This window comes from Trachurus japonicus, chromosome 19 (genome assembly GCF_045865225.1).
Source record: "Trachurus japonicus isolate A0001 chromosome 19, Traja_1.0".
Classification (NCBI taxonomy): Eukaryota; Metazoa; Chordata; class Actinopteri; order Carangiformes; family Carangidae; genus Trachurus; species Trachurus japonicus.
In genome coordinates, this window is record NC_140925.1 from 21,347,945 (window position 1) to 21,491,320 (window position 143,376).

A 143,376-nucleotide genomic window follows, 5' to 3' on the forward strand; every position below is an offset into this window, starting at 1 on the left:
GTATGCAGAACCCGACCTTGTGTTTTTCAAGCTACGTTATATCAAATACAGACAGGTATGGAGGAAAAGTGGCACTCATTGGTTAATGATACATGTTAATTGCATTGCATTAAATTTCCATTGCAAGAGTTACCCCTGCAACAAGCTGAAAAAACAACAGGTTCTTGTTTATATGTAGAGTTACCCGTGATTTGATCATGATGATGATCATGGGAGCACACTTGATTATTATTTATTACACTGTCTTGTGTTATTACAGTAAAGAACCTGTCTGAATATCTTAAACTATATCACATACAGGGAGTCACAACACTGGATTTAAGAATACATGGTACTATACTGTATCTGGAGAGCTATTATAAGCTTCGGCATAGATAGTTACATGATGTATTGTACATAGTGACGTCGAATTGACTGTTTGAATGAATGAATGAATGCCTACGTCATTGGCCTTTGTTGTTTCACTGACCATGAGCTTTGTATTTTTGTACAACACAGTAAGCTGACACTCGGATTGTTTCCACGCCGTTGTGGCCAACCTGCAGCACTGAAGACATAGTGGATCAGGATCAGGAGAGGACAGTCACTGAGCTCTCTGATGGGACTGAGTGTTGTGTTACCTCTCCAGGCCGTGCCACCCGAGAGCCCACAGCTACTCTGGTGACTTGTGATTGTGGCCATTACAGAGGCTCCATTGACTATGACTAAATAGGGAAGGGCTGAAACGAATGCACAAAACTTTCTTCTCTGTGGTGGTGTTTTTTTTGTTTGTTTGTTTGTTTCGTTTTGTTTTTTTACTGTGCAGTTTTAATGTAATTAAATTGTTTTTATCAACTTATGAGTAAAACATTTTTCCAGGAGACATTCGGCGTTTTCTTCAATGTGGTGTTTGAACATACGTATATAACAGGCTGAAATAATATTGAATGTTTTTATTGTAGAAATGCAGAGGATTCAACAAAAAATAAACAAAATCAAATATTAAAAAATGCTTACAATTAACAACTTTACATTCATTTTAAAACATTTCCTCCCTAAACATTCAAATATTACAAATAAATTACAAAATAGTAATGTCCTTAAACATAGGCAAAAAATAATAATAATAATTTGACTCCAAATGTATACAACAAATATACAAGACTAGATGGGGAGGCAGACCAACAATAAAAGCTAATTTGATCAGATGTGCTGTACAGTACACAAAAACACTGATGTTCACATTGAGGTTGGTACTGTGTTTGCTACAGTAGGTCAGGCCTTCCTTCAGCCCTTCAGCCTTCACACTGACATCTAGTCCTTCTGCTTGAGCTCCATGGTGGATAAGGACTTATGAGGCTTTCTTGACTTCCTGTACTTGTAGGCCAATATGACGGTGGCGAGCAGGAGGACCAGGCCAAGGACCAGCAGGACCCACTGGCCAGCTGCCGCAGCTGCACCGTCCACACTCATACCCAGGAAGTCCACCGTATTAGCTTTAACTTCTGCACCTGCTGGACCCAAACATAAAATTAAGAGTAAATCATTAAGTCTTTTCACCTGAGAAACTCACTCATTCATAATTAGCAAGCTGATGATTCTCCACAAGGGGGAGCTGTTCGGGCATTTCAGAGCTTAATGAAGTAAAAGCCACATCTATCCACAAGGTATACAGAAGAAGATCATTTTGATATCGCATCACCTATTCTGAGAGAAAAAAAACTGCTGCTGCAATTTCATATCTTACACTTGCGCCACCTGCAGGCAAGGAGTATTACATTTGCTCATGAATGTGTGTGAATACTTTGAACTCCACCACCGGTCAGATAAACAAGTCCTGAGTCCTGAACGTAGCTGTATATGACACAAAATTCAGTCTGTAGCTTATTTCCTTTCCTTTTCTTCTCTCTCTTTTGCTTTGTTTTACATGACAATGACGTAAGCTTCAATGCACCAGAAACCAACATGTAAATCATTTCAGTAAAACCCAAGTTTATAATCCAAATATTCAACACCAAAGAACCCACAATGAAAAACAAACTTTCTCTGATCTTTTCTTCTGGCATCTGCATCACGCAACCGTTTTTTTTTCTTTTTTTTCTCATTTTGTCCCCACTTTTTCTTCAAAGTTCCAGGAGGACAGAGGACATACATTGGCACTTAGACTGGTGTGACTTCTGTATTTCTGAGCAGCTTTAATTAACAGCAGCTAAATATCAAAAGACGGAATTATTGTTGCCTGATAAATGCACATTATTAATACTCTTCCTATCTAGAGATGCCAAACATCAGCATGTATAAATCTCTAATCTCTAAATATGTGACTGAAAAAATCTGCCTCAAGATAATCTTAACAAAATATCTCAACGTTTCTGTGCTAGTATTACAGTAATACCAAATAATAAAGGCTGGGTAACTTGCCCCTTTCTTGTATCTCCCTTATGTTATTTCTGCACTTCTTTATTAATTTTAACATCTAAAGTCTGTTTCTGTCTTGATCTCTCTGACAACAGCTGGATTCTCTTTTTCCCACTATCTCTTCCTTTCACTCTCTCGCTAAGACTCTCATCAATCTAATGTGTATACATCCTTTCAGCGGGATCTCATCAGTAAAACAAGAGGAGCAGCAGATTGATTCCACCGTAAGACGCAGCGGAGGAGAAAAACAAAATGAATGCCTCTGTGAGAAGCTAATGTGCATTTTCTTTCCTGGAAGGAGCTCAAAAAAACATTTGGCTTGGAGATTGGAAAATTTATTTAACACAAATCCCCAGTGAATAGTCTTGCCTACATGTTTCTATGTGAATGTGTTGAATGTGCTGGACTTACTTGAAGGTTTCCAGTCGTACTCAGGCCACCCGGGAATATCGTTGTTCTTTTTGTTCTCCTCCTCGAGCCACTTAATGAGAGGTTGGAAGTACTGCATGAGTGGCTGGGCACTCATTTTGTGCTCACCGGTGATCATGGCCATGGCCTCAGGCCAGGGTTTACTGAAGCCCAGCTTCATCATGTCTCTGTGGACAACATGACAGGTCAGAGAGGAGGTCAGGGGAGACGAGGATCAGTGGCGAGAGTGTCATGTAGAGATAATTACACATATGCTGTGAAACATGTTTTCACCTGCACTTACAGACACTATAATCTTATAGCTGTCACTGTTACAACCATGTCTGTTCTTTATTGAGCAAAGAAAAAACTAAGTGTATTGTATCTTGGTCAGTTCCAATATGTATTTCCTAATAAGTTTTGGTTGTCACAAGGTTTTCATGTCATTAAGGCAACATGAGTTATGATTGTTATTTAAAAGATGTTTAGTGTTTGGGTTGGGGTGTGTGTGTGTGTGTGTGTGTGTGTGTACTTACCCCAGCAGCTTCCCAGCATCTTTTGATTTGTAGATGTCGCACGTATGGAGAGGCCCATCATGCTTAGCAGCGCTGCACAGAGCCTTGTGGAACTGAAACTGGATGATGAAGCTGACAAAGTACCTGATTGAAGATCAACAAAGAGGTACTGTCATCAATTAGCTTCCGTGTCGACAGATAACAGAGAAACACATTGAAAGATAAGAACAAGCTGATAACTATTTTAAGATTTGCTTGTAATGGCGATTGATTATTTATTTTAGCCATGTGACTAAATGCCCATTATGTTCCTCTACATATTCATCTTATCTACCCATGGTTGTTTAGAGTGTCTGAGTGACATGTTATCAGTCTGTATCTGTGTTTGACTATCAGGTTACTTGTTTGTTCTGCAGAATCAGGAATATTTACCTGACATAGGGCACATTAGCAGGGATGTGGAACTTTGCACCGGGGTCAAAGTCATCCTCGGTGCGGGTTACAGGTGGACACAGCCCCTGGTACTTCATTCTACAATGCAAAGAAAAGGAGAGTTTATTTGTTATTGCAGTAAATCATTTACAAATGAAACTTTTATAAGACAATCAGTGCTTACTCGTTAACTTCCCGTTGTGCATGGTTATTATGTAATTACAAGTGCCAGTGAACTCTACCTCATGTTCCACCACTCTTTATTGTACTCAGATGATGGGATGCGTCCATCGAAGACCTTCCATCTCCACTGGTCCATCAGGTAGCCAAAAGGTAGGAAGGCAATCTTGTCGAGAGCCATGCTCATCAGGAAGTTGATATCACTCTCTGGAGGAAGGGAATCAAAACCATTCAACCATGAGACGTCTCGTAACGTTACTATAGAACTATGTAATAAAGTCATGGTCAGCGTCACCCACCATGGTTGCTCTCAACTTTGTCCAAGAGGCCTATGCTGTGCAGATGTTTGGGTGTGGACACAGAAAGAGCGAGGACATCACCGATGGCCTCGTGGAATCCAGGGTTGGCTCCGTCGCGGAAGGACACAGGCTGATCTTTGTACTGCAGGAAGTATTGGACGTGGCCCATCTCGTGGTGCACCGTGATCAGGTCATCCATAGTCACAACGGTGCACTGTTTGATCCTGGAGATGAAAACAAGGGAACAGTTACAGCAACATCTTACACCTCCCTGTCCCCACTACACTACATTACATACTGAAAATTAAATAATTCATTCATTATTCATCAATTCAAATTAATAAATGATAAATGCCTGTCAGAGAATGGATGAAATAGATAAAAAACTGAGGATTCACCTGAAGTCTTTTCGGTTGTAGAAGTCCCATGCTGAGGCATGGCACACCACCTGACGTCCATCAGGCTTCTCTAACATGGACTTGTCCCAGAACTCTTCTGGCATTGGCAACAAACCGAGCGAGGTGAAAAACCTGTCTGACTCCTGGAACATTACCGTGGCGTTCCAATTCTGTGCGGGGGAAACAGTTTGTCAGACAGTGAGATATTAAACACATGGAAAAGGCAACAGACACCTCTAGAAAGTAGATGACTGCACGCTGAGTAAACAAATGATAGGTTATGTCTAAAAGGACAGGGTGTAACATGCTGTTCCCGCTGGATAGTATATAATATCCACATCTATTATGTAGACTTCATGTTGGAATGGGTTACTGCTGCTTTTTGCCGTTTTCATTTAGTGCTATTTAAAATGTGTGTTTATCATCATCCTTTATCCTGTTTATATTCCTTTTGAGCCTCCACTTTGGCCGATTCTTATTTTCACTGAAAGTAAATTATTTTGGACCTCTACAGCTGCAGTGCGACTTGTGTATGAAGTACGAGTGTATGTTGTTTGTCTGTGTGTTTGTGTATTCATGAGTGCAGATGCAACAGCTGGTTTGTGTGTTCATTCACCTTTGCCACCATGGCTGGCGTGGCGTCAACCTGCGTTGCATGTGGGAAGGGAATGACCAAATCCATTATGCCAGACCATGTCTGAGCCCACATGTTGCCTGAAACGACAGAGGACAGCATTCATATTTCATCGTTCTACGAAGTAATGGGGCAAGTCATCCTCGGCTGTGCCAGTGTTTAACCAAGAGGGATTTGCGACAGTGAGTCAGTCCAATCTCTAACCGTGTGGAGCTGTCACACACAATCTTACGCTTGACGCCTCTGAAAGCAAATTAAATCCTGTCTAAACCCAGATGCATCAGCCGAAGACAGAATATCAATGGGGTATGCTCCCGCATAAAAGAAGAGTTCAGGCTGTGGAGTTTGAATCGTTTGAATTCCATAGTGAAATTCTGGCTGAAGTGACCTTCAAGTCCTGAAAATGTGGTATGACCAAACACATTTCTGAAGAATATATAAAGCCCTAATATTCTACTAAAAAAAAAAGCAGTTTTATGAAATTCAACCCAAAAAGCTTTTTCAAAGAAAAGGTTGCAAAGGAGAAGAGGCTTGTTATTTACCAAGCAAATGAGCAGGAATTGGTCCCTTCAGGTTGATGTGCTTGGAACCATACTTCTTGTACAAAGCTCTGCGGACATAGGCGTGCACGTTCTGATAGAGCGGCTCCAGCTCCTTCCACAGTCTCTCCAGGTCTTCTTCAAAAGTGGGGGTTTCATACAGGGAGCGCCAGAAAGCCCCATTGTCAGAGTGTCCTATAGAGAGCAGCAGGGATACATGTAAATAAAAAAGTTGGAATGCAGGAAACTTTTAAGCAAATGTTTAAATAAAGCTCATTCAGCAATTCATTTAAACATAAAAACTATAGTATAATTTGTAAATACAGCTAAATATCACTGATGTGGCTAATGTCAGCTGAGAAGGGTTAGTTGTAATCAGTTTTAAAGTGTGATGCCTTTTCTGTGGGCTAGCCTTGTACCTGAAACATTGGAAATAGTGGGCAACAATGACAAGATCAGCCATTTCTTGCTTCCAGACAAACATGATATAACTCAGGTTTAGAGATGTTGGTGTTTACTTTTCAATTTTACATGAAGCTGGGATCAAACTAAACAAATTAGTTATAGGCAAAATGTCATCTCTGTGGCTAAAACGATCTAAATCAACCACTTGCCATTGTCAGTAAGTAGCTACAGATGGGACTGTGTCAAAAGTGGCTCAGGTCCAAAATGACCAATCAAATTATCTTTGCCTTCAGAGCGGCTCCGATTCTGAGAAATTAGATTAAAACTATGATTAAACCTGCTCTTCACTGCCCTCCCAGCCTGACTGAGATCCATTTAAGGTCATACCGTTGAGTGTGGCTGCTTTGTTTGCCAGTTCAACATATCTCTTGTAATCCTGACGAAGTACTTTTCCAGCAGCATCTCTCCATCCCTTCCAGGCAAATAACAATTCATCATAATCCCTGGACTCGGCCATGATCTTCTGGAGATCTGAAACACAGAACATTCATTTAGCATCCAACTCACCTTCTGCACACTGTCTTTTATCTGATGTCTGACGCCTTGTGAAATACTTAGAGCAATTGCTGCACCTATTACAGTTATTATATGATTTCATGCCATGTATGTAATTTCATTAATAATTTATCAATTTAATAGTCAATTAGTTGATATAATCTGTATATTGAATTACAATATCCCATAATTTTACCTGGATCCAGTGGGTGGCATTTTTTGGTTCCATCTTCTCTGCAGACCTCAGCCACGCTGTACTTGGTCTCCATGTTGGACAGGAGATTGTTGTACTGAAAAGGTCAGGACACCATGGATTAAACCACAATGAAACCACCAGAAGTTGTGTGTTTTGTCATACAGATTCTTGCTCTAGAGTTTCTCAGACACGTGAAAGGAACAGCTGAAAAACAGGTTGTCAGTTCGTACATTGACAGTGTCTGGATTTTGCACATCTCGACTGGTTTTTAAGTGCAGTGTACGAGTTTGCTCATACTTCTTTGACATCTACGTCACTGCTTTGTGTTATATTGTTCTGTATTCCCTTCTGCACAGCTCCTGGAACTGTCCACTTAACTACAACATTTCACTTTACAAAAAGCACAACACACACACACACACACACACACACACACATAGAATAAATTCACACCAGCTGACTTTTACTAAGTTGCTCCTCTCAAGTAGCTGAGGTTCAAAAACAACACCAATGTATTCATCCATCTTGTGGCCTACTGACATTGTATACGAGTAGTAAAAAAGTTTTTTCAGTGAAGCCTGCTCTCATTTGATAGGAATGAGAGGTGAGAGGGAAAATTAATCATTAATGTTAACCTTAAAATGCATGAGTGAAGTTTTTCCTGTTCACACAGCAGGTATCTATTATCATAAATTTGTTGCATAAGACTGACCTGACATACATCCGGCCTCAGTTGTACTTTGATGCCAAACAGCAGGGATTTCACACATACCATCGTTGTTAGTGTGAGAGAAGCTTGGCCATGTTGCATGTCGATGGTTTGAGACAGAGTCAGTTCATTTCTGACTGTACCTGCAAGACCTAACTTTGTGTATCCTGGGATATTGCATAACTGTTATAACCACTATTTTTCTCCCCAGCTAGATTCTACACGCTAGCTTGAGCCAGACGGATGTCTATCAGCACGAGTAAATGCCACAAATTTCCCTCAAATAAGATATTATTACTTATGTATATTAGTTCCTGCATCTCTCTACTTTGATTGTTTGCTATGGGAAAAGCTTGTGGTTTTCTCTTTATCGTGGTGTTGGAAAAACAACTACAACTATTCCTGTTCCCAGAGTAGTTGAGTCTTGAATAGAGATTTATGAAATAAAAACATTTCCTCCACACCTCTTCCAGTTCTGCCGTGGACAGTGCAGCCCGCTCAATGTCGCTGAGTTTTTTGATGATGCGTTTGACCGCTGGGTCCTGGAAGTCAGCAGTATCGTACTGACGGGCCTTCTCTCCATAACTCAAGGTGTGGGCTGACATCTCCAAGTTTTTCTGAAGCTGAAGAGGAATAATGGAAACTTTATTTTTTTCTATTTTTACATTATGCATCAATGGAAGCAGAGTGATCAGATGGATGGATGGACAGGTTAAATATGTGGAATAATTATGAGGAAAATAGGTAGAAACATGCATACTGTACATGGGTTGATTAGTGACTCACTGACTCAATCAATACAGTAATTAACACATTTTTATTTGATTGATTTTCTCATTTAATGCAAACATATCAACATAAGCAACAGCCCTTCACATTTAATTGATGACAGGTGACGCTCGAGCAATGTTAAGGTGATCTCAGTGGAGTCGGTCAGTCGGAGGGTCTCACCATTGCCTGCTTATTGGCCTCATTGATGTCAGTGTTGTACTTCCAGGAGGCCTCAGTGTAGGCGTTCCACACCCCCTCAGCCGTGCTGTTGTACTCATCCAGAAACTTCTTTGCATCAAGCTCATCTGTATTCTTGCCTGGTTAAACAAGGAGGAGACATAAGCTCAATCACAGGGTGTAAATAACAAGTCATAAGTCTGAGAAATATTCACATTTTAGCTACATTATTATATGTGAATTATGATTATAGTATGTGATTACATTAAAGGATTTTTCTGTTCATATACTGTACATTGCAGGGGAAATCTTAGAACAGACATCTTGGAGAAAAATATATTTCTTTGCCAGCTTGTGATTTCTTCTATTAATGTATCTCAGCTTTATATTCTACTATTTGTCTAACAATAACCCTAATTCTGTTCCCCCTCTCTTACCAATATCCTCAGGGTAGCCCTCAGGGATGGGTGGTACCCAGTCAAATTCAGGCCACCCCAAGGTCTCTCCTACATTCTGCTTTTCCAGCCAGTCAATGACAGGCTGAAAGTATTTCATCAACGCGCTCGCATCCATTCTGTCGGTGCCTATTGCCTCCTGGAGCACGACGGGCCAAGGTTTGGAAGAGCCAGCTTGAAGAACTTTCCTTGAGGAGGTAGAAGGAAACTGTGTTACACCTTCAGTGCTTTCATAAACCATCAGCGGTTACAAAGGATATCCGAGTATAAGACATACTTCATGATGGCGCCTGCCTCTGCAGACTTGTAGATGTCACATGTGTGCAGAGGACCGGTCTGGTTGGCTGCTGCGCAGAGTTTTTCATGAAACTGGAACTGCAGGATGAAGCTGACAAAATACCTACAGTACAGAGGAAAAATGATCATCTCATTAGTGCACCACATATATTAGAGTACTTTACTTATAATATTACTTATATTTCATTAAAAGTACAAATAAGAATATATTTATTATATAGATATACTTAAACATTTTGGGGGTTAAAAATTAATTACATTTAGGCTGCTTCAATAAAATGACCAGACATACTAAAATGCCAAAGGTATATATTATAAGAATGTGTCCGTAAGCCAACTGTCCTCCCCCACAGTTTAAGAAAAAGGGGTAAGATGCTTGTCTTATAAATCCCCCTCCCTGCCTCTGCAACAAGCTTCCTGCCATTGTAGAGTCTCTGTATTTCATTTCAAATTACAATCAAATCCTAGGAATTCAGTCCAAATGACAGCACACGGTACATTAATCCCCTGCTCACTGGCTTTTCTTGCATGGTAGCCTCTTAGGCTCACAATGAGATGTTTCATGTTTTCATTAATTTTTCCTAATGAAATTGTCATTTGTAAAAGTTTTCAAAGTCCTAGTCATATTCAGATTTAGGTGCACAACCTTGGTTGGCTATATACATAACAGTATGTCAACTGATAAAGACCTTTGTAGGGATGAAGCCCATAAAACAAAAAGAGGCCAAAAAAAAAAAACAGACCTTGATTTTCTGTCCCTTTTTTTCTTGTAAAAGTCATGGTGCATTCATTTGTTTGGGTTTTACAGGTGATTTAAAGTTTTGATCTATGAGTTTTTTTCATTCCCTGGATCAGTGATGGTGGAATTAAGCTCTACCAACAACATGTATGAGTATATGTATGTAGACTGTTTTTACAATAAGGGGGTTAATTCACTTTACTATTATTTTTTTGCATACACACATACACACACACACACACACACACACACACACACACACACACACACCATGACTGTATACTAAAGAGGCATTGGCTTAATTTCATGGATATTGAATTTTCAAAGCCGTAACAATTTGCCTTTGATCCTCTGCTCTCCCACACCTTGTGACAGGTCTGCAGCGTTAATCAGACAGCAAGGAAAACACAAATATATGACACCAAAATATCAAAAGCCAAAGCCGACTGACTTCATCCCTTCATTTGCACAGCAGTGTGGGTGATGGTACCTAATGTATGGCGTGTTTCCAGGGATGTGGTATTTTGCCCCAGGATCAAAGTGTTCCTCTGTACGTCTGGTGGGTGGGCAGATGCCTTGATATTTTGTCCTTTAATAAAGAAATAAGAGACATGGGTTTAGAACACGCTGGCATGTGGTTATATAGACATAAGTTCTGGAAAGCTACTCAGCCTTTAAATGCCTTTTTGTCTTACTTGCTAAGTTTAAGTGTCAGCTGGGTATGCATGCTCTTTTTCCATCACACAAAACACTCACACAGTCTGAATGCTAGCCAATACTTCCACGGTTTTCTACTGTAAGAGTAGTTAATGTTTTGAGGCAGGGACACAAAAAGCTATGAAAGTGTTATGAAATATCAGTCAGTATCATTTTGTTATAGAAAGAAGCACCAAAAGGCAGACATAGTAGCAACTAGCTGGTGAATATGGTGGAGCATGTATGAGCTACAGACTCAGATGGTGGAGACCAAAACCGAGGGTGAATACTGGACTTAAATGCATTAGTTTGGCATAAACATGGCTCCAAAGAAATGATATTGTTGCTCCAAAAGTGCTAGATATGTAGCTTCATATTTACTGTACAGACATGGCAGTGGCTCTGAAGTACAGAGTATGCTCAGCTTACCTGAGGTACCACCACTCAGAGTTGTACTTCTCTGGAGGAGTGCGTCCACTGAACACACCCCACCTCCACTGGTCGATGAGGTAGCCGAAAGGAAGGAAGGCGATCTTCTCCAGAGCCATCTTCAACAGGTAGTTGATATCAGTTTCTGGAGGCAAACGATGCAGAACATTTGATGATGAACATCTGAGAAGTCATGAAAAGGTTGTGTGAGAGGGTATTTATCTCTGTCTCTGTCTCTTTACCGTTATCAGAGGTCACACTATCCAGCAGGCCGATGGTATGCAGATGTTTGGGCGTGGAAACGGACAGAGACAAAACATCACCGATGGCCTCGTGGAAGCCAGGGTTGGCTCCACGGCGGTAGCCCACAGGCTGGTCCTTGTACTGCAGGTAGTACTGGACATGGCCCATCTCATGGTGCACAGTGAAGAGCTGCTCCATGGTCACAGTGGTGCACTGCTTGATCCTACAGGAGACAAAACATCAATATAACTGATTAGTAACTTTAACCGGACCCAAATAAATAAATAACTTGCACTAACTCTGCTTCATTTAATTTTTACCTGAAGTCTTTGCGGTTGTAAAAGTCCCAGGCAGAAGCATGGCACACCACCTCTCGGCCTTCGGGCTTCTCCAGCATGGACCCATTCCAGAACTCTGGAGGCATCTCTTCTAAACCCAGGGAGGTGAAGAAGTTCTCAGCCTCACGAAACATGCTTGTGGCATTGTAGCCCTATGAAGAGAAAACAATCACATGTTTTATAGTTGACCTCAGTGACAAAACGCAAATCATCCAAAAACAAGGAAAGATGTGAATTTATGAGATTTTTTATTAGTGGTGACGTGAAGAACATATTTTCCCACTGTATTCCCGCCCATTCCCTCCCAAAGGCCCAAAATCTTTCCAACACACTTACTTGTTTGCCCATTTCGTCAGTCACATCTATGTTGGGTTTGTTAGGAAATGGGATCATCATACCGTAGATGTTGTTCCAGGTCTGGGCCCACATATTTCCTGAGTGTGAGGAAGAAAACACACTTAAGTAACAATTGTGACTAATGGGACCCGCCACACATCGAGCGCTATAGGAAATGCCTACATGCAGCATGTTCATTCATGGTAATGAGATAAGCACATGGCATGCTAACCCCACATGGTGTAAGACCTTTATAGTTGTATTGTCCCTGGTATGTTTGAGGCTTTTATGTAATAATGGCTGTTTGTGTTGGGGACTGTATGACAATTACTGGTGTGTAGAGGAAGTCTGCATCTTATGTTTGAAGTTTTGAAAGGGCAAGATCCTTGTCAAGGTTAATAATGTGTAGTTTGGATCCTTCTTTTTACAGTACTTTCCTTTTAGAAAACTTGCTACTACTGGATCCAGTTCTGAGTTTCGATTTGTTACGGTCTGCGGCCAACAAATTCCTTAATGAAGTCTTTATTCACAATCTCTCTGAGGAAATATCTTTTTTTTTTCACTTTCTGACACCACAGGCTTCTGCAGTGAAAAATGTACTGGTGACATAGAGACAGAAACATCTAAGTCAGTGACACAATGTAAAACTGACCCCCTTAACTGAAGTATGGACAGTGAAATGGGCAAACAAACAGCTGTTTCTGACAAGGACATTTCTTCCCTACCCTTTGCAAAAAGATAAAATATAAAAGACATAAGATCAAATATAAAACCAACTTTTTTCTCAAACAGCACCTAATCATTTCTACATTGCCATGCATGGTTCTTGTCAGCTGGTAGGGTAGTTGAGCAACATAACAATGTACCTAGTAGGTGGGCAGGGATGGGTCCTTTCAGGTTTATGTACTTGGGACCATATTGTTTGTAGAGTTGGCGACGCACGAATGCATGCAGGTTCAGGTAGAGGGGCTCAATAGTCCGGTAGAGTTTTTCCAAATCAGCCTCGAAGGTCTCGGTCTCATACCAAGACCTCCAGTCTGCTCCAGTGTCTGCAAATCCTAAAATGGAAGAAAAATGTTAATGTTTCTTTTTTTGTGGCTTTTTCAAATGATCCTAATTATATTAACCATTTACAAAATTTGACTCTTAACGACATAACTCAGGGGAAATTTCTTACCATCGGCTTGAGAAGCCTCATTGCTGAGCTCCACAAACTTGGGGTAGTGCTTCTTGAGAGGCACGCCTGATTGATTGTGCCAGCCCTCCCAGGCATACAGCAGTTTCTTGTAGCTCCTGGAGTTGGCCATGATTTCTGTGAGATCTTCAAATTGGGAGAAAAAGAAAAGTGTCAAGTTTTTCCCTAAAAGAATAAAGACACATTGATGTTTAGATGACTCTGTGCTCGATCGGCTGAATTATGGCCAAACAAACGTATTATCCAAGAGATTAGTCAACTCATGTACTGTAGGTTAAAACAACGTTTGTCTCCCCAATTCTATGAAGGGAAGTGAAGGTGAGAGCTGGAAACACATTAGATAATTGGACTGTTGGAAAAAGAGACTGCTGTTTGTTATTTTAATGAGAGCAGTGCTTTTCTTGTGAGAGGATGTGCCAGATGTAATGCTGTCCCAGTGTGTTCCTAAGATTATGCAACTAACGGTCATTATAGAGACGGCACCATGGTTAATAATCGTATATGTTTACGTGCTGTGATTTTTCAGTAGAAATAATTGTTTTGGTTGTGTGTGTGTGTGTGTGTGTGTGTGTGTGTGTGTTAGCAAACATGTCTAACAAGTATTTCTGGCAGTTGTTGCTGACAAAGCACAGGGAACATTGTTCACAATACATAGATGCAGTGTTAAAAGCCACCGATGATATTTCTACAGCTTCCTACTCAGCACTCATGGGCACATCCATAACATTTCCTGTGGAGACCTCTCTGAAGTCATTTTGTCCATCCTGTTACTTTTCCAAGAGCTGATAAGATCTTGACCACTTATAAGGGTTTTTTGTCCCTAGACTTTCCCCTTTCACGTTGTTGTTTGGATCATATTCCTCAACATTGCTCTGTTCTTCTTTCTTTCAGTGAACACTAAAACATCTGTATCATAAAGTGTATGCATTTTGAGCCCTATAACACAGTACAGAGAATCTACTGTATTTACTCACGAGGTTCAAGGCTCCAGCTTATGTTTGGCTCTGGATGCACCTTGGCTGTTGAGTAAATATTGTCCATGGTGCTGAGGATGGTGTTATACTGCGAGGAAAAGAGATTTGAAGTCATTCTGTGATGCTCAAAAGAAAACCTCACATTAGAAAACATGAATCAGAAACACACCTCCTCTCTTTCTGCCTGTGGCAGGTTGGCAGCTCCCAGTGTCCGGATCTTCTCCATCAGTTTTCTATTACTGGGGTCAGGGAGATACGTCTCAAGACTGGCAGTAAAGACCGCCTTGGCCTTTTTCCCCCAAGCTTCAGCGAATGCCTGCTCATCAAGGGATGCATTAACCTAAAAGTGAGAGGAGGAGGAGGAAGTGAGTGACAGTAATATACTGGACTGCTCCAATTTGACCATAACAGTGGAGAAACAAAGAGTTGAAATTTAAGAAGCTTTAATGAATATGTAGCATCATCACTGAGGTGAGTTTTATCTGAATTTCTTGACAAATACTGTATTGGATGATTAGAACTTTTGTACATAATTTCATGGTTCTCAAAAGGTGGATTTTAATTATGTCAATGGCTTTTTCATCCAGTGGCATCATAAGGTTGAAAATCTGTGTTTGTATTTAATGAATTGCCATGAACTTTCTTGTAGACCTTCATGATGCCCTGAGACTCCTGATGACTTTAGTTTATTGCCTGACCTTTTCGCCAGTACTCAAGTTTTGAGCACTGGCGAAAAGATATACAACAGGCTGGTTTAAATGTTGTTCTGTCATTCATGGTCCTCAGAGGCTTCATCGTACAGAACATGTTGATTCCCTCATTTGACTCTGGGATAGATTACCACCACATTTGGGCCTTTCAAATTTTGATGTTGTCTGCCCTTCCTACAATTGTGCAATACTTACATTTTTCTTATCTAACAATCTGGTTTTCTTGACAATGAACAATGCAGCCCCACAGAACCTTGTTATTCAACCCCCATACTGTCTTAAGTTGTGACTCATTGTTCCCCAATAGTTGCACCAACATGTCTTCTTTCTGGGATCTATAAAGTGCTATATCTGTCTGTTGGGGCCAAGGACAGAACAGCCAAATAACCCAAGCTCAAGGATCGTATTTTTACAAAGTGCCTTCCTCACTCAAGCTCACATGTTCATACACAGCCTCTCTGCATCTCTAGAGCTTTTCTTTATGGCCCCCTGGAAGGTCATGGACATACGCCTTTTCAGTACATAATGACAGCGCTGGCAGAATGGATGGAGTCAAGGCTGCTGTGGAACAACGCATGAACATTATATGTACTGAGCATTGATTTGTTCCTATTCCATATGATGAACTGCTGTTATATTGTCACAGCATTATGTGCCCCATAACACTGCAACATTGTATTTTCCTCAAGGCAGAAACTGGTTTGTTTGTTGTCTGGTTGCAACCATTCAGTGTGTGTAATGTTGCAGTAAAGCCAGCGATCTTAGTCACACTTGAAAAATTAGAAAAGAAAACTGAAAGTATCTGCAACACACCCAAATGTTGATGTAACCGGAGCAGTGACGGCAGTTTCTCAACACACATCCTGAGAGAAGTGTCAGAACAGTGGCTCAGACCCACTCATGTTTTCCTCGAAGCCTTTCCTCTCCATCTTCCCCCCCACAGCCCTCGCTGAGATAAGAGGCTGGAGGAGGGAAAACTGGTGACAGCCAGCTGAAGTATTAACTCTGACCTTTGGGCGCTTCCTCTCAATCTCTGTCCTTCTCCTAATCATTTTTTTCCTTTTTTTCCCCAATACAACCACCCATCCACTCAGATAATCACACTGTCAGCAAATAATATAGATAAGGCTGAAATGCCTTTTAGCTGAGGTCTTTGTGTTACACAAGCTGCGATGTGTGATGTAATTGTAACTTGTCCGTTATCAGTTCTTCTTTCTCATTAAACCTGTAAAAACATAACTTATGTCTATAAGTAGTCTTCTTCCCAATCCTTTGTTCCCATAGTATTAATGTAAAGAAGGTTTTGGAAATATTTGCATCTGAAATATTAAAGTTGTAAAGAAAACAGTGTTTTTGAGTGAGAAAATGTATTTATCATACTTCAAAATGAAGTCCTTTCACATTCAAGTCACATAGAAAAGCAGTAAAATTAAAGACTGAGCCTCGGGTCAGCTTGTGGCACTTGAAGGCAGCTGGTATTTTATTCTGAGGTTTCTGAGGTAATTGATATCCACTCTCATCAGGTTTTATTCAGGATGATTAGAAGCCTGTGATCTGATCCTCGGTCTGTTTGATCTGTCTGAAGGTGCATGGCTGAAGAGGGAGTGAAGTGTGTGTGCACGCGTGTGCTCTTGTGTGCGCGTGCCAGTTTATGAAAATAATAATCTAACCATGATGAATTTACGGTGCAGCATAAGTGGAATGCCAACGTAAGAAAATTTTGCTGACAGGCTGAACGGTCATGCCCCTCCTCCCCTCCTCTCATCCCTGCCTGCCAGATCAGATGGAGCCCGGTGCTCTGATTCACTTTGATCCCATCTTTGAACCGTCCAGGGAAGAAAGAAAAAATCACGCTCGAACACGGCGACTGCAGCCCTACTCGTCTTTCAGCTTACGTCCTGGACACATTCTGCAGCCTGACCCTGCTGACACTTGGCGTGGTTACACCTGTTCACTAGATCAGGAGAGCAGTTCTCAAAAGCCTGGGCAGTGTAGTGAAATCCTGCTGTGACAGCTGTCCAAGCACACAGAGAGAAGAAACATCCCAGGCTTCACACTCACTGACTATGTCCATTTGACAATTTGCTTTCCTGAGTCTGTGTATGTCTGAGTGAGCTTGTTCTGTTTCACACATTTCCATTACTACTGACTGCCGTGCCTGAAGGCGAGTAAACACTCTTTCACACCTCTATAGTTTCATTGGCTCCTGCAGCCTCCTGCCTGGCTGCACCTTACCCCTGTTTTATTGCCGGTATCCACTCTCTCCCTCATCTTCACTGTTTATGCAAATGTTCCTCGGGCATATGGAGGGATGAGACTCTAAAGCCATTGCAATATGCCATTACCCTACATTACCCTAAGCTCCATTTTGAAATTCCTTCAAAACAGAGGCATTTTATTGACTGCAATCATTGCCACATTGGACCATAAAGACTATTAGTGTGTATAAAACTGCATGCTATATAGCGGTTGCATCCATCTGGGGAAACTGTATGAAGTAGAAAATGTCATAAAACAGACAGTTAGACAAATAAACAGCCAACATTATAGCCTGAAAGACCCCATGGAAATATATTCAAAACTTGAAGGCGTTCTCACTGCAGGCTTTAAGATCTGTTTTATATTTGCAGTGACACACAAGCTGAGTTGGCTGCGCCGGGAGGAAGCTGAGCATGTAATTCTGGAGAGAGATGAATAGGGGTGATATCCAAATCAAGCAGGGCTCAGCTCCACAGAAACCCTTGACCATGCATGCATTTGCGGTGACGAGGTGCCAGTGCTGGCAAGAACCCGATCGAAATGGGCCTCAAAATTATACCAGCATGAGAGAAAAGTTCAGCCAACATGTCAAACTGGAAGCTCAAGGAGCGGTCCTACCTGACGCTGGGAGTTGTGCTCTGTTAAGTTGGTGTTGTAGTCCCAGCTGGCAGAGACGCTGTAGAATAACACCTCCTCTGCAGTGCTGTTGTAGTCATCGAGGAACCTTAGTGCCTCAGTCTGGTTAGGGTGATAGTCCCCTGGAAGCCAGTCTTCTCGCACAGCCACAGAAAGTCCAAAGACTGGCAGCAGCAGCAGCGCAGACCACAGAAACCTGTCCACAGCGGTGCCCATGGCTCACTCCAACCACAGGCAAAGTGGAAGAGAGAAACTGGATGTGGAAGAGTTAGGAGGAACGGCTAAAAATACACTTTCTCCAGTGAAGTGAGAGTACACCTTTCCCCTGGAGCTGTTGTCTCATCCACTCCTTCACTGTTCCCTCCTTAGTCTCCCAGCCTGGCTGCTGGTGGAATACACACAAGCCAAAGCGAGCTTCTTTTTAAGTGCCAGTTTAACCCAGCCCACACTTCTCTGCAGCCTTCCCTCTTACCACTTTACAGCACTGGACATAATTCCCCCCCAGTTCCCTTCCTCACTACTCCTATCTTCTCTCCCTCCCCTCCCTCTCTGTTCAGCAGCCTGCCAGGATTAGGACGGCTGGCAGTATCTTTGATCAGATTTAAGTTTCATTAGCTGTTAAAGATAAGAGATAATATATGACACAGCAGCTCGGTGTGCCTGCGTGCCTGTTCGCCTGACTGTAGAGTGGCGGCTCCTCAATAACCAGCACTGGAGTGTCTGGGGAGGGACTCCACATACTTTGCTCTCAGTTCCTCCTTCAGCTTAGTGGGAGGGGGGGTTATAAAGACGGAGGGAATGAAAGAGAGAGGGGATAGGGGAATAAAATAGGAGGGGTGATGGGAATTAAGAGTGAGGGTTGGAAAGGCTGTAAGAGATTAGGAGAAAAAGTCTGTGAGACGCTCAAAACAGAGGAAGGGGGGGGCTCACCTTTCCAGCAGAATGACAGAATGAAGTAGTGCATTTTCTTGATTCCCACACTACATTACATTTAGCCTGTCAAAATCTACAACCCCCCACCCCACCCCACCCCTCCTACCCCTCACCAAAAAAAAAAAAAAAATCATTTTACAAGGGATGTCATTTAAAATTTGGGTTAACCGCAGTGACAGCTGACATGTCTTTCTCAGGAAACACACACAGCTGTCAAGCAGTGGAAGGATTTTACAAGCTGTCTCCATTCAGAATCGACTGGGTCTCATCCCACTGTACTACAGCCTTGTTCTTGTTGCCTGTAGCACAACGAGTATAGATATAGTACAGCCTTTGTCTGTTATTGAATGTGTATTGTGTAGCGAGGTTAACGGAGCAGAGGAGAAATAAACCACAGAGGGGTTCATTTCCTCCATTTCAGGGGGGTAGGAATTGTGAGCATTGTCTTGAGATGCTCATGAGAGAACTGTGTAATAGCTGCGTAAATAAGCCAAGTTTACTGAGCTGCTCTTAATCCCACATTGAGCTGTTATGTTAAGTCATCCTCCTGGAATCATGTCAGAGCAGTTCAAAGGAGGTCAAGTACACAGAGGCAAATTTAAACAAGGGATATTAAATACCGTATTGCACAAGATAGATTATACATAAAGCAAAGCCCATATATTTTAATACATCATGAAACCAGCTTTAACTGGTTTTGTGTCCATTTGGAGGCATGGAGTCATGTTCCTGGTCACCTGATGCTTTCTACCAACACCTGAGGGAGATCTCTATTAAATATTTGTTAAATGTGGGAAACACATTATTTACAAATCCTAATGACGAGGTTCACCACCGCCAGCCACCTCTGTAACAGCTTTAAATAGCTTTTGGTTTTTGAAGTCGTCACTCAGTTATTCAGCACAGCACCAGATGTACCGGACAGATGCCTTCAAACCCACTTTGCATTTATCTTCCTCAAGTTTGCAGAGCTGCAGAGCTGCCTGTAACCACGCCACCTGGTTCATTGCACCAGTTCATTCATTGCAACAAATGCTGCGTTCAGTCCGCCAGGTCGAGTCTAGTCCCAGATGTTACTGGCTGAGCACAAACAAATTGTTGCTCCAAAAACACTTCCCCTAGACAAAACTTAACTTCAGTTACATTATCCCCTAAAATCCTGTTTTATGATACCATGGTCACGTGCTGTCCAGAATTCTTCAGCTGCTCCTGTTGCTACCAACCAGCTAATCATTGGCCTGACCCTGGACCCTGACTGTGGACTTGGTAGTCAATTGTCTGGACTCACACTTTTCACAAGGATTAAACAATAAACCACTTCAAGATAATATGTACCTTCTTTCTTACTTCTTAAAAAAGCATATCAAAAAGAAACACATCCTCCAAGTCCAAAAAGGTAGGTAGGTAGCTAGAACTATGACCCATGACCACAATCCTCCTCTTAACCAAAAATAAATAAATAAAACATATCTGAGGCACAAACTTTAACGCATCAACATTCAAGCACACTCATATGATTAGTTAAGAAGAAATATTTATATTATTCTCGGACTATTGCACAGTTAAAGCAGAAGTAAGTGGTCCGGTCGTTTTCGCTAATGCTGCGTTCCAGGCAGGCTTTTGAAATCGTAAATTACAGCTTCAAGTCACAACTTACGACTTTGTAGCGTTCCAGGCAACCCACTCGTGTTTTTCCGACCTGTTTTACCGGTGAAAGTCACTATAACGGCCACTCGTAACTTCTGACCTGTGAACTCGTACCAGATCGAACTGGTACCACTTCACGGTCGGAAAAATACGAGTTTCCTTGAACGCACCATAACAGTCCTCGTCCCTACGTCGCCACATTCACGGCGTTCCTTGGCTGCACACACAGCCCTGCATGCCGTTCTCTCTCCTCATTGGATAAAAACTGTAGGATACGATAAATGTTTTCTCCTGGGCTCAGAGCAGAGTGACTGACAGACCCGTGTTTCAGTCCAAACACTCTATAGAAGTGATTGCTGTCGGAAGATATAACTATTTAAGACTTATATTAACACAAATATATCACTTACTTCTGCTTTAAAGCAGAAGTAAGTGATATATTTGTGTGATATATTTGTGTTAATATACTTCTGCTTTAAAGCAGAAGTAAGTGATATATTTGTGTTAATATAAGTCTTAAATAGTTATATCTTCCGACAGCAATCACTTCTATAGAGTGTTTGGACTGAAACACGGGTCTGTCAGTCACTCTGCTCTGCTCTGAGCCCAGGAGAAAACATTTATCGTATCCTACAGTTTTTATCCAATGAGGAGAGAGAACGGCATGCAGGGCTGTGTGTGCAGCCAAGGAACGCCGTGAATGTGGTGACGTAGGGACGAGGATTGTTATGGTGCGTTCAAGGAAACTCGTAACTCGTGTTTTTCCGACCTGTGAAGTGGTACCAGTTCGATCTGGTACGAGTTCACAGGTCAGAAGTTACGAGTGGCCGTTATAGTGACTTTCACAGGTAAAACAGGTCGGAAAAACACGAGTGGGTTGCCTGGAACGCTACAAAGTCGTAAGTTGTGACTTGAAGCTGTAATTTACGGTTTCCAAAGCCTACCTGGAACGCAGCATTAGCCAAAACGACCGGATCGCTTACTTCTGCTTTAACACAACTAGGAGTGTCTCTTTTACTGTCTCAACGAGGCAAATGAGATTATAAAAAGTATTAATGTTTAAATGAGTGATGTTGTATTGCACAAGAGCAGGATCATAAATGTTCATGATTCTAATGAACTTTTCATTGTTGTTTGCTTTAAATCATTTTGTTTTTTTGCTTAATGGTTAGTTTTTATTCAACACCCGAGTGTCAAATGAAATGTGTGAAATGAAATGTGTTGCTGTTTAGATGTGTTGTATTAGTTCAGCTCCTATCTCCCAGGTTCATGCTGATCTCACCAGTATCTGGAAGACGGATCTCTGGAGTTAAGCGATAGTCACGAGTCAATCAAAACAAGTCAACCTTGATATTCACATGACTACAGTGAATTAGTTCTTATTGTTTTATTATGTTCATCCTGTCCATGTGATAACTCCCTATCGCTCAGACAAGGTACCAGAAATTAAATCTATTAAAAACACAACAACTTTGATGCTGATAAAATGTTGTTTCTGCTGATAAGGAGTTTCCACCTGTACAAGATAAAAGCTGTTAGTTTAATAATGCTGACATTTTACTTGTGAGGTAAATGAACTACAGATAATTTTGATTAACACAAGACTGAGCTGAGACCCTATCATAATAATTCACACTGATTGTGAAAGTTTGGTCCAATAAATGAATTAACATGTGATCTCTGCACAAACCACTGAAACCTTTGAATCTCAGTCTGTTCAGCTGAGTGGTCTTCGTCAGGTCAAGGCAGACAGAGTCATTATCACCTCACAGCGAGGGTCACCGTTAGTTCAGATTTAGATCACAGGATCAATCAGTCCACACTGTTCTGCAGACGACCCCCTGTTCTGAGCGCTGCCTCAATCAGGCCACCACAAGTCATCTTCCGTTTCTATCACGCCATACAGCATCTATCGCAAGACGAGATAACAGGTGTTGCTGCAGACACACTCGCGGGTGTCTCTGGAAACGTGAGGCACATGTCAAACATGTGAACCACCTGCGGGGGTTCGGCTTACTTATTGACAGAGTAGATCCTAACTGGGCTGATAGGAGCGGAGGAAGCACTGTGACTTACTTTTCACACACTTATGATACTTAGTCAGGATGAAGTCAGAAAAACAACAATTTCTAAGGAGAGATATAATTCCAAAAATAGTTTCTCTAGAATAAGAGAAGAAATACGTCATCATGTTTTTGTTCTGCTTTTCAAATCCAATGACGTGTTAACTGGTAAAAGTTTAAGGGAAGGGCAGCTGGTGCCTGAAGACTAATTGGAATTGAGTTTGAAGTCGTGTGTACCCAGTCAAAGTATGACTGTCCACAGAGTGTTAACCACTGTCCTATTGTGTCTATGTGTGTGTGTGTGTGTCCTGTACAATGTAGTTTTCCTGCAGTCTCTGGCACAATAATTGAATGTGGCTTTTCTTTTAATGGAAGTCTGTGGAGTGTGGAGAGGCTGTGATAGCCCAGAACATCCAATCTATACAAACAGGCATATGTTGCACACCATTGGACCTGGATGCTGCGAGGTGGCATGTGAATGTGTCTGTGTGTGTTTGTTGGTACTCTTGGGTGTTGAGATGACATGTGCAGATTCCCATGCGCACACCCTCTGTTGTTCTAATTTAATCTACATTCATGCTACAAAATCCCTAATGTGGGAGTGAAGCAAGAATCAACAGTTAGTGAGATAGTAAAATAGAAATGAGAGAAATGTTTTATCTTAAATTACATCCAGAAGGGTTTTGAGGATTAAATAAAATGCCGACAAGCTGTGGGCCAATGCTGAGTCCAGGTAGCTGATAAGACTCTGACTGATCTTATCAAACTGTACACATGTGTACTTTAAAACAAACCTTGCTTTTTCAATGTTTACAAGCCATATTTCAATGTGAGAGATTCTCTCTTTTGTTGCTTTTAAAAGTGATTGTAAACCTATAAACTTCTTATTTTGTTTATGAATTTCTGGGGACCACACATAATTCCCAGAGGAGCTCCACTCAACATCAAATGAATCAAAGACAAACGTACATAATAATTTACTGTGCAGTATGTGCAGATCCATTTGAGACCAGTGGTGTGTATGCTGGAACAAGGAGCAAAGCTGCAGCAACCAAGTTACATTCATTATGAAGAAAGAAAAATATAATCATCATCATTATTATCATTATCATAATTCTGGCTCTGAAATCTGAGACTTGTTAGCTGATGTTCATGTTGCTCTAAAGATTACAACTCTCCTAATTTCTTCCACACCTTCAGCGTGATAAAACTGAAGTCACATGTTACTACTACTGTAGCACACAGTGTAAACAACATCATAAAACAGCAGCGTGCTGTTCTTGTCCTGCTGAGCTGCACGTTTGACTTGGATTTTAGTGCAGCTAATCTGTAACATGTGGGGAGCCCAGTGATTAAAACTGAAAAAATCAGAATATCTTTCAGTTATTACTGTAAAAAAAAGAGGCCTCTCAAATATTTAGATTTAAGAGGATAAAAAACAAGCAACCAAGTAATCAGTATGTGTGTAAAATGACTGTATGAGTATGTGAGAGTTGAAAAATCTTTGTTGGTCATTTGAGCCATCTGAAGAAAATGACACAATGTCTGAGGTCATCAAGAGCAGGAACATGATTATGGAGTTCCTGTTTTCAGCTGCAGTAGGTGTCATATGTTATATCATCTCCATGTCTGTGTGTTGAACCATGCTGGGCTCTGTGTGAGTATACATTACCAGCTGCTTTAAATCATGCAGAATAACAAGAGCAGAGGGCAGAATCACAGCTATTTGTCATTACCAGAGACCACTTAGAGAGTTTAGTGCTGCATAATGCAACACACCAGTCAGACAGTTTATGTGCAGACATGCAGAGAAATAAAACTATTTATCTATCACTTTCTTCATTTTAATAGACGTGGCCTTGGTTTAGCTGGTGCAATATGCAGCAATATAGCAATAACTGTGACATAACAATCATCAGTTTAGTCATTACTTGTTAATGGACATCTCAAATTACAAATTAATTATTATATCAACACAAGCGGACTTGTACACAGAGAAGAGTCATATCCCATAAAGAAATAAAGCCATCTATCTCGTATCAGTAGACAAGAGCTCTGCTGATGGTGTAATACAAGCTACAATAAAGTGATAACAGTACATACTGTGGCAGAAATCCACTGTAGTGCTATCTATTAATCATCCTTTAAAGATGTCAATGTGGAATGCTTTTTATCAATCATTTCTAATGAGGGGGTATCATTCATGGGATTTGGTTCCTACAGCATTTGGATACTGTAGTTGACTTCAGGGAGGAAGAAGAAGGATTTCACCAAGCATGAGAGAAAATGCTGGAAAGTTTGATCAAAAAGTCACTGTAATAAGGTCACTGCGATCTGATGGGGAATGTATTAGTTTTTTCAGATAGTTGGTCATGAACAAATTGAAGTCGTGATTGATGGTGATGTAGAAGTTCAAGAAGCATGTAAGTTATGAGAAAAAAAATTATATTTGTACCAAATTCCCTGACAATTCACTTTCACTCCACACACTGTAGATGTCAACGGTGTGGTAGCAGGGGATCAAGTCATTATATTACCATATGACTGTGTTTTACGCAAATCCATCAAGTAGATGATGGGATATTTTGACTGTTTTGACCTTTTACTTGTGTGTGACTGAGAGCACTTATAGAAAAATGATCCAAAATAAATTGGCAAAATTCATCCTTTGGAGAACATAAATCTTTTTAGAAAATGTCATGGCAATCAGTGGGCTTTGGATTAAAAGCACTGATCCATTGACAATTGCTGCGAGGAGGCGAGTTAGTGCTGGAACCATCCCAGATGAGTCACCTGGGTGAGGGTGTCTGATGTTGAAAGACCAGAAACGCCTACTGACCACAGGGACTTAGGATGTGTCCCAATGCATCTACAAGACGTGTCTCAAACACAAGGCTTATCATGACATAGTTGTTGAGATGTTTCGCTACAAAGAACAACATCAACATCTCCATCCGTTGAAGCATGCGGAACTGAAGGAGAAGAGTGAACATGTATCCCTCTGATAAACTGAACTATGGTGGAAACACTTGTAAACAGCTGTACTGCATTACAGCAGACCCTCTGTGTCAAGAAACCTCTTTATTAACTGGAGCCAGGCCACCGTGTACAGTCACGAAAACACAATCGAGGATGCTGCTGATCTCAAGTTGTTCTGGCAACATATCCTGAGCAGTACAATGTCTTTGATTTGGCTGAGCATTTTGAAATTATATAACAATGTTCCACTTAGAAGTCAAGTATCATCCAGAGTTTATCAAATGTTGAAATTTACCAGCTTTTTATTGCTTGGATTAACTGAGTCATCATCATCATCATCATCATCACCATCATCCATAATGGACAGTGTATTGAGAGGTAGACCTACTTTTCTCGAGACTACACTGACCTCTAGTGGATTATACGAGTAGCACAAGTGTCCATCTATTATACTGTATACTGCCCTGGTATTATATTTTATAATACGGTATATATTTATTGTCTGTGTAAAACTATTTTTGTGTGAAATGCATCATCTTTCCTGAAGAGACCTATCTATCTATGAACAGTCTCAGTGGATATCTACTTGGTGCAGATCTGCGCTGGGACCAGCTGCTGCTGAAAAATCTTTACCCTGCGGAAATTCCGCGTTCAACGCCGACAGAACACATCCCCGCCCAGACTGACTACTGGCAACACATCTCCTCAGGTAGCGTGAAGTCAATCTTTTGAACAAAGCGTTTAATAGGGTCTTTAAAAAAACAGAGCTGCTCCCATGGAAGAAATCACTGAGCAGAAGAACTTTTCTGAACTTATTAGTCAGATATTACAAGACGCGCCAGATGCCAGAAAACATCTCGTTGATAACCACAGCAACCTCCACCGAGTGGCAGATTACTGTGAAAACAATTACCTCCAGGTGAGTAATGCTCATAAAACATATCCCAAACCACACTGTATAACCTTCTGATGTTGTTATAGAGCTTTATGACTCTCTGAAGCGTGTTTACTGTGTTCAACCTGCCTTGTGTTTATTCTTTCTTTCATTGTGAGGCTGAGGATCCATCCAAGGCTCTGGATGAGGCCAAGGCTTTGGCCACTCAGGCTCTGGCCAGTGTCACCTACCAGATCAACAGCCTGGCCAGCACGGTGCTGAGGCTGCTGGACTCTCAGGCCACGCAGGTTAAAGTCATTGAGTCCTCTGTCAACATGCTGGCACTGGTGAGGAACAGCTTTCATCTAAAACACACCTGAGCTCTGCACAACAGTGACCCACACTAAACTAACAGACCCACAAATATGAATCAAGTGTTGTAGTGATCCTTTAACTTTTACACTAGCGTCATCATCATCAGCTCATAGTTTTACTTTGTTCAATTCATGTTGTTTATGATCACTTGAAAGAACTTATCACATTCCCATCAACCACAGCTGCATTTTTTGCTTAGTACTATTTATTCTGTGAACACAACTAAGACAATGAACATGATAAACACTGCATCTGATTAACACTGATGATAAACCATGTTTGTAGCCTATTACTTCAGTAACTTCAACACTGGATCACAGTGACCCCATTACAATCATTTTTTAGTGAAACGTAACATTTTCTCTCATGTTTTGACTTTTTTCTTCTTTTTAAAGTGAAACTCGTCTCCTTTTTCTTCCTCCACTATGTCACATTGTAACCTTTATTAGTCCATGGAAGGCTGAACATTTGTTTTTGTTGGACTAAGTGGCTAAACAATGGACAGATCTGTGTATTTTGTGTGTTTTATTTCCGAAGAAGGACTTGACATGTTTAAAACTAATTGCATGATATTGCATAACTGCATGGCATGTAATTCATTGAATGCAAGTCAAATGGAAATAGCCAGAGGCGTGCTTTACTGCATTTTTTCACATGCATGAACTGCACACCATCCCTTTAATCTGTGGTCAGTTTTATTGCTTTTCTCCATGCAGGCTGCTTATTCAGTGCGGTACCTTTCGATGTCATGGGAAATGAGTGATGTGAAAGTCTTGTGTATGTGTTATGTGTCAAACCTCCACACCAGGCCGCAGCGATCCACCATGAGAAGGTAGCAAGGAGAGAGATTGGTGTTTTCACAACTCCCAAGGACAGAACCCGCTCCAAGCTCATGACCCCGCCGCCGTCAGGCAAAGAGCCAGAGAGAGGCTACGCCAGAGTGCCAATATCATACTCCATCTTGGACTCCGTCGGACACTGTTTTCAGGTAGTGAACTGAAAAAAGAGATTGATCACAGCACACATCCACACATCTTTGATCAATTCCCATTACATTAACCCGTACATCACACACCACTCCCCACCTTCAGCGGTGCAGCACCCGTGTTATTCCCTGTGTGATATACAGCATTGGCTGACTGTGAAGCAGAAATGTGCTATAACATCCTTTTCTCACCTTTATCCGTCTTCTACCCACAGGTCACAGAGCCACAGGCGCAGCCCAGGAAGAGAGCAGACAGCATACAGAGCACTGCAGACTTCTCTGTGTATGTAGATACAGTCCAGTTAGATAAGAGGACCAGTGTCTGTCTTATGTTCATATGATTTTAATGAATATACTAAGACTACACACATTGGTTGTTCATCTTAAACAGCGAAACATCCTGGATCTGTCCACATTGAACAAAACCAGTGCAGAACCAGGCTAGTGGTGTGTCGAAATGTTTTACTAAGCTACTGTAACAATCTCCTTTTAATCAGTCACCAGACCATGGTTTTCATATGTTATTGTTACATTCCTTAAATATATCTCAACCAAGCTAAGTACTGCTCGCATAAACACAGCACTTGCTGTCCATTAGAAGACTTTACTTGGGTGTAGGATGAATACCTATAGGAAGAGCTTGTGGGCATGGGAATAGGACAATTAGGCTGTTGTCTATCTTGGGGGAGAGTCAGATATTAAGTTTATTAGCATGAAGAATATTAGCATCAAGATTAGACACGGTAAACATAGCTGTATCCAAAACTCTGAACGTGAATAATTCAAACACTTATTTAGCCTGTACCAAAACCAAAGGGCACAAACTCTGCATTTAAGTGGTTGCATGCTTGACTATTGTCTTATACAATTTGTGAGAAAATGGCAAAAACTCCTGACCAAAAAGTAGTCCAGACACGTGAGCTCATTTAAATTGTGATTTTTATACTTTGGTTTGGTTGAATGTTTTGGGGTTTTGGTTTAAACCAGTGAGATAATCTGTTGTTTACTAACATTTACAGTGTAAGTAGTTGGTTTTCTAATTGTTAGCTAGCAGCAAGCCAACTGCCCCCCTTCAGTCAAGTCAACTGGACTTAGTTTTTGTTTTGAAGACGTTTCACCCCTTATCCAAATGGCTTCATCAGTTTGTGTAGACTAGACTGGCTAGTCTGGTTAACCTCGAGACAAAAACTAAGTCCAGTTGACTTGATTGAAGAGACGCCTTCTGACCAACTGCCCCCCTCGTTTCCCATCACAGCAGCTAAAGGTCTTCTCTGTTCTGTCTGCAGATCCAGTCTTGGCATCGCGGTGCCTCCACCATCGGTCCCCCCCCTGCAGACTGCCACCAGCGACAGCCTCCCTCCCCCTCCCCCTCCTGCTGCTCCGGCCCTGGACCCCGGTGTGCCTGCCCCTCCACCACCACCTCCTCCTCCTCCTCCCTCCATGGACACTGGCCTCCCCCCTCCACCCTCCATGACCTCGCCCACATGTCTCCCTCCACCTCCACCTCCATCTATGCCAGGAGCTGGTTCTCTTTCTCCTCCTCCTCCTCCTCCTCCTCCTCCCCCACCAGCATCAGGAGGAGCTGTGCCCCCTCCTCCTCCTCCTCCTCCCCTTCACCCTGGCACCTCTGGTGTTGTGCCACCGCCTCCTCCACCTCCTCCGCCTCCCCCTCCCCTACATTAAAGGACTATACAGTTCACTCTTTGGGGTTTTATTCTAAGCTCGGGTGCAGCAGGTAGCAGTGTGGGCAGACATGCAGGGTGTTCTGGTGCAGAAAACATGTTCAGCGTGTGAAATATTTGGGCCAGTTTCAGATCAACACTGAGCATAAATAGAAGCTTGAAACCGTGTGTGTAGTGGTTTAACCAAGAGCTGTTTCATCTGTGTTGAATGATTTTTTTTTACTCAGGGACAGAAAACCCCTTAAGTGAGACATTCTGAGTGTTGCTCAGCTGAACATGTTTCGACAACACGGTGCCTGCATTCCTAAGAAACAAGCTGAAACAAAGATTCTTGCATTTCCCTGTTAGCCTCTTGTCTCCTGTAAAGTGTTTACCATCCTTTAGTATGTCCTTAAGTTCTCACAATGATTCTAAATATTCTATAAGACTCACTTTACTTTACCTTACACTCATTCTTCTGTGTTGCTGATGTTTACGTCAGGGGCTGTAACCCCACTGAGTTCTGCTACTTTAATCAGGTCACTGAGGCTATAAAATGTCTGTTCAACACTCTACTACTCTACTAAACCTTCACTACATCTTAAAGGTAAACTTTATTTTCATTGCAGAAAATATCAGATCAGTCAGGACCAGTTTATTTAAACTTGTTAAGTATTTTCTTGGCTGTGCAGTAAGGCCGGAAACAGAGTTTGATCTGATTTCAAGTCCATGATCTTACATGTAGCTACATCTTAAACTTTGAACTGTAGTGTTATGTTGAGTTGATGTTCTGTGTGAGTAAAAATAAAAGCTATGGTGATGAAACCTATGGTGCTGTGTCGTTCAACACAAACAGTAATTATGTCTGCCTTACAGACATTATGTGTCATGTCACGCAAGGATATGAGCAGGCAAAGAGCGACCTTTGACTTTTCCGCAGGTAAATGTGTTGCAAAACTGAACATGGAATTTGCCAGACGAACAATAAAAGAGCCACAATCCTCAGATGCAATATCAGATATTTTGAATAACAAATCTTGTTCCGTAGTAGTAGTAGTAGTAGTTTCTTTTAAAATTTTCTCCAGTCCTGAAAAGCTGATTAAAAAGACACCCAAAAACCTGCCATGATTCTTAACTGTTCTATGACTGAATATTTCCTCTAATCTCAAAATGTCATGATACATTTCACTTTCACTTACTGTATAACTCACTGAATGCTTGCTTTGTTTATTTAGGGTAGTTTTTGAGTATTTGAGCAAAGAGATGCAGCTAAATTAAACATATTAAAGCTATGCCCTGAGTCATAATATCTCTGTTTCTGCAAACACCATCTGTGTGCATTAGATGGTGCGAGAGGACTTGCAGGACAAGGAAGCATATTCTCAGCCTTCTCACAGAAACCCTCCAATGCACAGTCTATGAAATGTAACTCCACCTCCACACTCCATACAGCTCTGTTCGACTCTTGTGTTACATTTCTGCATCAGCATGTTCACAGACATGGAGTCAATTGTGCTTTTTTCTTTTTATATAAAGATAAAGTTGAAATTGTTTTGCATTGAACTGAATTCCATCAGCGGCAACCAAATTACATTTACAAACTTCTCATCTGAACCACCAACCTGCACAGACCCTCCACCGTCATCGCCACCCAGACCCTCTAGCCCTAATCCTCCACTTTCCTCGTCCTCCACTTCAAACACTCTGAACTCATTCAACTTTTTATTACAAGGCAGTGAAAAGTAGAAGTTTTTGCCTTGCCAGGACCAGGATTTGCATTGCATTTGTAAATGCATGTACCTCTGTAATTCTTTTTCCCTCTGCAACCCCACTGTTGCTATTACATTTATATAAATGTTCTTTTTTAACTTTATGCTTTTCTGAGACTAATAAATGGTTTCAACACATTTCTTGCGTTGTTTTTCAAAGGGAGATATCCAGCCACAGATTTCTTTGCCCTCTACAGTGGTAAGAACTTAGTACTCACTATTCAAAGGGAATATAAAATGTATTTACTATTATTACAAAGTTTGTACTGTATATAGTTAGTGGTCTGATAAGTGACGTCTGTGTGATTTAGTTAAACATGAAAAAGAAATGTAACAGACACAGAGCACACCTCCAAGTCCTGTGTCTTTAAAGAAGACAACAATGCTGTAAAAGCTCCTCAGATTGTGCACTTCCCTAAGTGACACATTATCTTTTGATAGCGACCTGCAGGTCAGTGCACTTTTTGTATGTTTTGAATTCTTTGATAAGGTAAGGACTCATCGCGCCGCAAAAGATAAAAAGATAAGAATCAAGCTCTTGTGAAAATCTGTGGTGGTTTGATTTACTTTTAATTTGTGTGAACCCTTTGCTTTTTACCAAAATATATGAGCTACAGATTTATAGGATGAAGGTTCACTGTCCGCTGTTATGCTCAAACAGCATAAAGTCAAACATTATGCTGGTGATTCACACTAAGTGATGTAACCTCCCCGGCTGTTCACAACTGAGCCGTCTCCAGTAGTTTTTAAAATGAGATAATGGTTAGTGAATTCAGTGAAAATCTTTACTAAACCTAATTGTATTGCAGGGTGTCACAAACTGACAAAAAGGTGTCTTTTTTACTACAGTAATGTCAGCAGGTTGACATAATCAGAGCCATGAGTGGGTTTCTGAATATCTTTGGATATATGTAAGTAGAAGTCAAGAATGAATCTCTCCATAAAAATAAGAAAATAAAATAATGATGTCTTGAACGCTTTAAACGTGTCCCCAGATTCCCAGTGTTGGTGGTGTGCATCGCTGTGGTGCTCCTCTGCTTCTATCTTCAAGCGAAAAAGAAAAGAGCAGCATATGATGTAACTATACCCATGACGCAAGGCGACAACACTCGTTCAGCGGTCCGAACCATCTCTTTGGAGGAAGAGCAACATTACGACAGATTCCCTCCTCGCTACAGCGACGTGGATCACCCTCCTCCGTACTCACTGGTGCGTGCATCCCCTCCACCGACATTGCATCACAACACAGAGACATCAGTTACAAGTTCAGGCCTTTGCTATTCTCTGTATTGTGTCACAGGAAAATAAACAGTGTAATAACAGTGTAATAAATCCTACACAGTTATAAAATGAGCAGATTAATGCTCTGAAAATGAACAATTCTCAAAATGTAAAACACATGAAACGAATATTCACAGATTTTGCGGAATAAGCTTAGCATATACAATATATTTCTTATACTTAAAATAAAATAAATAAATAGAAATACTACAGGAAGTACCATTTATTACAGTGTCATGTTGAACTTCACTTCCATACAGTTTGATCCCAAGCTGACAAGTGTGTGGCCAGGAGGAGCGCCGCCTGCCTATGAGATGTATCCCATAACGCTGCCTCTGGCGCCTCATCACTGGACCACACCCACAGGATCTCTATACCCCACGCCGGCCCCCTCGCCCCCCCACACCCCCACCTGCACCCACGGCTACCTACAGGCGCAGAGGTCACAGCAGACCTCCAGTGACTAACCTCCGAGGACACAAACCTTACTGTGTGTTGTTTTTATGTGTATGCTGAAAAAATAGTATTACCGTTTATTTAACGTACTGTTTTAATTTAATTTAAAGATGAATTAACATGAATATTAACGGCAGACAAGTTTCTGAACATTTTTAAGGTTTAATTTTTATATGAACATCAAAACTACAGTGTACGTAGTCGGCCAACTGCATCTACTCACCGGCAGAGTCATCAAAGCACCAAGTGTTTCTCTATGTTATACTATATACTTTATTACAATACAGTACTTACAAGTTTTAGGGAAAATAAAATAAATATTAAATAAGTTGCCAGTACTATTATTTTTTCTGTTTTCTACGAAGGAACAGTGACAGAAGTGAAATGTTCCATGATGAAAAAATAGAGTGTTTCCTTGGCTTTTGAACCATGTTAAGGCAAAAGTAAGTATGAAGAAGCCACTGATAAATATTTTACTGTATTTTAAAAATCACAAAAAAAACTTTAATAACCTCCATCAGATGTCCAAACTGTACTGTTAAATAATATATTTGCCTTCATTATACAATCAGTGCATACTGTAGGCTACCTCTTCAGTGTGTTACTGTATTATTATTTTTCTTTTTTCTAGGGTTTAAGTGTTCTCAGTGCTACAAATAAAACTCCAACAGAACCAAGCGGGAAGTAGTCGGACACTGTGATCCATCTGCTGGATCCTCTGACTGTCACACACACACCAGAAGCTTTACCAGCACAGGACAGGAAATACACAACATACCCAACATTAAGAAGGTAACAAAACAAAGTGAGACTGTAAGATTCATCCAGAATGCCTCAGACAAATTACCACTGCTCTCTGCTGTGTTTTATGTGTACATAGGTGAACATGTGTGTGTGTGAGTAAGTGTATGTAAATGTATTGCGTGTATGTATGTTTCTCTATTGCTGTTCATTTTTCAAACTACTGGAGACATACAGCTTAAAGCACATTTCTGAACACATACAATCATACTGTATGATCAAATGATAAAATATAGAGAATTTAATACAAATGTGACATTTGGTATCTTTCCGTAACCAATTTGTCCTACCAAGCCAATGTAAACATTACACTACATAAAGTATTTAAGATTTGGAAAGGCTAAAAAGTTTAATATCCTTCAACGAAAAACCTCCCACAGAGCACTGTAACCTGCAAAACATACGCTCTACTGTAAGTCTATTTCCACGTTTATGATAACATACGCACGCTCACTCAAACTATTGCACTAAACCTCATAAGCAACTCTAACTCCTTCTCAACAAATATCAAGAGAATTAGTCCAATTCTGACAAATGAAATGCAACTCGACATTAGGCTCAACAGAGGAACACTGAGTTTGTACAAAAATGCTCTACAATGAGGCTGGTCATTTGCACTGAAACATTAACGCTCAGCCCTTCACGAGAAGACTCCCACCACCGACCACCGCGTGGACACGCCACCTCTGAGGCCGCGAGGGTTGAATCGTCCTCCGACCTTTGACCTGCGGCTCTGGCACTGTGCTGGCGAGCGCTCGCTGACGTTCAGAAGACCCAGCTGACGGGCACCCACTGCTGCTCCATCAACAGTTTCTCCAGTGCCAACCTTAGACTCCGGAAAGCCGCCTCCAGGCCGTCGTTCACGATGCACAGGTCAAAGTAATGTCCGTAGGCTCGTTTAATGCGCTCGCTCTCGTCCACCGTCCTCTTTAGTTCAGAGTCCTGTCAGGAGCATGAGGAAGGGAGGGGAAGGACAGAGAGATGATCGGGTGGAAATTAATGTAACGAGCAGGCAATTACCTGAATTAAAGAACAGAGTAAACAGAAACTGAAATCAAATTAGTTTCAGTAAATTGAACACATGCAAGGTTTCCTGTGAAGAATTTAAATGTAGCTATTTCAGAATAAACCAACCAATCATCAATCCATCTATCCATCTATCCATCCATCCATCCATCCATCCATCCATCCATCCATCCATCCATCCATCCATCCATCCATCCATCCATCCATCCACTTATTTTCCCTTGAGCTGGAGTCAAACCCAGCTGACATACCCACGACAGGTTGACAGACCCTAGGTAATTTAAAGCGATAGTTCAACATTTTGGCAAATTGGCCCATTGCCATAATCCCTATAGTTTTAGTAGTAGGTACGTTACCTTTAATTGTCGGTGCAAGCTATTTTTAGAACGGCGGAGCAGAGCCGCAAGCTATTCAGAGCTACGCTACGGAGGCTCATCCCACTCTCATGAAACTAAATGACTACAAATTTGTGACATTGTAACAGTTCCAGGACTTTATAGTTCACTGTGGTTTGCACATAAGTTTCATTTAATGGCTCTTTGAACAGATTAAACAAGTAAGATGTATGATGTTAATTAAATAGCGAGCTGTAAAAGCTTCTGTCTGTGGTAACTTTGAACAGAGCCAGACTGGTCCCACCTGTTTCCAGTCTTCTACACTCAGCTGACCAGCTGCTACCTGTGGCTTCATGTTTACTCTCCACACATTGAGAGTTTTGAAGAGAGAAACTGATTCTGTATTTTTCCCCACAGTGTTGAGCTATTGCTTTCAGAGAACACACACTCACCGTTAACTGTTTTGTGACCACTCCTGACTCGATCGCTGACCGATTCAGGGCTTTGAGAACCTCAAAGTCTGGAGCTTCGATGAACACAACATAGGGCAGGAACTCTGACGTCCGCAGGACTTTGAGAGCCTTCGTGAAACACAAAACAAAACAGGAGATGGGTGATTACAATCACTGCATCACTGCACAGCAAGTAATGAGAATAGTTGAAACACAGACGTAATTATAAAGCTGAGAAAGCGATTAAAATGCAACTGAAGGGTTTTCATCGAACAAATTTATCAAGCTAATGTGTATAAATACAATTAGCTGAGTGTTTCAAGCGAGTAATGCTGATCATTAAGAGATCCTGTTTGATAAATAGTCATGATGTGCTTTGCCTAAAAATACTTCAAAGCAAAAAAACTGTACATATTTGGTTTGAATACATTTAATACATTTTGTTCCTCATATAGGTGAACAGGTGAAGAAGAAACAAGAGACAAAGTGTGTGTGTGTGTGTTTCCTCTACCTGGGGGTTGACATCCAGGATGCAGATCTTTCCTGTTTCTATCACCTCGTGTATGGAGTTGATTTTTGTCCCATACAGGTTCCCGTCATATTCTCCATGCTCCAGGAAACGGCCATTTTTTATGTCACACTCCATTTCACTGCGGGTCATGAAAGAGTACATCTGGCCATCCCTCTCATCCACCTTTGGTTTTCTGGAGGTGACTGAGGGATAAAGATAAAGCCAAACACAGAGATGGGTCCGTTTCTATTTCAAATTAATTCCACAGTTTAGCACGACAGGATAAAGTTCTATAATTCGAAAAAAAAAGGGAAAAAAAAGAGCTACAAATATCTGAATTGATTAAAAATCCATTTCAACTTGAGCAGTGAGACACTAAAAACCACAATGACAAAGAAAGACATTTACTAATGAAACTATCAGAGGAAATTACAGCATTACAGCAGGTCACAGTGTGCGACAAAGTCAACAAGTACTGCAACAACAAAAAAAAAAAGCACTGCATGATCCTGAATGATGGATGGATTCTCTCTGTGGTTTAGCGTTGTGATGAATGGCTGCACTCACAGGGGATGGTGGTGCCATACCGCTGCGCATCCGACACCAGCAGCTTGTTCTTCAGACTGCGACGGCCGACTCCCTGCGCGCCAATCAGAACCAGCGTCTTCCTCCTGAAGGGCGGGACCTTGGCAACCTCTTCGTAGATCCGCAACTCGTGACGGTCGAATTCTAGCAGGAAAACGGCAACGGCAGAGAGATGAACATAATAAAGTGCAATGCCCCTCTGTCCAGTCCAGTTAAGCTCATACAGATTGTGATGTTGTAAATTTTTATACCTGCATTCTTGGTGGTCAAATACATCATCTTTTTTTTCTTCTTGCCTCCCATCCCTGCACACAGAGGACCTGAGACAGACAGCAAGACATAACACAATAAAACCCCTGACCCTGACGCCTGCCTCTGTCATTCTCTTCATCAAAGTCTCTGTTAAAATGATACACACTCTCTGCTGGGTCGTAAGTGTTACAGACGGTACCACTAGATGGCACTGTGTAGCAACACTGATCTGCATGTGCAGCCAGTCTGCTGCCAGGGAACACCTGTGACTAGGCGATCTGCTGACCGTCTGTTCTCTGTGGCACGTTATTATTATCTCTCATAACACGAAGATGTGTACAGAATCAGATTTGAGCTCGGTTGTTAATTATCAGGATGAAATTCAACTCGTCTATCTGTGGCAAGCAACAATTGTGACTGTGCACCTTAAAGCTGAAGTGCTAATTCTGAAATATCTTCCTCATTGCATAATTTGAATCAATCATCTTCCATCACCAGAATCCAAAAGTGTTCTGTTGAAATGTTTTACTCAAGCCAAACTCTTTTATAAAATGTGAAACACGTGCGAGCAGACAGATGTGTCCTTCCCAGCTCCAAGGGCAGTACCGTTGGGCTGTCATCTTCCTCTCCTCCACAAGTGAAGGGCACGCGGCTGGCTGTGACTCACCACCTGTTTTGTTGCCGCTGAGGACACAGTTGGGGAGGAAAAGAGCCTCTATTCAATCCACATCTCATAAGAGCTGATTATCGATCAGGTTTTGTATTTACGGCCCGCCTTATCACCGCTCCTCAATCAAAGCTGTTTCTCGGGGAGGGAGGGAGGGAGGGAGGGCTGTTGTTTGTGAATGTCAGGCCCTGCAGCTTAATAAGCAGCAGATTGGATCGCGCTGCCTGAGTCACGCCGATGCTCATTACAAGTTCTCCAGTGCTCACTGACAGAGTAACAGACTGGAGAGGTGAGAGGAGGATGAGCGGCCGGCGCCAGATGAAATGCTTGTATGATATGGAGAGGAACAGATGCTGTCTTTGTTGCTAGTATGTTTGTGCAGCGAGGACTGTGTCGAATCTGCATAATGAGAAGTGCCTCTCTGCTCTGCTGCGTGCCGCTGAGAGGTGTACCTGTGGTAGCCAGCTCGAGATCTCTCTTCACAAACGCTTTCCTCTTCTCTTCAAGGAGCTGGCTTGGGATTAGACCTGCACTGCCTCCCTCTATGTGACAGGCCTATGTAGGGAACAGACACACAGAAGAAGAAAAAATGATCAAGTTCACAAAGACAGAAATATGCAGAACGTCTTATTAAAGGGATAGTTCACCCAAAATTGAAATTTCACTCATTATCTACTCACCCTCATGTGGACTAAGGGCTGGGAGAAGTTCCAGAGTCCTCCGTGGCTTCTCTGAGTTACAGGGGGTCTCGGCGTAGCAGTGCATGTCCATATGACGGTTGCAAATGGATACCAACTGTCTTCGTAACAAAAAGACACACCAAAAAACAAATACCTCCATGCTGCTCGCATGTAATGTCCGTCTTGTATTGAAGCCTGGAAATGCGAAATTGTCCCGAAAAAATTAAATAAGTCTATATTTCAAGCTTGTTTTGTAGCAGAAGCTCCTCTTCCCGGTTCGTCAAATTTGGACGAACTGGGAAGAGGACAGACCCTGGTTCGAGATATTTGGATGTTTTTTGGTGTGTCTTTTTGTTACGAAGACAGTTGGTATCCATTTGCAACCGTTATATGGACATGCACTGCTACGCCGAGACCCCCTGTAACTCAGAGAAGCCACGGAGGACTCTGAAACTTCTCCCAGCCCTTAGTCCACATGAGGGTGAGTAGATAATGAGTGAAAGTTCAATTTTGGGTGAACTATCCCTTTAACATCCTGCTGACACTGTGTATCTGGCTGGAGGGGCTGGGGGCTGAGCTGACCTGCCACCAGTTGAGGTCCTCCTGGTTAAAGATCTGCAGGATGTCTCCGCTGCTGAAGCTGAGCCCCGCCTCCTTACAGGGAATCAGGTTGTCGTGAGATGGGTCGTAGTCAAAGTGACACTTCACGAAAGCCTGAAGGGATTAAAAGAAGGAGTCGTTACAAGTTAGACTGAATAAATGGCTCTGTAACATGCTGCAGTTGTGTCCAGTCCTTCTGCTGTGGTCTGTGAGGCCTGTGCTGGATGGATTGGGTGAGTAAGTGTCCATCACTATGAAACAGCCTTGCCCACTTAAAGCCAACTCCATCTCTCACTCGCTCACTTTTCCCGACATTTCAAGGCTTCAGGATTCAGCTCATAAACCAAAACCCTGAATCCCCACCCCCACCCCCACTGACAGGACAGGGAGTCTGAGAGACAGACGGAGAGAGAGAGAGGTAGAGGGATAGACAGAGGGGAGAGACACAGAAATGAAGAGAGAGGGCGCCAAAATCTGTCGCCATGGCAACCATCCCCTCCCCCCCTTTGCACTTGACGCCTTTTCTAGTACTGAACCGATGCATGAACATAAAAACGCCTGCCAGCCCTTACTGTATTTTTTTTTCTTGTGTGTGTGTCTTCGTCCTCTCTAAGGACGGGACGGACAGACAGACAGACAGACAGACAGACAGACAGACAGACAGAGACAGACAGACAGACAGACAGACAGACAGACAGACAGACAGACAGACAGACAGACAGACAGACAGACAGACAGACAGACAGACAGACAGACAGAGTCTCCATCGGCCAATGGGAGCTGTCAGTTGAGTCTAGCTCCTGTGCGACGGCCAGGCTGCAGGCGTGACACACAGACAGCTGGAATACATTCAGAGGGAACTTTTGGGAACCACTCTAATCATCACCCATCACCCAACTCCATCCACCTACACAGCTGTCCCCGGTGTGAGCGCCTCCTAAACCTCTTTAATATCTCTGACAGACAGCCCCTATTTAAGTGTTAAAGTTGGTACTCTGATACCTGGAGCTGATCGTACAAAGAAAAAGAAATCCAAACACTTTAACAGTCTGGTTTTTACAAAGTAAAAGTCTTAAGACGACATACTGTAGAAATCTCTTCCTACAGAAAGTCTGCACCCTTTGAATTACATCGAGAAGCAACGGCTGAGAAGAGACTCTTTTCAGTGAATAACCCAAAGAAAAGAGGAGGGTGTTAACTTTTCTTATACGAAGGCAATCTCAAAGTGTTTCTGCAAGATTGGCTGCTGCCCTCAGTTTCTGCAGGTCTAACCATACAGTAAGAGTGGGAAAAAAACAGCTGGAGGTGGGAGTTAACAACAGCTACATAACTGTCAAACACAATCATCCGAGCTCCAGTTTTGATAGTTTACATACTTTTTTCTTTAATTCTAAGGATTATGCTGCTTCTCTACAGGCTCTAATCTCTTAGGCAAAAGAGAAACATAACAGCAGCAGCACGAGCAGCTCCATGCGACTGTACTTAAGCATGGTGGTGCTCTAAGCTAAACGCCAATGCTAGACTTGTCATGGCAATCTACCCGTGAGTTGTTGGGGCATTTCATTCAGAAGCACAAATGTCATCTTTGCGCTGGAGGAAAAGTCAGGGGATCGTCCTAGTGAGAAGGACACATCCTCTGGGCACCATGCATATCTGTAGCACACTTCACAGGGATGCAGCCTACAGTGGTGGAGATATTTCAACATGGATAAAGCTGTGGGCTGACACCGCTGCTGTGGCTCCCACTGAATTCTTATCCAGTGGAAAACCTCATTTTTATGCCCCTGGAAATTTGAGGGTGAAATTTTTCTTACACCAACAGATAAATACGCTTCACAAAACATGTATAGACGACGCTAATAATCCTAGCACACAAATCCTGACTGTATCATTTTTTTTGTAGAATATGTTCTAGTATATTTTGGTCTGCTGTGAGGAATGCATTCATCACGGCTTCTTCAAGTTCGCCTGCTCCTCTTCTCTTTGGCTGAGGCCGATCAGTCACAGATCCTGGCGCCCAACACTTCTGGGGCTGTATATACATCCTCTGATGCGCTCCATCCTGCCATCCTGTTGGCAGTGCATCACATCACCAGGCGAGATAACCCTTCTATTTCCCCTCACTGTAAACTGGGTCACATTTTAACTGTGACTTGCCTCCTCTGGCTTTTACAAAGCTAGTGTTCATTAGTTAGCGTAGAGCGACAGCACGACAGCCAGAACACCAACTACTTCAGCTGTTAAAAAAGCAAAGCGCTGAGTAATCGCCTACAGCCATAAATGCAGCTAATTTGCTGTTGTGAACTTTAAGGCCATGGGCGAAGGGACTAAATCAAAAAAGATCAGGACTCCAGTGTCAGGGACTGTCTGAAGGATCATCACTGTTTCTTATTCATGGATGCCTCCATATTTGATCCATTATGCATATGCAGAAAATGACTCCGCTTTTGGATAAGTGACAAAACTGAAATGCAGGTATTATAGGCGAATAGCCAATGTCATCTTCAAAGTTCTGCTGTAGAGTTAGATAAATAAGTTTTGGCACAGGTATGCAAGGTTAAAACACTGCAGGGAAGATGCCAGCAAGGACAGTGCGAGGTACTTACTGACTGATGAAAATGTCAGCATCTTTTCAAACTAATCACAACCTTTTGTCCAATATTTATTTTTAAAAAAAAAGTGTAGCTCAAACATCTATTCAGCTTTGAAAGACAAACAAAGGATAACTGATATACAGTGTGTGTGCATTGTCATGAACAGATTTAACACGTTTAATTCTCTCGGGGCCTTGCACAGAAGTGATGGGGAGATGAAGTGCGAGACAGACAGTGACAGGTATGACACCAGCAGGCAGTGATTACATACTCTAATCAATCAACTCATTAAAATGTGTATAAATAACATACAGCAGTCACGGCTGGTGAGCAGGTTCATTCAAAACTCGTTGCTAAACAGCTGCATTTTCTTACATTGTTTTCTGCTTTATTGCAATTTTGTTAATCTAATCTAATCCATTTCATTTTGCAATACATTTGATGTGTTTTGGCATGTGTTTATTATCTTGTCTTTGAAAAAGACAGCCAGCTGTGTGAATGTGCAGACGGGCGTTTGATGTGTGTGTCCTCGCTGACCTGTCGAGGTGTGTGTGGCTCCTGGTAGCTGGGCAGGATCTTCAGCACCACGCTGCCGCTGGCCTCCTTCAGCATCTCTTGAAGGACTTTGGGGTCGTTGCCCACCTCCTTGCCGTTCACCTCCTTGATGATGTCGCCCACGTGCAGCAGACCCTGCTGGTCGATCATGCCGCCGTGGAGAATCCGGGCTATCACCAGCTCGCCACTCTCCACTCGAAACGTCACTCCCTTCACACACAGACAGAGAGGAAATAAAACAAACATCTGGCTCACTGGAACTAATCCATAGGTTCCTCAGACTGTTATTGTCTTAAAGGGATAGTTCAACATTTTGGCAAATTGACCCATTGCTGTAATCCCTATGGTTTCAGGAGTGGGTTCGTTACCTTTAGTTGTCGGTGTAAGCTATTTTTAGAACGGCGGAGCAGAGCCGTGAGCTGCTCAGAGCTACACTACGGAGGCTCATTATGGGATTTCTTGGTTTCCCTCATCAAACTCATCAAATACACAATCCAACAACTCCAAAACGCTCTTGTGGACAAGTTGTGACCTGCACATTCACCACGCTATGAGATAATAACACAACGTTACCAGACAGAGTTGTTTTAGAGGGAAATTCATGCAAAACCGCTGATGCGCGTTCCCGTCTGGAGCAGTTTTTCGGCAAGCAGTCTCTGCATTTACCTTGAAAACAACTCTGTCTGGTAATGTTGTGTTATTATCTCATAGCGTGGTGAATGTGCTTTGAATGTGTTTCTTGCTTGACAGGTGTCCAAGGTTGTTATGACCAGTTGGTATTGTTGTTCCTTTTTTGTCACATCTAGACTCCATTTGTGCTCCCTCACCTTTCAAAATTTTGATTTTGTGGCATGACATAGTGACAGCTTACCTCAAGTTGTGTATCTAATGACCCTTCAGAAACTCCACAGACATGAGGCAGAGAGTTTGAGGGTAGAAAGTGAGACAATAGAGCCAGCTACTGCAGATAAATCACCTTTACTCTGTGCTACAGAGCAGTATAAATCTGACTTACCTCTCTTTTAAACAATGCTACAAAATGATCTAATCTTACTGAGTGCATGTGCCTCTCCCAGGGTACAAATCATACCGTTTATTGTGGGTTTAACAGTTTATAGGAGAAGCTTTATCCTACTTGAATGATTACAGCGTGCAGTTCTCTCTGAGCAGACTTACCAGGTGCTCGCCGGACACCTTGCGGATCCCCACCATCCTGACTGCGTCCGGGGGAACTGGCTGGTTGTTCAGAGCCGCGTCCATGAAGGAGCAGGGGCTGGGAGGGGGGGTCTCGTAGTTTTTGGATGCCACAGAATCGTGGGTTTCCAGGAGGGACTGCGAGCGGAACGACATTCAATAAAGACACTGATAACGACGATGACGAAGATGCTATGGTTCACACATCGGCTGAGATTGCTTGTGTGTGTGTCTGTGTGTGTGTGTGTGCAGAGCTATTGTCAATACAGAAGCTACTGTAGCTCCAAATCAATTAAATCCATGCTTGCACAGCATGCATCATTAAGCATGAACGTCACTTTGAAAAGTAATTAAAGGTTTATCCTTGGTGACAGTTAATTAAAGCTACAGTTTGTTGCTGGATCAGATGGGACCTGCTTTCCCAACCTGGAAGTGGGGCTCCTTCAGGATGCGGACCAGCTCGTCAGCCGCCGAGCTCCTCTGCAGGAGCGGGCCGAGCTCTTTGAGGATGTCCTGGACCAGCTCCACGTTGTTCTCCCTCACGGCCTCCAGCTTGGGTTCCTCAAATCGCTCATGGGCCTGGGATGTGACGAACAGAAAACAGATGTTGCTTAGAGATGCGTCTCACATTACAAATTCCAGGATGAAGTGAACACACGATAGCTTTCTCTCTCTCTGCTTTGCGGGATATAAACGCCACTGTCTGTCTCTGACAAGGACTTCACTCCTGTGCACCTTTTTCAGCGAGCAGTCAGTGCACCTAGCTGAGATGTAATGAAATGTTTTCTGACTTCTGCAGGTCTGTTTGTTTTGATTTGCTCACACAGTTAAAGGGCACAGCAGAAAATGACAAGACCACCAACAAGAAACCAGGCTCCTGTTGCGAACACAGCCTGCACTCATGAATCCTGGCCCAAAGATACAAAAAAAACAAGAAGACTGAGCAAAAACTGGAGTCAAATCTTTCGGCCCTTAGGTTTTTCGGTGTGCTCTGTGAAGCATCAATATTTCAGGGAACATTAATTTTTTGTTGCTGCCAAGGATGGAGAAGTCTCTGCTTATTGGCCACAGCCTCCACACCTCTGGCAGAGATATGCAATGAACAAATGAATCATTTCCTGTCACAGACCTGGGTTCTTGCTTTCTGTGTTTTTTTTGTACTCTTAAAAAAAACTATATGTATATATTTGGAGATTTCTATGCAATTAAGAAAAGGTCAAGAGGTTTTCCAAACCACTACCATATGAAATAATTTACAGTAGTACTATCTGCAACTGCACAGCGAGGGATTGTGTATTTGGATTTGAAGATCCACATTGTCAGACGATCCCACAGAGGATTTGTCTGGTGGGATTCACTACTACTCTGGCAGCCATGATGTTTGTTTGTTGAAGAAGAGAGGAAGAACCCCTGCCGATGACACACACACACGCACACACACACACACACACATACACACAAATAGATACGCAGCAGATATTCACAAATGGCTGCATGTACACACATATCCTTATATGTACTTCACACTGCACACAGTGGGACACAAGCACAGCACACACACTGTGAGCAGTTATTTGCACATGATAAAACACTGGCGCGGGAGCTCTTCAGCCCCGTTCAGAGATACAGCAGCACCACTCTGCACATTTGGTGTTTTGGCTGAATTCTGTGTAACCTGATGGAGCGAGCTGCTGGTGTCTGGCCTCTGGGCAAACTGCCAGCATGGACACTTCACTATATGATTACACTGCTTTCAGAAACATGGACATGGCCCACAGAATTTCCAACACATCTTTGTTTTGACACCGCTTAGAATTTGTTGGTTACCGGTATATCTGAAGAAATAAAACGACTGTGTAAAATGAGCATGCTTTGCATTAGATAGTATGTCTGTAAGCAGCAGTTACAGGTTGTTGATAATAGTTACCATTAATGTAATTCAGTATTGACAATTTTAGGTTTTCAAAATTCCCTGTCCATTGTGATACTAATCTTCCTCCATCTAGCCAGACATTGAACTATAAAGTCTAATGAGCACGGCTGCTCTCAAAGAAAAAAGTGAATGACAGAGCAGCGTTATAATTATGTTTTCCTCCTCTTTCAGATATTCTGATGAATTATTCTGGTTTAAGAGGCAAGCCCTCTCTTCGTTGCAAAAATATAACATAGCCAATGTGATTACAAGAAACTAACTCAGTGACTTGTTTTTTCATTAACGTTGCTGCCACTTGCCATCAAAAGCGCCTAATAAAGTTTATGAATTATTTACCCTGAAACTATGCAACTTTTGAAAAACAAAATACCACATTCTTCATCTTATTTATTTTTTATCTGTTAGTGTTGCTGATTTAATTTCAAATAAATAAAACATTCTGGGTTGTTGATGATAAAAATTGCAATTTTATTCAAACCAGAAAATATAAAGTTCAAGAGGGGAAGACTTCTTAATACTTCCTGAGGTAACTACAAATACGAAACTTGAACTCTTCAGCAATAAAATGCGTTCGTACTCAAATCAATGAACGCATGGGTTTTGCTGCTACAGCGGACCTGATCTAGTGTGACCTAGGTTTAAGTCCATATTGCTGTGTAACTGACATCACAGAGTGAGGTCACTTCACTTTTTAATCTTCTCTACTTGAGTTACTGGCACACAACAATGGAACATGAGCCATTATCTTTGAATCGCTACTTGTTGCCATGGTTAGAAATCCACAGAGACAAAGTTAAAACCGTTTCCTTTGTACAGTTTCCTTCAAAGCATCACTCAGTGGCATCTCTGCCTTGGTTTAAGTGTCACTCTATAAATCTGGACTTCCTTTTTCTCTCTTTGACTCAGACTATTGGACCACGGTGAGCTCTCATTGGGTCCAGTTGTTTGTGCATGGTCTCATTTTGCAGCCATTTCAGACCCGACCTCTCCCATCTGCTGTCTTCCCTGCCAGCAGTGTCACCTGTCCTGCTCCACTTCCCCCTGCTCACCTGCTCACATGTTCTCCACTCCCTCATAAGCTCCCTAGTATTTATATACAGTATGTGTCCATTGCACTTCCTTTGCTGTCAGATAGTCTGTCTCCAGTGCTCCCGTTTCTGAGAACCATGAAAACATTAGATAAGATGCTCTGCAGAATGTAAACACAGATCTCTGTTTCCTGCACTTTCAGCTAAATGTCAGTAGCTGGCAGGAAATGGGAGGATAATTGTCAAGACTTGACCGTGTGACACATAGTACCGAACCTGTTTTGTGTAATCACTCCAATTTATTGTTTTGGAAGTAAAATGGCACTACTTTCCCAAGATTTTAGAGTCTCATTTGCAGTCTGAATAGGTTAAAATTTGATGGTGCACTTGGGTCAAAAGCACAAGCGTACATAGCTGTCCTACATGCAACAACGGTCTTGAACGCTCAGTTAGATAGAGCCAATCACTGTGACTGTGCCACATTCATAACAGAAAATAACAGAGCACTGCAGAAGCCTTTTTGCATGATGATAGCTCCTGTTATCAGTCTCTGCTCATTGTGGCCCCAATCATCATTGAGATTCATTAAAGAATTGCAGGTTGTGCTGATTGCATCATTCTCTAGTAAGTGTGGTGCAATCAGTGAAATTCACTAAAGTCCCCGGGCCATGTGCACACATGCATGGACCCTTAGTGGGTCCCTGTATGTCTCCGTTTCCTCTCTCCGTACAATAAATGATAGCTGGTTAAGTGTTTATACATCCACCAGGGGTCAAGTGAAATTGTGTCATCTTGTGCAACCCTTTCATATCACACTCCGTCAGTGAAGTTTCTTCTCTCACAGCTTGCATCAGCACATTAATGTTTTATGAGAATGCTCATCAATATACTGGTACCACCATCAACCCCCTCAGACGCAGGCTACAGTACAAACAAACACCAGTGTCATGCTCTTGCACGCTAGCACGCACACATGCATATGCAGTTTTCTGCAGAAGAGTCTGTCAGTTCTGTTTGAAAAGCAAACAAAGAGGGAGAAAGAGAGAGAAATAAAGATGGAAAAGAGCAGGGGAGGCTCTGTTTTCAGCCTTATGGGAGGCTTTGACGCAGTAGTGCCTATTGTTCCCTGTGGATAGTCCATCTTCAAATTTCCTGAACAACGCTGCATTTGAATTACTGAACAATCCTGCGTTCTACCTCCGGCTCCGTCTGAGTCTGAGGAGAAGCCCACAGACCAATGCATCTCTCTGGACAGAGAAGCCTCACAGCTACAGGCAGCTTCCGCATCAGTGCAACTCAACTAACACACACACACAAAAACTTTATTTAAAGCTTGCAGTTGAACAGTAGATCTATTGAAGGGACAAACCAAAACAATACAAAGAAAACACAACTCAGACAGAAGTAAACAAGAAGGCTGTCAGAGAGATTATAATAAAAGAACCTCTCAATGATGTTGGATTTCATGCAGCCTTAGTCCTTATTGATAGGGAGTGACGTGACACCACGCAAAGATAGGTCGACAAATTTTTCAATTCCATCTCATGTATTGAGCTGGGTCATAGGGAGTCTTTCTATTTGCATAATAGACTGCAAACAGCCCATCTAACTGTCCAGGCTTGAATGAATGATTCTGGCATATAGGAGTTTGGCAAGCCACCTTTATCTGATTTAATATTCACAAAGAATCTGACTATGCAATGTAAAAAGATAAATGCGGCTCTCCATACTAGTGACTGTTGTCAGCATAAAGAAAAAGGCAGAGAACGACTTTCACTACATGACATGAATTGTATTTGAACTTTTTCTCCCTTGCACACTTTTGCAGTGCACAGCAGTGTACCTTCTCCATCTCTTCCCGTTGCATTTTTAAAAGGCATGTGAAACTGTGGTCTTGACAGGAAGTGAAGGGGAAAGACTTCAACAGGAGAGAAGGAACATGAGATGTGGTAGGATGAGACTCTGAAAGGACTCCATGCTGCTGTTAAGCTCTTTCCCTCATCTCCCTTCACTTCAAAAAGCTGCACTCTGTAACAACGACATCACTCTCCTCCATGTAAATATCAAGAACTAGTTGGGATTGGTTTCATAAAAGGGACTTTACATGCGGAGAAGTGAGGAATTTTATTTTAATGCCTGCTACTACTCTGAGAGTGATCTTTTGAAGTGGTTCTAGGAAGTCTCGTAAAGTCTTCAGTGGGGGAAAAAAAACCTGGACCATCCGAGCACTGATGTTTAAGTTATTCTGCAAAGAAATCTGATCCAGCGATTTGTTGTGTTTCCATTTGAATGGCTGAAAATTGAAAAGTCCAGTCAAAGTCCAGGCACAAGCTTTACTAATGAAGTTGTGGTGAGCTGAGTTCATTTCACTGACTTACTGTAAATCAGCTGTAAGAATAACTACACTGGTGTCAGTTTCATATGTTTTGGACGAAGTTCTTAGGCTCAGTCCAAACAATAAAAGATGCCAAGTCATCAGTTATCTTGGATAAAGTTATAGAGAACATTTTCATCCAGCCTGGATGCTTCAATCCAAAGTCTGGGCAACTGCTCCACTCAATTCTAGAAACGCAACACTGGTTTATAAAAATGTGTCTCGTTCACTGTTACAGATGCAGGCGATAAGCAACAGAGACCACCACAGATGTAAGTAGTATGGCTTCCAGATTGTTTTAAGCATTAATGGTGTGGATTTGAGTATTGCTGGTCTGAACTACATGGTGCAGATGTTTCTACATAACCTTGTTCACCATGTTGCTTTGTAAACCTCACAACTGAGACTGTTGCCATGTTGTTACATTGATTAAATTATTGATTAACTGACTGATAAAAATCTGTGGCCTCTTCACTTACTAACTTGCACTTCTGTCATTTTTAAAGTCAAATTTCCCCCAAGATCTTGTTTCACATCTACATGAGTAATGTTATTACTGTATATTCTGTCTAATAGTGTAAATCCATGATATCCACAATTAATACCAACAAGTGGAAAATAAAAACTCCATAAAACTCTTCTGTGGCATGATTCATAGGAACACTCATAAACTATGAAGATGTGAGTTGCTTCATGAATTGAATAAAGAAGAAAGTAAATGTAAAATCTATTGACTGCCATTCACTTCTGTATTCTCCACTGATCATAATAACTGATACTCCACCTTTACCTGTCAGCTTGACAAGCTTAGAAGAGATAACCGTGCAGATCATTGACTGTTATTTCTATCTTTCGCTCTGATCGGCACAAATATTGTATTACCTTGTTATAATGACTGACAGGAGGGAAGCAGTGGAAACGTTAGTAATTCAATAAATACAGAGAAGCCTGTGTTGTATTGTTCTTCTTGATATTTCTATACGCAAAACACAGAACTGAAATAATATACTTCAGTGTTTGTATCAAATGAGAACCCTGTCAGGGGAGAGCGCTCAACAAACGACCCATTCAGCCTGTGTTATTGGTGAGTTCACCAAGTCACAAGCACCAGCAGCGATTACTTGAGCCACAGGTGGGTATTATGTGGGTTTATGTTCATACAACAACATCAGCAGCTCTCTGTTATTAGTAAAAATAAATGTGCTCATCCTCATCGACCCTGTGTGCTTCCATTACAAATGGGAGAGATGTGGAGGTGAGCGTCGTTACGTGGCAGAGGAGCCGCTGTTTGCCTCTTTACATCTGGGTTTTCATCTGATTTCCGCTGCCTGTGTAGCATGACACCCAGTGAAAATGAAATACCAGATGCTTCTTTCATTTGCATTTTTCGACTTATGAGAAAACAATGAAGCAAGACCATTAAAATGGTAATGTGATTGCACTTGATGAATTTAATCTGTCTTTTTTTCTTTTTGGATAATTTAAATTTTAAATGTAATAACAGCTGTGAATTTTAAGTTTCCACTTTGGAGTATTATTTTAATAAATCTTCCCATAATGCATGCAAAACTCTATGAAAATATTATGAGTTGTTCCACATTACACGTCACTGTTAAATCTTAATGTTAAGGCTTACATACAAAATGCAAGACTGCAGTGCCAATTTAAAAACACATTTAAACCGTTAACTTGTATGCATCCAACACCCTTAATGTTGGAGTTTAACATTCAAATGAATATAACTAGCCTGTGTTGTTTCCATCTCATTGTAATTTATTTACATTAAATTGGACATATCAACCATTAGTCTGTTCATCCCTGACCAAAGTCCAATTAAATGTGTTTGGTGTCCTATATTAAACACATGCACGCACGCGCACGCGCGCACACACACACACACACACACACACAATTACCTCATCATACATTTAATAGTGTATAAAGTTGTTCTCACCACTGGGCTCTCCATGATGCCTTTGAGGAAGATGAGGTCCAGGTCATTGGCAGTTGTAGAGCTTGTGCTGTCACTCAGTGTGTCCAGGGCCTGATGCATGGCTACACACACACACACACACACACACAAGAGAAAGAACAGAGTTTATTTCACTCCTCTACCTTCCTTATTCTAGCGTTACCCATGGGAAATAGACTGAATAGATCACCTGAAACAAAGAGAGAGTGAGCGAGGGAGAGTGAGAGAGGGAGCACATTTACAGTAGTTCAGACTAGATGGCTGAACCAGAGGAGGCTGGAGGGAGAAGTCAGCAGCAGGGGGCGGGGTGGCGGTGGCGGTGGGGGCGGGATGGGGGGGGGGGCAGCCTCACATCTTTTCCCAAGCAATTTCACCTCTGTCAGTCACCCTCCTCTAAAGTCTGTCAGAGGCGACACTCTCTCTCCTACAACTCCCAACTTCCTCTCTCTCCCTCCTACGCACACGTTCATGCACACAAACACATTAAGTCTCAACAACAAGTTGCAGAGAGAAAGAGAGAGAGAGAGAAAAAACATTCTTACCATTTTACGTGTGACTTTTTGTTAATCAATTTGTGTGCTTTTACCAAAGTACAGAGGCTGGCTGATGATGATGAGCATAAAAGGAAAGACATGCACACACTGAAGATGTCATATCAAAGTTTTAAATCACAGACATGACTCCAGAGATGATCTATAAACTAGCAGATGAAAGGGGAGGTCAACGATTCCACAGAGGTCAGGGGAGGTTCAGTCAAGCTTCAAAGCATCTCCAGTGTGACATTATTAAGGTACCTAACCAAACAGACTGACGTCACCCACCAGCAGGCAATAATTACAGCAGATGTGACTGGTAGAAGAGTGGGCATTTTTACTCACAGGGAACATTTGTCTGTTGTAATTTATTCAACAGACGCCGAGGCTTTTGTTTCCAAAGCTAAAAATACAACACTGGCTTTTACTCTTCACAATGTAAGCAGACTGGTGGTGGTCCACCGCATTTCCTGCATGACCCACTTCATAGGTCTAACGCCCTTATATGGGCATAAAGGCACTTTAAGAGGTGATTGGTCTAATAAAAGGGCTGCCGGCTAATTTTCTAAGAAGCCCCAAATGCTTTCCAAAGACTAATTTTAACCTTGTTTTAAAAATGTAGCACCTTCTCGAAGGACAATGACGTACTGTATAGCCTAATCTGGATACACAGGTACAACGTTTTTTAAAACATTTATTAAAACCGATAAAATGGAGGGGCAACTCAGAGCTATATTTAAAAAAAGTAGATGGTGGTATGACAGCTCAGGTGAGTAAACAAAAACCAGAAAATGATTAACTAGCTTTCTGAATTTTCTGAGGTTTAATTGTTGCATCAGTAGCATGCCACAGTTATTTCTTCTGTTAATGGTAGGCTATATGGTATTGACTTCTAATGTAGTGAGGAATATTAAAATCACAACATATCCTTCTACTTTAAAGCATTATCTAAAATTATGGGCTCATACTGCACTGTACTAAGTGCACTACACTACATGCAAAATTTACAAGCATTTCTGTGCTCTCACTCTGGAGTGAGATAAGTGAGCTAGCAGCTAGTATATTTACATATGAACCCCACATACACTATTAGAGTAAAAATGAGATTAATGGATGGGTCCAGGTACATTAAGATGTAGGATGTAAACTGAGCAGTGAACATGTTTACCATGACTAAGCTAGCCTACAGTGTTTACCACATTCACGATCTTGGTTTATATGCTAACATCAGCTAACTAGCACTAGATGGGAGCTCTATGTTATTAGTTTTCTCAGGTTCACAAACTGAAGTACTGAGATAATTATAATGACCACCAGATGATGGTGCTGCTGCAGGAAAAGCTAAGGAGTCACTAATTTGATTACAATTCTACAGATTTTAGTGTCAACTCCTGACCCAACACGAGACATGGCAACGGGAATGTCTACCTGCTGGTCAGACACCAAAGTCAACGGGATTCATCCTCCAGGGACTATGATTGTCTGTACTACCATACAGTCTATAGCCTGTACAAAATTACATGGCCAAACCACTCAACGGCTACTGAGATATTTTAGTCTGGACCAATGAATCTACATCTAAATACATTTCCATGATCCACAGAATATCACTGACTAGAGAGAGTACATTTCTCCTGTGAAAAAGGGGGTGTGTAATTTGGCATAATGAATAACTCTTTCAGAGTTTCATGATTTTATTCAGTGGTTTCACTGATGCACTGCCTGAAGCTGCACTGTTGATTTTACACAATGAAATTACTTTGTGGACTCAAATACTAACAACAACTCCCAATGAGATGGTTCTTACAATCATCCCTTTTTATTATCCCAGATTCACTTTTTCAAGTTGTTATGCTACAGGCGGGTAGCTACTCTATATTTGACCAATATAGGATTTCTGATGGTAGGCCTAGTTCAGGTCTGTCAAGAACTTGGCAGATTTATGTTTCTATTGCTCAGAGTGCTGTGGGAGGATTTTTTGTCAAGATGCTTAAATAGCAACGATGAGGTAATAGATATTTTGAGAATGGGTAAAGAACTATTTCTGGTCTGCTGTGGTGTTCTACAAGTATTTCTACATGTGCTTACAGTAAAGCCACTAGGAGTCATCATCTTGGCTTTGACACAGGGAAAAGATGAAAAGATAGAAAGCTATAAAGGCAAGAAGGGCCAGGGGAAGATGACCTTGATGACTGTGCAGTCCATCCGCTCTCTGAATAATTTCAAAGTAAATTGAATAAATAATTGCACAAGTCTTCCGCAGTGAAGTCTTGTTTTTCTTCAGTTTTTTTCTGTAGCAGCAGCTCTGCTCCATCAGGACTGTGGCCAGATTTGAGCCTGGCACTGAATATCAGACCAGCCGGCTCGGCTTACAGGTCCTGCATAATTCTGTTTAATCACAACAACTGTATGCCGGTGTTGTTGCCACACAGGCACTTTTCCTGATTCCCCGTGAGTAGAGTTAGATTTTTTATCTCTCTGTCTCTTCCTCTTGGTCTCTCCTGGTTATTTTCAATGTTGTGCTCTTCTTTGGATTCTTCTTACATGCCCATGAAGTCCAAATATATTCACATATGTCACAGATCATTTTCTCTTCTCTCCTGACACACCTTTCGCAGCCTGGCCCTACAATCCTTCTGAAATTGAGTAGCAAGAATGTTGAACAAAAATGTAAGGAGAAAGAAAGGTGCTTGACTTGTTGCCTGATATATATATATATATTTTTTTATTAATCTATGAGAAATAAAGAGAAGGTGTGAAAATAACCAGAGAATGATACCAGTTTTTCCAGAGCTGAGTTTGCCTGGGGTCGTTCTATTATTCATAGAGATTATTAAAAATCCAACTTGTCCTCTTTCTCTGGTCTTTCTTCTCTGCCTTTCCTCTTGCCAAATAGGGTTGTTTCCCTAATTTTCCTTGGCTTTCGTCAAAGCAAAGACAACAAAGAACTCACTGGTCAAAACACACAGGAGGAAGTCTGGATGCCAGGCAAATACAGTATATGGTATTTATTCAAACTTCAACTTTCTTTTGAAAATAACTTCCTGCTTAGCATTCAGGTGGAGTGCTCCATCTTGTATACTGCTGCTGTCACAGCCATCCTCTCTTGCATAAAGCTGCATAAACTTCCAATAAAGCAGCGCAGCCAGAACCAAACTGCTTTTTTTTATATCACTAACAGCATTTATCTTTCTACTGCTCATCTCAAATCAGCTCCAAAGTTGCATGTAGACATTAGCGTAATAATATACCCCCCCCCCTTTTTTTTGTCATCCCCTCACCTTTACAGATGAGAACTCAGGTGGAAGTCATTTCTCGCTTCAGTGAATCTAAATTCCCCATGCTATACACTGTAACTTGATACCATTAGAGAACTCCATTTAGCAGGTGAGCGCTTAAGAGCACAAAAAAAGGAAAAGGTGTGTAGCCCTGACTGAGCCTGCAACGTGTACATCATGTACTCGACAGAAGTTACTCTTCCAAGAATGTTGTTACATCTTAAGCTCTTATCATATCTGAATACATCTTATTTTTTACAGAATTTAGCCAGTGGATAGAAGCAGAAATATGAGTCCCAAGAGTCTAAGTGGGTGCTTACAAAAGTTAACAACTATGAACACATATATTTAAGGAGGCCAGTAAACATGGTGATGATTCATTTAGTTTTAATACCACTTTAGGAGAACCTTAAAGTGGAAAACTACTTTGTCAGCAATGTGGTTCAGGTAACATTTATTACAATAACATTCAGTGGTGGCCATCTGCATCACCTCTCAACAAATATTACCCCAACAACAGCTCCTCTGCCAGGGTGACAGCAGAGGACATGTAATCACAAGGAAACCAAATTAAAGGTGCTTCTGTCTGTTAAAGTCTCATCTGAGCACCCGTTCACCTCCAAGGAGAGTTACAATTAAACTCAATGTCATGGAGGCAGCCAAACAATCTGGGCTGTTATTGTTTGTGGTTAGAGCGCAGCGGGGGGAACATCAACCTCTTAGCCAGCACTTAGTGAAGGTTGTTCTGTTGCTATGGAGCGGCGGTTTGGGAAATAGAGAGACGACAGAGGAGGGGGGGGGGGGGGGGGGGGGGGAAAATGGTGAAAGAGACGTGGGAGATGTGCAGTTGTGTTGCTCCGTCTCCATGATGCTGAATCCTCAGGGGATCTCATCCACAGAGGAGGAGCTACGCTGCAGCAGCTGACTCTCTCCAGTTTCCGGCTCTCACAGCGCAGCGGGACACCCACTGAAAGTTACTGAGAGGCAGAGTCAGCAACAGGTAATGGGCCGACCCCGTAGCAGCAGCAGCAGCAGCAGCAGCAGCACAGTGTTGTTAGTTAGTTAGTTATTCCTAAATTAAAATGCCCAATTCCCACATTCATACTCAGATAATCACTGCTGAAACTTCATTTTAACTTTAGCAGAACTTTTTGCAGCTGTTCTCAATCATCTCAGGATTGAGGGAGTGGAGGAAACAACTTATTTTTTTTATCGATTAACGATTCTCAAGCACAAAACAAACCGATACGAAAGTATCGTTAAGAATGAATGCATTGGGGCGGCGTTTAGCTCACTTGGTAGAGCTGCCGCCCCATGTTGAGGCTACAGTCCTCACTGAATCCCACATCGGGCAGCCCTTTCCTGCATGTCTTTCCCCCTCTCTGCCTCTCCATTTCCTGTCTCTCTCTTGACTGCGCTATCAATTAAAGGCAATTAAAGCCCCAAAAAATACTTGAAAAAAAAAAGAATTAATGCATTCATAAATATTACAGAACAACAATAAGTCTTTGCTTCTAACTATAACCTCATGTGTGTTAGCTTGGTAACTGATGAGTCATCGTTCTTTCTAAAAGGCTGTTTGTCCTGTGTGTGTTTGTGTGTAGTGCTGCTAATGCACAGATGAAGGAGAACAAATGGTTATGCCGTTTTAAAAGGGTGCAGACACTTTACATTGATGTTATTTTTGCATCCTGCGCCTCAATTCTTGTGGAAGTCTGCCTCCACTCTAAATATACATGAGCTACAGACAAGTTTGACCCTCGTTAAATAATATTTTGTTGAAGTTTGTCACCTCTTCTTAAATGAACAATTATAAACTACAGCTTTGAAAAGTGTGGATGAGTAGATTGACACTTCTGTTATGTTTTATAGAGGAAAGACGTACAACTAGAGCACAGCATGTTTCATTGGAGCAATGTCAGAAAAATGAATGAATAGTAGCATAAAACGTCAACAACTTGACTGTCATCATCACACAACTCTCTGATTATCTTAAAGCTGAACTAAAATCTCAACTAATCAAGGGAAGCTATTTCATTAATCAAAAGTGTCTGATCTTGTTTCTACTACAAAACATATTTCAATCTAAAAAAAACAAACATTGTAGAGCCAGAAATACACTTCACAAGGACATCAGCAAACACATGATGACGTGCAACAGGCACTTTGAATAGATAAGGTCAATGTTAAGCTTTACTGCGTGTAGAGTAACTCTGCTGTCGAACCACCTGCTTTATCCTGAGAAAACACAAACACTGGTGTGAGCATTCGCTTCTTCCTCTCCTCTCATTTTCTCATTCTTTTTTGGAAACACTGCTGAAAGTCACTGCAGCCTTATTTCCCTGTCACTCCATTAAAAATGGGAGAAAAGTGCATAATGAGGATTGATACAGAATCTCAAATTGCCAAAGCCATGTCTGTATAATAAAAATACTCACAGACATTATTTAATACTTTAGGGTTTCTCTTAGATGTGATTCTGCCCCCTGCTCTCCAGGAAAATATAATTACCAGCAATCCCTCAGGCAGTGAACAAAGAGGAGTGGAGCTGAGGTATATTGGTATATTGTATTGGATTTGATAACTCGGGCCTCAGGTGTATGATTAATTTATCCTTATGGTTTGAGGTTCTTTTTTTCCGCCTTAACGCTCTGGCAGAGTGCAATCAGACAACAACAGCGAGCACAGACAACACAACTGCTCCAGCCCAAATGTGAAACACTGCTCCGGACCACGGAGCTCAGCTCAGCATCATTAAGTCAACATCCTCCTCGAGGAGCCGCACTGAAAAGCCGAGCTGGCTCATGACAAGTTAAGAGCGTGTTGTGTGAAATGTGTGTGGGCAAAAGCCATTGTGTAATGTCGCTTTGGTGGTCAGTGTGTGTTTGTGCCTGTGTGTAAAACAAGTGACAAACTACAGGCCTGCACACAGGTGTTTCCACTTGTGGCTAATTAGGCCTCTGCTAACTCCGCTAACATCATGTGCGGCCATCGAAGTGTTGGCACGGGGAGTGGTGAACGTGTCGCTTTCTGGGTTAAACAGTGCAAAAAAGACAACAGAAAAAACAAGGGAAATGTCAGTCAACTTCAGTGTGCACACGCCCACACGGTCCTGACAGGACATCTACAGCAACCAGCCAAGATAAATGAAATCACCGTGGGTGCAGCGTGAGTGTGCAGGGCTAAGTAGGATTGCCACAGTAGTGTGTGTTACCGATGTTAGACAGAGCTTCAGGCGCACACTGACAAAATAACTTGTCCAGCGCTCATTGTATCAGCAGCAGCGAGCCATGTTTACCAAATGAAAAAGTGTTAAGTCAGACGACACAATCATAAACTCCACACGTCTGCTCGGTGCAGCGGCAGCAGAGCTCAGTCTCACCACAGAGCAGAGGAGTGTTACTGCATGAGGAGAGGAGAGTTTCAGAAACAAGAAACTGGTGAAAGGTTTCTACCCGCTGGCGTAAGGACAGCCAGTGTTATCCCACATGTTTTCTCTCACACACACGGTCTAGTTGTCAGGATGTGGTTAGGTTTCAGAGGGGGGGCAGGATACAATAAACAGTTGTGTTTATTGACTGAAGACATGCTGACATGACACTGAATGTTAATGATGGCTGAGTTCCATTCAGCAGCTTCGGGGACCTGGTTTTGTCACACTGCCATCAGCACTTGTGAACATAACAGACCATTTGTTAATGTGAGTAGTGACACATATTTTACATGTTGTGTCATCTCAGACTTCCTTCATCTATAAGTGAAGTGAAATGCCATTTCCTACAATCACATCAACCCATCCATCTAACCAGGAACAAACTACTTTTACTTACGACTTTTTTATGATGTTGTTGGTATAAAAAAAGAAATTCTACTGAAATCTCTGCATTATTAAAGCCCTGACTCTACGATCATGTTCTGAATTCTTGATGAAGATTTGATGATTAATAATAAATAATGCTGTTTCTCTGTTTTTACAATGGAGTGTCTGTCTTTTCTTTTCTTTTTCTTAATTGACGATCAACACTGACTTATTCTTGATAGTATCAACTCTGATACACTGAGAACACTGAGAAAGAGGCAGAAAATAAGACCATAGGCTGTTTGTAAAGCCTAACTGCTGGGAGTGTAGGATTACTTATAATAATAATAACTTTATTCCTATAGCACTTATCGAAATTAAAATTACAAAGTGCTTCACACTTAAAACAATAATAAACAAATAGAACAATAACAATTTAAAAAGAGAACAATAAAATCAGCAGCAAATACAATACAATCAAGTTACAGTAGGAAAAGGGAAGGCCAATCGATAAAAGTGGATTTAAGAAGATACTGTCTTTACTTCATTAGTTTTATGAGAGAGGTTTTTACTAAACCTACACCAGTTGGAATTTATGTCTTATAGTTTTAAATCCTACAAAAAGTTAAATGTGTAGAACTTTTGGAAGTTTTTTATTACTATCTACAAAATCAATAAAAAAAAACAAAACAATGTAGCAGTCACTTTCCTGGGAATTAAACTGAACAATAGGTGGAAGTTTATTTTTTGATAAAGTTAATAGTGCTCATAATTCATGCAGTAGTTTTTTTTTTCAGTTTCACAAGAACAACATACGTTATATCCTGCTTCTTTCTGCTGCAGCAGTGTGTCCGACTCTGTCCCAGGAAAGGCCACATTTCTGGGGGAAACACTAACAACCTCTCTCTCTCTCTTGGGAGGCCAATCAGCAGGACGAGGGACTTTTAAAGCTGCCATTTAAACTACCCCATCGCCATGGTGACGCCTGCTGCAAGGCGGCACGTATGGATGCGAGCATGCGGCATCACCCCATTAGTTGGCTGAAGGTCAACTCTGGAGACAACACTTGTGATATTTGTTGACATTTTGCAAATGGACATCAACTCCCATTCCACATTAGGCTACCTCACACACATTCCCTCACACACATCAGCTCACACGGCCACCGAGCCGCAGCACGAGATCAGTTCAAGTGAAGTTTCCAAGGAAATGAACATGAGTGAGTTTATCGACCGAACCGGTTGTCAGGAGGCCAACTTTTTGACTTTGACCGTACATCTGTTATCCATGCAGCAGTTAATGAAAGAGCAAACACGGATCGTGAGTGTGTGATATTGATGAAATAATTGCCAGTGTCACCGCGTTATCGAATACCCTCAGCCAGAACAGAATTAAATTGTCCCATTCTCTTGAAACCCAGCGATTATCTTTGACAGGCTAATCCTACCAACACACTGGACTCAATGATCCATCATCTGTGTTTGAACACTGCTTCATTAGTCTAGTGGGCACACAGAATATTCCTCTGATAGCATGGGGGTTCGATGGGATGAGACTTTATGTATTGTTCAGCGTAGAGTGCAGTGTGTGTGTGTGTGTGTGTGTGTGTTTGTGTGTGTGTGTTTGTGAAAAGTGAGGGAGCCAGAGAATTATTTGAAGGTTGTGAGTCTGACACTGTCTGTGATCAGAACACTGCTGCATATGAATGACCCCCTACTTACTCACCATGAATGTACAATGCTCTGGTCTCTCTTTATCCTTCTGTCTGTCTTTTACACACACAGACACACATATGCACTCTGAACTGATAGACAGGATGCAAAAGCTTTGACAGAAAATGTGATTCATTATGGCTGTCACTGCTCCCTTGTCAAGCTACATTACAGAGCAGAGGATATCTTGCAACATGTTATACTGTGTGACACGCAAGAGACTTGGCAATGATGCCATGATGCCTCTAAACTTGACTAATTAAACAGGGCACCATCAAACAGCTGCTTTAAATCCTCCTACAATCCAAAACGGTTCCTTTTTTTTAAGTGTGTGTGTGTGTGTGTTTAACCGGGCACCAGCTGACAGGTCAAAGCACTCCTGTGATACGCAAATACCAGCACATAAATAGATATGGACATACACTCACACCATATTAGTGTGTAGTATGCAACTCTATGCAATATTAATGAGCTCCATCAATTATGAATTGGATGTATGGTACTTCCCACTCCATGCTGAGAGAGCAAACATTCTTTGTGCATTATCATTCAGTGCAACAAATACACACTGGCTTTTACTTTGCTCTTTCACTGACTTGCTACGTTGTTGTTTTTTTTTGCTTCCTGTGCTTAGCTCAAAGTGCATTCCTCTGTGATTCCCTCTTGCTCTCAATGTGACCATCAGGCTTCACATTGTGGATTAAATGGAAAGAAACAAATGGCATGACTTGACTGTGTTTGTAACATCCTTTAGTGACTATTTTGAAGCACCTTGCTTGCCTTTTTTTTTATATCTGCTTTCCTGTATTTGTAGCATGCATGCTGCCTCAGATTCCTGTACATCCCATGCTGCCCTGGGTCCTAATCTGTCTCTGCCCATTGTCATCACACTCTGGAGGTTTGAACCAGCACATCAGGAGCAGGTGCAATGCAAATTCAGAATGCACCAGCTAGCCCCTGAACCGCCAACACGTGCATCTGAAGTGATTCTACCACAGATATCAGCTTCTGTCTACTATATCTCCTCTAACCTGGAAGCCTAACCCTAACCCAAACACACAGCATCAGAACTCTATCTGTTGCCCCCCCCCCCCAGCAGGCAGGGACCTGTGTTCTTACCTTCTCCCCCCAGCTTGATGTCCAGGCCCTCCAGGGAGTTGGCTGAGTCCCCCTCCTCCAGGGAGAGCCTTCCAAACAGGCTGCCAGCCATGGTGAACAACACCTCACTACAGTGCACACACTCACAGTAACACACCCAATACAGTATCTGAGGCAGACTGAGAGATCTCCCACCCTCCCTCTCTCCCTCTCCCTCTCTCTTATTCTCTCTCTCTCTCGCTCCCTCCCTATCTATCCCTGATTCTCTCGCTCTTTCCCTCCTCTCCACCTGCTCTTGACGTGAATGTGTTTAAGCTACGCCTGGCTGAGCCTCTCTTCCTCTGCATGAATGAATGGAGACGAGAGAGGGTTGTGGGCATAAGCAAAGGAAGGTGGAGAGGGAGGGAGGGAGGGAGGGAAGGAAGGAGGGAAGTGTGATGCTTTCTCTAGGAGGAGGGAGAAAAGGAGGCAGTTATATTTTCCCTCCAGGCTTCCCAGTGGGGGTTAACGGGGGGAAAGAGCAGCAGAAAGCAGGCTTGTAGGAAGGAGGATCAGTCAGGGAGGCGGTGCGCAGGGAGCTGACATGTATATGAGTGATGACCCAATACATCTGACATCACAGAAACAGGTACAAACACGCCTTGCAGATGTACGGTACTGTACGTCATGGGGGCTTGTTGGGAAATTCATATTTGTGATTTCTGCTCATAATAACTCCACAAAAAGCATATCCAAGCTGCTACGCTGACAGGAGGTTGAAATATATTTTATTATCTCAAATCATAACCGTACCTTCTCTGACTCTTCTTCAAGCATGCAGAAAAAAAAACTTGCTTACTCAAAAGGCTGCTTTTCAAATTCAAAGACAGACATGAATTGGTTTGGAGAAACAATTTACTGTGTTACTAAAAAATGCCAGTTATCTGGACTCAGCCCCCAGCGAGCGTACAAATCAAGAGTGACTGAAAGCCCATTACAAAAAAGAAAGTCCAAACACACATTTTAACTCTCCATGGAGCCGCTTTCACCCCTCTATCCAGCAGCTGACTGCAGCAATCTATTACAGCACGGTGTAATACTGTAAGACTTGGAGATTTAGATTTGCCCCCTCTTAACAAATATACTGAGACTTAATTTTCAAGTTTTCTTCACACGAGTGAAGAGGAAATGCATGAAAGAATGGCCATGCCCAAGTTTAGGATTTTCTGAGGGAAATGAAACAAGAAAATATTGTATCATCCTCTTCTACTACTACTTCTACTACTACTACTACTACTACTACTTCTACTACTACTATCACAGTTTCAACTTTGATATGAAAACCAATATTTATAGAGAAAAGGTCACTTTTATGTGATGTCAACAGGAGACCACAGTGACGACACTGATGAAAATTTGACAATGATTCCAGAGATTCTATGAAAAAGCATGAGGACTTTACTTCTGGGATCAGTTTTGTCAACCAGTTTACATAGCCTGGGATCTAATGCAAGACACAGTGCACAGTTTGGAGCAGTTGCTATGTGTTCAGTCACTGGAGTTTGTTAAATTTAGCCTCGACTGCTGTGAAATGCCAGACTGAATTCCCTCTTTCCCTTGAGAATCAAATTCTGTCCATGTGATAGAAAACACTAGTCCTCTTCCTTATTCATCCATGCATCCAGCCATTAGCTGGGCAGGGTCGCCAATCCCAGCTGACACTGGGTGAGGGCGGGGTTAAAGGGACAATGAGGAGTTTTGGAAAAGCGAAGTGTTTCCACACTACATTTATGAGCCTCCGCACCGTGAAATTCTTTGACCGGCGCAAGACAGACTCATGTTTTCATTCATCAAGAATTAAAGTCAGAGGTACAAAGACGATCACATACCGTCGTAGTTCCCACCATAAACTCATGACTCGCCACGAAACCGAAAGTAAAGAAACGCTGGTCGGCTCGCCCAGCATTTCCACCACCACTAATAATAACAAAATAATGATAGAGACAGAACGATATATTTATCTAAAATGGGCCCATTAGTGGTAACGTAGATTCATCCACATTAACGTGAGACTTTTTTATAACCGAATAGAAACTCCTCGTTGTCCCTTTAACCCTGGATGGGTCGCCGGTCTATCATGGGACCGACATATGGAGGCGAACAACCTCACACACCATATAAATACTCATTTCAAAGAAGTTTTTATTGAGGAAGAAAATCTTTTACTGTAACTGACTCTAACTGTGACCAATGCAAGACCCTCAAATGCGGATCACAAATCACTTAACCCTGCTTGGCCATCAATCCGTGATAAATGACTCATTTAATGCCTCCAAAGAAAAAGTCAAACACGTACAGTACTGTATGTGTGTGTGTGCCACCACTGCAGTTTCCACATGCGTGTGTGTGTGCATGTGTGGAGTAACCGCGAAAGATACAACGGCGAATCCTTTGAGGCATGACTGATCTAAGACTGGAGTTTTAGCGCTCTATTAGCCAGCTCATTAAGTCACATTAGAACTGGGGAGATGAGATACATGTCCTGAGTGCTGGGATAACCACAAACCGTTCAGTATCTCCTCCCTCTTCTCTCTCTCTTGATATCTCTCTCACTTTCTCTCTCTGGGTAACACACACTCGCGCACACACACGCACACACGCACACACACACACACACACACACACACACACACACACACACACACAGATGATCATAGCGAGACCAAGCCACTTACCAGAGTCAGAGCTGGATGTTGCCACGGGCATTTTAAAAATTGGTTCCTCCCAGTATCCTTCACAAAACGTGTTAAGTCAACTGCAATGAAAGGGAGAGCAAAAAGAGTGAGGGGAGTTGCAGTGAAAAAAATTAATGGAGCACTGAATGTGAATGTGAATGTAAAATCCCCCGGCTGTGAGACCACTGAGGCAGGATTCAGGCTGAAACAAGAGAAGGAAGGTTGAAATCCTTCAAGTTCAATACACAACAATCACACATCTTTTTATCTGTATAAATAACAGTGAGTCGACTTATTCCACATTTTTTCAACCAAGCTCCCACACAACAACAACAACCAGTGTCTAACTTCATTAACGCCTAAAAATAGAGTACGGAGTTGCTCTGGTAACATCCAAACAGTCATCATGTCCATCAGGAATACTATTGGCAACAGTTGGAAAGACAGAGCGAGCCGTCGAGTGTGTGAGTGTGTGAGTGTGTGAGTGAGTGAATGAGTGGGCAGGCCAGCTAACATTAGCTTAGTGAGGATCTCTGTTGATTCTAATTGATCCATTTAACACGAGGCTGGCAAGAAACAACAACAGGCAACAAGCAGACAAAAGAGTGGGAGACGAAGCATCTGTTGTCCCGAGATCCAAAACTGGCTTCTCAGGTGAAGAGGAATCTGTGAAACACACCCAGTGAATAGCAATTAGGAGCGAAGGAGGGAGAGCTGGGAACACAACAGAACAGAGCATCAGTGGTCATGAGGGTGAAAAGATACAGACAGGAGAAAATATTAGAAGGATGAGGAAAAAAGCTGTGTGTGTGTGTGTGTGTGTGGTGGAGGGGAGGGGGTGGGGGTGGAGAGAGAGAAGGAGACAGATCAAACAAGAACAATGGTGAGGAAGAAAAGAGTGCAGCTGATGAGGGAGAGACTGTGGTATCCAAGGATGCTAATTCCTGGTTGCCATGACAATAGTGATCCATAGTAGAACCAATTGCCGTGGTGACCAAAACCCAGCGCTGTCAACACAGGGGTCACTGTGTGTGAATGTGTGTGTAGGCTTCATCATGTCAACATATACGGCCGGTTTCAGCCTCCTCCTCCTCCTCATTGATCAGATTTGTCGTGATGAAGAATCTCCAGTGAGGAGTTACCCCGAGCAGCCGAACGGGGGCACTGTCCGTAATATTACAAATGACTACTACACTCTAAATGCTCTCTGCCTGGCTTCCAATCTTATTTATTTCATAAACAGATTCAATAAATTTCCTCCTTCAAATGGAATCACATTTCTCTTTCACTACTGAGCAGCTCATCTTTCTAAACTGACTCACTGTGACATTTCTCATTAAAAATGCCTCTTTTATCACTCACTTATTTCTTTTCTAGGCACTCACTTGTCATTAAACATAAATATGAAGACGTCTTCCAGCCCAGAGCCCTATGTAATTTTAATAATTGGATTCTGTGCACAGAGATCAAAATATTCCCAAATCCTATTTGTTCAGATATTTGCAGGTTCGCACTTTTGTGTCTAAGCATTTTATTTCTGTATCCCAGAGCTCCGGTTAAAATATTCATATTATAAACTGTTATGTGTAAACCTACTGGAGGAGGAGAGCATATTTCAGTTACAACCAAACATACTGATCCACCAAACTGGGACAACAGTATCAACACTTGTCATACCTCCATCCTGGGCCAGTACATGTTGAATTCATAGACTTCATTAATCTAATGACAGCTCTGCTTTAAATGTATCCCTCTTTTCAAATAACCTTGTTTATGCTGCCATATGTTTTTATCCTTTTGGTCTTTCTATATTTAACTCCCTCCCTTTGTCTTATGTAATAAATCTATTTCTTTCTCGAAACCCACGGACATGTCATATTATATTTGGAATATTACCACATGAACCCTGTGTAGCTTAAAATGCTAATGCTGTCACATTGTGTTTTTTTCTGTGGTTCGGTTATGTGTAGGCGACTTTATTATGCTTTCAAGGTGAGTAAAGGTTCATTATTATCCTTCATTTCAAAGCGAAATGCTTTGATTTTGCTGGAACAACATGTTAACTTGTCACACAGCTGTTGTGTTAAACTGCTGCTACCAGCGTGACACTGAAGCACATACAGTAATTAGATGCTGGGGGACCAAGAGCTTTTGCAAAACTCTGATCTCTGGGGATCAGGACCTTAATACCACATACCAGTCCACCAGGCTTATCCATGGCATCCTGTGTTTGCACTAAGAAATGAGCTTGTTAAAAGTATGCAGAGACCACACGGCAGCTGAGAAGTGGAAGCCGATTGAACCAGGACCTGGCCGTACTACGGTTGAGCTGGGCTGACGGACTGTTCCCCTCTGCCATTCTCCCTGCCTCTTATTTTATATTCATGATGGAGTAAAATCAGCCCAGAGCCGGCGATGGTGCACCATGCACTTATCACCAGTGGTGGCATTTTCTCTGTAATTGATTATTATTTTCTGGCAAAAAAACATGGTTGTCTTTGTCTAACACAAAGCGCAACCAGTAATTAAGCTCTACAATCAAGGATTAAACAAGTGCTTGTGTAAATACTATTAAGACTACTAGATTAACACTGTGTAAATGATAAAGTGAAAAATTGTCTTTTCACACCAATTGTCTTTCTGCTGCTGATGGAAGAGACACTGCTGTTGTGCAAGTTGTGGGTCAGTGTGTCTCCACAGTAATATCTAGTGTGTGTAAACTGGCTCGCTCGCCAAGTGATTTTCCCTCTGTCTTTATTAGGCCAACCACACACAAACACACAAACACATGCAGCAACACATTCAACCAAGTCTCCATCTTCCTCAGTGAACTGCAGGATACCAGCTCAGCAGCACAGCTGCCATGACATCACATTCACAGACCTGCTATCATCTCCCCACTCTCAATTTATTAAGACAAGAGGCCAGCTGGGTGTGTGCACGTTTGGTGTGCAGGATGCATGCACACTGATCTACAATCATATTTTTAGACAATTCTTGATATCATATATCCCTTTCTGGAGTAACAACAAGCTATTTTTAAATTCCGAACTCACCCATGACTGACAATAATAAGGTCAGCGGTCAATCTTTTGGTGCTTTTAAAATAGCCCTCCGATTCAAGAGAGAAAGCTACCAGATTTTTTTTTTTTTAACTGAGAATGGATGTTTTTTCTTTCTATTCACTGGGGATATTTCAATTTCAAACTTTTTACTCTTGAAGAAATTTGTCTCTGTGTCACACTGACATGACCCATGCAGTGTGGTAAAATTAGTATTACACATTTCTCAATGAGCAAAGATTCCCAGCCACAGTTCAGATATATCAAAAATACAACTGCAAATAAAGCCTCCATCTGAAGAAGCTATTTCAAAAAAATTGCATCTTCCAGCACATTTTGGCCTGCAGCAATGACACGAGCGGTGACCCAGGTGTTTATACGCCAAGTGTTAAATGCCTTGAGCTGTTCCCACAGTGAGGCTGCATTAAAACCTGTCAACATGCTCACACACACACAAACATACACTCACATACACTCACATACACTCACATACACTCACATACACTCACATACACTCACATACATACATGCACCGGCGACCAAACAAGTCTTAATCCACACATGCAGCCTGGCGTCAGGCCTAAAAATAGCCCAGTGCTCCCACAGGTTCAGCTCCTCTCATTACTTTACAAGGGAAAACTGTCGTATCCAAGACAACCATGAGCAGCTCTTCGCCTTTTTCCCCGGCGCTTTGCCATGGCAACAAGGGAAAATGCGTAAAATAATAATAAGTTGGAGCTAAAATTGGATCTATTAAAAGGTTTGAGCTACACTTCAATACAGAGCTGCTCTTTATCTGAGGAAATGATTTTCTATCAGCATCATAGCTGAAAAAAAACAAACTACTGCATTCACACAACAGACAGGGAATCAATTCTGACAGAGCTCACAAGCCAAAACAAAAGCTTCAACAGCATTTTCAGAGACAAGGTCTAATGAAACTGAGCGATATTTCAACTGTAATTTCAAAACTGCTGTGTTTATGTACATGAACTTTGGAAGTGACACTGATCACATTGTTTCTGTGCTGAGAAATGTAAGTTTCCTCAGAAAAACACGCAAGAGTTTGTTTCACTCTTACAAAAAATAGTGCCACTATAGAGGCTTGATGGAAACTATCGTAAGAGCTTCTGTATCTGCCCTCAAGTATCTTGAAGAAAAGCACTATTATGTTTACACTTCCCTGTTGTCACACTAAACTTTCTCAAAAGACAGTATTAAAGCAATTCATTCAATCATACATCAAACCTAAGTCACTTCAAACACAAGTACAAATCCAAACACCATGCTGAAGCATTTCGAAGGAGAGTATAAATTCAAAAGCAGTTTAAAGCAGTCAGTGTTGAATGACTTCAAAATGTGCAAGATGTGCACGCCTATTAGTACACAAAGATACTGGAACTGCACGAAATTTACATCTGACATGTTTTTCCTGCAGACTAACCTTTAAGTCACAATGAAGCTTTATCTTAACGTCCCGCGGAAAATCTACTCGTAAATGATTAACCATCAGCTAACTAGCTTTGAGAATCATTAGCCAAGTTGTACAACTGGGAGATTCTCAAATAGTTAAAACAACATGAAATAAGTGTATCTACCAGTGTGATGACACAAGTTTGACCACCATCAAAACATATAACAAGACGTCTAATAATAATGCTCATCTTAGTGTCGTAAGACTTCCTTTTCCCTCAGCCCCATACGGTTTGTAATTAGTGTAATTAGAATTAAATGTCATGCGTATACCACTGAGAGGCTAAAGGAGTCAGGCAAAGTGCTGAGAGCCACCCAGAGAGCATTTACAGTCAGGACCCTACCTAGATTTCATTAAAGCTCCCCTCTCCTCTCCTTTCTTTTTTCTTTTTTTTGAGGAAGTAGTAATGATGGAATAAAGAAATTGAATGTCACTGTTTCAATGTCACTCAAATCTCTCTAGGCAGAACCTCTGGAGGTTACAGCCCAAATATTATAGAGAAAATCTCCAGTTAGTGCAAGACTGTCAGACTGGTTTGCCAACGTATTTGTTTGGTATATTCATCAGGTTAGGATATTTCTGTGAATTTGATGTTAAGATATTAAATGTCAGCGCAATAAACTTATTCTCATCAGTAGATACAGGACTACGAGTTACAACTATGCTAGCAGCTCTGTGAAGCTATACTTCAGCCATAATGATAATGTTCCAATGTGCTGATGAGGATCAACATCTTAACTTAGCATGTTACCTTGCTACCATTTGTTAAATAACATTAATTAGCCTACATGATACAAGTAGTACAAGCTGAGGCTGATGGGAAGATTTTGCAGACTTTCAAACCATTTTGTTTCAAACAACAAACGTCAACCTTGTGGTTGCAAAACAAGAAAAGTCGGGAATCATCAACGTCAGGCGGCCTTTTCCTTTAGGCTTGGAGGTATTTCCCTTGACTGACAGACGCTGCTGTCCCTTGAGCCACATTGCCAGGCTAAAAACATCTGAAAATATGTGAAATTCATGTAATTGTCATTGTAACAGCACCACCTGCACATGGACGTCTGTGCCGATGGGGATGAGATGGCAAGGGTGACAGTAAATGAGTAGGTCATTTCTTTGAATGACAGCAAAGAGGTTGGGCAAAAGATGCTGAGGCTACGTGAACCGCTGCTGATCAATCTCCCTGTGGAGTCGAGTGTGGATACATGAGCTCTGCTTTCACTATGCCAGCTACAGTTGATTAGAATTCCTGTTGGATGCAGTCATTTATCATTCAGTCTGTCAAAGCAGTAAAACTGAGCAGTGTCATGGTCAGGCACCACTGACAGTGGTCTCCTGAAGACCATTCTGTTAGTGACGTGAAATAACCAGGATCAGACTTTAGTATAGTAAGGACTTGCACGAGGATCAGCAGGTGTAGTTCTTTACATTAAGTCTCACAAAATCTTCCTAAAATAATTTGGAGTAGTGGGCACATTTTACTCTTGCTGTTAAATTGTTAAAGAAGCGCTTAAACTATATGGTTCTGTTGAGGTAGAACCAGACCTGCTGATCTCGTAGCCAATCCCTGTGGCTGTCAAAAGCAAGGGGATTTATGGTAAACCTCCTACTTCAAAAATACAAATTGATAAGAAGGCTAAAGTTTCTTTAATCCCAGTCGGAAACTCTTTGAAAGTGAGACCCATCTGTGATGTCATATGAAAATCCAACAGGGGGATTTTCATTTTATGCATATTTTAGGGTAACTGTTCTGAATGCTCTTGATAATGCTGGCTCCAATTTCAGAAGACTGCTCCAAAACAGCAATCATTCTCACAGGATTATATCAGTTCCTTTGTGCAACAGATGCTATACAGACCAATCTGTATCGACTTTTATCAACTAACTCTTCATATAGAATACAGCCTGTGACGACAATTAAGAAACACTTTCATCTATGTTTTTTGACTGATATTCCTGCCAGCTGCCGCCTGTAGAGCATGATCATGAAAACGTTTTTAATTATAGCCTACATATAGACTATATACACACACACACACACACACACACACACACACACACACACACACACACACACACACACACACAAGGAGCTTGAAACAGCTATGGTCTAATGTTGTTTGTTATATTGCATGTAAACTGATGCTCTATTACTGTAATAAGCCTTTTTCCCCTTTCCTCTCCCTGCCTACAAGTGAATAGTCTCTCCTCTCACTGAAAGACATTAACTTGTCTCTGGCTGGCAGAGGTCATTTGAATAATTCCTCCACAGTAATAAAATGCCCTCAGTGTGTGACAGTGTCAGTCGTTACTCTTGTTTTCTTCAGTGTTTCTCTATCATAAAGGAAAACAGGAGATATTGAAAGGGATGGATATTCAATTAATTCAATAATATGTGTGCATGTATCATAGATAGATAGATAGATAGATAGATAGATAGATAGATAGATAGATATCTCTCTCACACACACACACACACACACACACACACGTAGTGGTGTGTGTTGGTCCACATGTGCCCCAACATCTGTGCCTGTTCTCAATGGGCATGCGCAATGGCAAATAACACAGGTGCATTACGTGCTCCTACTGCTTGTTATCAGTATCATTTAGTCGGTGATATAATTCAGACTGTCATCATTCAGAGGTGAACTGCCATGGTCTTGTTTGACCTGTGTTCGCTGTCCAGGAGCAAACAGCCTCAGGTCAATGAGGCTAGCAGCTTAACATAATGACATGTAGCTTTTGACTGAGACACAAATAAAAGCGCACGAGACCGCGGTGGAGCTAATTGCGTAGTTCCCTCGCGCCAAATGTGCGTAACTTCGATAAAATAGTGCACGAGGTTTGACAATAGAGGGAATAGAAGAGGACAGCAGATAACTGGCTGCGTGTAGCTTCTAGTACAAGCACCTGGCAGGAGGGGAAGGTCGACCACATCTCTGGACAGGCTTTGCTTCAACATGGCAAAGCGTTATTTATCTCTACTAACATGAACCGAACAGCTCGTTTCCTCCGCGGTAAAACGCGCTCACCTGCCCCGCTACCTGCCCCGCTACCTGCCCCGTTACCTTTGTCTGAGCTGCAGCAGGAGGAGGAGGAGGAGGAGGAAGAGGAGGGGGGCTTCGGGGTATCTCCACTGGTCGACTGGCAGTTGTTGAAGCTCGGCAGGTCTTGTTTAAATGTATGCTGTCACTTTCACAACACCGGAGCCAACGGCAGCCCACACACACTGCTATCTTTAACCTAACACGGCGCGCGTGCTCTCGCAAATAGCTCCATTGATTAGAAGCCGATTGGCTCGCGCGCTGGTCCGGTTCCCAAAAGGATGCCCAGGTCGGTTCTGATGCCCAGGTCGGTTCTGTGGTAACAAATGCGTCTTTCTGGTGTGGTGCCTCTGTCTGAAGTTGAAGTCTGTCCGCTCCCGTCGATGTGAACCCATCCAACAGCAGCAGTCAGACAGACTAACTTGGGAATGTACCTTTACTGGTGATACAGCGGCATCTAGTGGCCGCGACAGCAGTGGCAGCTTGTAACAACAAAAGAAGGTAAACCACTGCGTGTTTCTGTTTAATACTTTTATTCCATTTAATTATTTATTTGAAAGTAATTGATTTCAATACAAATTATTTACATTTTTGGCCATCCAACAAATCATCATATGGAGAGAAGAGGACAAGAGAGAGAGAGAGAGAGAGAGAGAGAGAGAAAGGGGAGGGAGAGAGAGAGAGAGAGAGAGAGAGAGAGAGAGAGAGAGAGAGAGGGAGAGAGATTTGCATGCACATGAAATAATTAAGTACGTAGTCACAAAGTCCAGTGCAGGTTTTCTCTAGAGAATCTCCGTGTTTTTCGTTGTTGTTTAATCAAAGGATCAGGGAACACTGTTACCACTGATCACTGTAGTCCAAGCTGGAAGAGAAGAGAACAATTCAGTTAATTAAGGTTTACCCTGCAGCATCCTAATAAAGTGCCAGGGAAGAAAAAATCAGTGAACCCATTTGAATCACCTCCATCTATGTATAAACTTCCTAAAACATGGTCAACATTCACCCAAGTTACAATTATGAACACACACAATCTGTTGTCAGCCAATCGTTTGTATCATATTGTTTTTGTCTAAATGGAGGAAATCAGTCATCCAAAGTGAAGGCTGGATTTTAAAAAATCAGTGAACCCTTCGGCTAATGACATCAACAAAGGCTAATTGGAGTCAGGGGTTAGCCTATCAGAGCTGTATCCAGTCAATGATACTAGACAGGAGCTGTGGGTTAGACCGATTTTGATTTTCTTTTTTTTTTTTGAGAAAAGAAAGAAGAAAACAGTTAGCCTAGATATCTTAAACTTTCTATTCATAAGAAACATCTGTTGATGTGTGAAGTATGCCTGGAAAAAGAGATCTTAGGAGACTTATGATCAACACAGGTTACAGACATTTCAAATAATTGAGATATTCATCATTCCACAGTCAGACGCACTATCCATAAAAGGAGATGGTTTGAATCTGTAGCTTCTCTCCCTTGAATCAAATGTCCAACTGTCTCCAAAAGCAAAACCAAGAATGCACAGTAACATCACAAACACAACCTCAAAGCAACCCCTGAAGGCTTAAAGGAATCAGTGGAGCAGGTTAATATCTCACTGCCAAGGACAGCACAGAGGAAGCTGCTGTCTTAAAAAACACACACACACACACACACACACACACACACACACAACTATACACCTGATGTTTGTCAAACAGCAGCTTGAGACTCCTCATTACTACTGATCATTACCACTTTTCTACAGACGGATGACAAAAAGCTTTAAGTGTTTGAAAAGAACACGCATGGTGCATGAACACGGCATAGTAGAGGAGTCCTCCCATCATCAAGGGGATTTAATTCCCTGTCAAGATATCGTACAGGGAAATGTCAGGATGCTACCCATTTACACATCAAAAAAAAGAGCCCAGACCTCAGTGCAGCAAAGATACTGTGGAATATTCCTTCTGAACACTGTATAGGTCTTAGCAGCTACTGGAAGTGCTTGTCACCACCAGACAGTGTTGTGAATGTTTAATGGCTGCATTCAGTAAGACAAAATAAAAGATCAAAAATGTGTATGTGCCATTAGCTTTGGGACACTGTGTTTGTCTACATGTACGACATAGATGAGGATCAGATCAGACTTTATGACCAATCAATGCATGGAATCCCAAAGTGTTCCCATTGGGCTCACATACCTTTTTCTCTACAGATTACGGGCTCAGTTGTCAAAGTATGTGATCGTGACATTTGGACAATGACATGGCCTCAGCTCATGTAAACCCACAGTGAGATAAGGGCCAATCGATACTCATTTGAAGAGTAAAGATTATTAACAATAAACTGAACAACAGCAATGTGATCCTTTTGCAGTACGGATTATATGAATAAAACAATCTGACAATGTACATCTATAGGACTGTGTTTGTAAGATTTTAAATTGGGGCAGCCAGATACAGGCAGGCACATATTCGACTAATGCATTTAATACTGCTGTGGATGGTGGGGTTTAGGTGTTATTTTAAATTCAAATCTAATGGGAGATGCAATATTAGTCCATTATTATGTAAGTCTTGTCTCATTAAACTGCATGTTCTCGATTAATTAATAATGACAAACTGATTAGTGTCACATTAAAAATTACAATGTACGACACAGTGTGTGACTGATGGAGCTTTTCTTGAATACTAGATCATCGCTTCAACAATTTATGTATTGATTTGCTTGTTTCATGAATTTTTCTGCTTTTTTCTGTTGATGGAATTGTCTTTCAGAGGCCAATGGAAGAAACAGACCAATCACCAGGGTCCTCAGATGTCCTTATACATTAAACATTCTCAACTGTTTCTCTCACCGTGGTTCATTGTCTTGGCTCGAGTCAGCCCCAAACAGCAGCCACGCCACAGCCTGCTCGGGGGTCGACCTCTTCCCATACCTGGAAAACAACCAAACAGCAGAACGTAACGACAGCCACTCGACATTAATACAAGACTCTCATTCATGTGGAAGAGCCTCTCTGCTGTACATCAGCAGTCACTCACTCAGCATTTCACTGGGCGCTCCTGTGACCCCACCAGCCGCCTTATGAACTTCAACTATGGACATCTTTCTTTCTTTTTTCTTTTCAAGAGTCATCCAGCTGTGAACAAGGCAACGTAGCTGCGTACACCCCCCATGGAGCTTTTATCAGTAGCACTTCTCTGCTCAATCTCTGCAGCCCAATCAAAATAAAAAGCTGTGGTGTGCAAAATCAATGGTGGCCTCTGTGGAGTAAACCTTTCTTTGTTTGAGATTGGAGGGCCTGCACTGTGCAGCACATGCCTTTGAATCTAATGACAGACCCAGCCTCTTTAATTACAGAGCTGGACGGTTAATGATGTATAGTCAGCTTCCATCGCAGGAAAACTCTACACCCACTCTGTAGATGAAGCAACAGCATTCAACACATCATGCAAAAACACCATCTCTCACTAAATTGTATAATTGATGAAAAAACTGTACAAATGCTTTGAATGATCTGTGCTGCATTTCTAAATCATGTAATAATAAATCTGGTGTTATGATTCATTATGGATTCACCTGCTAAGAGACAAAAGGAAATCTGATGTTATGTTGGTTTTAAAGCCATTAGTATATCTGTGGTCTGAACATTATGCGCTCATCAGAGGGAAGAACTCATTATTTCTTATAAGAGCAATGCTTTGAAGCTTAAGCATAATGACTCAAGGGTGCTTTTTGGCTTAAAACTCTTAACTAATATCTGAAAAGGTTTAATTTAAGATGAAAAACAGGCCTCGTGTGAGTGAATTCATGCTGCTATGAGAGGACTCGGTTCCTCCTTGTGGCCACCTTTGCCAAGTTATCCCTGAGCCAGAGACTTAATCCCTCACATCACATCAAGGTTGGTGGAATATCTGTCTGACACAACCTGAGGATGTAGAGTTCCTAAAGCAATGCATCTGCTCGTCTTCCTCATCTCTGCTTCTTTTTATGTTAAAAGTTAATTTCACTCACAGACCTGATACTGCCCTCAGCTCAGCTTCAGTCTTTAACTCACTGATGTGAACCCTGTGGCTTTGTCGCCTTGACACTTTGTTATTATGAAAAAATATACACAAGGTGAAACCGCTCACAGCATCTGAAAGTCTGATGTGGTGAAGCACTCACCTCTGTCTGGTGATGAGGTTGACGTAGTGCCTGACAGCTGCGTGGTACTTGGCCCAGTCCTCCGGTGAGGCGTTGTTCCCGGGACTCTCCGGTTTGGGAGGATATGCGTCCGCAAAGCCGCTCCAACACACCAGCAGGCACAGCACGAGCGCTGCCAGCATCATCCACGATCTCAACAAGTTGGCCATCTGAGAAGGAGAGGTACCATGGTTACAAAAAAAAAAAAAAATGTTCGTTTTGTTGTGATGTTAACGGCTCTGCTCCACTGCGCACAAATACCTTAAGGCACAACATTTCTTTCAAAGTAAAGTACTTCAAATACATTGCATGCATTTGATTTTCTAGGTTCGAGAAAGTAACAGAAAAGTGACCAGACCTACTTTGTGACAGTTGTCTCCTGGTGTAGTGTCCCGGTGGTGCCCTGTCTCGCTGCTCTGCTCTCGGCTCACAGGGTTATATAGTGGGATGGATACCTGATGCGCACCGAGCAACACTTAACCACACCCCTCCCTCTCTCCTCCAGCACCGGGGTTACTCATCTCTGCCAAAGCTGGAGGACACACTCACTGCTGAACTTGACTCTGCAGCTAGTTGAAGGTTATCTTTTAAAAAATTAACATGGCAAAACTTTTCACAGCGCACACACACGAGCACGCACGCACGCACGCACGCACGCACGCACACACATATAAATAGTAGGCTACACATAATACTGGTAAAGTAGGGTTAGGGGTTATGCTTGTACATTAGATACTTCAGTGCAAATTTAGACCAACAGTGTCTTGGACAACATTGTGTCTCTGTTGGGACCAATATGTCAGGAAAATCTGTATAACCCAAGTTTTCCAACTCAGGATCCAGCTTTATTAAAATAGAGTGAAGTGTTAATTTTTCATCATTAGGGGGCGCCATATACACCATTGTGGCAACCCATACTATTGGCAGGAATCCCAATTGTCAGTAGAGGCCCTTTAAAAATACTAACTTTGAGGGTTTTCGCCCCGTGCCCATATTTATATTAGAGCCATCTGAGTTGTCTTCTATGCCCCCCCAGGATTGCCAAGATTAACTTCTCCTTTCAACGCGACCTGGGGTTGCCCCAGGTGGTTCCAATGGGCCCTTAAATCTATTTTATATCATTCCAAGTTAATTGCCAGGGGTCCCGGGGACCCCAGAAGCACCCTATTGGTCCCAGGGGTACTCCAAGGTACTCTATCTTCTGTTTTATTTTAAATCAATCCGAGTTGACTACCAGGGGTCCAAGATGGACCATAACCGCCCAGGTGTCCCTCATGGAGACCTATGTGGCCCTTGAAAATAACTAACATGAGGAATGTGGCAGAATATTAGGCTTCAAGATTACAGGTGGTAGGGTGTCAATTAAGTGGGTTGCCTGGAACGCTACAAAGTCGTAAGTTGTGACTTGAAGCTGTAATTTACGATTTCAAAAGCCTGCCTCGAACGCAGCATTAGCGAAAACGACCGGACCACTTACTTCTGCTTTAACCGTGTGTAAAGTTTGATGCCATTTGGAGCATCGCTTTCTTTCTTCTTCTTTTTTTCTTTTTTACCTAAAATGAACTTTAAGGTAGGTGTTGGGTGTTTTAGCCTTTATATACTGAGAAGATGGTCTTCAGCAGAGACGTCTTCAGTGACCAGTGTAAGGTGAAAAGGTTACCTGAACGCAGGATCAAAAACCTTTTCTGGAGAAACCAAGCAAAACGAGTAGGCTATGCTCATGACTCATGATTTAATACACTTTCAGAGGAGTTTGAATGCAACAGTTGGGTGTTTTGTCAGACTAAAGATACTGGACTTGAGGACCAACTCTATATTCACATTTATAGCTCAAAGTCACAACTGAAGATATCTCATTGCATTTCATAAGGTATTTTAAACAGGATGTAATCATGACAGATCTGGTCATGTACGAGGATCAGGACAAAGAGCTGAACGTAGAACTCAAGCAGGAGTGTGAGGAAATGGGCCGAGAGCTCCATGTGAAAGAGACGGGACACAAGGACATCGGGGGAAAGGACCCTGTGACTAACAGACACATACTGTATGTCTACAGAACATATTGGGTGCAGGATTTGTCACAGGATGCAGAAGCACAACTGCGATTAACTGCAGCTTCTGGACAAAGCCATTGATTTAGTATACAGTTGATAGTTTGCCAATAGTGAAAAATTGGCCATGTTGGTATTTTAAGTGTGAGAGAAAACTCGATTTCTGTCCCTTAAATTAAAAAGAAAATCTCTAGAAGGACCCCTTCTTTGAAACACTAGCTGGACATGGCTCAAGAAGACACTGGATACGGAAAGACACATACTATGAATACAACAATGACAGTTTGAAAAGAAACTGGTAAAATGGACTGTCTATAGGACCACACTCTAAGTCTAAGGCACCATTAGTTTCACGTGAACAGGTCTCTCCAGGCATCTACCTTGAAATGGCTCAAATTGCATGGAGCTGAGACATCACAACCACACCAACCCTCACAAAATAACACAGATGGCCCCTCACACTTGAAATAATGGCCGGCATAGTCCTTCAGAAACCATAGCATGTCAGCACTTGGAGAGTGATGAGATGACTTGACCCTGATATCCAGGCACAGAGAAAAACACATCAGCACAGTCTGAAGCTGTAGACCCGTTACTTCTTATGCCATTAGACATTTGCTCACGATGTCATTACATTAGGACTACATTTACTCAACAGCACACACTTTTATCTGAAGCAATTTACAACTAATCTGTGTATGGGTATAAACACACTTCTTCAGGTAGAGTTCATTTATGGGATGAGACGATACACCTGTCAAGCAAATAGAAGCAGTTTATGTGTAAGTTTATTGACAATCACTGTCATAATATGGCCTTGATATTTTTTTTTAAATTATTATTATTTAATAGTATTATTATTGATATAGACAAGTTTTCTTTCACAGTTTTAGCCAAAAGTAAAATGGTCATGATCAGTGTGCTTTAGATGCATTTATATATTATATTTGATATATTCATGACAGCGGTGCCAAAGTGAATACCAGGCAGGATAATTAGTTTTGTTTTAATTAGTTAGGGAGTGTTTCTTGCAGTATGCAGATGTTTGTAATCAGAGTGCTCCAATTGTATTATTGACTCTAGTTTAATCTGTGCATGGTAGTTGATAAACAAACACATTCATCTTTGGGATCATACACAGTGCATGTGAAAGAAAATAACCACCATCAAAATGAGATTACAAAATACTGAAAAAACTGTTGCACAACTTTGTCAGTAGAGAATGAAAACACAACTACTTTTTTGAAGGAGTGGACTAATGCACATTAATTTATGCTGATGAATGAATAGACAGATGCCTCGATAGGGATGCAGATGTCACCTAACTCATCTGATCATTAGCCTGGACACCTTTAGTCCTCTTTTCCTGCATGCATTATGCAGATGGTGATAAAGGCTATAATACGGTCTGACGGTAGAGGTCATAGGCTACAGTGTCCACAGATCAATAACACTATTGTGTTTCACACTTAGAAATAGCAAGAGCAGTAGCAGTAGCATGCGTCAGAGAAAATCATTTTCGGCACAATGATTCTCTTATGATTGAATTAAATGAATCATTCAGGTGTTTGTGGATCAAATATCACTTTTATTAACCCTTACATGCTGAGATTTTGAGGGAGAGTGGGAACACACAATGCTGATAATGACACAAGGACACGCACTTGCACACAGACGTTGTGTACACAAATACCTTTCAGGTCTCCAGTGCTGAAACTGAGTCTAATGTAATCTGCTACGTTTACAACCAGGGCTGTAGCTCCTGTTTGTCTTGGATCTTCACGGTCTACTGTTCAGTCCGTGACGCCTCCTACAGTGCAGGTGCAGCCATCTCTCTGGGACAGTGTGCACACATCCAGGGGGTTTGTTTGCACATAGGGCCGAGATGTGCGAGTGATTTTGTGCCGTCTTGTAAAGAATCTTTTAAAGGCCAAATACATCTCATTTTTGTTGATGGCAGGTATAATCCTGCCATCAACAAATATTCGATAATACTCGATTTTGCTCTAAAAGTTATTTCAGAATTTATTTCCTGCTCTAAAATGAGTAAAATTGGAAGGAATTCAGTTTTATATTTAAAGAATTTCGGAAATGTGTTTGAGGAAGCCAGATATGCCTGTCTGATGTATAATCAAGTTTTAAAATGTACAGCCTGTGTATGTTTGTTTGATACTGAGAAGGAGTAGTTTTGTACATAGCGAAATACAATATATAGTATGAGTCACCTTTCATAATGTTCTGCATATATGAGATAGAGGCCTTATTAATCTGTTATTAAAGAACCAGTGCATCTAAAAAGTTTCAGATTCAGTAACTATATCTGCAAAAAGGACCAGGGAGGTCAATAAGACATTGGTTTCTAATATTTACTGATCCAATTGCTTTCTTTTAATTCAATTTGTGGGCATTTTAGCTTTTACTGCAAGGTCTCTGCTGCAGATATGACAGGAAGAAACATGACAGGGATACACAAGAAAGGTTCTTTGCCAAAATCAAATAGGGGATGTTGCAATAACAGGGTACTGTGTGGTGTGCGTTTTAGCCACTGGGCAACATGGATATTTCAATAGCTCTTTCTCAATGCATTATTATCATCTCAAAGGTACATGAACAGATTGAGGACAGCGCAGATCAAGCGCACACACCTACAAGGAATGATAGTATTGAACAGGCTTACTGTTAGATCATGTACAAATCAAAGGAGCTGTCATGTTGTCATACAGCATGACACCACACTACATGTTGTCCTGCCAGTCTCCCTGGGGAAGCTTGTGCTCTGTTTATGGAGCCGTAAAAAACAGTTGGTTTTCCTTTGTCCGTCCCTAAACCCTTGTCAAAAACTTGATTTGGACATAAATCCCAACTGACAGCCTCAGTAGAGCTGCTTCTGCCGCTCTTGACAATAAACAAGCAGTAAAAGTGTATATGACCACGCCATAAAGGCTGTAAGTGGACTGTGGTATTACACATTGATTGCACTGACCATTTCTGAGCAATTATTGTACCATAATTCAAACTTATATTGAGGGACAATTAGGACTGGGCTGTTTTTTGTTTTTCATTCAGTGACATCCAAATGATGCAAAACAACAAAATATCACCTAAATTGTAAAATCATGTATTTTTAACAATTTAATGAGCTGAAAAAAAGGGGGATTAGCTAAAAGTGATTAAATAAGGAACGAATCATCCTCCATTCATGGGTGCTATCGGTCGTTATCACCCATTTCCACCAGCTAACGGTGGCTACCCTGAACATTCAGTTAATTCCACTCCAGTCATCAACCTCTCGGCGTTCACTCGACTGGCAATAAAAGTCAATGGCAAGAAACAACAATATGCACAAGACAAACTCATTAGCTTGCTCCAGTGTTTGCGGGTAAACACTGAGAAAGTAACAGCCCCCAGATAAGGGAAAGGGCAGAAGTTAAAGTTTTCACAGTCCAATAAACCCCAGCTAATGCTCTCCAGAAGAGCAGTCTGGGCTCCTACAGAGGGGAAAGTGTTAGAGTTGCCATCAAGGACGAGGTAATAGGACCAGTGGGAGACCAGTAATTTTTAAAACTTTCTCTCTCATTTTATTCAGTTTTACCAACTTTTCCAGCTGATGCTGCGGCTAATGATGTCTGCGACTTTGTTAGGTAAGACATGGGCAATTTGCAGAACTTCTGTAGCTGAGAAGGATAACGCGGACGAAAATCATGATGGTTGAAATCTACTTACTGTAGACATCTACCTGTTCACCTCAAATGTAGCTCTAAAAGCTTTTTCTCCTGAACCTCTGCCTTCGCTTTACATAGTAAAAAAAGCCACCTCCGTTTCCATTTACATCACACATGCTGCCTAGTCCAAATATGAAAGGAAGATTACACAGACACGCACACATGAAAGTCCATTCTGGTGTGAGAGCAATCTCCCAGGAGAATGTCTGACTCCTTCCTGCCATCACAGACAGAAAGGGGGAAATGATTATGCGTTTTTATTTAGTCTTATCTCCAGAGTGGGGGAGCCACTAATATGAACAGAGTGCTTTTCAGGCAGCCAGGTCTGTTTGGACAGCTAAAGAGACAAAATGGGGGGTTGATGGCTGCCCACCATCACTCTGCGATAAGTCATGAGCATATAAATGGCTCTAAAAAAAGGGACCGGTGAGTTTCAGTCAGAAGCACTATACACGAGTAGAGAGCAATCAATAGTATATTTTCTTTAAATTGTTCACGTTAGACTTGTTTTGTTTGATTTTTTTTTTTTATTGTCTTTTTTCTGTTGGGTCCAAACACACGCTGAGACAATCAGGAAATCATAACTTGCTCATAACGGCAGAGTAAACGACACAAGTCAGGGCTCCTCGTTTACTTCTCTGCTTTCCCAAACAGTGATGCCTCATGTGATTCTCTTGCCCCTAGAGGGCTGAAGCTGCACTTCACTAACAGCAGCAGCAGCAACAGCAACATCACTTCAACCATTTGTCTTTACTCGAAAAGCAGAGCCGACCAATTACAGCAATATCCCGCCAACTGATGTGTTTATGAGCAGGCAGGCGATGGCACCCTCAGGTAACTCAGATGGATGACAGCACAGGTGTTGGAGGGCTCGGGAGAGGCCGGCGACGTGACGCAGAGCTTGTTCTCCTAGTCACGACAAATGAAGGGAGTCAGTGCGCTGCTACTAAATGATCCAAATAAAATCCTCTTATACCGAGATCAAGCCAGAAGCTCTGTGTTTATGTTATTGCATATGTAGCTATGTGAATGTGACAATCTGAGGGGTGGAGGGGGGATTGTGACTTGGAGCTGTGGGTGCTAAAAGGAGGTGGTAAATGATTTTGGGGACAAAGTGGGAGGAAGTTTTAAAATTCAGTTTGTGTTTGTGGGAGAAGTTTCTTGGGAGGTTGGGGGTAGATGTCCTAAAGTGAAAGGACAGAAGCAACTCCATTGGGCTGAATAGGTAAAACATGTACAAACATGTTTTGTACCTTTAAAAATGATTGACTTCACATGAATGTGACAGTTGTAGATTGTGTATTGGATGCATTTTTGCGACGGGTTTATTAGGTCTTACGTCATTTCAGGTAGTGGTGTGTGGGAAATTGATTTCCAAAGAGGTTAAAAAAATACGGTAAAAATGTGTGTCACATTGGACACTAAGGGAGATCCAAACAGCTGCTACTGCTGCCTGCTGTGGAGATGCAGGTCTCTGGAGAGGCTGACTCAGGACCTCTTCCCAGTGGACCCCAATTATACAAAAAATGAAATTGGCTTTTTTTTTTCTTCCCCTCATTCTTTCTACTGATCTTTAAATGAAGAATAGGCTCCATGATCCATCAGACGCATAACGCCTACCAGAATCAATTCTGTTGGTAATTACAGCAAATGAGCTACATGTAACCAAGGTGGTTGGTCATCAATACCTAATGGAGGCATCTCCAATGTGGTGCTGAGCACAGAGATTCCAGAGTGGATTGTGTTTTGATGAAAGGGAAATTTGAGGATAATTGCTTTTCATCAGATAGCGGTGTTGTTTTTCGGGAAACGGCAAACAAACCCCCCAGTTTTGATATCAATCATGTATTCTCAGCTTCAAGGTGTGTGTGAGAGAAGCTGCACATCAGGGGGCTCCTTTTGAAAACAAGGGATGGTGATATTGGAGGGGCCTTGGGCGTCAGTGAAAGAAAACGGCCGGCGCTCAAGTGATAAACCTCAGATAAGTAAACACACAGCTGCCAGGAAAAACACACAAACAAGACACAACAGTTGCATGCAGGCTCACAGACATGCTACTGTCACTAGAAAAACTATTTGGAGAGCATTAAAGTGAAGTCTTACGTTAAGCTAATGGCCGAGTGTTACCAAAAACTACAACATGAATTCAAGTGGACTACAAATGGACCAAGCTGACAGTCTGGTTCCATCTTTAATTACATGGCTACAGCAAACATCCCATCAGTAATGTGAACCGGTAGCAAAACCCGTCTCAAAACATCTTCATCATCACCGCCGTCTCCATCCTCCACATCCCACTCTAACCTGCTGGCCATCTGCATCTCCCTTTAAAAGTGAGATGAATGATGTTAATCAGCACATGGGAGCGGTGTGCATCCCTCAGCTCCTGCTTGTCCTGCTGTAATAAAGCAGTCTGCCTGCTTGAGTAATTACTCTCATCTGTCTCAGTCGTATGAGCAAAGACCTGACCGGATAAAAGCCTTACTCCACGGCCTCTTTTCTGGCAGCTCGTGACACAAAGCGCAACCAAAGCATGAAAACCTATCCCTACAACTGCTCTTTGGAAACAGAAATGATAAAAAAATAAATTTAAATATGATACTGACCAATCACAGCTACTGTACATAGAAGATTTTGTTTATTTTATTTGTAGACAATACATTCTGCCAACATGAAATGTCCCTTCAGAGCTTCCTCATTTAACAAACAAAAATGTACTAACACCAAGCCACATCGTGAACATAAAGCCTCCGAAACAAAGTCACAAAAATAAAACATACAGAGCACACGAAAATGTTACAAACTTGAAAACTGATGGCTGGTACATATAAAGTCATGAAAACTGTTCCGCTCTCAAAGGTTCATTCAAGTGCCAGATTTTGAAAACAAAGAAAATCAAAAATTGGTAAATTTAGCTGCAAAAATATCAGAAGCTGTTTTAGGTGCTACCAATGTCTTTCTCGAGCAGCGTCTCTGCCATCTTAGGTAAGAAGGCTTCCAGGAAATGAAAGAAATCCTGAAAAACTCCCGTCTTGTCACAGGTGGGCTCCAACCTGAGCACTGCCTTTGTGCTCTCTGACCCGCCCACCACCTGCGGGTGAACCCTGAACGTGAGGGGCTCCTTGAGCTCCGGCTCCTTTTCAATAATGTGTGCGGTGACCTGGGACTCCATCTCCATACAGCTGCCCTCTGGCCTCGAGTCTGCGTCTTTGATCAGCTCCCTCCTCACTTTCCTCCTGCCGGCCCACACTATGTGCTTCTGCGTCAGGATCCAGTGGGGGAGATCAGGCCTGGTCCTTCTCATCAGTCTTGGCTTTTTGCCGTGAGGCGACAGGGAGGCGTCGCTGCCAGAAGACAGCCGCCTCTTGGCACCGGGCGCCGCTGTATCCAGGGAGCCGGCTTGGCTTTGGGATACGGCGCTGTCACAGCTGTCGTTCAGTGACGAGTTGAGGGAAGCTGAGCTCGTTTCCATTTCCTCTGCTGTGTGGACAGCTGAATCCTCACCTGAGGCGGCGCCTGGGGAGTGAGCGAGGTGACACCTGAGAACATCTCTGAACACCCCCTCTACGGCGGCGCAAACCTTCTGAAACCACAGCTCCCGGAAGCCCTCTCCCGCCGCGCTCAGCTGGTCACGCAGCCCCTCTGGGAGCGATGCTGATTTGAAGGGGACGCTGATGGTCATCTGCTCTGTCTTGGTATGTGGGACTTCCCCGTGGGGGGTGAACAAGCGCACCAGCCCCCACGACTTCCCCTTGGTGGACTTGCGCTGGTACTGCAGGCTGCGGCAGTACTTCTCCGCCTCCTGGCACTCCTTCTGGAAGGAGCGGTGCGAGCGTTCGTTCAGGTTACCGGCTACGTTGTGGGAGAGTTCAAAGGGGTCCAGGAGATTCAGGGGGCCCAGTTTGGGGCTGTGGTGAGGGGTCTTGGTGTGTTGTTCCTCCTCCATGGTCTCCTCGTCGTTATTCTTGCTTAGGAAATCTGTGATTGGGAGTGCACGCCCCTCCCTGACAGATATGACACTACTGGCAAAGTCAAATTTAGCATAGAAGGAGAAGAAGTCAGACAGCAGGGTGCCTGGACAGAAAAAAAAACACATGATGCACATTAGATTGAGTTGTATTTGGAATTTTTGAAGAAGTTAGGTCACAGGAAACCTTGGAGTAACAAATCACACACTTGGTCTTTAACATTACTCTGACTTACAAAGGTCCTGTGTGTTCTTGCTGGGGGGCACGGCGATGGGCTGACTGGGGAAGGTGCAGTTCCAGCCCTCAATCACACACTCTTCCTCCTCACCTGCAAGGATGTCAACATACAGTATACCATTAACAAACAGAAGTAAAGAAATGGTATCTGATTGCAATGGTTACAAAAAAAGACATATTGGCTTGCTACAGCAATTCTATTGTGTAAAACTCTGACCTATCTATAATGCAGAAGTAATCTGAACCCAGCCGAAAAAAATGTTATGAAATATTCAGCATGTGAACCTACTGAAATCTCTGACTGATTTTAGCAAATGGTATGAGAGCTCATTTTTAAAAATCATTGGGCCTCATTCACGAACCGTTCTTAAGAACAAATTTGTTCTTAAGTCCTACTTACGAAGTTTTTACGAAGATTGTGGCATTCATGAATGTTTTCTTATCCAGAATTTGTTCTTAACTAAGAACAAAATCTACGAACAGTCAGGAGTATACTTACGCACTTTTAGGTGCTGAGACTTCTGCAAAAATAACCGATTATAGCGTTTTCTTTTGTTCTGCAGTTGTATGACATTATATGATTTGAATAAGAATTATTTTCTTATCTTTTATGATGTTTTTAATAATCATATATATTAATAATAATAATTGACAAATCATTGCAGTCTCTTAAAAAACATTATAGACACTACATTCATATCATATCTTTTTTGGGGGGAGAGGGGGGCATACAGCTGCCGATATGATTTTTTTTTTTCCTAATTGCAGGCTGCAACAGTTACTTACTGTAAGTGTTCACACTACACACAACTGTTTTTTTTTTCATATGTGACAATATGATAATATTTATGATGGCACACGTGAGAGTGTGGTCTCTCTGATAACAACCGAAGAGCTGCATCCACTGCTGACGCTACTAAATACAGCCTAAATATAAATATAAAAATATAAACTAAATAAGCCTTTTGCTTGTTTCTTTGTTTCATTCCTGCCGCAGTAGCGCCACTTCACTACTTAAGTTCTTTTTACGTTTGGAGTCTGGTGCTCCCTCCCAGATTTTCATTTGAGCATTTCAACTTTCTTTCTCACTTCACCTTCTCTGCTCAGTGCCTGTGGGTTCTGTGTGCACACGGCCCTGCAGTCTCATGCCCTTTTACGGGCATTGATGGGGCCGTTACCTATGCTAATCCTATGTTAATTAGACTCACCTGGCACACGCCCTCAACTTACGAGGAGATGGCATTCATCAAGTAGGAACACAGCTGCGAACAATTCTGAGGCTTGTGTTCTGTGTTCTTATGCCAACTCCTCGTAAATTGAGGGCGTGTGCCAGGTGAGTCTAATTAACATAGGATTAGCATAGGTAACAGCCCCATCAATGCCCGTAAAAGGGCATGAGACTGCAGGGCCGTGTGCACACAGAACCCACAGGCACTGAGCAGAGAAGGTGAAGTGAGAAAGAAAGTTGAAATGCTCAAATGAAAATCTGGGAGGGAGCACCAGACTCCAAACATAAAAATAACTTAAATAGTGAAGTGGCGCTACTGCGGCAGGAATGAAACAAAGAAACAAACAAAAGGCTTATATTTAGTTTACATTTTTATATTTATATTTAGGCTATATTTAGTAGCGTCAGCAGTGGATGCAGCTCTTCGGGTTGTTATCAGAGAGACCATCAATGAGTTCGCCTCAGTTTCACGTGATTGTCACTGTTGCAGCCCGCAATTAGGAAAAAAATTTTACTGACCCCAGCTGAGACCCCCCCCCCCCTCTCGAAACAACACATTCACCCCCCCCAAAAAAAAGAGAAAAAAAAACTGATATGAATTAAGTGTCTATAATGTTTTTTTAAGAAACTGCAATGACTTGTCAATTATTATTATTAATATATGATTATTAAAAACATCATAAAAGATAAGAAAATAATTCTTATTCAAATCATATAATATCATACAACTGCAGAACAAAAGAAAACGCTATAATTGGTTATTTTTGCAGAAGTCTCAGCACTTAAAAGTGCGTACGTATACTCCTGACTGTTCGTAGATTTTGTTCTTAGTTAAGAACAAATTCTGGATAAGAAAACATTCATGAATGCCACAATCTTCGTAAAAACTTCGTAAGTAGGACTTAAGAACAAATTTGTTCTTAAGAACGGTTCGTGAATGAGGCCCATTGATTTTAGTAAAAAGCCCCCACCATATTCCCTTTGTTTTCATTCATGGTCAGGCGGTTGACATTTTACAACAGTATGAATACCTGGGCACTATTATTGACAGTAACCTCACATTTGAGGCCAAAACTGATGCAATTTGCACAAAGGCTAACCAGCACGTGTTTTTTTTCTTTTTTTCAGAAGTTGAGGAGTTTTAATGTAGCCACCACTTTTATGAAGATATTTTACTCCGGTTTTATTGAGTCTATTTTAACCTTCTCTTTTATCTGCTGGTTTGGATCCCTCACTGTGAAAGATAAGAATAGGCTCAGTAATGTAGTGAAGATGTGTGGCAGGATTGGGTGAGGGCAAACTTTGAGGAGCTCTCAAAGTACGGGTTGGTGAAAACAAGTTTAGGACAAATAAAGCTGAATCTGAATCTCTGTTTTGTACAGAGCCAGGGCCAGAAAGGCCAAAATGATCCTGTCTGACCTCTTCACCCTACATAGGCTCCTGTCATCTGGTCGCCGGTACACGGTGCCTAGGCTCAGAATGAACAGACTTAAAAATTCCTTTGTACCAATCACAGCTGGCTTCATTAGTAAGTCATTGTGATGACCTGTCCCCCTGAAACACTGGTGCCTGAAGTCTACTGTTGGAAATGTGTGATTGAATATGTACTGTTTTTGTTTCTCCCTGTCTGGATTTTTAGATTTGTGTTGTTCTGCTGGCTGTACAACAAATTGCCCCCATACTAAGACTAGTCTTATCCAAAATTCCCCACAGATGATGTGTCCAAGTTTCACATGTCATATTTGCTTCTACCAATTTCTCATTTATACAAAAACAGCAAAGTAATCCCCATTTTAGTCATTCTGCTAAGCAAAGCTAACATGTCAGTGATCCTACAGTGATGTGAAGCAGAGCAGAGTGAATATCAGAGCAATGCAGCACTTACAGGCCATGTCTTTGAGTTGGTCCACTGTGGGCAGGACGGGGGATTCACAGTTTTGCAGGTAGAAAATGATGAGCAGTGTCAGAGCGTAGTTGTTGAGGAGTGAGCCGGCACCACTGGGATTTCCTACACGCCACAGTGCAGAATGTGTGTATGACAGGATGTTACCATCATTACAGCAAGGTCATGAAAGTGTGTGTACATACAGGATGGAGCCAAAAGGTGGGATGGAAGGTGAGATGGGAACTGAAACACATTATTAAAGGAGCAGCATGCCTAAAGGTTTTAAAGACCACAGTGTCCATACGCTCTAGTGTTACAGATCCTGCTCTCAGGACTAGAGAAATTAAGAAAATATTGATTTCCTGTTAGTTGTTGATGCATGCTCCCTGAAACATTCACCAACTCTGTGGCTCTGTGTGTGAGAGGTGGGGGCAACTCTGACTCCTGTGCAGCACACACACTCAAGCACAGAGAGCTTTTTCTTATTTGTGACAATGGCAGAGAGAATGAAACATTGGAAAGGTGCAGTTAAATCTTTTGCATGTAATAAGATGAGATGTGAGCTGTGTTAAAACATCCAGTTAAATTCTGTCACATCCAAGCAAAGAAATACAGCCAAGCATTTAGTAGTTCAATTCAATCCTAAATAGAGCAGCATCTTACTGCCCTTAACAAATCCAGTTGGGGCTCTGCTGGCAAACCACCGCGTGGTCAAAACTATGGTCAAAACCTCCTGTAGTAAATCATTGTGTATTACATTTGTTTGCCATTTCCGTTGTTATGAAAATCAGTCAGTAGTACTGATTTTTTTCAGAACAATGCTGCTGAGGTTTGTTACTCATAAATGTTAATTGAGTACATATGAGAAAATAAAGCAATGTTATTTCTGCAATTCCTCAGCTTTTACAAAATAACAAAAAGCAGAAAAGAGCAATGTCCAAGTATGGGGTCAATAAAAGTCTTGGTAAAAGCAGCATTGCTGTCAGTCGACGACGACGCCCACCCCCAGATGAAAGCATTGTCATCTGTTTTGCAGCAAGACTTGGGTTCCCATGCTGAAGGGAAATGCCAGCGCTAAGTAAATAACTAGCGTGGTTATTCACATAGAATCACACACTTACCACCTCTTATAAATTCTTTGTGATTTAAGTAGAGTTTATATTTAGCTCAACTGTTAAACTGTTCATGGCAGAAAAACAACAGTGTTTGCTTATACACTTGTTGTGTGTGTGTCCTGTATCCTGAGTGATTAAGCTTAGGATAATGAGTGTTTTCTTCAGTGAAGAACACTCACTTATTTGGTTTTTACATGAGTACAGACAGTCTGTACCTTCCCTAACAAAGCTCTATGGCACTGAGGAGCCCAACATGATCATAAGTGAAGTTCTAGTGACACCTGTTGACCAAAGGATGAAACTCCCTCCTAAACACTGATTTAAATCAGAAAGAGTGTGTATCAACTGATGTTGATGATGTTAGTGCAATGCCACGAGTGTTTTCATTTTACCAGCCAGCTGTTTCTGCTTGGCCCAGTAGCGGATGGTGTACACCAGCGGTCTCAGCCTGTCCTCCATCCCTGAACACAGCTGGAGGAAGCGAGTGTTTCTGACTGCTAGCCTAGCACAGGACAGAAAAACAGGAGAAAATAAAATACAGTAATTCTATACTCAGTCTATAAGATGATACATTTCTGCTGAACAGTATCGAGGAATGACCGACCTGTTGTTAATGGTGATGTCGCCCTGCAGGTTCAGCTGGCGGTGATGGAACTTGACCACAGGCAGACGAGCGCTGCTGACAAGGTTGACTTTGTGCACACTGGGGACACAGCGCTTCAGGATGGTCGCCACCAGGTCCAGGACCTCAGCTGGAGAGGCCGTGGTCAGGTCAATATCAGACAGGATGGAGTCCTCAGAGCGTCCGTCATCCGACATGCCCTCCCCCGCCTGAAGAAAGATGGGAGAGGGAAGGAATATTTAATGCACAGAAGGCAGTTACATTATCTAATATTTTGGCTAAACAACATATACAGGCATCAATAACTGTATATTAAAAGAAAATCTGACCTGTTCTGTGGTGGACTTGGCACGGGCCTGGAACACCTTGGTGTTTTCCAGGTCCAGGAAGAGGTCTAGGTCGCAGGAGTGGATGCAAAAAGTGTTGACAGATGAGCCAAATGGCAGGATCTGGCTGTCTGTAACATACAAACATAATGTTAAGAGTGAGAGAAACAATCTATGACAACCTTTGGCATGGAAGATTTCTGGAGCCGAGTTGCTTATATAAAGGCCACCTGGAAAAAACTCGACGAAAACCTCCTGCAGCAGTTGAACCAACAAGCCTCGAGCCTTCTTTTCATTTTCTCCCAGCTGAAATCGCTCGACAATGCGCTGCATCTGTCCGTCCACCTGGAGTAGAACAAAGGACAACAATACAGTGATTCTTTAGGGAAGTCATCTCAATAACACACATACATTTACAATGAGCTGATCTATTCTCACAGACAAGAAAAAGACTAAAGCAGATTTCCTTTAATAGTATGCAGAGAAGGACTTATAGTTAGTATAGTATTAACTGTGTGTTTACCTTATATTGAACAACACAATCAATAGTAGAGAGACATAAGACATAAGTAGAGCACATAATATAGTGTGGAACCACATTTAGACATAAGAAACTAGCAGCCTGACAAACCTTTAAGGCTCCTTACCACCAAATGTATTGATTCTTCTTACTCAAACCTTCACTGATAAATGCCCTTTACTATATCCAACAGCAGGATACTCACAGAGGTCAGCTGGCAGAGCTCAGGTTTGAGACGGTCCAGAGATTGTTGGAGATTCTGGGCGTCATTCTTGTTCTTGGGAATCAACTTGAACTCCTTCTTTTCCCGTGGCTTGACGCGGAGCTTCAGACCCTTCATCTGGTGTTCGACACAGGACAGGGCTGCCTGTATGCTCTCAGACTCACTGAACAGCACGATGGCATACACACCCTGCGAGTGCAAAGTCACAGTCAGACTACAGCGGGCTTTCATCAGTCACTTTCCAAAGGCTGCCAAGACAAACTAGTCATTAGGGCTCTGGACATGGACACAAAATGTGTCCGGCACTGTGAGACTTTATTACGGTTATTTAATCTTAACTACAGGCGGAAATTTGCTATTGTTGCTATAACCTGGCTCAAAGCATCTCTTCTTGTTTTACAAGATTAATGTTTTTTGTGCATTGTCCCTGTTTTAAATAAATTCATTCATTCATTCATTCTTTCATCGTCATCATCTCATTGTCTTACCTTGTCTTTGTCCATGATGACATCAGAAACTGGCCCAAATTGCTCGAAGTACTCAGTGACTTCAGTCTGAGAGATGTCGGGCTTGATGCCGCTGACAAACACACTCTGCTCCTCCTGGGTTTTCCTGGTGGTGCGCACAGTGCTGAGCGTCTGGTGTTTACGTCCTTTCACGTGCTGCTCCAGACTTGGCACTGCAAGACACGATGATATGAGCAGAGCAACGCCAAACAAACCACACAAACACACAGGACGTAGCCTAGTCAGATACACCGGCTGCTGTGTAAACGTATAGTAGTATAGCAGTGGATATTACTAACCGTAGCAGGTTTATAGTGCATTAAACCTTTCTGCTACCACACATTAGCTAACCACTAACAACAAACACGACGACGTAAGTCTGAATTTCGCAGTTAATTCTTGATGTGGTGGGGATGTCGGATTTATTTTTTAGTTAGGGGACTGTATCCGACAGAGCACTTCTCTGCAAAACATCCAAAGTTACTCCGACGGACTCACATGTTGCTAGTTAGCTTGAGGTTACTTACTGTTTGGTAAGTTGACGTTGCACAGCGTACACTGAAACCCCCTCGGCGTCGTTTTTATGTCACGCTTTGATATTTCCATGATGAGGATTAAACTAAAACGATGACGCAGAAAATAAATCGACCACTAAAGTCCTGTGTGAAGTTTAAGGCCGGACACCCTCCATGCGCCGCTCAAATCTCCCTCCAGCGTCGAGTCTGCGTTTGTTTCCAGTCCGGCACCGAAATGCGTCCGGGTTGTTCTCCGGTTTTATCAAAGTTCCTGTTCATCTAGTTTGGTTTGATGGATTAAAATCTGATTAAAATGCCTCATGGTGAGCAGCACACGGTGATGCCCGTTTGTAATTCTTAATTACTAAGATAAAAACTCAAATATAACGTTAGATGTTTTTTAATCATAACGTTGATAATTATTTATATGCGTGATACTCATATTCCCCACAAGGGGGGCAAAGCCCAGTGGTACTTCTTATTGAAACCCATACTATTTGCCAGTTCACGCTTTCATGCCTCAGCCTTCCAGACAGCCACCTAGAAAATATATCAAGAATCAAAGTATCAAAAATGTCCTTTACCTATCTGCCCCACTTATCAGACCACTAAGAAGCACATGAGAGCAACAAGTCATTTCTCATGTTGATACTCTGCACTGTTGATGGCACAGTCATCAAAGAGGTTCTGTACCTGTTTTCTTGTAATATTTCATGAATTTCCCCATTATTAACCACATGCAAACACACTGAATCTCTCACTGTACAATAATAATAATAATAATAATAATAATAATAATAAAGACATTTTCTCCATTGTAGAAAATTTAATAACCTTTTTTTTCTCCTCACCATAAAAATACTTGAGGAAGAAAAACATAAAATCAGCAATGAATAACATACAACTTGTCACAAAACAGACGGTTGAAACAAGATTCCCTGCAACCAGTGAAAAAACAAGCAGTGCTTCATTTTTAGTCTATAAAATTACTTTCAAAAACACCATACGATCTAAAACATGACGGGTACAAAAAGTTTAAAAGAAAAATATAAACTGTGGTTAAGAGTATATACAAGTTTTCTTATTTCTTTGCCGGTCTTCCTCTTCGGGTTTTTGGCTGTGTTTCAGCTTCAGCACTTTTCTTCAGGTCCACTTTGCTTGAGGACTCCACATCATCAGTGACCTTTGCCCCTCGTCTGGCTCTTTTGATGGGCTGAGTTTCAACAACTTCATCTGAGAGATCCTTCTCTTCAGGTTTGCTCGCTCTCTTGGACACCTTTTTGTTTTCAGTTTCAACTTGGTCTCCAAATTTGGACTTCCTGCCTCGAACAGCTTTTACAGGTGTTACTTTGACAACTTGAACTTCTTCCAGCTCTGCTTTCCACTTGACGGATCGTTTTGACACTTTTGTGTCTTCCACACTGGCATTGCTTGAATCTTCAGAGGGATTTGCCTGGTCACAACTCACTGCGGACTCATCTTTTGTCGGCTTTGGTGCTGCTGCCCGCCTCCCCCTCTTAGGTGGCTCTGCTGCGGTTGACACAGACTCTGAAACCAGGACTGTGGGTTCTGGATTAGTCTCCTCAACGGGAAGAGCGGCACCTCGGCGTGCTCGCTTTGCTGGAATGACATTTGAAACTTGCTGTTTGACTGTTTTCACACCCCTTCCCCTGGTAGGTTTAATGACTGGAGCTTCTGGTTCAGCAGTTTTCTTCTCTTCAGCCTCCAGCTCCTGGTCAGGTTTGGCCTCTGTTGCTTCAGCAGTAACCTCAACCTCTTCAGCAACTTGTTTTCCTCGCCTACCACGTTTGGGTTTCTCTGTGGCGCTGACAGCAGGGACCTCTTTGACCTCAGTGGGCTCAACAGGGGTTTCACTCTCTGTGTCTTGTTTTGCTTTTCGCCCTCCTCTCCTGGGTTTTGCAGCCACACTAACCTGTTCATCCATCTTCAGTGGTTCATCAGCAGGTAAGGCTTCAGCCACTTCAGTGACAACCGTTTCAGTGGTTTCCTCTCTTGGTTCTTCTACATCTTGTTCAGCCTTCTTGGTTCTCCTTGATTTTTTAAGTGGCTCGTCAGATTTAGAAGTCTCAGCTGAAGTAGTGACATTTTCTTGCTTTTCTTCTTGTTTAGCATTTCTTCCCCTTCTAGCCCTGACTGGTGGCTGCTTGGTTTCCTCAGTGACAGTAGCATCTTCTGTAGCTTCATTTTGTTCAACAGTATCCATTTTGGTCTTTCTCCCTCTTCTGGGTTTTCCAACAGGAATGGACTCTTGAGGTTGAGGATCTGCCACAGGCTGCTCCTCACTCACAACTTCACTATTCTCTGTCTCCGGTTGAGGTGCCTCAACAGCTGGTTTTTTAGTTTTTCTTCCTCGAGTGGGCTTCACAACAGATTCCTCTACAGTTACAGAATCATTTTCTTCTTGTCTGGTATTTTTCAGTGAAGACTCATTGCTCACAAGCTCAGTCACTGGTTGCTCTTCCACAAGTTGCTCAGGCAGGACTTCAGGTTTATCATCAGAGGTGTTTTCTTGAGACTTTGCATTTCTGGTTCTAGTTGTTTGCCTGACAGCAGGTGGTGCAGTGGCTTCAGTTTTCTTCCCTCTTCTCCCTCTGGCTGGAGCAGAGACGATGGGATCTTCAGAAGTGTCTGTTGTCTCCTGTTTATCTTCAGCTGCTTTAGGTTCCACCATTTTTGCCCTTCGGCCTCGAGCAGATTTCTTCTGAACGACAGCTACAGCCGTATCTGTGACTTCTGTGTCCAAGGCAGGTAAACTCTCCGTTTCATTGGTCACCACTTCCAGCTCATTGCTGAGGATTTCAGTTGCATCTAAAGTTAAAAGAAAAAGGAAAAAAATGGAGAAATGTTATTTACAGTGTTTGATCAGTAATTTGACAGTTGAATGCTCAAATATAGCTCCTGAGTCAGACATATTTTTCAGTGACAATCCCTGGCAAGGCCCATATATGGCTAAAACTAAAGACAGAGTAGCAACTGAAGCCAACGTGTGCCTCCTTTACTAAAGCAAGACAAGGTGTTTAAGCTGGCTTTAGACAACCATCACCTTACACCAGGAATTTAACATTTGTCAATTTCCTTCACATGTATTGTATGGTCTCAGAAATAGTGAATGCAAAAAAATAAAAGTGAAATAAAGCTATACCTTTGGCCACATCAGCTTGAGGAACAGTGTCACATGGCACTTCTGGCACTGACTTGGACGGTTCAGATTCTTGTTTTGTTTTTCTCCCTCTCTTGGGCTTGGAGACAGCCTTCTCTGGAGCTTCTGTGATTTCATTTGATTCTTGGCTGACATCAACTGGAGAGATCTGTTCACTCACAACTTCTGGCACCACTTCCGTTTCAGTAACAATCTCTTGCACAGGCTCAACTTGATCTTCAACAGCTTTTTTGGCATTTCTTCCTCTTTTAGACTTAAGGGCAACTTTAGATGACTCAGAAGCACTTTCTTCCACTGTGATGTCAACATCATTACATTTATTTCTTGTTTGTCTAGCAGTGGATGGAGCTGTAACTTCAGTTTTCTTCCCTCTTCTTCCCCTGACTGGAGCTGGTGCAACAGGATCTTCAGGATGCTCTGTTCCCTTTTGTTTTTCCTTAGCTGCCACTGTTCTTGCTTTCCGGCCTCTAACTGATTTCTTCTCATGGTCTGGAGCCTCTGCACTTTCAATTGTGTTCAATTGGGTGACTTCGTCAGTAGCAGTTTCCACTTCTGGTTGTTCCATAGGCAAACTCTCATCTACAGTTGGCCGAGATATTTCCATGGCATCTGATGATTCATTGTCATCGTGCCCACGTGGCACCTCCTCCATGTGGCTATGAATGACAACCTCATTGGCATCCTCTTCTATAGTAAGACACAAAAAAAGGGAAAAGCCTCTAAATCCTTGCATGGTACATTTTGTGATCATGTGTAACAATCATTGTATGATTGTACATTTCATTCTAGTGCACATCAGACTCGTTCCAAAACACTATTAAGCACAAAAAAAAAAAATCTTTGATTTGATCTGTTTATCAATATGCAAAATTCCATAACTTTTAGTCTGAGAAAGAAATTCTCATAAATCCATGTTTGCTGAGTTTGTTAAACAATCTAACAAGTAACACATTTTTGAAATATTAGTAAATTTACCTTTTGCCACATCAACTTCAGGAGCATCAATCACATTGGACGGTGTATCATCTTGAGGCTCTCCTTGGGCAAGGTCTAGTTCTACAAAGGGAACAGATGACAAGAAATTAGGAAAACCAACAGTCAATTTTTGTAGTTTATAAATTTACATGTATAATTCATAGCTAAATCTAACATTTTTCTTATAAAATTTACCAAACTAACCTTTTTCCATGTCTGCACCACAATCTGGATGTGTCTGGTCATCAACCTGTGAAAAAAAAAAAGGCAAAATATTTTAGATATTTGACTTCACAGTGACTAACTGTATTTACAGATTATTGTTTCAGAGATTCATTTTGCGGAGTCCAAAATAAAGTTCCCTCAGCTTTTTGTACTCATGTGAAAGCCACTGACTAAAATCTTTGGCTCACATTCAATAAAATGTATTCCTATGATGAGAAAGATTTACTTATCCCAATAAAAGTTGACATTTAGCAGAATCCCTAATATTTCTATTGTTGAATACAGTATCTGCAAACTGTGTTTTTTCATGCTTTCAAATATTTAATTCAGGAAAACCAAGTGTCTGCATCATTACCTCATCCATTTTCATTGGTCCTGAAGAATCAGTCAGCAGCTCCTCCATGAGTTCCCCGAGAACATGCGCTGGGGCTTCAGACTCTTCAGACTCTTCGACATGCGCTGGGGCTTCAGACTCTTCGACATGCGCTGGGGCTTCAGACTCTTCAACATGCGCTGGGGCTTCAGACTCTTCGACATGCGCTGGGGCTTCAGACTCTTCGACATGCGCTGGGGCTTCAGACTCTTCAACACGCGCTGGGGCTTCAGACTCTTCAGACTCTTCAACATGTGCTGGGGCTTCAGACTCTTCAACATGTGCTGGGGCTTCAGACTCTTCAGACTCTTCAACATGTGCTGGGGCTTCAGACTCTTCAACATGTGCTGGGGCTTCAGACTCTTCGACATGCGCTGGGGCTTCAGACTCTTCGACATGCGCTGGGGCTTCAGACACTTCAACATGTGCTGCTGGGGCTTCAGACTCTTCAACATGCGCTGGTGTCTTCTGAAGTTCTGCGACACCATCCAGATGCACATCACCAGCCCCTGGAGCTGTGGGAGTCTCCAGATATTTTTCCTGAAGGTCTTTGGCCTCTTGTTTTGGGGTTTCAAAGATTTTCTTGACTCCAGTGAGGCACTCTTGTTGTACAGGCTTCTGTTTGGGAGTAGTCAGAAGCTTTCCTCTGATGTCCTCTACCGGTTCAGCCTTTTGTCTTGGGGTCTTCATGATTCTCTTAACTCCAGTGAGGCACACCTGTTGTTCAACCTTTTGCTTGGGAGTTTTCAAAATCTTTCCTCTCAGATCCTCAACTGGTTCAGCCTTCTGTCTTGGTGTCTTCATGATCCTCTTCACGCCAGTGAGACACTCTGGCAGTTCTGGCTTCTGTTTGGGAGTTGCCTTCACATCTGTGCACTGTGGTTCAATAGATTCAGAGTGAATCTCAAAGGCAGGGATCTCATCAACAAAGCTGGATTCTTGATCTTCATTTAGGAGGCGTTGTACAGCTTCACTGTTGTATCTTCCATCTTTCACTGCAGATGCCACTGTCAGTGGCGACACCATCATTTCACCTGTAAAAACCACCACATTTCATTTGTCTATGCCATGTTAAAAAAGAAACAGGTCTAATTTAAGTCATTAGTCTTACAGAGTATAGAGAACAACATGAAAAACATACAAGTTCATCACCTACATGACTGTGGTTTGTTAAATATATACCGTATTTTCCGGACTATATGTCGCACCGAGTATTAGTCGCATCTGTCAAAAAATACATCATGAAAAGGAAAAAAACATATTTAAGTCGCATTTATTTTTCAAACATTTAATTAATAGCCGGGTCTCATATAGCTACTTACTACAGGCCGGGTCAAAAAAGAAAGAAAAAAACTCAGTCGCCTGGAGCAAACTGATGTGGATATGATCAGAAACTCTTTGTGGACTGACGGGAGTGAAGCCGACCTCTCCTCTGCTTCAGAGAGGACAGCCTTGCACTGTCGGACCTGGGTCTCTGCTCTGTGTCCAGAGCTTTGTCAGGACCGGAGCAGAGACCGAAGACGGGCCGCAGAACACGCTGTGAAAATACTCTGAATTGACTGGGAGTGAAGTGCTACGGCGCAACGGAGACAGGTCCGACAGCACAGCGAGGAGAACAGCACGTGAGGAAGATGAAGATGAGCTACTGAATGAGGAGGGATTTAGAAATAAAAGCCTCGCTTCCCTCTTGTGGTCATAACGTAGGTTATATTTTTTATATATATAAGTCACTTCTGAATATAGGTCGCATGGCCAGCCAAACTTGGAAAAAAACCACGACTTATAGTCCGGAAAATACGGTATATAAAAAAACAAATACCACTTGCATAACTTAACACCGTTATCCAGCAAAAAGGACACACAACTGACTATATTTTGACCCTGGTAGTTTTTGTTTTTTATGAAATAATTCAATTTCTGTGTGCAAAATAAATTAATGGAACAAAGGGAATGGTGTGCTCGACTCTTGTGTAAAGATGAACTGGGTGCAAAAATCGAAACAAGAAAAAACTTAAATGGCAGCACTCACAAAATAATCTTGAAACATTTATTAAACGCACAGCAGTGCCTGACGGACGCGTTTCAGCCCTTGGCTTTCTTCAGCGTGAGGACTGACGCTGAAGAAAGTGCACTCAGATTATTTCGTGAGTGCTGCCATTTCAGTTTTTTCTTGCAAAATAAATTAATGCAAGCATCCAAAATACAACTATGATGTCTGAAAACAGTGTGAGGGTCATTTTACTTTACATATGACTCAGCAACAGTATCTTTGCACACTTTACCTGGCTCCTCTGGTGTGTTTAAGACTGATGGTTCTACCACAGATGTGGCCTGAACTCCAATTGGTGTCTCAGTGGCTGAACTGATGACAGATTTCCTCCTCCTTTCATTTGCAGGGGTTTTAAATATCTCAGAAATGCCTGAAACGAGAAGTTATAACATTAGCAAGCACAGGAATGAACAAAGACCATAGATTTTAATTTGTTAGGTCAAACAGGGGTTAATACCAGTCAAGTCCTCATCCATTTTCAGGTTCCTCTTGACAAGAGCAGTATTGGTGACCACTCTTGGTGCTGCACCAGTTGGAAGTACAACCTTTTGGTTGTGAGCTCTGCCCACAACAATGGTAACGGGTGAATCTGCATGTCCAGTACTGACATAGCCCTTGAGTTTTCTTGCAGGGGTCTAAGAGATGGAGAAAGATATGGCCATTTCAGTTCTCAGGGCAAACCATTCAAACATCACAACAAAGATATAAACCTATCACTGACATATATATGAGCTAACATATATTTAACTTAGCTGAAAATGTTCTGTCAGTGAATTTTTTAAAATACTGTAAAAGGTCACACGACAGACAGAATATAGTAAGCAGTCCTTTATAACATGTCCAACCAGCTCTGGTAATCATGAAACATGATTGTGTAAAAATAATTTCTGTGTGTGAATTTACCTGTGGTTTAGGCACAGCCTTCTTTGTAGTCTTTTTGGTGACCAATCTTTGAGCTGGAACCACCACTTGAGCCTTAGCTTGACCAAATTTCACCATATTGGCCCAGGTATCTCTGACTGTAAGGAGAAAGAATTAAAAAAAACACAACATTAACAGTTTTATAGAACACAGAATCCATGGCACACGAGACATTGTTTGAACTTGACTCAGATATAATAAAATAATAATAATAGAGACAACATTCTTGGGGTAAAAGCTACATTACAAATTTCAAACATACCTTTGATAGAGACTCGTGAAATACCACTTCTGCGCAGTGCTTTCACAGCACTCTTGGACACACATGGAGTCTTCCGTGAGGTGCTCTTCATGCTTTTCCGTCTCAGAGGTATTTTAGGAGTAACAGCGGCTGAAGGTGTCTTGTCAGGAACAGTATTCTCTTGAACCGGAGATGGGGTACTAACGCGTGACACAGAGAAGCGCCCTGTGGATGTACGGACCCCTGAATTACAGGGGGTTTGGGCTGGTGTTACACAAACAGTTGAAGGTTTAGAGGGAGACTTTCTCCTTGCTGGAGATGGGGTCTTGGATTTCTCTCCAGGAGTTGCTGCCTTTGGAGACGGGGTCCTGGGCTTTGCTCCTGGAGATGCAGCCTTGGGAGAGGGGGACTTGGATTTTGGCGATTTCTTTCCAGGAGATGCAGCCTTAGGAGAGGGGGACTTGGATTTTGGCGATTTCTTTCCAGGAGATGCAGCCTTGGGAGAGGGGGACTTGGATTTTGGCGATTTCTTTCCAGGAGATGCAGCCTTGGGAGAGGGGGACTTGGATTTTGGAGATTTCTTTCCAGGAGATGGGGTCTTCTTTTTTGCAGGACTTCTTTGCACACCTTGGCCATCTTCTTCAAATCCCTAAACAGGATACATTTTCAATTAAATTATGAGGGTGAGAGAAATTGTTGTCTTAATACTTGAATCATCTCTGCAAACCTTACCGTAAGAAGACCAATGACTGATGCTCTTCTTAGGAGTGAGTACTTGGGTTTCGACAGACACAAGCTCCTGCGTGGAGCAGCCCCCTTGCGTAATGGAGAGTCAGGAGGCAGTCGTTTGTCAAACAACTCTGGACTCAGGTATCCTCCAAAGGAAACACGTTTCCTCTTCATGTGTGATGTGGGCAAGTCGACTGCAAGTTCTCCACTTTTGCGTTTTTTGGACACTTTTAGTTCCACTAGAACAAAAAAAAAAACATTACTGATCAATCTACATCTATCTGATACCCTTCAACACCCTTTGTTAAAAATTATTAATAGTGTTTATACCTTTTTCAACTTTGCCCAGGCTCCTTGGTGATGTTCTTGTTTTAGGAGAGGTTATTGCTTGCTCTTCTTGTTCCTTTGTCACTGAGGCTTTGGCTGGTGTGGCCTCCTTGCTACGTCTTCTTGTTGGTGACTTTGACGTTTGAGCACAGACTTGCTCAATAACCTGACATGGAGAAAACCTCTGGGGGCTGGTACGGTTTCTCTTCTGAGGCGTTACTTCAGATGTGGCTGGCTGCTGAGCCTCTTCAGCTGCAGGTCCTGCAATCTCAGAAGGAACCTGGGAGGACTTCCTCTGCTTCTTAATAGACTTTGGTGTTCCATTGATCACAGTTGAAGTTTCTCCCTTGGTCTCATCAGCTCCAGCGATGTTCTCAGTCGCAGCCTTGCTTTTGTCTTCTATGGGAATGGCAGGTTTCCCATCATTTTTTTTGACTGAACCAGGTTTTGGAGTGCAAAACCTTGAGGTAGGTGTTTGAAGCAGACTGGCAGAAGACTTCCGAGGTGTCTTGACATCCAGAGACTTTTTGATCATTTGATAAAGATCATTGAACGGGGACATGGTCTTGTTTTGCTGGATACTATCCTCCTTGCATTCCAACTCCATTGTCTTGTCCAGGGATCGCTGGATGTTGTCATTGGCTCCATCTTTCAAAAACCAAAAACACTTTAAGCACCAAATCCTATGCAATCTTAAACTTAACTGATACAATTTCTATATTTAATTACGTCTGCAGGTTCAATGGCAAATCCATACATGTTATGTTAAAATACAAAACTCTCCAACTACTAATTCAGAATAATTTATGACACAATCTCACCTTCAGAGGTTCTCTTTTCCCCTGTTTCAACTGTGACAGCTTCCAGTACTTGCTGAGCTTGAAGAACCTGGACATTACAACACTTTAATTAACACATTTATACAATTCATCAACAGAGGTTCCAAATTCAAGGTGAATAATAAGTTAATTACTTTGAGGGTTTCACTTTTGCCTCCAGAAGAAGACCTCTTCTTCGGTGTGGGTGCTGGAGGATACTCAAACCTGAAATGACAGTGCAATAGAATGCATGATAAGCTTGCATATGACATGGACATGATTAATGCCAGGGGAAATAGGCCTGTGCATCTTCCATTTCAACTTGTATATCTGTTAAAAAAAAAAAAAAAAAAAAAGGACACACACACACGCCATCTGTTCCAAGTTGAATGCCCCATTTGATGTACACTTGAGGAGGCATGTGGTATGTGAGGAGAATTACAGACGTTACTGTAGAACTTGTATTTGCTTGTTCATCTCGTGAGGAAGATTGTCTCGTGACTGCTCTAGAGGCAGCTGTCTAATGGTCCAATACTATATAATAATTTAAGCATTTAAGAGCACCCCCCACACAAAAAACCCAACAACAAAAACTCAAGAGACAAACCTGAAAGAACGGTCAATAATTGTTATCACATCTCCATGCTTTAGACGCTCAGACTGCTGCAGAGCCTCTCCGTTGACACGGGTTGGATTCACCGAGCTCAAGTTTGTCAAAATGACCTGTGAGGGACAAAATAATTACAATAAACATGGTCTGAAAAGCTGCTAAAAGTTGAATGTCAGCTAGTATCTACAGCGACAGTTAACCCCTTTAGGTTGAAACACTGAAATAAGATAATGTTGTCATGTTGAACAACTGTTGCATTACCTCTTTATTTTCATTCAAGTCAATTCTGCAATGCTCCTTGGACACTTGAGGAAGCTGAATGCGAATATCACAGTCAGGCTTCCTGTAATAAGAAAAAACAAAACAAAAGAACATTTAGCAACATGTTTGGGAAGTGTCCCCACTGGTCCATATGAGTGATGTCTGTAAAACTTAACAAGGGCTGAAAGTAAGGTCAATTTCTGAACCTGAGATTTAAATTCACCATGTAGTCTTTGAACTTAAAGACTAGCAGGAGGGGGCGTGTGTGTTAGATTCTGACGTGGGACCTGATGGCCCGCCCCCAAACCAAAAGGGTTTTTACTGCACCTCATTCAACTCCTGCCTGAGGCCACACATGGTGAAAATGTTGACTTCTACATTAAGCGCACGCGGTATTGTCTGTTGTACTGATTATAAATGTGTTGCGTTAAAACTGGTGCAATTTCGTAAAATACTATGAAAACGAAACGAGTATAATTTCTACACAAATCGCATTTTTGACAAACTCACCTTCCAAACAAGCATGTTGCAGTAAGAGGAAACTCAGTCCCATCTCCTCCACTCCTCTTAATCACGACTACCTTACCATGCAGGGGCATTTTCGTAACGTTACCTAGAAATGCCACAAAAAAAGAAAGAACTGTGTCAAAACTAGCTAAAACTCACGGGCAACACAGTTATGTATGACAGTGTTGTGGTCAGAAACAAGCTGTCGAGCAACATGCTACAAAGTGATGTCAAAGATGTGCATGCAACAACGTTTCATTATAAAGTTAGCGAGTTGATAAGCTTGTGCTAGGATATTTTTGAGGAACACAACACTCAAACCAGGGGGTCGTTGTTAGTATGAGCTGCTAACGTTATCCAAATAACTACTCGATTCTGCGACACCCCACGTGCAAGTTTCCTCGATAGCAATGCCATTATCATTTCACAAAGAAATGTCAACATGAGAGTTAAGCAGAATTAGGTGGTATTGGCAACGGCACATTGTAGCAAAAACACATTTCGTCGGTGAAACGCGGCGTTCAGCGACGAGACTGCACGACTAATTTAAAAAACACACACTGCGATCTTAATGGCGTTACCTGTAAGTCCGTTTAAAGAGACGTCAACTTCTGGCAATCCATAAACACCGACCGGGATGTGGCGAAGGCGAAGTTTTACTATAAAATCATATCAGACTAAAAGTACACTTGGTTTCTTACCGTACCCTACGCGGCACATCGATGAATGGCTAACGTAAGCTAACGTAAGCTACCCCAAACAGCGGCGCCTCGCCGTCTCTCGTCGCTTCAAGCAACGGACTATCATATCACTCCGCCAAACTACACACACAATAACAACCCGAAATAGTCATGTTCACATGTGTTTCGAGAATACAATATGTGTACAACTTTGTGCTGACATGAATATAAAGATCTGTTTGATTGTCTGGATCAAATGTAACGTGAATTCATACAAAAGGAACTATTTTGTTTACGAATGTGGCGGAACAATATCGCTTCATCAGTGGGACGGTGATTTGAAAATGTTTGAAATTCCGCGCGAAGTGTTGTGATTGGTTGAAACGTCAAACGCTTCGTCGAGAGGGCGGGGCGTAGTAGCTGTAGCCGCCGGCACCGGCACAGACACGGAAGTGTGTAGTCTGACTGACTGCTTCCAGTTAGAAAAAACATTCACTGGGTTTGTTGATCAAAATCCCTTCGTTTGCGTAATAAAGATTTAATTTACACGTGAATGATACATGCATAAATAATTCTCATTTTGTTTCCAGCTGAACGAATTTCACTCAGACATTTCCCAAATACGTTTTTTGCTTTAGAATGGACTTACAGATGCAGCCATGGGTTTAGATAAAATAAGATAAGATAAGAATGGCTTTATTAATCCCCAAAGGTCCGGTGGTCATTAATTATTGCACTTTTATATATAATAATTGTAGCTTATTTATTTATTCAAGACATTTAATTGCATGGTTTAGTTAATAAGGCCTCTATCTTTTAAGCATTCCAGTTCGCCTTATGCCGGATGCCGAAGTTCAAATATTGATTTGTCTATCTGAGCCTAGTGATCATCAAGACACATTCTTCGATCATGGTGTTTGTGAGCATTAAATTAAAAATTCAGAAAATAATCAATGTTGTGAGCAGCACTCAGACAATCAGCACAAGCCTGGATCGGTGGGCACCATGGATGTATTATATTAATTATTATATTATTATCCATTGGGCACAGTTATTGTTTGATGTGATTTCCTGAGTTCTGTTCTTGAATGAGTCACTTGGCTTTGCTCAGCAGCGGCACCTGTGGTCATAAAGGTCAACTACAGGATATTTGTGATGGGGTAAAGTGAATTAGACCAGCACAAATTAGGAAGACTTTTTTTTTGCTAACTCACTCAAGGCCAGTTATAGGCTACAGCAACCGAGACTATGTTTACATTAACTAACCATAAACTTCCTCAAACTAAAACAGCAAGGATATAAAACCCCTGAGACTATTGATCTAAACATGTAGGCTACTGTACTCTATGTGTCAACCTGCTTACGAGTGAGCTTTTACGATAAAAAGGTGTTACTTTTTTATTCAAAATATACAAAGTTTCACTATGACCTGTTAAAATCTAGGGTGAATTCACCTAATGTGGGACATTTTGTGAAATTCTGACTTCTGGTCTATATTGTGATATGAAGCAAACACTTTCAATCTACATCCTGTACCATTCTGAAATCCTTAGGTTGTGATCTAATGAAATCCAAAGAGAAAATTCTGATATCACACTCATAAAAGAAATACCATACATATTTAAATTCTGATTGCAAAATTTTCTCCGGCGATCTCCGTTCCCTAATGTGGGACAGTCATGCTCCTAATGTGGGACACTAAAAAGTCTGTTTAAAAGTCATTTTGATTTACATGATAAATGCTAGATTGCAAACCAGTGTACAATAATATCACTTATTGTCCTAGTTCTGCCTCGTCTTCTGTTAATATTATGGTTTTCTACCAATTGTGTGATGGAGGTGACTTTTTACCTTGCGCCCTGGTCAACATCCTCAGTGATCTCCCTATATTCAGTAGGCCTAATGTCTCCCCTCATCCTGTCTTTTTTCCACTGGTTGAGTTCTCTTGCTTGATTCTTTTCCTTTCTTTTCCCATTTTTTCTTTCCCTGGTTTTGTCTAATTGCCTAATTCTTCTTTTCCACTGTGATCTGAAATACATTCCTTTTAATTAATCAATAATGTGCTCTCCTTTGATTACTTCTAAACTCAAACAATTAGGTATCAAACATTATCAAAAAAGACGAGATTTAGAAACAAGAAAAAAAAAATCAGAGCCATTTAACAGTATTATGACCACTTCCAGTTATTAAATATGATTTTCTTTTGTTGTAAAATATCTAAAATAATGCATTATAACAATAAAGCCATGTAAACAACCATTGTTATTGTTCAACCTATTAGTTTTACCTGAAAAAGCACTGTCCCACATTAGGAAAAAACACCTGTCCCACTTTAGGAAGGCATGTTTCCTAAAGTGGGACAGTAGAAATTTTGATTAAAAATCAAAATATTGTGAATGGTTGCACCATATTAAGATATATTTCAATGCATCAACATATTATGAATACATTTTGACAAAAAATTGCAATAATATTGTTTTTTTTTTAAATAAATTATGGCCTTAACATTAACTTTGTCCAAACCCTAAGTAACTAGCATTTTGGTGGTGTTCCGGCTCTCCCTCACAAACCTATGATTGGACATTTGAGATGTCATATGATTTTGATAATGCAATATCACAGCTTGTGTGAGCCCACATTTACATTAACTTTATTTTGCTAGAGGAGGCGAATTCACCCAATAAGTTTTATTGTAGGCTAGATATAGATTTAGGTTGTTATTAGCATGAAAATTCTTGGCCTTGTAGTCTAGATATCCAGTAGCTGATGCAACATTGACTTTAAATACCATCAATGACCTGTTGGTGTCAGCCTCTTGGATGCTTTGTTCTTGCAACACATGAAAACATGGATTCCAGTGTTCCCAAGAAAGATAGAAATTGCCCTCTAATTTCCCCCGTCACTACTTGTTCCTATGGATTTTGAATTATGAAAACCGACTGAGGACACAGTTTGGGAGATAGTCAAAAGAAGAACACAAGTGAACAACACACACACATTTAATAATTATTAAATGTTGTTTTTATTTTTTATCTTTTTTTGTTGTTTTTTTTTTTTTCAAAGTCGCTTGATAATCTTGACAAATTGCAACATATTCCATACTTCTCAAACTGACGGTGTGTCTGTTGCTATTCCAGATTAGCTGTGGAGGGAAAAGTTGTGCGCCGTTCTGGACAGGTTAAAAGTCCTAAAATGATGAAAGCAGCTTTGACCGTACAAATAAAAAGAACACATGAACGACTCAGAGAGACTCCACACTGGCATCCTATGTCGTAAAGTTGCGGGATCAGTGTCTCTCTGCACAAGTCCTGGTCTTCCAGGCCGAACAAAAGTGAGTGATTGAAGAAAAAATTCAGGGGCTCAGTAGCAGAAGTGTGTGTGTGCATCTGTGATTGAGGGGTTAAGGGGTGCAGCACAGAACATATACAAAGAACAGGCCAAGCACAAAAAATGATTCCTTCCTGAGACATTGGCGTGTGTACAGTAATGATGGTCTAGATGACGTGTGCTAACGGTGAAGGCGTTTTGGCGTAAAGTGAGTCACAGGGTGCGAGGTTGCTCTGGATCCGGCAAAAAAGTCACATATTGGTTTCTACCACAGGGAGATTTGTGAGGACTTAAGTTGACAAACATCACATTTGGGACCTTCACTTGCCTGACCACTGAAAGAGTAGAGGGATTTCTACAGCCTAGTCTTTTCCCATCCACTACAGATAATTGATCCATTCAGAGACTACTGAGAATCACTTGTGTTTAATACAGTGTGTATGTACACCATTCTTCACATTTTATCTCTCTTTTGAAGCTGGGCTGCTGTAGCTCACTTTGAAACCGGCAAGCTACAGGTGGTGTTTTAGCTCAACCTTTTCAGAAACACCATCTCTTTCTGCTACATGGCCAAAAAGCTTTGCCCCAACTGGAGTGCTACTTTGTTATCTTCTGTAGGTAAAAACATGTGAAGGGGAGGGGGGGGGCAACGGTTGAAATTGGTTGTGAAAGCCACATTCTGAACAGCCAGTGATTGGTTAAGGGTCTGTCCAGTATTTAGTAAGACACAAAACATGAAAGAACTTCCTTCAGTAAGATGTGCTCAAAAATGTCTTTTCTTGAATCACAAACCTATGAACAAAACACATAAAAGGTATTCTTAAAAAAAAATCAGGTGAAGCCTAAAACTCTTCATAGTTTTAAAGAAATGAATACAGCTTATATACACAAACTCAAAGGCTACTTAAAATACACCTTAATAATGAATCTTCATTAATTTGATTTCTTGAAAGGACCTGTGACCGTATCATACAACCGAGTTCATACAATCATTTTTTTGCCATTCTCTTGGAAGCAAAAAAAAAAAAAAAAAATGAATAAAGGAAAACAAATCCAACCTGGAATAGTAGGTGATATTCATTGCGACTTGTTTTCTGTGCACATTTGTTTGTATGTGTGGACTTGAGAGAAATTTCAACATCTTTTGCTTTTTGTTAATTAGAAGGATGTACAAATGTGATAAAACTGAAACAATCTCTCTCAATACTCTTGATGGGTATGAAAAGATTCAAACAGTGAAGCAGTACAACAATTTCTAATCTCAGAAAACATGTCCTCATTTCAACCTGCCATTCTGTTCTGGACATGTCAATCACAATAGTTCCTTAACTTTTCTATATATATTTATATATCTTTTGTACGAAATCCTGTTTTTTTGAAGTTGGAAAAAGAGAAAAGACCCAAAGTCTATGAGGAGGAGGGGGGGTCTTTTGACAAGTCCATAGCTTGCAGTCTGCCTCAGAGTACAACAAAAAAAAGTGTCTGGTGTTTGTCAAGTCAGTCTGTATGCATTGTCCTTGTCCATATATTTGTCCCACGATGCCCCACCCCATCTCAGTTCCATTCAAAACTGGTCTCCACTGCATCCAGATTTGTTTCCATCAGTCTTGTGGAGAGGTGTGGAGAGGGGGGGAGCAGCAGTGGAGAGAGGAGTGGAGGGAGGAGGAGGAGTCATCAGCAGTGTTTACGGTGCGGTCTCTCAGAGGCATCCTGTTGTCCCGGCCCGCCCCGGCCTTACCGCCCCTCACGTCGGGACAGTGCTTCAGAGTGAGGGAAAGCAGATCGGGACGTGGGGGGTTTGTGTCATAGGAGAGGAGGAGGTCGGCTCTGCCACTCTCCAGAGTTCAGCAGTGAGAGTCAAAGTCCCCCCCCCTTCACCCCCTCCCCTTCCAGAGCGTCGAGCGAGGAGGCTGAGAGCGTCGTGAGGGTAAAATAAAAAGGTGGGCCGCTACTACGGCGATTGTGTGGCTGGACTGCTTTGGGCCGAGCTGGGGGACAGACTGGGGCTGCAGCTGCCTGGGGGGGCGCCGCTGGGCCGGCCGCCTGCAGCGCCGCTCTCCAGACCTTCCGAGTTCTCCAGCATCTCCTGGATGAGCGGGGGCATGGAGCCGGGGATCTCCATCTTCAGGGTGATGACACGCTCAGCTCCTGTAGAGTTGGTCAGAGAAAAGAAAATATAAGCCACCAAAATTCACTTTCATCAGTTTATATTTCTGCTTATATTCCAGTTTAAAGTGACAAATCTTTCTCAATTCACAAATAAGTACTGGTGGGGGCCACAGACCTTTAGCACTGATGCTTCTCAGATCAGTGATCTTCATCAGCATCTTGGGGAACATGTGTGGTTTGTGGGGCCTCCTCTTCCTCACATAAATCTTTAGCGCCTCCAGAAGAGGCTCCTGCAGGACGTCCACCTTCTCTGCCTGTTCCAGGTCCTGACGGTCTGTGGAGCATCGCACACAGAACAGAAAAAACAGGTCAATACTCTCTCGCTGTCCTGAGTATAATTCTCCACTAGGTGGCGCTCAATGACCGAGCACAGCACAGCCAGTCTGGTTCATTCCCATATTAGATATGAGACACTCAGTGCTGGTTTGAGGAAACAGTATTAAAAAGCATTTTGGCCTTTTTTTCCCCTTTTTGTTTAACTCCCAGCTGTAAAGGGCCAGTCCCACTGTCTCACCTCCACACAGCAAACAGATGGCACTGAGCAGCCCTGTCTCTGCATCGTCCATCTCCAGAGGGAGGAGCTGGTTGGCGAAGGCAAAAACCAGGTCGGTGAGGGGACCAAAGCCTGCGTTGTGCATCTGGGTTCGGTTTAGCGTGAGTCCATCTGAGAAGGTCATGGTGTCTTGCTCTGGTGTGTAGCGTGTACAGATCCGCAGTATCTGTGAACAGCACAGACAGAACAAGTTGTTTAACACTCATTTATAATAATTCATCTGCTCCTATTTTGAAAAATCCTAATTTTTTTTCCTTCAGAGAAAGAACTGGGCTGTTGTCCTTACCAGGATGTCCAGACAGGCGGCTTTGAGCAGAGTGATCTGGTCGGCGATGGTGAGCGTCGTGAAGCCGGGCAGCTGCTTAGCGAACTCCACCGTCTTTATGATGCACTTGGTGGAGAGTTCGCTAAACTTGTCCCACAGGTCCACGTCCAAGGACACACGTCGTTCTGAGCTGTTAGTCTGTGTGGGAGGACAAGGGGGGATTTGAATATTTGTAGGTGACAGCGCTCTACAGGTAACACGGGGGGGGGGGGGGGGGGGGTGAAGGGAGGCAGACTGGCGGTGTCATGCTACTGACCGTAGTGTATTTGCCCAGCTGGCAGAGAGAAGGGAAGGTATCCTGGTGCGCCTTGCGAACCCTGTCGATCATCTGCTCCGTGTCGGGACTCAGCACGTAGCTCTCCGTGCACTCCTGCTTCTTCTCGTCCTTTTTCTTCTTGTTCCGGTCGTTCCTCACTGCTGCAGGAAGACAAGGACAAGAAGACAAGGATTGTTTAGGAAAAATAAAATAAAAAAAACAAGGCTTGAAACATCAAACGGCACAATTTTTAGAATAAAGGCTGCTTGAAAGGGTTTAGCAAACTGGATACTACGTATACGTGCTACATTAGCACCACCTGACACCACCTCAAGGTAAACTGAGATCGTGATCAAAGGCAAAGTCATGAGCAGGACAGGATGTTCCTTCTGCAGCAAACACAAGCAGCAACCAGAGCTTCACTGCTCTTATCCGCCGCTAGAAGATAAATGTTGTCAGACAGCTCCATTGATGAGGGCTAGGGGTAATGGAGAGAGGGGGAGAAAAACCTTGAAATAATCTGGTGTCGTTCCCCTCTGGGCGATCCGGCTGAGAATAGTCTGCTCACCCCAAATGACAAAAAACACTAGGCAGGGTGCTTAGCATTGGAATCCCATTACAGCCTCCATCCATTTCTCCCAGAACATCCACGTTGGGGTGCAGTTTAGCTATTACTTGGGTTGTGTATGTGTGTGCTGAAGGTGGGGGTGGGTTGGGTTAGATGGGGTGCTACTTGATAAATAGTGGTGGGGGATGGAGCTATCCATAAGGCTGACAAATTGCCACAGCTTTCATTAGGGGTCCCGGCTAATCTAATAACATAATATGACAAATATCCTGCCTCTAATGGTTTTAAAAGGGCTCGGCTGCTCAGCCCATACCGGAAAAAACCTTCCAGCTTTCTCTCTCTCTGTCACACATTTCTCCCTCTCTCTCTTGGTTATACAACACACTCTCGCTCTCCTTGTCGTCCTCTCGGTTCGTTCCGTTCTCGCCGATGCACGCTATCTCTCCTTTCCAAAATTGTATTGCTTTTGCTCTAAATCATCCCCGTTTCCTAATGTCATCTCTATCATTTCTCCAATCTCTACCTCCCCTCGGGGTACCTGAATTTCCCCTTGCCGCTGACCTAAGATCAGATTTTCCTTGTCTTAATCCTAACCTTGACCATTAAGGGCCAGAGCGCTCAGGCTGATGGGAGATCAGTGTCTGTGACAGAGGGGCCTGGCCCAGGGCCAGGCAGGGATGCACTACTCGCTGCTGCTGCTCATTCATCAGCCGGCGGACAGGCCTCCCTGCCTGGGAGAACATGAAGGAAGGAGGAAGGCGGGGGCTGGAAGTCTGATGCTGCACTATGTTATTGCTAAGCACTGCTCGCCTCAACAAGAAATGAAGAAGACCCTGCTGTGCAGACAGAGCATGGCAATGCATTATTCGCCAGCACTTTATTGCTGCTCATTTGGCAGGTTAACGTAACCATAGTCACTGAAAGCACATGTGGTTAAACGTGAGGAGCGACAGATGAAAACCAGCAGAATACACACCAATCCAGGGAAAACAAGCTAATCAGCACAAAGCCTTCGACTTCCATCCGCTTTAATGAGCTAATTATGACTCTGTTGGTGAAGCAACGTCCTCTTAAACATCCATCAGCTTTTGAGGCCAGTTGTATAAAAGTGTAGTAAGCTGCCCAACATATCTGGGCCAGCGGTGCTTATGGTGCTGATTAGGAATCTGTGTCCTTTCGGCCATGAGGGGAGGGGTGCAGGCCTGCAAAACAATCGATGTCCAATTAATTCACAAATAAAAGTAGGGCATCCCTAGCGCCCAGACATTGCCCGCGCTGACAAATTGGCAGCACAATCATAAGCCGCACAACACAATTTAATGAAGTCATTAAAGAACTATTAGGCACGACTGGCGATCTGTCATGGCGAATTGCCACATGCAATAACTTGCGGAGGAGGGGGGAGTGTAGCAGGGGAGCTGAAATGAAAGAAATACTGCCTTGCTTTTTTTTTTTTCTTTATTGTGTGTGTGTGTGTGTGTGTGTGTGTGTGTGGACACAAATGTGTTTTTTGATGTTTGTGTGGGTGTTAACTTCAAGCAATGCATCTTTCAAAATGTATTATGAGAATATGAATGCTAATGGGGGAACTTGCATCCTGAATTGTCTGTGGTTACATGTACATTGCATAAAAATGATTTACAAGAGCCTGTGTGTAACGTGTACAGAATACTGTGACACACACACACACAATGAGCCATCCCTCAATCATTTGTCCGCATTGTGGATTTCAGCTGCAACGTGCAGTTAATAGACAATTTCTGTTAGTGCCTTAGTGCGTATGTATTTGTGTGTGCATGTGTGTGTTTGTGTGTACAAGACAGAGAGGTGGGCAGACAGGGATAATTCGTGTGAGGAAAATTAAAGCACTGGCAGCTCGTCCATCACACAGATTAAATTCAATGGAAAGATAAAAATGTCAATGCCCCCCCCCCTCCTCCTGCTGCTGCTCGCAGCACAGAGCCACCGTCGACAGTGATGAAACTTTCTCCCTTCCTCTGTCCTCCAGCGTCTCTCCTCCCTCCCTCCCTCCCTCCCTCCCTCCGCTCCCTCTCAACTCCTGATTTTCATTCTCACTCACACTGGGTTCAGGACTCTTCCCTTCCTCAGCCTTCATCTTGCTCCACGATCCTGCCTCTCCGGCTGATCTTATCTTCCTCTCACCCAGTTCTCCATCATTCTGTGCTACATCTTATTTTACTTTTATTACTTTTTCTATCGCTGAGTAACACCTTCCTCGAGGAACATGTGGGCGATGGTTTTGAGAGCTTTGCAAAAAAAAGGGAGGGATGATAAAGGCAGGCAAGAACTGAAGGGTGGCAGCTTCTCTGAACTGTAACATGAAAACATTGTGGGGGATTGTGCAACTGTGCCTTACCAACATCCCAAAAGAACAAGAAAAAAAAAAAAAAACTAAAATGAAGAAGTGTCAGCAGTGGGAATTAACTTTCTATAACAGAAGTGCGCTTTAAATGTGGCTCTGTATTGGAACTTCTGCTTCTCATTTTCGTTTCACATGCTACTAGGCCAGTGTTTGTGGCTTTGGCCCTTTTGAAACAGCAGAGGTAACTCTCTGTCAAATGTACATTTCAATCAGAAAATGAGTTTTACTTTGCTGTATTTTCAAACTTTGAATATTTAGAGACATGACAGGGTGAGACTATGCAGCATTCAGTCAGTAAAAAGCTAAATCATCAAGAGAAATGTCATTTTTGTAGCGAATGTGTTTATTTCTGCTTAATTTGTAGGTCTGCTTGTTAGTGCAGTATGTTTCTTTTACTGGCTAAAACCTTCACATTACTCAGATCTTGGTCATTCAGCCACACACTGTCAGGTTAGTAACTATGTGGCGCTAGCCTACACTACAGGCCTTTCCTTGTAACCCTCCACTTTGCTCTCAGAACACCCCATCACCCCCCCCTCCTTCTGATGCCATCTTGCTTGGCATTGCCACCTGGCAGCAGGCCTGGCACTGTCATCTGGAGCTGTCTGCCGGCAGACGCAAGGTCACCCAGACGTCCCCTCGGCGCTAGCAGGGGGGTCCACCTTCTGTGTGTGTGTCTGACAGAAAGAGTGTGTGGTGTTTAAGTGGAGCTGTCTGAGTGTAGTTCTCTTTAACTGTGTGTTTTTTAAATTCAAACCAGTTTGTGTCAGTCACCTTGTATGTGCATAATGTGGCTGCGTGCATGAAATTATACACAAGTGTGCATTGGTGTAAATGTGAGTGTGGGTGTGTGTATGTGTGTCCGTGTGTGTGAGAGGCAGGGAGACTCCCTGCTGAGCCCAGATGGCCGGCCTCTCCTTCCTCACCAGCCCGGACTACGTTACTTTCACTGGCCAAAGTCACTGCTGAGGACATGAGAGCGGCGCTCTGCACGCTCTGCACAAAGTGACCACAATCGGAAAAAGGAAGCACTATTAAACCAAAACCAGCTGAACAAAGGTGGGTCCAAATCCAGCCAATAATAAAATTTCCAGCACTGGAATCCTGTTAAAAAACATTTTCCTTTTTTTTTTTTTTTTCTTCTTAAGCAGTACTACTTCTTCACCACTAGATGGCTCTCCAACTCCAGTCTATTCCTCCTATTGTACGCTGGCCTGCCTCTAACCATGATTAATGGCCCCATTCAAAGGTAAGGAGCTCGGAGGATAACTTCTTTTACTGTAAACCACAGTGCTGTGGCATGGGGAGTGCTCCCTGCACTCGCTGTGCCACAAAGATGAGGTAAATAGCGCTGGGAAGACGGGAAGACGGGAGGCCGAGAGGGACGGAGCAATGGAGGCCGTGTGCATGTGTGTTAACAGACGTGAGCCTGTGAGAGGAGGAGAGCTGCTGCACTCTCTGTCAACAAATTCATGTTATTGATATACATCCTATTACTGAATATTAAACCCTATTTATGGGTCCGACTGTATCCCATACACATAACACAGCGCCTGTCTGTGTGCCTTGGAGTGTGTGGCATGTGATCAGGCTGAGGTAAAAACCCCGTTGGCCTCTGAGCTCTCTGTGGTCACACCTCTACCAATTACTTTATCAAGTCTGACTGCCTGTGTGTGGGTGTGTGTGTGTATGTGAGAGTGTGTGTTCACACAGCCCCTGGGGTGCAATGATGGGAGCAGACGCCTGCTCTTTCACTCTCGGCAGGTGAGAACATATTCATCACAGAGGCCTGCCAAGCCTGGCGACACCCTGACTGTTACTGCCAGTCTGCATCACGGCTGCCCTTTGTCTCGCTCTTCCACTGGAGATTTCTCCAACCTAAAAACGAAGACTATCAGCTAAAAGGGTAACAGCCAGTAGTAACAGCTTTCAGTTTGTTACGATCAACACCAAAGATCTGAAAATCTCCAAACTGATGGGATCTGATTGTGTATCATACCATTACTAAGTGCAGTGATCAACTAATGACAGACTGGAATCAGGGCCAGACTCATGTGCGTGCATCAGTAGCGAAAGCGTTTGCACTGTTAGTAGTGGAAATAAATGTCAACAAGTGCTTCAACTTAAGACTTCCTGCAGGGTCACAATCATGCTAACCCCTCCGGGATTAAACGGCTATGATGAAATCTGTGCTTGGCCCTAAATGCCCCGTGGCAGCGGGGCATTCTGGGTAACACGGTTTTTCGACTTACACTCCTTGGACATCCCGACTTCCAGGCACTTCTGCAGCCGACAGTACTGGCAGCGATTGCGGGTGACTTTGTTGATGATGCAGTTCTTCTCCCGGTGACACGTGTACACCATGTTCTTCTGGATGCTTCTCCGAAAGAAACCCTGTGTGACAGAAAGACGGAGAGAGGCAGACAGAGAAAGAGGAGTGAGGACAGGTTTGGGAGGAGGCGTGGGTTGGTAAAAGATGAAAAGAGGGAAACCGGACTGTCTTAGCAAACAGAGCAGCCAATTGCTGAGCAAATACAGTTGTACTGTTTGCTCTTGTGAATCCACCTGTCATACGGTTATCTGTCAACACCGCTGCTTATTTTACCTGTGGCTAAGATCTTGCTCATGTTTACAAGGTCCTTTTTCATCCAACAAGACACTGTAAACAACATGCAGGTTTGAAAGGTATTAGATTAAAACAAGGCCAAGCAGGATGGCCATATGCAGCTGCAATTAAAAGGCAATGAACTACCCAACAGTTAAGTCCTTAAAGGGTTTAACCCTTGACACAATCTGGACAGAGACTAACGGTCAGCGGAACTGCCAGCGTTTCATGAGACCGTCCACCTGTTTGGTGACACAACACAACAACGCTCTCCAAAGGGGAATCAGGTCTGGAGGCTTTTGGGGCAAAAGGCACAGGGTAACCGGGCGCCACGTAAGCATGGCCTAGTTTACGCAGCCAGAAATAAGCAAACGATCCAGGCCAAGCGCATAATATTAGAAAGAGAGCCCATTGGCTGGAAGTGATGCGTAAGAACCGAGAAGGAATCCCTGTTTACCTCGTAGCCCCCTTTTTCAATCCAACAGGATCAAAACAATGGATTTAAGAAATGTCCGAGTGTACGAGGCGGATGGAACATAATGAGCTCATCTTAGGTCACTGGGCTGAAATGATAGATCCCCGGGAAGACAAACTATGTTTTGATTGCATTAAAAAAAACATGTCTCCCAGATGAAACACACCCCTCAGTGATAATTCAAGTTCTCTACCTCCATCTTAAAGGGTCGCTCAAACAATGTTGCCAAAAATAAGATATCTGTATCAGGTCATAAATTAAATGACGAGAACAGTCTAGAACAAGCTAGCTACGCCTTGATTAAAAAAACGACAACTGGGATTTCTGATATGAAGGAAATAACTCACATGTTTTTAAACTGTTCTCTGGAATTAAGATGTTAATATAAAATTGTGCTTTGTAGCCAAGAGACCCCAATTTGTCAAATATGCCGAAGCTATTGAAGAGCCGAGCATCAACTTAGATTCTTTCATTCAGCCTCAATAAAATCAGTGTTAACCTCCGTGCCCTCACCGCTTAAACATTCCTTGTGTGTCAGAAAGATAAAAAAGAGGTTAATGCAAATCAGCCACAACTGATTGAGCACGGCTTGGGACAAATGTAATACAGGTCAATGTCAGTATTGATGTGACGCAGTGGGACATGGGCTATGTGTTGTTGTGTAGGAGAGTAGGTGGGGTCAGCTGCAGCTAGAGGGAGGTGGGGTGGAGTACGCTGTGCTGTGCTGTGCTGTGCTGTGCTGTGTTGTGTTGTGTTGTGCTGTGCTGTGCTGTGCTGTGGCGGGGTTGTGTTGTGTTGTGTTGTGTTGTGTTGTGTTGTGTTGTGTTGTGTTGTGGCGGGGTTGTGTTGTGTTGGGTTGTGTTGTGGTGGGGTTGCTGCCAGGGAGCCCCGTCCCATGCCTGAGGATTAGCTCTGCTAGCCGACAGATGGCCGGTGGACCTAAGCCCGCAATTTGTCCTTCCCCAGATCACCGGCCTCTCCTCGTGTCCCCGTCGGCCGCCGCAGAGCGGAAGTTGTGATGAACTACGAAGAGGAAGTGTGTACACTGCCATGCAGCTGTTTGAGCAAGGTGCAACCGGCGAGCGTGATGGAGCTGATTACACGTGAAGAGGAAGTGTTTGGGGCGTCAGAGGGTCACCTCGTCTAACCTTTATTCTGCCTGCGCGCCGCTCTCCGCCTCGCTGTCAGATACAAAAAGACATGATTGTTGTTGTGAAGCAGCAGACAACTGTGTGTCTGGATGTTGACTCCAGCCGCTGCTGCTGAGGGATCAAGTCTGTGTGTGAATGTATCATGTCCTCTTTGATCCGACGGTGGCCTGACCCTGACCCTGACCCTAGTGTCACCGGGGGATTTGGCCCCCTCCCTCCTGACACCACGAGGCTCAGGTGCCCTCTCACATCACCTCCTGATTGGCTGCTGCGTCTGGCTCGTGGGCCGGTTGATTGTTCCTAGCCCACCACCGCCCCCACCCCTCCTCCTCCTCTCCTCCCCTCTCCATCCCACCCTTCTTTTAGGAGTCATTGCTTCCTGCGGCCCTTAAGCCTCTTTTTGTATCACCGCTTAATCCACCCGGCGACAAGAGCCCTCAGCGGGCCTGTCAGCCACCCTGCAGTGTTCAGAGAAGATGAGAGCCGCAAGAAGAGGGAGAGGGAGGGAGGGATGGAAAAAAAGAGAGGAGCGAACAGTTACAGCAACATACGTGACCGCATGCGCCATGTGCTCCTCAATCCACAGCCTCATGCATTTATGAGCGTGTGTGAATTCTGCTTTGCTTATGTGCGAGTAGATGCTTTTATTAAGAGGGAGATAGAGGAGGGGGTCGGGGTTATAGAGTTCACAGGGAAGCTCAGGAATCCTCTCTTACGTGACTTTCACACTGTGCCCAGATTAAGAGTGCGTTCCCAGCCTCCCACTGTGTCTGTGCATGTGTGTATATGAGTGTGTGTGTGTGCCTGTGCCCCTGCCACTATTACTAAGCAGCTATTGCTTCAGCCCACGCATTGGTAAAGACGGATGCTTTGTGAGAGGGCAATCTGGAAAACGCTGCAAATAGGGGACATTCACGCGAGAAGTGGCAGTTAGGGGAGATTTGAGAAATATGGTCTCTCTCTGGCATCGTGGTGGACACCAGTAGGAGAGGCTGCCTGCCGCGCGCTGTCATGCCTCGGAGATAAAAAACATAAACATGAGGGGGTGGGCATGCAAATTTAATGTTTAGGGGGTAATATCTGCGGGGTGGGAGGGGGAGAAGTGCGATGGCGCTGAGTGTGTGCGGGCGGCAGAACTAAAAACAACAAACGAAGGAGCTGTCTCCAAGTAGCACAGCTCAACTTCCCCGCTCCTGTTTCCTCTGTTCACTGCAGCCCCCAGGAAATGCCTTTGTAGTTTGGCATGCTGCAGCAAAGCAGACGCTGCTAACCCCCGACTTACCCCAGTCTCAGATGAGGCAACCATATACATTCACATGCCTGTAGTGTTGAATTATTGAGCGTGCTATGCCAAGTCATCTCCTCTGAAGTCAGAGATACGGAGAAGGCATCCTGAATTTTTCAAATTAGCACTGCGGCTGTTGAGCGGGCAGACAGACGGCTCATGGACGGGCCGGTAGCAGCTAGATTCCTAGTTTCAGGCAACATTTCCAACGATTGATCCTAATGAACTCTTCGCTAAGCAGCAGAACAGAGTCCAGTACCGCTTATTGGGTGATTAAGATAAAGGTGATTAAGATAAAGATGAACAGCCATGGTTCATCGTTCACCTGATACACTTATCACTTGCTGTAGACACAAATACCATGGCCAGTGTTGAGGTATTCACCTACATAGCTGTATTGTATTGTATTGTATTGTATTGTATTGTATTGTATTGTCCCAAAAAGTTTCCTACTGCTACTTAATGCAACAACCTCCACCTGAACTTAAAAGCTTCTCCCACTCTAGTTAATCAGTGCATATCATTATTCTTTTGGTATGTTACTGAAGTGAATGTTTATCACTGTGCTGCTGAATGTACTTTATGCATGTGGCTTCTCATCGCTAAAAATAATCAAACTCAGCCATAATATATCTGGGGAACTAATTACATTCTGCCGAGGAGGCATGCAGAGCTTCCTGTTGGGGCTTTGGAGAAACGTTTAATGAAATTAATGCCAAAGGCTGATAGAGCAGGAGGGTTTTTTTATGATCATACCTGAGATGTAGCCATTTCATATTTCAGGATGTAGTTAGAGTGTGAGCAACTGATGCTAGTATTTGTGTATTAACTTAGTGTTTGTCATTGTCGTGAGGTAATTTGCCCTGCGTGTTGTCTGCCGGCTGATAGATTGAAACATCAGTGATCTCCCAAATGTATCAAGGCCTCAGAATGCTAATTACAGAGTCAAATCTGGCACCATTTCTGCGCTCGTCTATTGTCTGCCTTTCCTTTTTTGCGTTTCAAATGTCACATTGTTGTGTGTATGACACGCTGTAAATATGTCTTTTGTCTGGGGAAGATCTTTGGGATCAAAACAAATCAGAGTTTACAGTCAGCTCCTGACTTGAGAGTTGAAGTTTTTCAGGAATGATTGCTGACAAACTGAACCACATTTTTATACGTTAACATGTTTAACCCACAATATTATGAAACTATTTAATGGATAATATATTTTTCTTACATATTTTCTTTTTAATTTCAGTTGCATCAAATGCTATTGCTTAATCCATCATCCCTCAGTTCAGTGCCAGCTTGCTATAAGGTACAAGCTCTGCACATGGGCTGGTATAACCACAGAGCAGACTGATACACCTCTATACACAACATCACACCCACACACAAATTCTCATCAGGGGCTGTGATACAGCCTCATTATGTTCTTTACTACTCTGTTTATATAGATGGGGAGCAGCGTTAAATAGACACAATAAAAGCAGATTAGGGTTTGAAATGGCTGCAGAGTTACTGCACATCTTCACAGATTAAGGTCACTGCTTTTGAATATAAGACACATGAAGCAGCTAGTTTGGTAGCTGTGCACTGAACCAAATAGCGAACACACACACACACACACACACACACACACACACACACACACACACACACACACACACACACATGATTTAAGTGTGAGATTATGCACCAATGACACAGGCTCGTGAGACGAAATGTATAAAATTGCATAAAAACTGCGACTTGTAGAGCTGAGCGTTGAGCAAAAGGTGGAGGACAAATGCAAACTTGTAAAATTTGCCAAATGTCCTACCTACGCTGAACTGTTTCAAAACACCCAGTTGGTACATGCGTGCAAAAACCGGTTTCAAAAGACTGACCAATTATGGAAGTGGACTACAATTTCCTAAACAATTTGGTGCATCACACAAACACACACACCACAAAATATTATCTTGGCGAGGAAAACCACACACCATCTTCCTTTTTCTCTGTCACTTCTCACTCATGATTGAACTCTCTTTCTGACACACACAGACACACACACCTGAACAAAGGCACCTTCACATCAGAAACAAATATATTTTACATTTGCTGTATTAAACATCCACATCCAGGAGGCAGCAGCAGCAGCGTCAGCAGCAGCAGCAGTGTGGCTGCTCTATAAAACAGCACAGGGGTCAGCTTTTATTTACTTTGTTAACTTTTTATAAGTCACATTTGGGGAGCAGGTTAAGTTTCATAAGGCACTCGGAGGGTTTGTGTTAAAGGGCGATGCCTTTGGAAGTGTATGTGTGTGTGTGTGTGTGTGTATGTTTGTATGTGTGTGTGTGTGTGTGCTAGAGTCCCGGCTTTGCTGTAATCTCCTCCCTTTGTGCATTCTTTACTCATTTCTCCCCCCTCCTCCTCCTCCCCTCCTCCCCCCTCTGCTCTGGTGCGCTGACCGTCTTTCTTTTGGTGTCAATGAGTTCAACTGTGGCCCCTGTACCCCATCCACCTAATCTGCCGGCCCTCCAACCATTTACCCTCTTCTTTCTCTCTCTGGCTGTTCATGCATCCCAGAGCACAGTCTGCTCTCTCTCTCTTTCTCTCTTTCTCTCTGCTATCTCTCTCGCCGCAGTCCCTCTCATCTTTGTATGGTTTCGTCTGCATTTCTACATTCCCCCTGGGTTCGTGCCCTCCCCTCACTCTTTCATACTGTTGCCTCCTGCCTTCTTCTTCATTGTGGCTTTTTCTCTCTGCCCCTCTCCCTCCCTCCCTCCCTCCCTCCCTCCCCCTCTTCCCTAGACACCGCTCCTATTGCTGCACATATGGAAACACAGACCACAGAATTGGCTCTGCAGTCAATAAGTCAGAGGGTCTCGCAGGCACCTGTCACCCTCAGCAACACCCTGCCCGTCTTCATCCGACCCCTCCCCGCCTGCTGGAGCTGCTGTCAGGAGAAAAAAAAAACCTCACGATGGACGGAGGATTTACATACTCCTGTTCTATTAAGGCTCCTTAACTGTGGAAATCCTATTTGCTTAATTCAAGAATGCAGATCGCCAAGCACAGAGGGGGAAAAAAAAGAAAAAAGAAGTGGTTTCTGAAATGTGGCCATGGTGGAAGCTGCAGATATAAGTCTGTCTGTGCCTGGTGGTAACATTACATTACATTACTCCTCCTCATCCCTATCCTCTACTCAGCTTACACAACTCCACAGTCTTGTGAGCAGAGAGATAAAGACGTGCTCACTCCAACAGGAATACATGTATGCATGCACATGGCAACTATCGCCTGATAACGTGGGGGGGGACGGGGGTTATGGGGGCCTCCTCCTCCTCCTCAGCACCTGTGTAATACATGGCTGTATTGATAACAGACATGTGGCCACGTCAGCATGTAGATACGTGCAGCAACAACAACACCTGCTCGTCTGGAGGAGTTACACAAACTGGACGTGATGAGACCGATCCATCATATACATTATCTTTTCCTTTACAGTATCTCTGGGCTGAGTGTTGAAAGAGGCTTTACAGCGTGTTCAGGTCATACTGATAATTACACAACTCAACAAAGCAGCCAGTGATGTGAGTGATGTGATTTCTTTGGCCTGTTTTTTTATTTTTTTTGTAGTCCATTTAATTTCAGCATTAAAACTGAAACAACAAATGGTTGGTTCCAGATGGCGTGCCTCAGCTCTGGCTGTGAAAACCTCTATGTTCTTATTTTCCTAGTGCAAAAACCAAACGATGGTAACAAAGATTGACGAACATCTTGCTCGTATTGGCAGGTTGGGAGGAAGTCTCACCTTGCAGCCCTCGCAGGCGCTGACACCATAGTGGTACCCTGAGGACTTGTCCTGGCACACGAAGCAGGGTTTGTAGACGCGGGGCGGCGGGGGAGGCGAGGGCGGGCTTGGCACTATCTCCTCTGAGCTGGTACTCTGGGTTTCTATCGCTGCGGAGAAGGAAAAAAAAAAAAGAGCAACAAGAAGCGTTAGCCGACACATGTCTGTCAGATGGAGCGGCTGAGCGCTAATCGATAGCAGAGGGATAAACAACACAACCATATGTGTACGATGACACACAGACACACACAGGTGATGACATCTAATACAAATCACCACAAGGGGAACTAACTCACTTTCTAAAAATGTGTTTGGGAAAGAAAAAAAAAAAAAAAAAAGCTGCAAGTGTAAGGACAACTTTCTTGATCAGGCGTTTTCAGATCCGCCGCAGGAAAGACTCAGTGAAACGTCTTCAAAGAACAAACATTCTCTAATACACATGCACCTAGAGATCATCAAAGCACCAATGAAAGCAGCCTCTGTTGGATTCCCACTTACTGCTGAATTTTTGTCTGGAGAGTGTGTGTGTGTGTGTGTGTGTGTGTGTGTGTGTGTGTGTGTGTGTGGTACAGCACAGAGTTGCTTTGCAGGCACAGTTCAAAGGCAGGTTTTCTCCTCTGATACAAGGCCCGGAGTTGCGTTTTTTATTTATTTCATTTTTAAATTGTGCAGTCTTCATAAGAACCAGCGCAGTGAAATATTAAAAGACAAATAATCACATCATCATCTTCATGGGCAGCTGAGAGCAACAGACAGACGCTGCAGACGGAGCTCAACGCTCTCTCTCTGCTTCTGACCGAGAAAGACACACAACTCTGGAACTTGTTTACCCCCCGAACCAAACGCACACCCTTACATCATTCTTAATCAATATCAGGCTGATAAACAGAGAGGCTGAACACACACACACACACACACTCAGCAGCCCGAGCGCAGTGCGAGCTAATATGACAAACTGTGAGCTCTTTTTGTAGACTCCTCATGTTTTTGTGCGCTTGTACATGTTACACAAAGTGGCCGGGGATTGCGGGGCGGTAACCTGCTGCTGCCTGCATGTAATATGTATTGGACTTTGACCTCAATATCCTGCGTGTTACAAAACAAGGCTCTTTAATCAAATATAAAAACACACATTGACAGTGCAGACCTGCAGCCTGTGGCCTGTAGCTAACCGTGTATAATCCCTGTCTGCAACTGCTGCCTTTATGAGCTTATGTATAAGCAGCGTATAGTGCCTTTATGCGGATATCAATAACTCCTTTTCAGTTGCGATTAATTGCATGAACACAAAAGTGATTGTGACGTGCGTCTGCCTGGTTCAGGTCCATATTAACACAGCTCCAGTGTGTTGCCTGTGTGCATCTCCCAGCCCGCTGCTCCACCCTCATCACCCAGCATCAGCAGCTCAGAGGAGGATTGGAGAGGTTGACAAGCGGCTCAGGAGCTGCTGTGTAAATAAGCCATCTATATTTAACAGAGCAGGCTGGTTGAAGGGCCGTACTACAGCCGAAGACGCTCCACGTGACGCCAACGCCGCAGACAAACACTCTGCTCGCATCACATCCCGACGCAACCCGTACAGGTCTAAATACACAGCACGCTGGGCAACGTTTCCTCTATCTCTCTCTCTCTCACACACACACACACACACAAACGCTCGCGCTTTCCGCTCCAATTATAGTGTCTGTGTGCGGGTCTCAGCTTGCCAATCTCAGTGCGCATGCAGCAGATGGCACAGGGGAAGATTACATTCAGAACAACCAAAATAAACCAACCTGATGCCCAGATATGTTCAAGGCTTCCTGGAAAAAAAAAATAACAGACACGAGCACCTTACACCAAAGATCTGGCCACTCTGAAGCCTGCACCGTCTCCACTGTCAGCAGAGTACACACACTACACACACTACATCCAGGCGGGGGGTTTCAGATGGCAGGGACAGTTAAGCTAAACAGCAATAAAGCTCGCGTTGCAACACCCAGCACTGACACCCAATCAGGCCCGGGATATGAAGACATTACATTTATGAGGCCAGATGTCATGTGTCACTTTCACACCAGCAACAACCTTTTCAGTTCTGGGTGTAAATGAGCTGATATGGGAGTGAGAGGGTGATTAAGGGTTCAGAAAGAATTTGTTTGAATATTTTTGAAAGAAAAGAAAAAAAACATGACAGGCAATTTATAACAAAAGGTGCTGCAGCCGGGAGTGAAGCACTCTTATTATTTATAACCAAAAGGCTTTTTGTTTATTGCCCAGATTTGTGAAGGCAGAGGCTAGTTAAGTGAAGATGTGTATTATAGTATAAACAGGGGAAATGGGAGAAAGAGAAAATCTTCAGATGATGGAGGGAGGAAATGAAGGTCTTTTTTTAGATTCATTTCTATTGCACACACACACACACACACACACACACACACACACATCTGTCAGGATTTCACTTAAAGCCAAGAAAACAATTACAAACTTTATTAATTTCAGGCCAGTTAATCAAAAAAGGAATGATTCATTTTGAGAGAACGTGTGCACATGATGTGTTAGTGAGGCGGTGACGTCACGTCAGTGTGAGAGAGTGTGAGAGTGTGAGAGTGTGAGAGTCCGTCCTTTGCCTCTTCTCGCTCGCTGCCATTTTATTGGTGTCATCACGGGTCGTCCTTGCTCATGCCACTGGGCCACGCCATCGCCACACTCATGTCAAACAAATGAAAGTTAAATAGAGCAGCTCTTACATAACATGGCATATTTTCTCATTAGGCAAAAAAAAAAAAAAAACACCATTCACAGTTTTCAGCGCTGCGCTGCCTCTCTTGATGCGGACTGATTACAGCCCTGCATTATTAGTGTGACCACAGAGCTATTCATCCACATTAAGGCTGCCTTCATTAGAAACGCACAGACAAACAGATGTGCCACCCACACACACACACACACACACACAAACCTAAAAACTGCATCCATTCTGACATTTACACGGGCTAAGGGCTTTCCTTGAGCCATTAAAAAAGCCTAATCGGTCGAACACACACGGACACACACACATAAACACACACATAGAATGCACAGTCTTAATGAGAGCACCCATGGAAATCTGGGACACAAGGACAAGAGTCTGTGAGGGGGCTGGCGACTGTAATTAAATACAATGGCTGGCTTCTGGAGCCCTGTCAAGCCGAGGCATGGAGCAAAACAATGGCAGGCCTGTGGACAGAGGACGGAGCTACTTAGCCCTTCAGCAGCCCTCACCCAGGCATTATTCAACACCAGCCTGCATCCAAACTCTGATCAACACCAACCGGGACACACACACAAGCCTGCCTATTGTGTGATCCACGAAAATCATAAACGCACAAACAGTGGAAGATCTGACTCACACTCGCCTGGAGATATTCCTTGCAACATGTTCACACTGGAAATTTGTATATCTGGCAACGCTTTTCCGGGGCCGGAGACCCTTCAGTGCCTGCAAAATCCCCACGGTAACTAATACACCGAGTACAGGCTAGAATATCATTCCTTTAGCCAAGTGAGAGCGAGCATGAATAGACAATAACGCCCAGCTTTGCTCGGGGATACAAGGCACAGGAACCCGCAACCCCTGAAAATAATGTTTAAATGAAAAGCAGCGCCGAGTTGCTGATAAGGAATCTATTGTGCTTCGGCGGCGAGGTGAAACTCAAACCACATGAACCATATGGTCATGGCAATTGTTGTGATCCAGACACAAGGCTGGATTCACGTCTGCGGCCTGGTATGTTGTCAGACCAGATCCCAGAGGTGGGAATAAACAGCACAGGCCGTCAGGTGGAACCAGCGAAAACAAACCTGACACTGAAACGCTGAAACAGTAGAAGTCCCTTTAAAAAGGAGGTTGTGCCTGTGTAGTGTGTGACCGCACACTACGGCAGAAAACAAGCAGTTTACAGTGTTGAAAGTTGTTATGCTATTCTTTTTTTATTAATGAGCCTAAATAGTGTGCCAGTTGGTGAATTAACATCAGATTCATCTCCTGAAACCAATTCTAAATGACCAGTGTGTCAAAGCCTCTTGATGTAATTTCACCTTTGATATTCACATTTACAGACAAGCATTATAAACACGCCGTGTGTGTGTGTGTGTGTGTGTGTGTGTGTGTGTGTGCGCCCCGAGCCAACTTAATAGCTTAATGTAGCATGGTGTGATGTTCTCAAACTCAGAGCCAAAGCATCGGTGATTTAATTAAGTTCAAGTGTGAGTGGTCTGTAATGCCGCTCTTCAGATTCACTTTGCATACATCATGAGCCACAAGTGCACTTAGAGCCAGGCTGCACCTCACAGCCACATCCTCCATATGCAATTACTGCATGAGGAGACTTAAATGGACAAATATCCACAAGTCTGAAATGAAATCTATTGCGATGATGAACTGTCCTGAGCTGTAGCACTGACATGAGATCGCCTGGCTAACATCAGCACTTCAAAAAGGTATCACAGCCCAAAGACCGCAGACCAAAACGCGCACACACACACATACTATATACAGTATATATACACACACCACAAGTCCGCGGGCTATTATCAAGCCTCCAGACCTCGGGCTGCCTCGGCCCAGTGCTGCAGTAGTTCCTGAGGTTCAGCTCTAGGTTAGTCCTCAGAGATTTGATTACCTTCATCCCCACTGGTTACTGGGCCCAGCTGTGAAGCATATTAATGAGATTTCACCATCATTAGAGGGAAGCTAACTACATTAGCAGGCTGGCTGCTTGGCTGGTTTGTGGTAAAGAGAGAGCTGAGGAAAATGAAGGCAGAGGGGATGAGGGAGGGCTTTGACAGTGTCCCCCCCCCCTCCACCCTCACTTTGTTGAATCCTCCTCAATCACAGACCATTGTGTCCCCATGGCTTCTATTAGGTTATTTGAACCCGCTCACATACATGCACACACGCACACGCACATGCCGGCCATGTGTAAGATACATGGCTGAACATATAAGAGGCCCATTTGTCTTTCGGCGCGGTGAATGTGCGGGAGAAGAGACACCAGACAGACCACCGTGCCACAGGCTGCTGCATTAAGGCTTCGCTTTGAAGTCTTCTTAAAATAATGAAGTGGGATGGTTGATGGAACAGCCCCAGGGATGGAGACCGCCTCGCAAAAAAAAAAAAAAAAAATCCTCTTGAGTTGGAGGCCAATGTATCATGCACATCCATAAAAATGACCGCCAGCAACTCAGGGGCTTTTATGTGCCGTAAAGGAGACCAACATGTGAGCAGAGAGGGGCATCACTCATGCAAATAGTTTGACTTTAGCTAAATATTCAGGTTTTACTTCAGGTTTCCACGGCAGGAGTGTGGGTAAAAAGCAAGGAAAACGACACACACGCCCACCCACCCACCCACCCACCCCCACACACACACACACACACACACAGGATTGCTTTGTCAGCACTCTTCAATTACTGAAGGGGGAAATGGGACTATTTCCTTGCTTACAGGGAAATCCTGCCATTCTCTAACAAAGCGTCATAACAGCTCGCCGCTGAAAATGGATGGGGCTCCGTTTCGCCGGCCTCACGCTGATTACCGACAGAAAAGGGCGCACATGCCATCTGAATACGAGCCGGGCGAGGGCGGGCCGTGCGCAATCACACACTCGCAGGCACGTACGGACTGACAGCTATAAGGGGAGCAACAGTGGGGTGTGTTTGTGTTCAAACACAGAGTGTGAACAGTTATTGGATGGGAGAGGGGGAGGAATCTGGCGGCAGGGCAGACAGCCTTAAGTGAAAACACACACACACACACACACACACACACAGCAGCAGCACACACAAGGGAAGGAGAGCCAGTGGAGGTTAACACAGGGCAGGAGACCAGACAGCGTGCCTCACGCCTCCTATATTCACTGTAACCAAATCCAGCCCTTTACCCCCCCCCCCACCTCCTGCCACTTTCCACCTTCACTCCTACCTGTCCTGTCCCCGTCCCCCACCCTGACAGTTTTCCCTCCTCACTCTCTCTCCTGCTCCTATCCTGTGTGTGGTGGCAGATCACAGGAAGTCCTGTTTCACTTCTCGTATCCTTCCATCCATCCTTGCCAAAGGTGATTTCCATCATTAGAAATAAAGGGGCAGTGGGTTTGCAAGCAAAGAACAGAATGTACACCGAGCTGAAACCACACATCCAAACCATCAACAATATAAACTATCGTCTTACTCAATTGAAGAAATTAAACTGCCGATATTCATCTTGTTTCCATGACGCTATTATCAGCGATCACAACAGACAGTTCCTCTCGTATAGACTTTCTTTATATAATCAAACTATCAACATGCTCATCATGTCGGCTACAACATTTCAGCCTTTAAAGTCTAGAGGAGGATAGAAAACACATGTTTCACCTGCAGAGGCAAACAAATCACAACCTATCACTGGTGAGGATTTTAGAGGAAAAAGACGAAACTATCTACTGCTGACGTTTGTTATCACTGCTTCCAGTTATAGCATACATGATATGGAAGAGTACAGTGGTGTGTGTGTGTGTGTGTGTGTGTGTGTGTGTGTGTGTGTGTGTGTGCGCGTGTGTGTGTGTGTGTGTGTGTGTGTGCCTCAGTGAGGTTGAGTTAGGAGGATTACTGAGGATCCCCCTGCCTGGTTGTGCTCCACCTAAGCTGCTGCATGTCGATGTTGCAGTCTGCGTCTCCCCTCTCGATGTAGAGAGAGGGTGGGAGAGGGGGAGGGAGGGATGCCAGGAGATAAAGAGTACTATCACTAATGAGATTCCAAGCAAAAAGGGAGCATACTTGCAGTGTTGCACAGTAACGCCGCTTCAGAAAACAGAAATCAATGTCTGAAGGACAGAATCATAATAGTCTTTTAACACTGTATATCTGACACTGTGATGTAAAGGAGAGATGGACATGAATCAAACTGAGCCCTGAATCTGATTCTAATATCATTTTCTGTGGTGAATGACGCACCACCTCTTCTTAAGAACGAATGTTCTGGTCAACATTTCACAGAATTGACAGCATTCATGTTTTGCAACCCATGCAGAGAGTGAGAATTTTTGCAGAGAGAGCAGAAACGGAGGTGACGGCTCGCCTGAGTTCTTTGAGGCCTGCCCTGTATGGGCTACCATCGTCTCAGAAACAGAAATTTGATGGATGACGCTTAAAATTGCGGCCAAATAACTCCCCTGTGTGGAGTGTTACGGTAAGAAAAACACACACATGCGTGAGTGATAGATGAGGGTCCGAGCAGAGGCCGAAGGGCAAGGCGGTGCGGAGTAAGGAGTCTTTCTTGCCTGTTATGACGATCCCTCCTCTAAACCAGGAAACGGTGGTGTTTGTCTTGGGCAAGAGGTGGGGAAAACACCGGGTTGTGTTTTAGCAGGAGTCATTTATAGCATCTTAACATCTGGGTGAGCTTGTGGCGTCTTCATTGTAGTTGTTTGTGTGGTTATGTGTGATATATGTCAGTCAATGAATGCATGGTATTTTGCATGCTGTCTGACGGCTTATGAAAACACAACCAACACAATTCCAAATGCTCATGCAAATGTGTGCATCTGCCTCTTCGTAGGCTATATGTGAGTCTATATTGTGCGATATGTACTGCATGTATGCGCGTGATGGCCTGTGCGTGTGAACATCAGCATGTTCTGGTCTGGGCCAGGCCTGGTTTTTATCAGCCCAGCAGCCCCCACCACGTTCCCAAGCCCTTCTCTAGGGGCCCAAGATAACTTCCCTCTCTATGCTGCCAGGCCTCTGAAATAACAACACACCAGGTTTTCCTATCACTGCAGCCCCGGCAAATGGAGACGGAACTGAGAACATGTGTGGACAAACTAGAGTGCAGGGGGAGAGTGGGAGGAGGGGCGGCAAATAATCAAGCAGATGGCAAAGGTGAAGTCTGCAGGGGCCTCGGCTTTGAGCTGCAGCTCCATGCTAAGCACACTAGCTCTGTGCTGCCAAATGCTAGCCTTCAGCGCAGTTAAGTTAAACCACAAATACATTTCTTAAATCCGATGAGCGCACCGCTGTTGACAGATCCGATTGTGGAGAAGAAGAAAATAAACCAAAAAGCATCTGAAGACAGTTTTATTGCGGGAAAGAACCACGAGTTCCCTGCATGGCAACAACGCTCCCTTGCAACCCCCGTGCAACACGGTGTAACTCTACCCAGCAGCTGTCCGTGCCTGCTGACTGACAGTGGAACTATGCGAGTTGGCACTCGCTCCGGGGCGATGGGAGATATTTGGCATGAGCTGATAGTGTGGGACTTGGTGGTGGGCACAAGGGGGCAAAAAGGAGGCGGCCCATGTTGGGCCAGAGGATGCCAGGATGCGAGCGTGCTTCAGCAGGCTGTAACACATGTTGTATTAAGGGGTGGGAATATGAACACTGCAAAACGTGATATGCACTGTAAGGATTGTGAACTTGCAGTTGGTGCATGTTAGATCTATTAAGACGGTCCGACAGGAAAGGAAAGTCCTTTTTCCCACACAATGCAGATAGACGCTGTGTTTGTTCACACTGGGTCCACCATTAAATGTGAATATTGGTTTACAAGCTGATCCCATGCACACAGCAGCTTGTGCACTGAGAACGGAGTGACGTGACTGACCCACATTAAGAGACGAGAGGGAGGGCGAGAGAGAGAGAGGGAGAGAGAGAGAGAGAGCGGAGCAGGAAGAGACAAGCTGAGAGGAACAGGCCTGATAGAGAGAGAGGGGAGGAGAGAGCATCTGAGGAGAAAAAGGAGCTGAGCTGAGCTGAGCGACAGGACTGGGGGAGGACTGTGGCAGGCTAGACAAACTATTTCAAAAAGCAGGAGGCCCCCGAAATAAAAGCCGCCGCTCCCTCCGAGACATCGGCGTTGTCAGAGGGGAGCCGGGGAGAAAGTGTAACCCTCTCGGGGTGAATTAATACACACTTCCTGGAGTGACTTACAGCTGTGAAACCTTATGACACATAATTCAAGATCAAGGTCGGCGGATGAAGTTATTGGATCATAACACCAACACACACCCCGGGTAAAACCACAGCCTCTTACAAACTGGTCTTTAATGTTACCACTCTGACTGTGAAAATGGCGTCATGAAACATTAAGCCTCTCTTTTACAGAGTGCCTGCATTGGTTAATTATAGAATTGAGTGTGAGTGGATGACTGCGTGCGTGCTTTTCTCCCTCCTGTGATAACAAACTGCACTCATGCATACACACAGCCAGGAGGGTGCCAAAGCAATACTAAACCTGGGCCTACCTCATCTACAAGCGCACTGTGTGGTCTAACAAAAGCCTTGAAGGTTAACAATTTAGTCATCTGGCTGATGCTCTTTCCCCGGAGCCACTTAGGAGTGAGTGCAACAGGCAAATAAGGTTCAATTCCCTCATTTCCCATAAAAATCCAAGGTCAACGACATTACAAGCAGCCAGTAACAAGGAGCGCAGGGGTCAGAGACCTGAAAATATTCCTGTGACCTTGGAGCAATCAAGTGCTGGACAAGACACCAAAGTGGTGTGAAAGCAGAGGACATCTTTACAAAACAGCGTAGTTTAGTGCAGATGATCTGTATTAGTGTAATCATGAACACATTTCCACCATTCAGTGTTTATATTTACAATCACAGGTGAAGAAATACAGAACACTGCTCTAAACACACCGCCATCCTCATCCGCCGGCTGCTGAAATGACACTCATACACATTAACCAGGCCCTCTTCATCTTTAATGGGCTGAGTGCCACACACAGTGCCTCACTGTTTGAAAGCCAAAAGGCTTTTGCGAATGCTCATGCTGAAGTGTTTGCTCGAGTGTTTGCTCTTTTCTCACTCTAACAGAGAGGTTATCTGCCCATTGATACTCGCTAATCCGATGTGACTGGCAGCATTCAAGACCTTCCGAATATTCAACAGCGGAGGAAGCGGGTCATAAATATGGAGGGAGCAAAGGGCTATTTGCATTAGAGGGCTGGAATGGACTCGGAGAAGTCAGGAGGAGGTGGGGAAGAGAAAAGAAGGAACAAGGGATCAAGAAGAAAAGGGGGGAGAAAGAGAAGAGGCTCATGAGGATCTGGGGAAGAGAGGAGAGGATCACCGGGGACTGGCTTTGTCATGTTAAACCGCCTCTCTCGACCCATGTTCTCTCCCCTCCTCTCTCCCCTCTCCGTGGTAACACAATAGTCAATCACAGGGGAATAGATTACGAGGGTTTGATCTCCTCAACTTCAGAGCAGGAGCATGACAGTGGAAGTGGGGGAGAGGTCGCGGCTGGAGCGTGTGCGTGACTCCGCTATGTGTTCAACGATGCTAAATAATGTGCCTTCTTCTCACCAGGCCCTTTCTCTCCAAAAAAAAAGCCTCATTCGGGTTTGTCACTTCATGTGCTCGTCAAAACTGAGTTAGAGCTAATAGTTAAAACACGCTTGTAATTTACCTTTTCGCCTTCAAGCCTCAGCAGGTCGAGGCGCATTCCTCCACTGTACCTGAGAGCCATAATGACTGTCACCTCCATAAATTTAGCCGTTTATCTTCCGAGTGAAAATGTCAGCTTTTTGGTGAGGTTAAAGCATATCATTGTGGATGTAAGTGGAGGTATTTGCGAGGGTGTGGACCAGGAGATACAGCGAGCGGGGCGGTTATCCTGTCACTAGTCTGTTTAAGAGCTCAGTGATGGCAGGGCTCGGGGGGGTTACTAGGTCAGCACAGAGGTTAAAATGGCCTAAAGACCCCTAGGAGACAGCTGACATATTTAGAATAGACAGACGCAGAGGAAAACAAGCGGGCTGCACATTGATGAGACAGAGACTGAGAAAACAACCGACGTGGCCGCTCATCATCGCTCACACACACGTGGACGTTCGTTCGTTCGTCTGATTCGTGGGCTCAAACTGCCACCGACCACCTTGACGCTTCACACGTCCTCCCGATTCTTTGCATCGGAGGTGGTTGAATACCACCCAGGGATGACAGCGGCGGTGGCTTTAAGCACCTTGGCCTCGACACTGCGAGAGCCAGACACTGCTCTCCTTCCTCAAAGCCCCCTAATGATGACTGATGACACACATTTGATTCAGCCGTCTGATGTGCAGTGTCAGGGGGCTCCTTAGTAGAAGATTTGGGCAGAGCGAGGGGAGAGCGGGTGGGCGGGGAGAGGCAGAATCATTTGTCTTTAGTGTCAGTGTTAATGCAAAAAAAATAAAAATAAAAAGTGAGGTGGTTGTCGATCGCTTTGCTCTGTGCTGAGGAGAAATGGCTGATGGGAGCAGGCAAAGTCATCAAGGGAACGCAGTGGGATGTTACCAGAATTTAATGAAGGACATGTTTAGCTTCCTCGGGTATGATCTGTGCTTTTCCCTTCCCTCCGTCTTTTGAGTGTGTGTGTTAGTGTGTGTGTGTGTTGTCTATGCCTCCACAGACACTAATTTCCTGCATGGATCCCTGACCTTTCAATGTAGCCTGAGGGGAGCCATTTGATCATGACACACACACACACACACACATGCACACACTCAGAAGCACACCATTTCCTGTGACATGGCTGCCCACCAGTCAGTGGACTGATTTTAGTGAGACAATGTTGATCGTCCCCTTCGGTGTCATTTAAAAAAATAAAAATAAAAGAAGCTATCTCTGCCATAGAATCCATACACGTCTTATAACAAGGTCATAAACATCTTTAGTTGACCATTTCATTGTCCACCCTGCTCATACTAACAACAAAAACAACCTTCTCAGATACGCTGCCCTAAAAACATCCCTGCTTTATTGATTTTGTCATGGTTTCCATTCATCAGAGTATTTCTACCGGCTACAGATAATGTTTGACTTTCTCCATTTTATGTGACCTTAAGATTATTTCAACACTTTTGTGCAAAGCGGCAACACGACCCTGCAAATGTGACCCAGGTGTTTATAAATAACACTTGAATGAAATACTGTGTTCATGTGGAAGAGTTGAGCAGCCATACACAGCTTAGTGTGTGAATGCGTTTGTGTGTGTACACACAGCGTAAAAAAAAAGACGACACGGCGTGTTTGCATGCACGTAGAAGACCGGGTTTGTTGTTTATGCACACATTAGTAAGCATGTCTGCTAAAAACAAAGAGTGGAAGTAACCCGAGCCGAGCCCTCAGGTGAGCTCAGCGTTAACGCCCCCACTGCTCCCTCCTCCTGCCCTCCTGCCCTCCAGGGTCCAGTTAACCCCAGCTGGCCTCGGCCGACTGCCCCGTCTCTCCGCCTCGTGACCGGGGCCTCATTATGACCCCTCGGGGTGACTGGGTGCCGTTTATTGCGACCCAGTTCCACTGCAAGTAGGAAACGCACGCCTCTCACAGATAACTCTGTCCATTAAGCTAAGTGGGGCCCATCAATTATTCAAAAGTTTCCTATGTATAATTCAAGGATAAGGGGATTGTCATGAATAGCGACACACACAGGTGAGGAAAGAGTACGGTCCTTTCAGTCCAAAGTTCATTGTAATATTACACATCTGTAATGCGATGTCATTAACGCGATGAGGGGGAAGCTGGGATGGAACAACAATACTAATGTCACTGTATAATGAATAAATAAAGAGCTGGGTGAAATAAAAAAGGCGATAAACAAGAAAAAAGAAGCAAAGCAGTGATGGAGAGATACACAGAGTGTGCTGGAAGACGGAGAGATAAACAGAGACTCATGGACATGTCACGAAAGTTGTGTTAGTAAATTAATCTAGTGTTACCAGTGGGTGATGAGAAATGTGAGATAAAAATAGTGCGTGACGCAGGCAGGAAGGATGGAGGGAGAGGGAGAGGGAGAGAGAAAGGGAGAGCTGAAGTGTTTATTTTGTTGCTGTAATATATCTTGATTTATAAGTCACTCTGAACTGAACTGACAGGCTAGTTTTTAAAAAAGAGAGCAGAGAGAGAGAGAGAGGAGGGAAAATTAGGGCAGAGAATCAAAAGTGAGAGAAGGCAGCTTCACTGTGCTATACCCCCCCCCCTCCTCCCCTCCTCCCCTCCTCCTCCCTTTGCTGTGTAGGCGTAGGTCCTGGGGGAGCCACCGATGTTAATACAGTTATTAAGCCTCTCCACTGAAGACTGCTCCACCTCCCCAACCCTCAGCATCAAGCAGCTCTCTCTGCCTGCCAGGCAGCGGCCAGGCTCGCTCGCTTCCACAATGAGATCAAACAGTCCCAAGTAGGCCAGCTCAGGGAAAGCCGGTGATGAAGCTTCCCGCTGAGCAGTGAGGGCAGGTGGGGTTGGGTATGTCAAGCCCATGGAGTGTCCCAGCAGGCTTTAGGGAATGGCAGAGAAGACGGGGAGGGAGGGGTTTGTTTCGACCTTGCTGTGGTTCCTGCCTCTTTAAAGTCAGCTGACCAAGATTCCCATGCATCTCTTCCTGGTGTTGGTGTGTGGGGGGGGGGGGATTAGGCTTTAGCCAACATATGTGCAAGAGCAGATCTGTTTTTTACTCCCTGTTATGAAGCTGAAGGTTGATTAAAGGTAAGGCAGTGTGGGGAAGACCTAGCTGGGCTGGGTGGCCTGGTTAGGGCTCAGCGCTGGAGGCCAGACTCTCACGTGCAGCCTGGGAAACCCTCTCTCTCTCTCTCTCTCTCTCTCTCTGTGTGGGACAGGAGGGGAACCTAAGTGGTCACCGCGGCGACAAAAGGACATGTGTGTGTAAGGTGCATGTGTCTAATCGGCGCATTACATTCAATACATAATTCACGGCGGCGAAGGAAGACTAGCCTTGTCAGAAGGAGCAAATTTAGGCAGCCATGCAGACTGCACGCAAGGTACCGGTAGAGTTAAAAGCACTGGTTTGCTTTGGGTGAAGCTTCCCCCCGTCTGCCCCGCGCCGCCTCACGTCTCTATAGCCAAAATGTCTCGGTTTCCAGCAGACTAAAAGCCGACGAGTCTCGACAGCGGAGACAGGTTTTGCCAAGGCAACTGAACAACACACATTAAGGTTATTAAGAAAAACACCCCAAAACAAACTGAGATAACACGTGGAGCTTTTTTTCACCGCCCCCCCCCCCCCCTTACCGTGACACTTGATACTAAAATCAAGAAAAGGAAGGAGCGAAGATTGGATGAAGAGATGGGAAAGATAAAGGGAAATGCTGTAACGTGCTAAATAGGACGGGGATATAGGTCATTCTGTACCACACTCAATTTGCCATCGCTGGCCTGTTGGCAGCCACTGGATGCAGGCCAAGTCTCCATCAGTCATAGTAGAACACTAATAATATCAGTCACTCAGCCAAGCAAGCCTTTCCCTGTCTCCCTCTCTGTCTCTGTCTGCCGTCTCCCCTCATATCTCCTCCTTCTCCTCCTTCTCCTCACCCCATTCGCTCTTTGCTGCTTTTTGTTCAAAGGAGAAAAGGGCAAAAATCCAGAGGCCAAAAATGACATTAAACCCCCTAAAAGGCTCCACAGAGATTATTATTTGAAAATGCCAGCTCTCCTGGAGTCCCCCCCCCCCCCCTCACCTCCTCCACCTCCTCCTCTCCCTTACTCTCCTGGTGCCTGAAATCTCTCTCTCTCTCTCTCTCTCTCCCCTCTTTGCCTCCCTCTCGTTTTCTTTCAGCTGAGAGGTGCTGACAGCCCAGACACAATAATCCAGCTCTATTGTGGAACCGCCACAGTGGCAGCAGTGCTGTGCAAAGGTTTCCCACGTATGGCGCGAGGGCAAAGCGGGGCGTCACGTTGGTGGGCGGTGGCACTGAGCGGCACCGCTGCAAGCAGAGGGGCAGAGGGGGGGGGGCTGCTCTGGTTAGTGCAGGGTGCAACCATGCCGTGCAGACTTGACAACTTTGGTTCAAAGTGTTTGCCACCTTTCCTCCCCCCTCCGTCAGCCGGCTCTCGCAGGTCACAGCAGAGAGGATTGTCGCCAAACGCTACAGCATGGAGACAATAACGATTTACAAATGAAGAACTAGGGAACAAATGTCTCTCTTTATACTCTCTTTCCTCCCCTCCCTTCATCTTCTTAGCCGACTATAAAAAGCTTTCCTCGGGTTACTGTTAAAAATCCCGTGGAATAACAGAATGTGCCCTCTCCGCTCTAAGTGCTGCAAGGCTGCATATTTCTCCATCGGGCCTTCTCCAATCAGCAGGAACAGTCGGGCCGGCAGGGCTCCTGAAAAGACGACTGGGAACGAGGAACAGGCGAGAGCCGAGCGCTTTATCTCCGTCTTTCCAGTGCATTGTCTCTGGATGTGAAAGCTTCGGCAGCAAATATCAGCAGGCCACCAACTTAACCCTACCGGAGCTATTGTCCCAGTCAAGGGGGTTGTGACACATTTATTTTTCAATGAACAATGAGTGCTCCTCCTCATGGCCACTTAATTATTGTGATATCTGCCGGGCGACTATCTCTCTCTCAGCCGAGGTACTTCACTAACAATGGCCCAGATAAGACACTACAGGTCGCGGCAGAGGTTACACAATACGCCTCTCTCGAATGAAGGGGCTGCTTGATATCGGAATACCTCCCTTTTAACACACAGTGGCTCTATTCATCACAAAACAGGATCCAGTTGTTTCAGTCCTCATTCACCTCTCTGCACTTACACATGTTGGGAGCTGCTCGGCTACAGGGCATCTCTCGGTTCACACAATGCTGATATCACAAACAGGGTTACAGGGAACAAGTGGCCCTGTAACCTGAAGCCTGTCTGCCTCCTCCAGTCTAACATGTTGTCCTATCCATCACCATCCAGCGCTACACTCTTCCTTCCCACCTCTGCCAGTCTACTTCATCCCAGGTCCCAGGTGGGCCTTTAAGAGTCAAATGTCAGACCCGGGCTCCAGCCAGACACTTAATGAGTATGAAATGATTCAGAGGGAGCTGTGGGAAAGAAAGCGAGTGGCGTGCAGATAGACCTGCCGAGTCACCGTATGGGACCAGACTTGACGAGGGGATCAAACGGGGAGAAGATACACAATATGGATATCTAAAGTTACTTCAGACAGAAGCTTCCATAAATCAAGACTAACAGAAAGATCGTGTCTTCCTCCCGAAACTTGCCCTGTTCACACCCTGGAGGCGTGTTTAACAACACCGATACAGTGTACTGTGAAAGCCGGGCAAATGAGGACTCCGGTTATTAACCACAATGAGATCATCTGAAACACTGAGACATCTCTTCTATCTTAGGAGATGGCTTGCCGGCTTATTAAAAGCACAGTTTTAGCCGACGGGATTTTGTTTTTTGCGTGCCCAAACAAATAAGGTAAATGTGAGTGATTCAGAGCTCCTTCTCCTTCCGCACACAAAACACAAACATGAGCCGCATGAGCAGAGTCCTCCTTAGTTAACAACGCCGACTGAGACGGCAGCAACACGGTGCTATTTTCTGCTCAGACGGCAGGAGGACCGCCAGGCTCTCGTATTTTTAGCATACTAACCTCTACCCTATTTCCTCGGTTGTCCCACTCTCCAAATAGGTGGGCACGCCAATGTGGTGCATATATTTATGTGTGTGTGTGTGAGAGCCGCTCGGGGTGTACACAGTTGTCATCCATGTGATGTTAACACGGGTCCCCAGAGGGAAGTCTGAGGATGAGTGTGCCGGTGAAGGCTGCAGCTTTCATGCTTTGGCCTGGAGCTAGTGGTCTGAGAGAGAGTGTGTGGCTGACTGCACAGCAGAGAGAGGCTGAGGCTGAGGCGGAGGCAGGCAGTGGTCCTCGGCAACTGATGAAACAAGGCAACATTCCATGTAATCACTCTATATATAGCGGATGCTGGCGAAAGAGGAGGGGGGGGCGGGGGGGAGAGTTGGAGGGCAGGAAATCTTGTAAAATATGAGGAAAAATTAGGGCAGGCGAGCATTAAAGATTAATCGTGACACTGACTGCCCGGCTCAGGCTTGCCATGTGGAGAATGCCACCATGGAGATGGGAAACAGAGAGGGAGATAGAGATAAAGTGGGGGAGAGAAAGGAGACACTTTGGGAATGAAAATGGCTCGCAGATGAATTCTGGGGTGATGAATGTCCCTGGTTCAATACCCAGATGAATTTATGTGTGTTCCATTATGAGAGGGTGGGGATGAAACATGGAGATAGGGCGGAGAGATGGGAGAAAAGGGGAGGGGGGGGGTTCTCTCAATGTGCTGGTGAGCTAGCCATGCAGAGCCCATTGCGAACAAGCCATCTGTAGAGATAAGTAAAGAAGTGATTACAACAGGCCCAGCTCAATTTCTGACAGTTGATGCTTGACTGCCCCCGTAGAGCTGAATTGATTTAAATGAAGAAGCTATGAATATTTTAGAGGGCAGAACCCCCCCCCTCCACCTTAACCTGAACAGTTTCGATCTCCCTCCCACCCCTATGTAGTATGTGTGTGTGTGTGTGTGTGTGTGTGTAAGAGAGAGAGAGGGAAACACACTCACGTAACAGTACAGACACAGGGGAGAATGTAATTATTGATAGTGAGATTACAGCCCTATTGTGACAATGTCTGCAATCAGCTGCCTTCTTTAAGCCCTGATGAATCAATGACACTGCCTGGATCTTTTCTGTCTGCCCCGCTTTGTTCATCAAAGTGGGCTTTGCAGTGTACACCAACCCTTGTTTGGGGATTTAGCGTCAAACCAAACTGGTGTACAGTACTCTCTGACTGATGCCTCTGGCTAATTCTCTCTACAAACAAGCTGGGGCCCATCGGTGGGTCTGAGCGTGTGTTCATGTGTGCCCCCACCCAAAAAAAAACCGTCCAGGCAAATACGCTGAATTTCTGACATACTTGATACAGAATGACACTGCAATACGCCATCACATGAAGGAAATAAAAAGCTGCCAGTCAGCTAAAGCAGTGTTTGCGTCCAAACGGTAGTTGTTCTGCCAGTATTCAAGGTGACAAACCACACCCACTAATTAGTCAGGAAGAAAGAAAAAAGAAAAGACCGAAACAACAATTGGTATCAAACGAAAACACGTCTCTTTGCTACTCCCGGTGACCTTGTGGCGTGGCCAACATCCACTTCTGAGGGCATCTCTATTTAGTAAACGATGAATCACCTAAAAAAAGGGCAGCAACCGCTCTGACGGTTGGTGGCAAGGTGCCGCGTCGGGAGCGAGTGATGGCAGGTTGTGAAATGCTGCCCTGCGGCCTTTCCCAGGAGAGCGGCGACAGCGCTGCTGAACTCCCTTCACCCCTATGCCATTACAAACATACCTTGATGACAAAATGTGTTATTGATGTTCACCTGAAGGTGAAAGCAGGTGTGTTTCTGTGGACACGCTGATCTCTCTCTCTCTCTCTTTCTCTGTGTGTGGCGTCCCAGGCATTCAAGGCCACTAAATCACTGTCGCCCATGGCTGGAAGGGGTTAGGCAGACGTGGCACAATATGAAGCCTGCTTGATGCTTTCCTCCCGCTGGATGAACAGGGGACCTTGCTTCAGTGCTGTCCATCCATCCTGCCACTTCCATCACGTTGGGATCAGCAGAAACCCCCGGAGGAAAAGACCCAATCTCTCATCAGTCTGTCCATGAAAAAAAGCACTGAGGTGCGTGGATGTTAAAGAGCACGTAGGACATGTCATAAAGCTCAGGGACAGGGCATTGACATAAAGGACAAATACGCACTGCATTTCCACCTGGGATTTGCTCTACTACTTTATGTCAACAAAGTCCCATGCTGTCAGAATTACTAAAGTCGTAAGCAGCTTTGCCAAGAAATCCTGAGTGGATTGATTAAAAAAAAAAAAAAAGTGGTATGTTATGTTCAGCTTCAATAGATGACCCTTTTCTCCAACTGTTTACAACAACAGCGCCCTCCCCTTTAATATCAGAAACCGACAGTACTCCAGCCAGTTCTGTTCCAGGACAGGACGGGCTCTTCTCTCTTGTTTATTCTGTGCTGTTCTGTGCTGCATGGTTTTTTCCCCCCCAATTCCCAGCACACACTTGCCAAATAAGATCTGCATATATAAATAAAAAGAGAGGCAAGAAGTGATATTCTCAGTTATTTCGCAAGGCCAACAGCAATCTGCTGGCCTGCGCAAAGTCCAAACGCATCACCCACAGTTCTCTGTGTTGCTGCCTCACAACACAAGCAATTAGGGACGCTCTCGCTGTGCTGTCTGATGCTGCAGTCTCTTAAAGAGCCAAAAGAGAAACCACATGGGTTTGCTCTTCACCAACGAAGCCCAAAATTTTCTTGTGTTTTTTTTTTCCCCTTCACAAAAATATTCACTCTTGCTCAAAATTGCTCCTGCTCTTGTAGTGCAGTGCAGCAAAAAAACAATAAAATACCATTGGTATTTTTTTTACATCGTCTCCTGCTAAGCAAAAGGACTCCTGCACTTGAAATACCATGAGTCAGATTAAGCTGCCAGTCACTTGCCCCTCACACACACAGTGTTCGTGTCCAATAGCCCACTTGGCAGGCCCTGCCCTCTGAAGACAAACTAGCTAAAGCTCGTCCTTCTCTCTGCTTCGTCTGCTCTCTATGGAAATCCCCGCTGACCGCTTTCTTTCGCGCTGTGGACAGCCTGGGAAAAAAAACAAAAGGAGCGAGGCGTTCTTGTGTGCTAGTGAGCATTTGAGCCCACCGTGCAATCCCTCTTTGCTTCATACCCCCGTTTTTAAAGTGTGTGACAGTCATGTGAACAAGGCCCATGCACATTCCTTAATGCATGAGCCCGTAATTGCTGTTAGGATTCTGACGGGCACTCAGTGAAAATTTTAAGTGCATTTAATCTTGCAAGGTCAGGCCATAAGGATTCAACAATGTAGCTCTAAATGTAACCAGATTAGAAGCAGGTTTGCTGATGCTGCCTGTGAATGAAACAAACCCGCCCTGTAAACGGTTAAACAACTCAAGTAGCAGCATCTTCAAGGAACTAATAACATCAGGGATGAAGCGTCCATATGATCTGGATGCGTGCCCGGCCACTTAATGGGTCCAGGAGGTTGTTTTAGGCCAGATTCACTTCAGCGAAGATGTCATTGAGTGCACTCTTAGAGCCAGAGAGCTCGTCTGTAAAGCTTGTAATGAATAGTTAGATCCAATGTGGAGAGGTTGAAAAAACAGAGGACCAAAAAGGAAAAGCACAGAGGGGGTATAAAAAAAAAAAAAGTAGAACTCCACCAGCAGTCTGTTTCTAAACCCACGTGCAGAGGATAACATACCATGAGACTACTGTCTGTGAAGTTAGTACTCTAAAAAGGAAAAAGCTAGAAACAGATAAAACCAGCAGATGTTTTTGGGATTGCCTCGTGCTTTTGAGCCTGGCTGGTTTGGATTCTTGCTTAAGAACATGGGGTGAAAAAAAAAAGA

The 143,376-nt window shown here is 43.2% G+C and overlaps 7 protein-coding genes across 15 annotated transcripts in view; 1 reads left to right on the forward strand and 6 right to left on the reverse strand.

Annotated features, from left to right (window-relative positions):
* Positions 1-917: 917 nt before the first annotated feature.
* On the reverse strand, positions 918-18,321 carry ace (angiotensin I converting enzyme (peptidyl-dipeptidase A) 1). The gene is made up of 25 exons (XM_085761939.1): positions 17,905-18,321; positions 14,487-14,657; positions 14,318-14,405; positions 13,326-13,469; positions 13,015-13,206; positions 12,149-12,246; positions 11,795-11,964; positions 11,474-11,697; positions 11,232-11,376; positions 10,597-10,695; positions 9,348-9,470; positions 9,053-9,258; positions 8,619-8,755; positions 8,132-8,290; positions 6,959-7,052; positions 6,595-6,738; positions 5,806-5,997; positions 5,246-5,343; positions 4,630-4,799; positions 4,232-4,455; positions 3,995-4,139; positions 3,753-3,851; positions 3,342-3,464; positions 2,809-2,993; positions 918-1,493 (listed from the first exon to the last, which is right to left on the reverse strand). Exons 1-25 carry the CDS (start codon positions 18,136-18,138, stop codon positions 1,294-1,296), a joined length of 3,864 nt encoding a protein of 1,287 aa, XP_085618065.1. The 5' UTR covers positions 18,139-18,321; the 3' UTR covers positions 918-1,293.
* Positions 18,322-26,228: 7,907 nt separating this feature from the next.
* Positions 26,229-30,443, forward strand: abi3b (ABI family, member 3b). 2 transcript variants are annotated; one of them, XM_085761204.1, is made up of 5 exons: positions 26,229-26,463; positions 26,598-26,765; positions 27,602-27,781; positions 27,994-28,061; positions 29,065-30,443. In XM_085761204.1, exons 1-5 carry the CDS (start codon positions 26,320-26,322, stop codon positions 29,459-29,461), a joined length of 957 nt encoding a protein of 318 aa, XP_085617330.1. In that variant the 5' UTR covers positions 26,229-26,319; the 3' UTR covers positions 29,462-30,443. The 2 variants fall into 2 exon arrangements, with proteins under 2 accessions (XP_085617330.1, XP_085617331.1); XM_085761205.1 differs by having other exon boundaries at positions 26,242-26,463; positions 27,602-27,784; positions 28,003-28,061; positions 29,065-29,461.
* A 3,117-nt stretch (positions 30,444-33,560) lies between these two features.
* Positions 33,561-71,616, reverse strand: mpp2b (MAGUK p55 scaffold protein 2b). 2 transcript variants are annotated; one of them, XM_085760710.1, is made up of 13 exons: positions 71,234-71,616; positions 63,639-63,718; positions 50,487-50,587; positions 43,624-43,776; positions 43,180-43,335; positions 41,986-42,213; positions 38,837-38,968; positions 38,027-38,129; positions 36,907-36,975; positions 36,638-36,799; positions 36,071-36,273; positions 35,560-35,688; positions 33,561-34,688 (listed from the first exon to the last, which is right to left on the reverse strand). In XM_085760710.1, the coding sequence occupies exons 2-13, from the start codon at positions 63,667-63,669 to the stop codon at positions 34,512-34,514; spliced, it is 1,644 nt and encodes a 547-aa protein (XP_085616836.1). In that variant the 5' UTR covers positions 63,670-63,718; positions 71,234-71,616; the 3' UTR covers positions 33,561-34,511. The 2 variants fall into 2 exon arrangements, with proteins under 2 accessions (XP_085616836.1, XP_085616835.1); XM_085760709.1 differs by lacking the exons at positions 63,639-63,718; positions 71,234-71,616 and adding an exon at positions 60,946-61,269.
* A 273-nt stretch (positions 71,617-71,889) lies between these two features.
* On the reverse strand, positions 71,890-75,885 carry LOC146967961 (peptide Y). The gene is made up of 4 exons (XM_085760797.1): positions 75,748-75,885; positions 75,368-75,555; positions 74,055-74,135; positions 71,890-72,083 (listed from the first exon to the last, which is right to left on the reverse strand). The coding sequence occupies exons 2-4, from the start codon at positions 75,553-75,555 to the stop codon at positions 72,059-72,061; spliced, it is 294 nt and encodes a 97-aa protein (XP_085616923.1). The 5' UTR covers positions 75,748-75,885; the 3' UTR covers positions 71,890-72,058.
* Positions 75,886-83,777: 7,892 nt separating this feature from the next.
* tut1 (terminal uridylyl transferase 1, U6 snRNA-specific) lies at positions 83,778-92,530 on the reverse strand. Its single transcript, XM_085760711.1, has 10 exons — positions 92,316-92,530; positions 91,771-91,961; positions 91,265-91,471; positions 90,770-90,884; positions 90,543-90,670; positions 90,196-90,422; positions 89,984-90,093; positions 88,477-88,599; positions 85,362-85,454; positions 83,778-85,232 (listed from the first exon to the last, which is right to left on the reverse strand). Exons 1-10 carry the CDS (start codon positions 92,392-92,394, stop codon positions 84,097-84,099), a joined length of 2,409 nt encoding a protein of 802 aa, XP_085616837.1. The 5' UTR covers positions 92,395-92,530; the 3' UTR covers positions 83,778-84,096.
* Positions 92,531-93,115: 585 nt separating this feature from the next.
* Positions 93,116-104,264, reverse strand: mki67 (marker of proliferation Ki-67). The gene is made up of 17 exons (XM_085762290.1): positions 104,103-104,264; positions 103,525-103,627; positions 103,015-103,096; positions 102,751-102,866; positions 102,299-102,368; positions 102,147-102,213; positions 101,329-101,973; positions 101,002-101,237; positions 100,291-100,918; positions 100,011-100,126; positions 99,565-99,742; positions 99,340-99,477; positions 97,040-98,091; positions 96,664-96,709; positions 96,460-96,540; positions 95,467-96,171; positions 93,116-95,132 (listed from the first exon to the last, which is right to left on the reverse strand). Exons 2-17 carry the CDS (start codon positions 103,611-103,613, stop codon positions 93,385-93,387), a joined length of 5,997 nt encoding a protein of 1,998 aa, XP_085618416.1. The 5' UTR covers positions 103,614-103,627; positions 104,103-104,264; the 3' UTR covers positions 93,116-93,384.
* Positions 104,265-107,207: 2,943 nt separating this feature from the next.
* The window catches only part of raraa (retinoic acid receptor, alpha a), a 146,742-nt gene continuing 110,573 nt past the window's right edge, over positions 107,208-143,376 (reverse strand). For all 7 annotated transcript variants that reach the window (XM_085761704.1, XM_085761702.1, XM_085761699.1 and 4 more), the window contains 7 exons: positions 123,083-123,231; positions 116,035-116,176; positions 110,832-110,992; positions 110,537-110,713; positions 110,212-110,416; positions 109,813-109,971; positions 107,208-109,676 (listed from right to left, as the gene is read on the reverse strand). In XM_085761704.1, coding sequence (XP_085617830.1) covers positions 109,480-109,676; positions 109,813-109,971; positions 110,212-110,416; positions 110,537-110,713; positions 110,832-110,992; positions 116,035-116,176; positions 123,083-123,231 — 1,190 coding nt within the window. In that variant the 3' untranslated portion in view covers positions 107,208-109,479. The remainder of the gene's footprint in view (positions 109,677-109,812; positions 109,972-110,211; positions 110,417-110,536; positions 110,714-110,831; positions 110,993-116,034; positions 116,177-123,082; positions 123,232-143,376) is intronic.

Bases quoted from the DNA above. Each gene is read 5' to 3' on its own strand.
- ace (XM_085761939.1), bottom strand. From the start codon at position 18,138: ATGGGCACCGCTGTGGACAGGTTTCTGTGGTCTGCGCTGCTGCTGCTG. The intron at 3,465-3,752 runs GTAAATATTCCT...ATCTTCAATCAG, and splicing joins GCTAATGTGCCCTATGTCAG to GTACTTTGTCAGCTTCATCA. The intron at 1,494-2,808 runs GTAAGTCCAGCA...GTTTGGGTCCAG, and splicing joins GTACGACTGGAAACCTTCAA to CAGGTGCAGAAGTTAAAGCT.
- abi3b (XM_085761204.1), top strand. From the start codon at position 26,320: ATGGAAGAAATCACTGAGCAGAAGAACTTTTCTGAACTTATTAGTCAG. The intron at 26,464-26,597 runs GTGAGTAATGCT...TTTCATTGTGAG, and splicing joins GTGAAAACAATTACCTCCAG to GCTGAGGATCCATCCAAGGC. The intron at 26,766-27,601 runs GTGAGGAACAGC...CCTCCACACCAG, and splicing joins CTGTCAACATGCTGGCACTG to GCCGCAGCGATCCACCATGA.
- mpp2b (XM_085760709.1), bottom strand. From the start codon at position 61,036: ATGGCTGGCAGCCTGTTTGGAAGGCTCTCCCTGGAGGAGGGGGACTCA. The intron at 43,777-50,486 runs GTGAGAACAACT...GTCACATCCCAG, and splicing joins GCATCATGGAGAGCCCAGTG to GCCCATGAGCGATTTGAGGA. The intron at 38,969-41,985 runs GTCAGCGAGGAC...TAATCCCTTCAG, and splicing joins AGCCACACACACCTCGACAG to GCTTTCGTGAAGTGTCACTT.
- LOC146967961 (XM_085760797.1), bottom strand. From the start codon at position 75,555: ATGGCCAACTTGTTGAGATCGTGGATGATGCTGGCAGCGCTCGTGCTG. The intron at 74,136-75,367 runs GTGAGTGCTTCA...GTTGTTTTCCAG, and splicing joins AACCTCATCACCAGACAGAG to GTATGGGAAGAGGTCGACCC. The intron at 72,084-74,054 runs GTGAGAGAAACA...CTTCTCTTCCAG, and splicing joins AGCCAAGACAATGAACCACG to CTTGGACTACAGTGATCAGT.
- tut1 (XM_085760711.1), bottom strand. From the start codon at position 92,394: ATGGAAATATCAAAGCGTGACATAAAAACGACGCCGAGGGGGTTTCAG. The intron at 90,094-90,195 runs GTCGGTCATTCC...GTCCTGTGCTAG, and splicing joins GACATCACCATTAACAACAG to GCTAGCAGTCAGAAACACTC. The intron at 85,233-85,361 runs GTAAGTCAGAGT...TTTTCTGTCCAG, and splicing joins CAAGAACACACAGGACCTTT to GCACCCTGCTGTCTGACTTC.
- mki67 (XM_085762290.1), bottom strand. From the start codon at position 103,613: ATGCCCCTGCATGGTAAGGTAGTCGTGATTAAGAGGAGTGGAGGAGAT. The intron at 102,867-103,014 runs GTAATGCAACAG...TGTCCCTCACAG, and splicing joins ACTTGAATGAAAATAAAGAG to GTCATTTTGACAAACTTGAG. The intron at 96,172-96,459 runs GTAAATTTACTA...GTCTTACTATAG, and splicing joins TGAAGTTGATGTGGCAAAAG to AAGAGGATGCCAATGAGGTT.